This window comes from Anser cygnoides, chromosome Z, assembly GCF_040182565.1.
Source record: "Anser cygnoides isolate HZ-2024a breed goose chromosome Z, Taihu_goose_T2T_genome, whole genome shotgun sequence".
Classification (NCBI taxonomy): domain Eukaryota; kingdom Metazoa; phylum Chordata; class Aves; order Anseriformes; family Anatidae; genus Anser; species Anser cygnoides.
This window is the reverse complement of record NC_089912.1, coordinates 53970102-54114280: the sequence shown is the minus strand read 5'-3', so window position 1 is coordinate 54114280 and position 144179 is coordinate 53970102. Positions and strand designations below refer to the sequence as shown.

General features: G+C 38.5%; 1 protein-coding gene across 15 annotated transcripts; it reads left to right on the top strand.

The window, feature by feature from the left end:
• The first annotated feature begins 33198 nt into the window (after positions 1-33198).
• Positions 33199-136613, top strand: MPDZ (multiple PDZ domain crumbs cell polarity complex component). Of its 15 annotated transcripts, XM_048049769.2 has the most exons (51): positions 33199-33334; positions 34891-34942; positions 41679-41754; positions 42365-42531; positions 51580-51801; positions 52706-52845; positions 54770-54983; positions 57230-57358; positions 58439-58642; positions 61569-61683; positions 64852-64940; positions 66594-66789; positions 67621-67710; positions 69791-69870; positions 74376-74522; positions 75212-75379; positions 76378-76563; positions 81255-81464; positions 83547-83663; positions 86079-86237; positions 90305-90592; positions 91454-91577; positions 94966-95164; positions 98081-98122; positions 102693-102797; positions 103603-103698; positions 104178-104355; positions 106529-106639; positions 107165-107248; positions 109862-109963; positions 111137-111208; positions 113913-114075; positions 114685-114881; positions 116939-117030; positions 117295-117379; positions 117711-117791; positions 119576-119668; positions 119762-119836; positions 120608-120779; positions 123343-123488; positions 123808-123891; positions 124000-124193; positions 124431-124578; positions 127714-127800; positions 129336-129432; positions 130100-130143; positions 131184-131306; positions 132277-132381; positions 132527-132639; positions 133443-133566; positions 134410-136613. In XM_048049769.2, the coding sequence occupies exons 3-51, from the start codon at positions 41739-41741 to the stop codon at positions 134554-134556; spliced, it is 6420 nt and encodes a 2139-aa protein (XP_047905726.2). In that variant the 5' UTR covers positions 33199-33334; positions 34891-34942; positions 41679-41738; the 3' UTR covers positions 134557-136613. The 15 variants fall into 15 exon arrangements, with proteins under 15 accessions (XP_047905726.2, XP_047905736.2, XP_047905735.2 ...); XM_048049779.2 differs by lacking the exon at positions 34891-34942 and having other exon boundaries at positions 33200-33334; positions 51691-51801; XM_048049778.2 differs by lacking the exon at positions 34891-34942 and having other exon boundaries at positions 33200-33334; positions 51688-51801.
• The last annotated feature ends 7566 nt before the right edge of the window (positions 136614-144179 follow it).

Sequence of the window (144179 nt, the reverse complement as noted above, 5' to 3'; positions counted from 1 at the left end):
AATGTGACTGAAGAATAAGGTCTATTTTTTCTTTAGTTTGCTTCATCAAGTTAGAATATGCCAAGCACAATCATTTGCTCTCCATGGGTACTGTTTAGGAAGGAGTACTAACTCCCTGGGATGCTGTGAATTGCACTGCTATGCTTACTGTGTTTCGGAGATGATCAGAGTGTGGTATGTCTTTAGCAAATTTTTTATGTGCATCAAAACTCAATAAGTACCACACTGACTTATGTTCCTTCATACAGTTAAAATTCTAAGGCTTTGCACTCTAAGTAATTTCTTTTCTTTTTTTTTTTCTTTTTTTCTTTCTCTTTGTGACAGACTGGCTTTCTTTTCCATCCCACACACAAGGTGATATGCAAGCAAGACAGAAATGTAAAAGGTGCTTAATGACTCCAAACACTTTTGTCTTGACACTGCTTACTTATGACACAGACATGTTTCCCTTAAGAAGTAGTGTATTTACGCTTCTGTGCCATTCTAGAATAATCACTATACATATGTGTTCCTTGAAGAAAAAATAACACTAAGAGTAAGTAGAAAAAATGTTGTATAAGAAGAAATGTTATTTTACAGCCAGATAAAGACACTTGCAGATGTTCGTGCAGGAAGGCTGCTCCAGAGTTTTTCTTTCACTATAAATGGTTCTAGTCCAATATTCCACCCTTCTTACACTCATTTAAAACTGAATCAGAATTCAAATAAGGATTAACCACCCACAGAGTCTGGCACAACAATAGAAGCACTTGCTAACTTTTTTCCTATGTATTATTAGCGGAGGGAATCTAGGCTATAGAGTTTCATTACAAATTATATTTTTTAATTCTTTACTTTCTATCTCTTTTTCTTTAGTTTAATCTCAACAGCTGAAAATTTCCACATGCCTTTGTGGCCCAAGGTAATCTTTGTTCAATAAATGTCTTGGGTAGTGAATAACAGACATTTTTGTGAGCAAGAGGAGAAGTCACTCAGAAAAAAAAAAATTGATTTCATTTGCTGAGGTTGAGTCTAGTACTTGGAAAGAAAAGTGAAACATTTCTTGTCTATCCATCCCTCTCCCTTAGACATTTGTTCAAAATAGGTAAAATCAGAAAAAGGCAAGAAATATTTATAGATGTTCATCTTATATTTAAAAGTAGCTTTTCCTTCGGTCATTTTGAATGTTTGTGGTAAAGGGATGGAGAAAATATTGAGGTATCAAACAGAGTGTAATTGGTTGAAAAAACAGCATTTTTTTATTCCAGCCTAACTTTCAGATCATAACATCTTAATGGATGGCTGAATATTGAACACACCAGCTGATGCTAAATACATCTACATAAAATTAGTACTATTGAGATTGAGGAGGTGTATCCAAATGTGGAATTAGCTGGGTTAGTCAGTCTTCATTCCCGGGTATCTGCACATACAACATCAGTAATGACATTACCGAGGTAACTGCATATATATATATATATAAATATCTTTGCTAGAGTTTGGAGATGTAGTTGGAAAAAAAATGTGACATTGCCTGAAAATGTTATAGTGAAAGGGATGGTCTGACAAACTACCTTAATTGAGACAATGGCAAAACTCTCACTGTTATTTAACAGGGCAAGAATTTCACCTTTGAGACAAGTACAATGAAGTTTTCCCCAAAACCGTAAGGAAACTGTAGTACTTTGTGCTTCATAACTGTTCAGCTTGAACTGCTTGTCTAGGGAGGTTAAGAAGAAAGCACAGCATGAGGTGTTGGTCTCCAGCATTTGAGTGAAGACTCTATCAGGTGCTGACTGCATGGGTGTACTACCAAAGTTGAAAGGCAGACAAGATGGAGCTGACAGAATTGTAGAAATTGGAGCTTGACAGAGTTTTACTGGTTTATAGTATTACCAGTGCCTTTCAATGGAAATCTATTGCCATATTACATAATTTCCTGTGATTTTTAATTAAATCTGAAACTAGCAATTAGGCCAATTAACAGCATTATTCCTCCCATGCAGTAACAGAGCTTCATTTATAAATCTTGTCCCCGCTTTTTATTGTCTAGGTTTCTACATTCATTTTTCTTCCCTAACAGCTAGTTCCCAGTGAGGAAGTATATAATGTAGACAGAAGTCTTCAAACACTGGTATGAATTATACACACTGTGATTAATTCCACTGAAACCATGCAGATGGGGTGAGAGTAAGTTTTTTCAAGGTTGGAGCTGTAAGTTATACGACTGGGCTTGGTAAAAATGAGATTCTGTGACTAGATCCCACATTTATTCCCACTTTTATCTACATGATAGCATAGTAAACGCACACACAAAAAAAACACGTCTCAGCTGGAAAACTGAAAATTCTTTCAATTGCTGACATCCTATTTGTTTAAGAAGGGTTCATCTTTCAATATATCTGTTTTCCCAGCTCTGAATTTCATGTCTGGATACTTAATTTGTTAAGACACAATGTTCTCTGATTTAGGAAAAAAAAAAAAAATCCCAAACCCCACCAAAACTAATTTCCTTAATTTTCTTTTAGCCAGACTGTTACATTTATATAGAATTACATCCAGTCCAGAGAACAAACTATGCAGCAGAGTTTTTATCCAAGTATTCATAGCTTGTATTGTCATTGGATAAAATTTTCTCCTGTGCAATGAGCTTGCATGGGACCCAATCATATCTTCCTTTTCATGTAATACTTTTGGGGAGAGAGCTGAAATAGCACAAAATTCTTTAACAATATTCTGAGAATTCTCGTTGTCCTAGAGAGATCTTACTTGCACCAGGAGGTCAAACAAACTCCATTGTTTATCCTCTGAGACATAAGAGCTTTATGTCCCACTTTAGGAACAAGTGCTGCATCACTGTGATGAATACGGCCAACATTCCTCTGCAGTATCCATGAGCTTTTTACATTAATTTTGTTTTTAATGTTTTTCCCTGCTTTCAGTGCTTGCTCATTGGGGATGTTCTGTCTCAGATTTCTAGAGGAAGCTACAATTTTTAAGCAAGTATCTCTGAGAAACTGAAAAAAAAAAAAAAGGAGAAAAAAGAAAAGATGGAGCTTGTAAATGTGAAATCTTTTCTGTAGTAGTGAAAAAGACGTGCAGTTTTCACATTCAGCAATGATCATGGGGTGAAATGTGAAGGATTTGGCTGCAAGAATGGCATTTCCTTTGTTTAAACATGAATTTTAAAATACACTGCTGTTCTTCAGCAAAGTTTCGGTCAGTCTGAGGGTTACTGCTGTTCCTTCAGCAAAGTTTCGGTCAGTCTGAGGGTTGCTTTGCCACTTGTGCTGTTTGGTGGCCTCTGGCATGAGCATTGACTGCCAGGTGAGGCAACCCTTTTCATTACCCATTCAAAATCCAGCTATACACCAGCACTCCTATAGCATGACTGGTGTGGCACGATAAAGTCAGTCATGAGGATGCAACACGCATGGCCCTATGCTAGAAACCATTCAGACACAGGCTAAAGACTGTGAGCTAGGTAACAAGTCCTACTTTTCAGCCCTAAAGTAATATGTTTAAGCCGGGAAGTTGGAGGATGGGTGGAGCTGGCTTTAACCTTCCTCAGTGCAACACATGTTTACCTGATAAAAGCTTAACAATGCAATCTGAACTTCATGTTGCTAACATTACAGAGGTTCAGCTACACACTGTTGGATGAAGTGCAAAACAAGAATTATACACACACACACAAAATGCATGAAAGGCATATGTTTAGGGGAATCTAAATCTTAGGGGAATGAATGGGCTAAAATATGAAATTTGCCAGTCAAACATTCATCTATAAAGTATTTGCTTTTCTCTATTCATTGTTATAAAACATGTCCTAAATTAGTCCCAAAACACTTGCCTTTCAAGTCCATGTTGTCTTTTGGATTTGCAAACAGACTGAAAATGACCAGCTAGTTAGAGACAAATGAAGCACAGGATTATTATTTTTTTTTTCTATTAAGAAAAAGTGTAACCAAATTAAATGTTCAGATTACTGTGATCAGCTCCTGTATGCTTATTTGCATGACTTGCTAACACTTTTGCACATTTCAGGAAATTCAATTGCCTTTTTAAAATTGAGGCTGTAGTGTTCAAATGAAGTACCTACCCTTCAACTCAGTAGGTGCTTGATGGAGCTGAGCAGCTGCACAGGCTTGAAAAAAGTTGCTATTGTGCATTGCTCATAATGGTCCTGAAAGCAAGAACTGACTGCTGCCAACCAGCACAGCTCTTCACATTTTCTGCTGGTGAGTACATGTCACTTAAAAGACTGATGCTGCTGGGTATTTTCCCCTGGGTTTCTTTCCCCCAGGCTGATATATCTCTTTGGACAAACCTTCTCTTCTGTGATTGTCATTCTGCAGACAGTAGAATTGTAAGGTGTTCTGTTGTGGGTGACAGAGATGGAAGACAAAATGCTGACTTCTGTTACTTCATCACTACCTGTGCCCTTTCCCTGGCTGTAATCTCTTGATGACACCCCGGACTAGGTAGCATTAAATACTTGCTATTTAGTCCACCCTGCAGCTGGCTGAGGAAGTGAAAGACATTGTTTTCCATGTGCTGACTCATTCTGAGCACCCCGTGCAAAAGTGCTAACCACAAAGAATAATGTTACATTCAAGTGTACACCACGTATTCTCCCGATGTGCTCGTTGAAGGGTTGTATTGTAACTAGGCAGGAGGGTTGTACCCAATGACGACCAACTCTGGCTGCTTGCTCTGCTGGTTGGCAGGCGTGGGCAGCCCTGCAGAAGTGGCACAATCCGACCCTGTGGAGCAGAGCTCTTCACACCACTTGGTGGCAATCTCTCCAGCCAATTAAGGAGATATGTGGATGAAATCCAAGGGGAGTTGCAACCCGTTCACCTTGGCTGGGAGAATGAAGGCTTTGGTTTATATAGGCAGGGCTGCAAGCAGGGTGAAAAGGAAAGAGCTGTTTGCAAACAGTTCCCTTTTGGGAGAGAAACAAATGAACTGGACACTATTTTAACGTTAAAACAAAAGTGGTATTTCAGAAGGGACAGGGAGAATTTTTTAATCCCTCATCTCTTGCTAGGCACTCGGAGCCGAGTACAGCACAGTATTTTTAAATGTTCATGCTCCCATTATGTTGTGTCAGTGAAACATCGCTGAGAATTCATGCACTATTTATTCACTCTTGCTTACAATGACATGGCTTTGATATTCAGATCACGAACAGTCTGGGACAAATGCAGCACCAAGGGGATCTGGCAAATAGTGAAATGGATGTCTTCAGTTGGAGTAGTTGAAGGAAGTAGAGGCAAACACTGAAATTCTGTAGAGCCTGCCTGCAATGCTTTCCACTGTCAGACAGGACAAAGTGAAACATTATTTAGTGATTTTAGAGGAGTGAATATTAGCTGGAAAAGCTGCCACTACAGTGACTGTCCCTAATGCCAAAGATTTATTATGTTTTTGTGAGTTTTGGAGGTAATATCCTCAAACCAAGTCTTCTGCTGTTCAGTGACAAAAGTGCAGAGCTGTGTTTCTCTGGTAAGATCTAGGACTGAGCTAGAAATCATTAGACAGAGGAGGAGGCCTATCCCTGACCAAAAACAGAATTCTGATCCTTTCTTCTCCTTTACAGAGCTTGGGTTAGTCAAATCAAGGAGACCATGTTACAGCGCTGATCTGCGATGCAATCATTATAATTTCTTCATTTCATTAAAATCTGAGCTTCGATACTGTATACTCAGAGCAGCCTCATGGAAACAGGCCTGAACATGACCATTTTTGCGTAAACTGCGTTTTTCTTTTTAAAATGCTACCAGTAGGGCTCAGTTGTTACGAGTCATTGGACCCCCACACACTTTCCCTTATGCATAGCCCTGCCATCAAACCACCTTCTCTTCTAGCCAGCAAAAAAAAATCAGTAGAAGAAAATAATCTGTCCATTCTTAAATGGTCCTTAATAAACAATGAGTTGTTCTGCTGCTCTGTTGAAACATTACTGTGTATCTGTGAATGAAGGAGTAAACGATATGAACTGTTAGTAGTTCTGTGGATGTATTACTAAAATAACTCTTTAACTCCTTCACTAAACAAATTTCTCTATTCATATTAAATTTTAAAGTATCTTGAAGAAAATAGCTTCTTAGAAACTTGGGGGCATAGAATATCCATTGAGCAGGGAAACATCTTTGCTAACAAATTTGTTAATTTTGCCTTCCCTACAAAGAGTGACCGCCAGTGATCTCCAACCATTTGACTGCTATGATGTGATCTCAGGAATCCTTTACTTTTCACAGTGAGGGGTGGTGGGATAAAAATGAAATTTTAAAGAGTAATTTATTTTTTTTTCAGATTTATAGAATGGTTGAAGTTTGAAGGGGCCTATGGTAGTCATCCACTTGGTGGCTCAACCACCCTGCTCAAGCAGGACAACCTGGAGCCAATTCCCCAGGATGATGTCTAGATGGCTTTTGATGATCTACAAGGAGGGAGACTCCACAACCTCTTTGGATAACCTGTGCTAATAATCAGTCACCTGGACAGTAAAGTGTTTCCTGATGTTCAGAGGGAACCTCTGAACAGTGTGTGCACATTGCCTCTTGTTCTGTCACTGGGAACCACTGAAAAGAGACTGGTTCCATTTGTGTGTGTGTGTGTGTGCGCCCTCCCTTCAGGTATTTATCACATTGATAAGATTCCCACCCCCAACCCTGAGCCTTCTCTTGTAGTCCAAACAGTACCAACTCAGTCAGCCTTTCCTCATAGGAGAGGCTCCAGTCCCTTCATCATCTTATTAGATTCATTAGATTCTTCATTAGACTCTATCTGTTAGCTCCATGTCCCTCTTGTCCTCGGAACCCCAGAAACGGACACAACACTCCAGATGTGGCCTCATCAGTGCTGAATAGAGAGAAAGGATCTCCTCTCTCAATCTGCTGGCAATGCTTTGCCTAAAGCAACCCAGGACACCAAACTTGCTGAGGGTGCAACCTGTCACATCATCCAGGTCATTAATTTTCTTGTATTGTTGCCTCAAGGCACTGGCAGAATTATTTCTCATGTTACGTTTCTGCAACAGCATCTTTTGGCTTCCAACAGAAGTACAGCTTCTGTGTTTGTACTTAAGAAAAAGGATGTCCTGATGCAGGACACCTAAAAACTTGCTGGGCTGCTGGAGGGTGTGCCTGTGCCCAGCAATACTGTATTGTGAATACCATGTGGACTCAGTTCCTCAATAACTGCTAACAGTTGGCTTTATATGCTGTTTGCTGCCCTCACACTCTGCACTTCCATCCCCACATATGAGATGACCAACAGAATTTTTTTGCCATTGTGGTGCAAATATAAATTACAGGATTATCCTGGACTCTCCAGGACATGTAGGCAGCTGAGCTCACTTCACTGCATGGGTAATAAATACCATGCACATATCCTGTTTCCTGAGCTCACACTGAGTATTTATATGTATGTAGATTTGGTGGTTTATTTCAACATTTATCACTGTTTCCCAGCTCATTTCCGCCTTTCCTTCTCCCAAAAGCACAATCCTTCCTGAATTATATCAAAGTACATTTCTGGGTGGTGAACATTTGTTTCCGGACAGGTAACACCCAGCAGAAGCAGATAAGTCAGATAACTGATGTCTCAGCATGCATATATTTTTGAAGCCTACATATAGTTCAATATATATATATATATATTGAACTAAATTCTAACACAGCTCCTGTATGTCCTACTAAAGTTGGCAAAAATATAACTCTGCCAGCTGGTGTGGATCAAACTTTTCCTCACTCTTCATTTTACTCTGAGCTATGTACGATACAGCAGTTGGTGGTGTGCCTGAATGTAAAGGAAGAAAAGAGCTGAAACAATTAAGTTACATCTAGTCCCTCATCTTTGCCTGTGCACTATATTTCCACTGCTTTGTCGAGTCTTATCTCACGCCTACCACATAGGTGATGGTTTATTTGCACATAAGATAATGCTTTTGTCATTACTATATGTAGAGAAACTTTATTTTATTGGCAAATTTATAGTTATGAGGTCTGCACATTAACTGCTGATTTGTTGTTTTCTTGTTTGGAATGTTTTTATAATTCAAGAGTGGGGATGCTCACTTTTTACCTTGTCCTAAGTAATTTCTTATGCTTAAAATATATTTAATCTTCAAAATAATCCCATGTTTCTGTTTAAAAATATTAGTATTTGTACAAATGATGTTTTGATGCCACTACAAACTGAAGTCTTCTTTTTCCCCTGTAAACTCTTCTAGTATGGATGGGAACGAGATCTGCACAAATCCACTAGACTGCATTGACCTATTCCTGGAGGGACAACTCTCAAACAGAACTCTTTCCTCTGTACATTTGTAGTTTGGACTCAGCTTGGAAATTCAACAGAGGTACCTTTTACAACAGTTTTTTCCTTATCTGGGAGAACTGAGAAAAGACCATTTCATAAAGGTCACGGATGCAACTTTTATTCAACACTGTATTCTGATATCAATAATTTCAATTGTTTCAATTTGAACAGTTTAGCTCCATATGAAGAATTTTTTAGTTGTCTCAGACCATTACAGTAACATTCATCCAACCTTTCTCATCACGCTCTTCATGCAAAAATCTTTTGTATTTATGTAACTCTTAATTTTTCTGCCTGCAAATGACAAAAGTAATATCGCTAGGTTTTAGTGGGAATTTTTCAAGGTGTGATGTTGGGGTTTTGCCTCAAGGTGTTTATTAAATTTCATCAGTCATATGAATACCCCTCACAAAATGAATTTAAAGTTTAGGGAACAGTCATTTAAAACCAACAGACATGTATCTGGAATAAAGAAAACTTAAAACCTAGTGGAGGGGGACCAGACTAGTGAATATTTAAGCATACTAGACATACAGAAGTATGGGACCTCACAGGGTGCACCCAGAGTTGCTGAGAGAGCTGCCACAAGTCACCATGACATCATTCTTGGTTATCTTTGCAAAGTCATGGCAATCAGGGAAGTTTCCTGAGGACTTGAAGACAGCAGAAGTTACTCCTTTCTTAAAGACAGGCAAGAAGGAGGCTCTAGGGAGCTCCGAGCTGGTCAGCCTTGCCTCAACCACTGGGAAGGTTGCAGAAGAAACAGTCATGACATATTTCCAAATGCTGAGGACAAGAATGTGTTTGGAAGTAGTCAGCACAGGTTTATGAAGAGGACATCATCCCTGACCACCCTCATAGTCTTATCTAGTGGGATGCTTGGCTTGCTGGATGAGGGGGAAAGCAGTGGATTTTGTCTATCTCGACTTCAGCAAGGCTTTTGTCATTGTCTTCCATAGCATTGTCATAGACAAGCTGATGAGGTATGGGCTAGGTAAGTGGAAAGTGAGGTGAACTGAAAACTGTTTGAATGGCTGGGCTCCGAGGGTTGAAGCTTCTCCAATGAGAAGCAAAAAGTCCAGCTGGAGGCCAGTCATTACTGATATACCCCAGGGGTCAATACTGGGTCCGATCCTGTTTCTGTCTTCTTTAGTGACCTAGGTGTTGTGACATGTTGCACCCTCAGCAAGTTTGCAGATGATACAAAACCATGAGGAATGGCTGTTTCGTTGTCTGGCTGTGTTGTTTTTCAGAGGCACCTTGACAGGCTGGAGAAATGGGCTGACACAAACCTTGAAGTTCAGCAAAGGGATATACAAAATCTTGTACCTAGTGAGGAGCAACTCCATGCACCAGCACAGGCTGGAGGCCAACTGGTGTGAAAGCAGCTATTCAGAAAAGACCCTGTGGGTCTTGGTGGACATCAAGTTGGTCATTAGACAGCAGCACACCCTACTGGCAAAGAAGAAAAATGGTGTCCTGGCCTCCTTTAGGCAAAGCGTTGCCAGCAGGTCGAGGGAGGTGATCCTTTCTCTCTGGCACTGGTGAAGCCACACCTGGAGTGCTGTGACCAGTTCTGGGCTCCCCAGGACAAGAGAGACATGGATCCACCAGAGAGAGCCCATTGAAGGAGTAGACTATGATTTGGTGACTGAGACAATTAAATCAAATGAAAAAAATATGATCTATTCATGTTTCTAGTACTTAAACGAAAATTGAATTTCAGAGGTGGAGTAGGTGAGTAAAAATATATGTTATGCAATAGATGGCATTTATTTTCCTTTTTGGCAGTTGTTCCTTAACAGGTTAATTTCAGTGAGAGATAGGGGGAGTGAGTGAATTTTAAGATCATCTCCAAAAGTTGATAGCCTTTTACTACATTCCATGAAGAGTACTTAAAGATGCTTCATTCCATGAAGAGTGCTTAAAGATCTGAAGTTCTTCATTTGAGACCAAAAGGTAAAATAGTACATGTAAAAAAAAAGATACTGCATGACTTCTTAGTCACTCTTCCCAAATGTTCAGTGAACATGTTTAAAAACTTGATTACATGATTCTGGTAGATTATACCTGGGTTAATGCCAGCAAGCTACACACTCCAAGAAAGGTGAAAATCTCCCCAAACTACAGTGAAATTAATGCTGCCAAAACTGAGTTGAATACTCTCCAAAAGTATTTCCAAATAAAACTCTGCCATTACTCAGCTGGGTGCCAATAAACAGGTCAATTTTAAAGCTTGGAACTTTAAATGCAATGAAAACCAAGAGCTCATTTGCTACACTTCCATGACAAGCAGGATTTTTTTTTCTTTTAATTTGAACTATTAGAAGACACTTTCTATATTGAAAACAACAACAATAAAACAAACAAAAAAAGAACAAGTTGCCTCTCATGGCTTTACTTAAATATTGTGATCATCTTATAGTAAACAAAAGAACAAGAAGAGTTCTAAAATGAAATTCCTTCGCAATTAATTTGGTGAAAATATAGGATCTTCATTTTGGCTTATACCATTGTAACTGAGGAAATGATTCAGTTTTTATTTGGAAATTGGCTGTGAGTTCCTAGTAATTTACCTGCCCTTTTTTGCTTATTTGTTTATTTATTATGCTGAAAGTTGGTCTAATGATATTTTTTAGTTAACTAACTGATAATGCCTCTATCCAATCCAGCTGCCAGGCTCTGCATGTGCTATAAACATGTAATTGGAACATCCTGCTGAGTAAGTGTATAAATAAAATATAATAGTATAAACACAAATTAGATAATTACAAAAAAGTATCCAGCTATGCATGTGATTATTTTTATGTTTTTAACATTATACATTTAAATCTTTTATGTGTCCTTGATCTCTAACAGAATGTTATGAGCCAAATTTAGCTTTTTTGTTACTTCAGTGAACGTCATGCAGATATACCAGTAAATATATATCGTCCCCTATGCTGTTTTATCTTGTACCTTCTTTTCAAAGACCTTTTGAGGTATGTCTCCTACAAGCCATGCTAAGAGCAGGAATTTGACATGTTGTCATTAACAGCTTGATTGGGCTTCCATGGAAATCTGCATAACTGAGTGCACTCCCAGGCTGAGTGACCAGAGCTGCCCATCATGCAACTAAGTCACAGAGACTCTCTCATGCAACATGATGTTAATCATCTCTGCAGAAGAAAACCAAGGAAGATTTCTTATTAAATGATGGCCAGTGAAGAAAGGGAATACTCTTAATGTAATTCTGCAGAGCACCTTTCATTATAGGAGGGAAGTGGACACCTGAATTTGCTTTCCCTTCATTGCTTTAAATATTTTGGGGGTGGGGAGGGCAGTTGACTTTATAAAATCAGGCACAATTAGCTGTCAAATTTCCAGGTATGCAACACTATGGAACGTAATAAAATGTCACACATATGTGTACATGGTACTTATGGTTGTTGATGGTATCTGCTGCATACCAATGGGCTTCTTAGTGAGAGTTCTGTGTACAGGAATTGATTTTAATCTTCTATTTCAGTCTGTGTATAGGTATTGTTCTCAATAAACAGTGTCTAGCAAGGTGTTTAATGATAAAAAAAAAAGTAAGATTTCGAACACAAAAAAAAGTAGAATACAGAAGACACTGAACTCATTTGCTTTCAAAAAATAGAACTGAAATGGTGACAAGACTTTCACAGAAAAAAAAAATCTCTGCTAAGTCTCAAAACACTTCTTAGAAAAGACTGATGAAAGACTGTGAAGAAAAATGATTCACCACTATTTGGGAGGGGAAAAAAATGAAGTAGAATCAGAAAAACAAATATTTGGAACAGAAAAGATGAAGGAGAATGCTCTTAATAAAGTTAATTGTAAACTCAAATCAAATAAAAATTCAGACAAATAGCTAAAGGAAAGACAAAGGGAAAAAAAAACTATAAAATGAAGGAATAAGGTTATTATAGCATACAATATACATACAGTCTGCTATTGATTTACAAAATGACCACAGATAAAAAGCTCCTTTTTTTTTTTTTTGCATTCCATCAGTTCAGTGAACCTGCTAGAGAGATCCGAGAACTGTCTCTGGTATATGTTATTAAACGCAGAAAAGCTTACAATTTTTTTCCTTGTACCTATTATTTTCTTATGATACCTTGAGGACAAAGTGGGATTTTAGATATACCAGTACAAAGGTAAAAAAAAGTCCTGATAAATCCCTGTGCTTTCTTGCCTATTACCTGTACAATGGGTTAGTATAATTTTTTGAAGGGCAGTGATGGTATTGTGTGCGGGTGTGTGCTGACTCACTTTAACCATGCCATAAAAGAAAACTCTGTTTTTGAGATGGAGGCAGAAAAGGGCAAGAAGGTGAAAGTGTGAACAAACATACTTCTGCAGTGCTGTGCTAGAGGAGCTAGGGTCCGAAGCAGCAACAGCAAAGGGTATCCCCAGCAGTATCAGCCTCCTATACAGTTACCCATGCACGCTGCTGCTGCCCTAATTTTGCACTATGTCTGGCAGCTCTCCTTTTGGTTACCCTGGCTCTGACCCAGAAAACCCCATTCTGATAGCAGAAAAGGATCAATCTTCTCATCTACTGTGCTAGCGCGCACCACTTGCCTTCCCCAAAACACATGCGGAAACCTGCCTGTCACAGCCAAACTAGACAGTATCAGAAGGATGTCAAGTTCCCAGCCTGCAGTAGAAAGTCTGCAAGCAACACTATAAAATAATCATGAATGCATCTGAAGAGTTAAGGAGCACTGCTGTATGAGAACAGGGTAGGGGAGTAGATGTGGGGCAGTCATCGTGGTCAGCCATGGGAGGAGAGCTAGAGAGAGGAATTGAGTAGGATCAGAGTACCTTGCAACACTTCCATTTGACACAAATGTTTTCATATATGTTTCTTGTGACAGTCTTTCCCCACATTTATATGTAAGTTTTGTTTACAGATGATGACATGTGCACCAGTATGCTAGGGGCCCTATGGCCTTACTCATTTATTTATAGCTGACAAAGGATTCAGCAGGTTTTGAAATAAAACATATATTTTTTTCAATGTATTAAAACTGTTGTCCAAATAATAGAGGTTGTTATTTCAAAATATACTACTGGATTAATTTAATCTTCATGTAAAGAATTTTCTGACTTTCCTTCTAATGATATTATCCCTGTTGGCTGTGTCTAAATGCCTACCCCATTCAGTGTTAATACTGTTGTATACTCATGCCTACGCAATACTATGGGACATGGAAGTAGTTTCTCATATCCTTCTATATCTTCCACACTGCCTTGTAAATTTTTCTTCGCAGCCCCAGGCCAAGAGTGGGAAAAAAAGTGTTTGTTCCCGGCATTGCTCATGGAAAAAAAACCCTCTGAAGTGAAGCAACTAATTTGAAATAAAATTATTTTTTATTATTAGTGCTCTCCCAAACAAGTTATAACTATAGTACATCTTTAATGGAAAGATTATTCATCTATGCCATAAATTTCCACATACAAGCACTGAAAATGGAAAGCCAAGATATAAAAAGAGGAGTTATCCTTGCAAACCCTTTGTGTTGATCTAGCATCTGTCCTTGGCATACCAGCCAGCAGAGACCTCTAGAGGCCGCTCATGGCTTCATCCTCCTGCGCATTGGCATCCATCATACAGGAGATGCATCTAAACACTCCACCATCTGTGGGACAGCCATTTGCTCCCATGGCGTGTACATGAAAGTCCCACAGCTTTCCCATTTCTGGACCATATGCTGCTCTCATTTATATCCCATGGATTTGGAACTCAGGCATAATGTAAATGGGAAAGCCTAGTTATCAGGATCTGCTGTTTAATTTATGCAAAACTAGGGCACTGTCATTCTGCAAATCATATGGTGCACATTTTCAGAATTCATCATTTACATAAAGATGGGGGTGTCCTTAAAAGTGGTTGGGAATGTATGAAGGCACACATCTGAATCACAGAATTCACACCCAGATTTCTATTACTACCTCATCTCCGACTCTGTGATATTCTGATTTTCACATTTCAGTTAGATCATCAAAGACACAAAGCCAAAATTTGCATCTGCCTAGGTTTCCAAATGCCTTCGATATTTTCAATATTTAGTTGCATCTGCAGTTTCCAGTCAACCACAGTTTATTAGCAACAACAACAACAACAAACTCCTCTTCCTCAAAATTCTATGAAGACTCTTCTTGCTGTATTTTGAAAGTACACTTATGACCTGTTTATTCTACTAAAAATTAGGTCTCCTTTGAATGTTAGACATTGTTCTCTTCACTTGAGAATTAAAATATTGAGCTGGTTCTACCATGGATATAAACATGCACATGTAATCTGTGTTTCAAGTCAGATGTTATGGATTTTTAATTTTTTTTTTAATTTAAAAATAAATAAAAATCTTATGGGTCTGGTAAGCATCAACAGACAAACTTAGCGTTCTGCTTCAATCAATGTAGAGTCACAATTTCCTGGTGCACATTAACCTATTTGTGATTCCAGATATTTAGAAATGTTGTGAGCCTTTTGTTGATGCCAGGCTGTTGGACCCATGGCAGCACGATGCTGCAGATACCATCCAGTAATACAACAGCAAATTGGACTTTGACTAAGGTAATCTCTCCCACCCTTGTGGAAGCCAATCTTGATTTGCTAGGCAGCTGGTACTGCCTAGAAAAAGGAGTGGAGAAGGCTGCAACAGGGCAGACTCCTCATTATATTTGCTGCCCTTGTTCTTTTCTCAGATGATGTTTTTTTCTGTTGCCCTGTCTGAAGGCCAAGTGCACAGTTCTCCGAGAGTTGCTGGCTAGGAGTTATTTGTTTAAATGCTTTGTGGATTTGACCTTCAATACCAGCCTCCTGGCACCATAAAGCTGTTGCCTCTGTGATAAGCCACCGTACCACTGAGGCAAACCACTGAAAAATCACTGGTGCCACCAGCAGACTTGTTTATTTCTGTTGCTTTGAAGAGCTTTATTAGGGCAGGCTGCTTTTTATGTCCCATTTGTGGGTATTTCTCTTAACTCACACCACTGAAGATGCCCTTCAGTGAAAAGGACTAGCAGTATTCCACAGGGAGGGGGAAAAAAAAAAAAAAAAGGAAAGAAAGAAAGAGTGAAGAGGTTCTGCCTTTGTTACGCAGTTAATCCTTCCCTTTACTTTCTGCAACACCAGCACAGAGTATAGAGGTTAAAGAAACACACAGCTGCTCACTCCAGCTTAGCCTTCCAGTAAGCTAGTGGTGATATGTATCTCATCAAGTTGCATCCACTGTTCATTGTATAGTTATAGTAATTGGAGTCCAACAGCATCTCGATGTCTCATGCCAGAGCAGAATTAGTATGTTGGGGTACAACTGGTGCTTGCTGAATTTCTGGAAAGTAGGTAGGATGAAGCAGGGTTTAGCCAAGTTTCTTTTGTTGTTAAGTGATGCCACCATCTGGTGAGCTATCATTTTTCACAGCTGATTGTCAGGATACCCTCCACAAGCTGAACAGGGCTGTGGTTGGAGGTCAGCTCACCCATGCCTGGATAGATGCCCCTCTAGTGTCCAGGGTCAGGACAGCTGTTTAGGGTCTGCAGGGATGTGTGAAGGAAAGTAGGTACTTCTGAGGTGAACAGAGGAGCTGTGTGTCAGTTAGACCCTACCCAGGAACATTCTGTGTTTCTTTTGGACTTTATAATTTCCTTGCTGTGGTGAATTTTGTGACCTAGTGGTTAGGTCAAGTCACTTAAGAATTATTAAAGGCTTGAAAGCTCTTGCACATGGAACAGCATGAAGATCTTACTTGTATGGCAAAGACATGACAAAGGGAACACTCAGCCAGCAAATATTAACAAAGTCTGAATGATTATGCAGCCTAGCAATTCAAGATGGGCAGTCTTCTATCACTTTTTAGAGTCCAAGTCCTTCTATCACTTTTTGAAGTCCAAGTAAAATACAATAGCACTTAACTAAATACAACCCTCTCTCCCACAAAGTCTGTACTTGCTATGATATGTTGTGTGAAATGTATCTTCTGTATGGTGGTCAAAAATCTTTCTCTCTCCTTTTAGCAGGAGTTTGGTTACTGAAGGGACAAAGTTTTCCCTTGTATTTTGTCAAAATAAAAATGACTGCTTAGACATTTGATTCTTCAGAAAGGAACGAGTAGAAAGTTTGTCTCTCTTTCACAGAGAGAATCCCTTCTCATATAGTACCTATTGCTGTGTGATTGATCAAAGTACCCAAGAAACGGGCCAAAGCCTTTTGCAGCACTACATGCCACGTTCCATTTGCTTTCTGGTTTATGTTGATTTTAAGAGGCTTGTCCTTCCCTTAATACCAAATATCTATTCTTCTCCATCTTTGATCCTAACCACATTTCCCAGTCTGCATGTTAAGTGTGTTTTCCCAAAGGCCTGGTTTCATCTCTCTTCTTTTTGCTCACATAGCTGGTAAGAGAACTTAATGTCACTGAGGCATATTCATTCCAAGCTCTGTAATCATCCTCCTGTACTGGGTATTATGTACTTTATACATCTTAATGCCAGCTGTCTGGTAATGATCAGCAATGTGGGACTGATTATTGACTTTCTTGAGAACTGTTGAGATTGTAAATAATACATTCTGTTAAGTTTGATGAAGAAATGTTAAACTTGCTATGAGCCAAGAAGAATATTAGTCAAGAACAGACCTGTTGCTGATTACAGTGGCCTCTTTACAACACAATGTTAATTTCTCAAATCATTCATCAAATCACCTTATTGTAGTAAAATGATACTTGTGCATAGCCAAGACAGATAGCAGAAGTCAGTGGGAGGAGACAGGACCTCATGCCTTGGTGAAATTCTTTAATTTCAGTGTGCTCCAAACCACATTCCACCTTGAGAACTTTCGTATGAGCTTTTAAGCCCTATGGAAGTAGAGCAATTTGCCCATAATGGCTTTATCTAGATAAAGATTTCTTTAAAAAGTATCATTTAATAGACATTTTTTTCTTCTTTCTGCTTTTGCTTCTTTGGTTTCAGTAGCCCATCTCAACTGATTTCACCCTACATGTCAAGGACTTTATTTCTTGGGGTGAGTTTTGCGTTTCTCTGTCAATAGTTAACGACATCACTAACACCTAAATCATCCTGAAGAATCTAACCTGCTCTGCTTTGGGTGTTAGGACTACCAACATTTATTGCAGGAAACAATAAAGAATCACAGTCTTGGCATATGAAAATGTGCAATACAGAAGAATATAATCTATTTTACTTTTTAATGTGATCATAAATCTATCAGTTCAATATATCTGGTCCTGGTAACCTATCTGCCTATATATGTATTTTGTGTGTGTGTGTGTGTGTGTATGTGTGTGAAAAAAGAGAGACGTATATATAGAAGTATAGCAGGAATATGAAAGGGGGGGGGGGGAGGGTCAAACTAAAGCAAATTCTTTCTGCTTAGCATGGACCTCATCATTAGCATGAATTCCTCCCTATGAGAAAAAAGGGCTTAACTAAGCCTCCTGTAGCATTTGTTGTTTTTAGCTCCAGTTTGTAAAACACTTTGCTATCCTCAGATGGCAATGTATCAGGAGGGCAGACAGCTGTCAGAGCAGTTCAAATCCAGAAACAGAAGCCAGGAATTTGTATTTTCAATCTCACATCCTGTGGATCCATTTGTCGCCTATAAAAGGATAGCTGAAAAATCAAGGAAAGTGTATTTGCAGGACTTGGAGGAACAGAGCAAGAAACCAATCACTGCCACACTTTAAGTGCAAGTACTCTTTTCAACAGCTGTCCCAAAATGTCCTGAAGCAAACACTCATCTTAATGATATAGAAGTCCCACGTCAGGAAGTTACGAGCACATAAATCCAAACTAGCCAAACTAGTACAAGAAATCTGTTACAATGCTGATTGATTAATAATCAATGGAAGGGACAAAGGATGGCACCACATGGAATTGAGATCCTGTGCTGCCTCGTTGGCTTTCTTGTCCTCCTTAGGCTCAGTTCAGTCCAGGCATTAAGGCCTGACTCTGTCCAGGATGCCCAGGCACCCACCATGCTCTCTCCCACTCCCCCCAGCCCTTTCCTCCCTGTCTTCCATCGAAAGGAAATGTCAGCACGGAAAAGAAGGATAGCCAGTGACATCCATGCACCTGGAAGCCAGCTTAGCCACGATGTCCAATTCTTTAGGCTTATTTCTTTATTTCTGTGGAGTGTGGTGAGGATAAGCATGTGAAATACACAAATGTAACAGGCATGAATATAAGCTACAATTTGATACTGTGTAAATTAATATCTGTCTGTTTCTGATCAGTGATCTATTTGCCTAGGTGTCACTTGAAGGTCTTGGAAAACAATGGTTTGCTTGTGGCAGCTGAAACAGCTCACTGTGAAGGTCCACTTTATTTTAGGTCCACTTTATTTTAGTTTCTAAATTGCAGCAGGTGCTACTGGCCTTTTTTGGTCTGAGGTAAATGAAATCAATCTGTGATGATAAGGATTCAGTGTTCAGAGTATTACCATTTTGTAATGTTCATATCCAGGATCCAGCCTGTTTTAAAAACCAGGGTCATGTATTCTCAAACATGCATGCATTGTATACCTAAGAAAAGATACTTGTGTGTGGTATGCTGTTGAAGCTATTAGGCTATCAGGTAGAAGTATAGCAGAATTGGTGGAATGAGTAGGGAATGTTGTACCAATTTATACCAATTTATTTTGGTGCTACTTGTGGTGTTAATTCTGCAGCTCTTTGGGATTCCTGGAGGACAGGGATTAGTCAAGATTTCAACTCAAGAAGCATGAGGTTAAAAAGGGAATGAGAGGAGGCGAAATGTTGTGAGAATACTCTGGGAAAAAAAGTCTTCCCAGACCAAAGCTGGTAATGAAGGTCTGCCATTCCCTCAAGGAAGGGACCTAGTGTAAAAACAGTCTAGTTCAGCACTTGTTAAGGCTATTATTGTGCCATTCCTACCTCCTCTTTAGGTTGAGGGTGACCAATTCCAGGGTCTCTACTTATTGACAACTTCAAGCTTTATTTCAACTTTCCCATTCCCTTGAAAGTCAAGGAAAATTTTGTAATACAGGTTTAATGGAACACAAGTTATTGTCCTCTCAAGTCTGGACTTGTGTTGCAATGGTCAAAGAAAACTACAGTTATCAGTGATGATGTGTAGTCATGCCTCTGGCTGGATTTCTAATGCCAAATTTTGGCCCAAAACCGTTTCTTTAAATGCTATGAATTCATTATTATGCATACAAATGATTTGAGAAAGAAAATAGAAAATTATAGTTGTTGTTCGAGTAAAGAAGATGACTGAAAAATACCTTAGAAATTGTTTAACACTGAAAATCTCTTCAAACTCTTGATGCTATAAATCAATCTAATTAAAAAAGTACAGATTCACCTTTTTTCAAAAGTGCAGGACTAACTATTTCATGATATACTAATTTTCATCAGTATAGATTCATTTGGCTGTAGCACTGAACATGAAGAATACACTCTACTATCTTGTACTTGAGTTCAATGATTGTACTGACATCTACTGGTATAAAAATATTTTAAATTATTTTGTGTTGTATTTGAGGTAAAAAACGACAAGCTTGTTAGCTGTGTTATAGAAATTTTCACTCCCTGCAACTCCTCTCCTCTCCTCTCCTCTCCTCTCCTCTCCTCTCCTCTCCTCTCCTCTCCTCTCCTCTCCTCTCCTCTCCTCTCCTCTCCTCTCCTCTCCTCTCCTCTCCTCTCCTCTCCTCTCCTCTCCTCTCCTCCTCTCCTCTCCTCTCCTCTCCTCTCCTCTCCTCTCCTCTCCTCTCCCCTACCCTACCCTCCCCTACCCTCCCCTACCCTCCCCTACCCTCCCCTACCCTCCCCGCCTCGCCTCGCCTCTTTTTTCTCTTTACAAAACCAACTGTGCTATTGTACTGACATCCTGCTCATAATAGGATATATTTTCAGGAACTGCATTTTCATTTCAACCTATCAACAGGTTACAGTTTGGTTATTTTGGTTGACATTTTTGGTATACCAACAAATTCGGGTTGGTATTTCAGTACCCCTTAGTCATACATTGAAAGAGACCGGTGATGATGCAGGATAACGCGCTACTAAACACAAATAATTGCAATGACAAAAAGGTTAGACCACAAAATTAATGGTAGGCAGAAATTTTCTGAATCAGGGTTTAAAATAGCCCCACTATTACATGAGAAATGCTGCGTTATCACTCTGACAGCACAGACATCCTGCAACACAGCATCTACAGAAGGACAGAAAAACAACCATCTCTGTCCTGCAATCACCTCTGTCTAAAGCTATTTTGACACTTCTTGGAGGAGTTTTTAATTTATAGCTGGCCGAACACATCATGAAATTAAATGGAATCCCATTAGAAATGAACATGCTGATGGGCAGGGAACAGTACGCATGAATTACTGCTCTTCACAAACCATGTGTTTAAAACAGAAAAAAAAAAAAAAAAAAGATAAACAAGCCAAAACTTTTAAATGTAATAAAATTTCCAATGAAATGCATTGTCAGACATTTAACACATGAAGGAGTTTATGACAGTCTTTTTTAAACATAAGTCTGTAATTTTCTAATAGATTAAGTTTCTAATCTGAGGAAGGAAAAGTATGCCAAGGTACCAGCTTTAAATAATGCTTCATTTCTGGATTTCAAGTTACACTGCAGAAAAAAAAATAAAATCCAATGCTAGAAATGTTCTGTCTAAATTTGATTGAGAGTCCCCTGACTGCAGAATAACATTTCTCATCTTGACCAGAGAAGAGAGACACAATGGTCATTGTGCCAGGAATGGAGAAAAAAAAGACAAAGAAACTAGGTCCTCTAAGATTTAGCAAGAAATTTGTATGCTCTTTCTTTCAAAGGATTTTTGATGTGGTCTGTTGAAAAGTCCACTTGAAAATGAAAGGTGTAAGGTATTTAGCAGCTGTTGCTTGATTTTTAGCTATGATCATCATTGAATTGACCTCATTAATAGAATGTACAAAACATTAACATAACACATATTAGTGTGTTAGACTTAACAGGGTAACCCTTGGAAATGGTTGATTTATGTTTCACCTGCAGTCAGATTGGAAGTGGTACAGTGTTATATGTTTCTTAAATTTGATTGTGTTTTTTATCTCAGGTTTAGGACTTTATCAAAACAGTAAGAAATTTTGAAGTTTGAGGTGAAGGAGCATCATTCTTGACAAGTGATTAAAAACGTAATTTAGGATTTGATAATACTGATAGATATCTTGATTACCAGTAGCTTTGGACAGGAACATATATTGTATGTGAGCAGATTTCAGATTCTTTGTAAATTAAATATCATAATAACATTACATTTACCCTTTTATGCTTCCGTTATTATAAGGATACATGACTCACCATTGTTTGCTACGAGAAACTGCTGAATAACTAAGTTAAATGCTTTCCCTTTACTGTTGTGATATAAGCTTTTTAAAACTACAGAAAAATCACAAGAACTTGACCCAGTCTAATCATCTTGACATGGCATGTTCTCAGTGTGGCATTAGAGCAATGCATTAAGAATATAAACTCATTTATAATAAATGGTTATTATTTTTAAAATATTTTAAAGAGTGTTTTTTTATAGACTGATTTATATTTACTATAGATAGTAACAATATGAAAAGTAGCTTTTAGTTGGAGCCGTCCAACCAAGTACTTCACAAATTCTAGTTTTAAAACATAGCTCTTTTGCAGTGTTAATTTACAGGAAATACATTCTTTCTGCATTTTTCAGTACAAAATAAGTCTTGTATATCATTCAATAAACCCTAAGGTTGTGGTAATGGAAAACTAAACTGACATCCAGGGCTGCAAATAATGACTTTATTTAAGTTATTATGGAAATGCTGCTGTAACTAGAAAAACTAAATATTTGAAATGAGAACTTAATACCCCTAAACAGCTTAATTTAACTTTTCAACCCTAAACATCTTAATTAAACCTTTCATTTTCAAACTGTGAGAATTCTGCAATAGAGAAGAAACTGTGAGAATTCTGCTCTTTGCAGAAGGAGACAAAGGTGAGCACACTACTAACTTGTTACAGATATTTTCAGAAACTTTGCTTATAACTAGATATCATACTTTTATACCTATATGACTAATTTTTCCAGCTTAAACCTTAAATATTGTGAAATTTTGCCACCTATACCATCTTGTCAAACCTACCACATTCTTCATGGTGGTAGACTTGGCATCTACCTTTGAAATACTGTTCTTAAACAAAACGTGTTCCAGAATAAGCTTGTCAATTCACTGATATTGTGATCATGAAAGAAACTTTAGTCAAGCCAGTCTAACTTACTCTGGAGTATGGGGCATCAGATTTTACCTAGGGTCTTCTTTTGCCAAGATCACTGGAATCTATTTTAATAGATTCTACTTTCTAGTTAGCTACTACACTTCTTCCAGGAAGGCACTCAGGCACTATCTGACTGATACTAATGAAGAGTTTGAGAAAATTATGATTTTAAAAGTAATAAATATTTTCTGTCTTATGGCTTTTCATGTCTTCATATTTAACTTTTGAATAGGTTTTTATCCATTTTTTTTTTCTAATCATTCCCTGAAAACTTCTTTACTGTGGCAGGGAGTTCTGCAAATTGCACAATGATTTACATACTTCTAATTAGTACCTTCTGGTTTAATCTGAGGTCTCCTAGTGCTTGTACTGGACAAGGCAGTGGACTACTGTTTTCCATTTTCCTTCCTTGTACCATTTTCTGCTCTAGAGTTTCCATCAATCAGGTGGACTTCCTATAAGCAAAGATTGTACCAGGTATTATGGTGTCTACTGGCGACTGAAGTCGCACCAGTGGGCTAATTTGTATACCTTTAATTTCAATCTTTTAAAATTCCTTGCTTACCTTTTACTGTATTGTAAGATAGTTGTAGTATGTTAATTGCCTGCACGCACTATATATTTTTATTCCCTGTAATGTATGTTTGGTACTTCTGTGTGTCATGATAGAGCCACATGGTTGTCAGAAGGAAGCAGTATGGTCATATTAAGACAGTGTCCACCTGGGCTAATACGCTCTGCTGCCCACAGCAAATAAGCAGTGTCAGAGTATTGCACTAATGTGGATCTAGTGTTTCAGATGCCCCAAACATCTCTGAATGCCTGAAGGTAGGCTGCCTATCTCTGCACAGCAGGGCATAATGACACATAGGTATATTCGAGGTAGCAACAGCACCACTGACAAGAAGTCAGGACTGGTCCCACAGGTCACTTTGGAGACCAATTCTGCAGAGAAACTGCTGGGGACTGGCTGCCTTTCTTGCTGTATGAACTTATAATAAGTTCCACAAGTTGCAGTTGAGATATGCTCCGTTATACTTAATGTCTCTCCTCATCCGACACTTGATAAAAGTAGTCCTTAAACTTCTCTTGGTTTCTTTTGGGTGTTCACCTGATTTATTTACAATTTTGAAGAGAAATTATGAAACCCTTTTTTGAGCCATATGCCAAATTAATTTGAAGTGTAAATCTCTTTTGTTGATTCTCTCCAAACTTCTACAATGAAAGTCCATTGGATTTATTATTTCACTCACTGGAGAAATACTTCCTGAGTTTTAACAGATGTTCAAGTTCCTTAATTTCTGGAGTTTGCAATTCCCCTTGGTCTTAATGAGTATCTTCAGTACCTATGGTTTACAAAAAGTTTATGTTCTCACATTCTGCCGCACTTGAAAGGAAAATACCCTTGTAAGAAATGCATGACTGTTACTGCTGCTGTATTTGGTACATGCTCCCTTCTCTGACTGCTGATGCTTATGGCCTAGTGGAAGCTTGAGGCAGCTGGGAGTCTGAAGGCAATACTGGTAAGTGTATTTTTATCTATTTATTTTCCACGACTATTTATAGCTGGGTATGGGCACAAGCTTGCTGTCCGTCAACAAAATTGTGAAGTAAGCCCTATTACACTGTTCTGAGGATAAATTTGCCCGTTTGAAGTACTTTGAACTTTTCCCTTACTTACAGAAGGATTAAAGTCAAGATGCTCCCAAAGTTTGGGAGGTTATATTAATGAGAAACCTATCTGGACCCTTTCCCGAGATTAGTAAATAAATAAATAAATAAATAGATAGATAAATAAATAAATAATAATTAAAAAAAAAACAGCTGGTAAGGAGTCTGGACCTGGATCCAAAGAAAATATGATTAGTCCAGCATGCCTAGTCCCTTTCATAGCTTTTAGGGCTTTGCTGAAAGCACTGAGACATGGGCAGAAAGCATATGGTGTCTTACTAAAGGACGCTAGGACAAGAGTTGCCTTAGCTATGAAGAATATAGACACAGGTATTCAAATCTTTCTCTCCTGTGGCACTGAGGCACTTCTTGTCATATATGATTTACAAATAATGAAGTTCTTTGAGTAGCTGATACCTGAAATAAAAGCTTGCTCTGATCCATGTGTAGTTGAGATGTCCCCTTACACACAGAATAATTAAGTGGACGGGCTCTGTGTCTATTGTATAGGAGACCTTAATTCAATTTTCATTCCTCCCTCTGTTTGGACTGAGAGCTTTCTTGATCAAGGACACTGATGTGACATTTGTGTAGTAAGCTAGGTTAAAGACTTCTGCTTTTAAATGTAATGTACGTGATGCTGTGTATACAGTCTGCAAATTGGAACACTCAGTGTCAAATGTAGGAACTGTGCCTGAATCAGAGTAACAGTAGTTAGGATAGTCCAGGTTACTTTTGCAAGAAACGTGAGCTTAAATCCCTTCCAAAAGGGTTTTGATCTTGATTGTCTAATTTGTCTTGATTTGTCTAATTGCCTGATTCTTGCTTTAAAACAGTGAAGGAGAAGCATAGTATACTTTGGTCATTATAGTACCTGGTTAGGAAGGTATCTTCTAATGGAAAAGCCTGGATTCAGACCTCAAAACGAGATAGAAGTATGTTTGGAATTCCAGCAGGCCTTACCAGAAGGTAGACCACAAGTGTATCAGGAAACAGTCAACCAGGTAGATGAAATGTCACAAACAATGTTAATAGATCTCAAGGAGCGAGGTCTCAGGTAGAAGACTTTGGACAGACTGAGTGTGGGGTGTAAAATTACCAGTACCCCTTTTTAGGTGCTTACATATATCCAGAGAAAGACTTTTTGATCTCTCCAACTCCAATAAATTCTTTAGAAACTGATTCTTTCTATTTTTTTTTTTCTGAGGATATTTCAACATCTAAGTCTAACATTTAATTCATAACATAAGAATGGAGAGTGGCATTATTAGAAAAAGCATCAACAAAAGACTTCTGCAGTGAGGGTGACCTTGTAGGCAGAGCTGTCTGAAGGCACCAGCAATGTTCTTGCAGTCCACGCCAGTTGTCATGCATTAGGTCCCAGAAAGGAAGACACAAATACAGTAACCTGGAGGAGGGAGGACAAAAGGCTTCTCTAAGCCTCTTAAACTGGATGAAGGGCTCTATATTTTGTGGTGGTGGCGAGGGGCTCCATGCTAGTGGTCTACGGAATCCCAGCTGGTTTATGCACAGGTGTCCTAAAAACTACAAGAGCTGTTCTTCTACCAGCTTCCCTCAAGTTTTTCCTATTGAAAAAAACATTAAAGGGGGAGAGGGAAGTGTAGAAATATCTCTCATTGTCTGCAGTAGCTCCCTTCTGCTGTTTGAATAGCTTTTTACAAAGCAGATGTGCATTTTGGACCTTCAAGAATGTCTATGTAAGTTAAGGTAATATAGGGATGAAAGATACAAAAGGTTCATTGTTTTTGCACCCTTTACCTCCCCTTGTTTCTGGTGTTGCCTGGGCATTTAGATTCAAAGCTCAAGTTATCAAATGATATGGACGTGAGAGGAACATGGGAGGGAAAGGCTGATTTTTTTAATTATTATTATTATTTTTTTCTGAAATGACATTGTTATTCTTCATTCCTCCTGCATACAAATTAGATTGAGAGTTCAAATATTAGTAACAGCAGCTTTAAAATTCATCACTTTGCAGTTGTTAAATCCATTTCCTCTCAGTTTGTCCCCTTGGCAACAAAAATAAAAAGGCAACCATACAGTGAAAAAAAATTGCATCTCATCTGAGCCTGTCTTTGCATAACACATTCTGAGACTCTGTCTGGTTGCTAACTTGATGTTGGCTCAAGACAGAAAATTGGAGGAGGGAAGTTTATGAGTGCTTTGAGATCTTGCCCTGTGCTCTGCATACCGTATTAATTCTTAAAGGCTGGGGAAAAAAAAAAAGAAAAAAAAAAAGAGAGAGACAGCTAATGACAGTGGCAACACAATCTAGTTAGAAAATAAACAATTTTCAGCAAACAAAATTGAAAGTATAGGAGAGCATTTTACTGCTGAAATTGAGGAGATCAGCTTACTATAGTTGTGTGTTTTTATATAGAATATTCATTCTTATTTTTAATTATGATGTAAGTCTGGCATTTACAGAACAGCTAATGGCAAATTTTCACATGTTGCATATCAAGTTCTTTAACAGCTCCTCATAGCCATACCACTGTGAGAAGCAACCCTTATATATGAGAAACAGATGACCTAACCGAAGAGGTGTACTTTAACAGAAAAAAGGGATTTACTGCATCAGCTTTGCAGGGTAACATAGCTCTTTTAATGCTAGTGAGAGTCCTGTTGGACTAAATTCATATCCGCTTCATTTGCTAAAGTGATTTTCGCTTAATACTAAATTCCTATTTAAGAATGGTGCAAAATTGACCTTACAGTTGTCAGGTACTTGTAAAAGTGGGCTTATTACAGAAATGCCACCCTTTTCAGGTTTTTCAGTTAGTTCAAACCTCTTTCCAAGTGGTATTCTTTTTCATTTTTTTCTTATTATGTTCTTGGTGCTGTGCAGAAACCATGAATGCCTCCGCATTGGCTGAACATGTACAGGGGAAGGCAAGTCTGGTACCAATCAAAGAAAATAGTAAGGATTTTTGCATCAGTGAACCTGCCTAAGATCTTAAAAACTTGGCCAGTAATAGGCATGCTCATTCACATCTGGGCCAAGAGTCTGCAGCACAGAGCACCAGAAGTTTCATCCTTTCATCCCACTCACAGAACAGGAGATGTTCTCAATATGGGAAAGGTTCCCTGCTCTGCCTGTCTTTACAGGTGCTGATTTTGCTAGACAGAATATCACTGGTGTGGCATGACATGGTTAAGTGCCGATTATAACTATTTCCTTTGGATGTGTCAGCTGTCATCCTTAAATGACTGTGCTGGTGTGAATGAGCAATACGTAGTTTTCAAGTTCCTAGGCAAGGGGATGTGAACTTGGCATCGTTTGTATTTTAGACTCTCAAAATCTGCACACCAACACCAGCAATGAGCTGGTAATTCCTAGCCTGTACTAATCAGACATTCTACCCACCTATGTATTAATGGTATTAGCTGCGTTTAATAAATCTAGTAATACTATTTTTAGTCTAAATCCAATGTGCAGCTACATCATAAACAAAGTGAAAGAAGGACACAGATATACCTTTTGGCTTAGTCTCTACATGTAACCTAAAATTGAAAGAATCATGTGGAAGCATCCTCATCAGAAAAGCACCTTCTGGAAGGTCATGGACAGAATTGTTTGCCGAGTTCCTCCATACACAAAACTACTTGGCAAAACTGTCTGTAAATTCTGTGGTCATTCACTGCCCTCTTGAACAGACAACAGCTCTGATGCTGGTTCATGTCTGGAACTGGAAGATACCGTTTTGATAGTCCAATAGGTAGGGAGCTGTTTATCCCAAATAGGTAATATTTTCACTGTTCCTGGGAACCCAAGGCTCAAGACTGTAAATGCCAACCTTTAACTTTCCCTGTGCCTTTAACTTTGAAAACCACTGAAGTAAATCTGAACAGAAACACCTCTCTAATTTCACAGTTTGGATCAGAAGCAAATCAGAAAAAGACCAGGACAGAATCTCAAACATGCTGATTAACTCAGTAGTGTATATGGAGGAAAATACAAGCTATTTGGGCAGTACCACAAACAGGATGGTACTTTTGTGTGATGAACTGCAGAGCCATATGACAAATTGATCTATGCATAGTGGTCTGCTTTAGTTTAGTTCCATCAATTTGTATTCAAGAGGATTTATTCTGAAAATAAATCAACCTGCCAGAGAAATATTTCCTTTTCTTCCTGTAAACATGGCTCCCTCCTATCTAGCATGCTGTAGTTTAGCTGTCTGTAAAACTAACTGGTTGATCATGTCGCATTTTCTCAAATAAATTTATATCATTGTTTAATGTCTCAACACTTAGGGAAGAGGTGCTATCACATTCAATACATAACAGCAACATGATTAACTGCATACTCCTAAACTGGTCAGGTCAGTTCTTCCCATTCTGATTTTAAGGCTCATAGTACTCTCATGTGAGAATTATCTATTTTTCTAACACAGAATTTATTAAAGACATTTCATCTTTTCTTTTTTTTTTTTTTTTTTCAAATACCGGAACAACTGTTGCATTGGTGCATACCCCTGGTTACATGGTGCTCTGGACTGTATCCCTTGAAGCATTTCAGAAAAAAAAAAAAATTAAATTAGATTTTCTGAGAGTGAGGTCTGCCAAATATGTGGTTACCTTCAGCAAGACACAATATTTAAAAAAAAAAAAAAAAAAAAAGCCTTAATCTGAACAAACCAGACTCTCCTCATAGGTATTTTGTGTCTGAGAAATCTATGATAATGTTAATATGCTTTGTCACTTACTTGGCTTCACTCCTCTGCTATGGGCAAGGCCTGTGGTTTTAAACAATCCTGTTTGTGCGTAAATAAACGCCCTTTTAGTTTGCCCTAATTTCAAGTATTTTGTTTTGTAGTCATAAATAATTAACATACCTTTTATGATTTTTTTTGCTCTGGTCTACCTTAAGGGGCATACTTTCTCTTCTACGCACATGTGTAACCTCCAATAGCAATAATAACAGTTATGAAGTATGGCCCCAGGGGAGACAATTTCCCTAAAAACCTTTAAAATGTAAATCTACGCACCATTCGTGCCAGCACGTATGCTCCAGTAAGTGAAACTAATATTCTGTACCTACCAGCACAATAATCCAAAAATTGAATAAATTTCAAGTGCTAATCTTAAGAGAAAGTTCCTAATTTTAACTTTGCATAACAACATGCATGGTGTTACCTCCTACTGCATACTTACTTGTTGCTGTCTGACTTTTGAAGTGTTACTTTTATGTAGAGGTAATAGAGGAGGAAGATGTTATGCTTAATTTGATTGTGTGCTTCTTCTAGTATAATTTCTTGAAAATGTAGTAAAGAAGTATTGTATTCTAATCAGTTCCATGAAAAATAAGAGGAAAGATGCTGATCCAGCTTTATTTGGACAGACAAAGTTAGAATGCATAACCACATACTTAACATAAAACTTTACATAGTAAAACTTTAGTCTAGCAGTTATAGCAATTAGGATCACAGTTGCCTTTGATCTCAGATTGTTTTTTCTACAGTTTAATTCTGCTTAATGCAATGAATTACTTTTGGGGTACACATCTGGAAAAAGATTTTATATATAGGAATAATTAGCATTTTCTGACAAGGAAGGTTATTAGTGGTGTTTAACCTAAATTTTGAATAAATGCTCTGAAGTGTATTATTGTATATATGTATGCATAAGTACATGTGCATAAACATTAATAGAATTATATAAGTACTGTATGTACTGAATAGTAAGGTTATAAAAGCAGAAATATATTCAATTGTTATTTAAGTTAGTGCTTATAAAAAGGTTTATTGTACTACTTTTTTATATATTAAGTTCAGAGATGGGATTTTTCAAGCCTAAACATAACATATATAAACATTTCAGAGTCCTTCCTCTCACATTTCCTCTATGTATCTAAAATACATATTCTATCCATCCTGTAGCTGGACATCCAATAGCAATGTTCTTACAAAAATACCATTTAATAAAAACAAAAACGAACAAACAAAAAACAAAACAAAACAAACAAAATGTTTTGATACACAATCCAGTGTGATAAAAGCAGACAATTGCTTTTGTGAATGTATTTTTAATTTTATTTTATTGTGTTAGGAAATACAGTGACTTGTGACTTAATGGACACATAGCCTTGTTTTTTGTAAAGACATTTTTCTGAGTTCACTTATCCTTCATGTCTTCTAATCTAAGCAGTGCCTTGCTAATATTAACCTCTGCTATTTTACCAGCAAGATGTGACTAGTGACTACAGAAATAAGTCAAGAAGTTATCTCACCCAATATTCATACTTCCACCATGAGTATGTCTTAAATTGGCCTGAGAAATGAAATATTACTGGAGATTAATATAAGAGAACAATATAAGAGAATGTTTTTTTAGGTCCCATTCATCTTCTCCTTAAGAGATCTTTCTGACAAAATATAATGTTATAGATTTTGTTGTAATGGTATTTTGAAGAAAGTTTGTTTTAAAAAGCTGTTTGCAGTTTTACTTTAAAATCACATGGATATATGTATGTAGATATATCTTTGTTTGTGTATTTGCTTTAAAAAATTTGTGAACCCATTTAGGCTTGAAATACAAAGTAGGTTCTCTTCCCTCACATATTGAGGACAGCATCCCCCAAAATTGCACAATAATGGCTGCTCTACTTATGCTAATGCAGGTACAACATAAATTTAATTTTGTGTGTTAGGTGTACATCACCTAGCCTACCTTGGAGAATCTTTAATAGTTTTAGACTTTTTTTTTTTTTCCTGGGGAAGGACTGGAGAGGTAAAATGGTTTCCTTATTGTGGGATCAGTAAAATTACTTTTTGCCATACTTTGTAACACTTCTGGTAAAAAAGAAGAAACAAGTAAATAAAAATAATTGTTTCTGTCTGTCTAGTTATTTTTCTAAACCTATTAGTAGGTATATCCTCCAGACTTGTAGTGTACTCTAACCCAAAATGGTTTTCTTTGCTATTTGCTAGATCTGTATCTGCATGATTCTTCAGAAGTGTCAACTACTGTAAATGAGAGCTCATTATTTTACTGTGATGGTTATTTACAGTACAGATGTGTTGTATGTTTACAGAGAAGGCTAGCTTTGCAGGTACGGTTATGTTAGTATAATTAAGCCCATGAAAATACTTTTAGAACAGGCAAGGCCTAAGGTAGCATGATGTTTTGAACATCAGTAGGTATAACCTACTTATCAGATACTTCAAGGGATTTGACAAGATCTGAATGTAATTGAAATTCTACTTGAGAACAGCACATTGCATGTTAAAAAACTATCTGGAAGGTATATCCCATACAACACAGGTTGTGCTGTGAGGAAAGATTACATAGCTGATGTTATATGCATCAGGAGTAAAATACCACTGCACCTAATTCTGATCTTTTTAGCTCCAGATAAACTTACGGACTTCACTGTATTTTATTTCATTGGGATGCCATGGTTAAAGCCGGAGCAACAGAATAAATAATAGCGGTCTGGTTTTGCATTTACCTATTCGACTGTGGATTATTTGTTAAACAATGATACATGCAAATTGTGCCTTATACATAAGATTTCACTCTAGAGTCAATAAAGGCGAATGTGACATGAAAAGCGGGTGGGGCAGTTTATAGAGCATTCACTGTTATAGCAATAGCAAACAGAGCCCCAATATTTGATTTGATGGGCAATATGCTCACCAGCACACAATGGATTGAGCAGTATAACCTGTGAATTAAATATTGAAAATGATTAATTTTTTCATAGTCAAGAAGTGGAAGAATGATTGTTAAACATATAATTACACGCAGATCTGAATATATATCAGAGAAACAGGTAGCTAATCATTTGGAGTCCTTCAATCTGCCAGCTGTAATAAATGACATTGTCTTGAGGGTCAACTTTTTTCAGAAGTTAATTTGTCAAATAATAACAACAATAATAAAAACATTACATGTACAAAGAGTGGTGTTCCTTTAAATTTACATGAGAAATGTTCTGCTTTTGAAAGTGCCAATACCGGTATCGCATTCATCAATCCTCTCTCAGATAAATAGGGTGGTATTCTACTTTATCTCCAAAACAATGATATTCTTTAATTGTTTTTGGTACAAAACAACAACAAAAACTATTGCTTGAATATGGTAACACACTCAAATCCGTTTGCGGGAAGAACCAAGTCAAAGCGAGAAGGCAGGCGGGAGAGCCAGGCGCCAAGCAGCTGCAGACCCAGGGCTCTTTTCACCACAAAGAGTCTCATTGGAGCAGAGCCGCCATCTGCATTTGCAACATGGCATTATCTCTTGGCAAGGAGCAGTGGAGCCCACAGTCTTGATGATGTGATGTCCAAGCATGCAAACTTAAGAAATCAAGTGAAATAATTGCACTTTGTTTTGCAGAAATAATTTTTACTGTCATACCAACCGTTCCTGCATTACGTGCTTTGCTCTCACGGTGTTTATACTTATGTGAAAGGTACACAGCACCTTCTTTTAGTTGCTGAAAAAGAAGGAAAATCACATTTTCGTTAGCCTTATGACCTCATTCACCATTTTGGCTATTTTCATGCGTTATTTCCAAGCGTTTCCCATTTCCCTCCATTCAACCCCAGGCTCATCTTGCTGACCCAGCGGGGATGCCGGTGGCTTTTGGGGTGCAAGTAGCGGTAGGTAGCTCCGTGCTCTTCTGCGCCCGCATGAGGCTGGGCCCGGCTGACCTGCAGCAGGAGGCACGGCGCACTCCACAACCCCGCTTTTACAGACACCGAAAATAAAAAGGGACAAGAGGGGACGACGAACCCAGCCGCTCGGTCCCATCCTGGCGAAGGGCGTGCGCTGAGCCACCCGGCCCGCTTTGGAGCCTCGCGTACCGCCGGGAAACCGCTGGCAGGGCCCCGGGCAGGGGACCCCCCGGCCCCCCGGCTCCCCCCGAGCCGTGCCGAGCCGTGCCGAGCCGTGCCGAGCCGCGGGGGCGGCGGTCAGGATTAGGTTTCAGGCCGCCGGGGCGTGCCTCAGCAGCTGCCCCGCGGCGCAGCGCGGCCGGCGCCGTTACTCGGGGGCGGGCAGGGCCAAGGCGGAGAGCGGCGCCGGGAGGGTAAGCGGGGCGCCGGGCCGGGCCGGGCCGGGCCGCCTGCCTTTGTGGGGACCTGTGGTGGCTCCGGGGCTGTGAGGGACCCCGTGAAACGTATTTATTTCCCGAAGCGTGACCGCAGGGGTTTCGGCTCGCCGGGTTTGGGGGGGGGGGGGGCGGTCGGGAGGAGGAGAGAGGCCGCGGGGCTGTGCCGGGCTGAGCCTGCTGCTCTCCGCGGTCCCCGGCCGTGCCGTGCCGGCCTGGCGGCCAGTCCTCATGTAAACAACAGCCGCGTCGCCCCCGGCGGCTGCGGGAAGGTCCGCCTGCCGCCTCCTTTCTTCTCCCACATCTCTTTTTTTCTTTATTATTTTGTATTTTCCCCTGCCTTGTGGCGCTGGGGGTCAAAGCCGGGTCTCGGGGGGGGCCCTGGCTGCTCTCTGGAAGCGAAAACGGGGTCGAGCGGCCGGCTTTCCCCGAGCCAGAGCCCCCGGGGCTTGGATGGAGGGGGCCTTTATCTGTTGCTGCGTTGGTTCGCAGTGCTGGAGCCCGCTGGAGCTTTCTGAGGCCCCGCCGGGTCTGCGCGAAACACGGCCCTTTCCGTAGGGTGGGGTGAGAGGTGCAGGGCTGAGAGTCAGTTTTTTGCCTCTTGGTAGGTCTGGTCGTGTGAAGGGAAGGGTTTGCTTTGTGGGACGGTTTGTTTCTTGTGTGGTTCCCCTCCCCTGCATCCTGTGCATTCCTGGGTTATTGGGAAGAATAATAGACAAGACAAACGCTCTCAAAGCTGATCCTCTGAACTCCTTGTACCACATTTAATGGATTTGATTTATAACTTGGCTGAGCAGTGTTATTTTCTCCTTTTCCCTTTCCCTGTTCTTTCAGCTTTAAAAACAGTGCCTCATCCCTGTATATTTTTGCTCATTTTCACACACAGGAGACTTTGTTAGCGTAACCTGTTGAACAGAAAATATCATTACTGGCTATAGTACTGGAAAGGATAGCGGGAGTCCTTTGCCCAAGCAGAGCTGTGTCTTGATCAAATTAAAGGGCCTGGCTTCAGCTGTTGTGGAAGTCTGTTGTGTAATGCCTTGTGGTTTCCATATCAGCAGTGCATTTTCCAAGATAACAACTTGTTGGGAGGGAATAGTCCAAACTAGTAAAAGGGAAAGTAGTAAAATATTTTTGGGAAATGTTATATGATGCTCATATGGAAATGGAAAATAATGTAACAGAAGAAAAAGAATGCAGAATTAAAATATCTAAGGGCATATCAGCATAGACATTAACAAGCAATGTTTTAGTGGCAGCGAACATCATCTTATTTTTCAAAGTTGTTATCCATTTTTAGGATACGTATATTTTTTATTTCCCTATTGCATTAACAGAGCATGCATGCAACATTTACTGATTATGGCTAGTGTTTCTAATTTCCTTTGTGCTACCAAGAATTTTTTTCTTCCGGAACAGGATATGTTCTCCCCTCTTGTCACGTAAAAGTGTGTTAGGGAAGCTAGATTGTTACCGGCACTATGGAAAAAAGAGCTGCACTACTTACATACTAATAGATGATCTTTATTTTCCAGCTGGCACTGTGTCTGTGAATTTTATGGAGATTAATGTCATACAACTTTGCAGGTACTCAGATCACTGTAAATGGTTTTAATTGATAACATTTTAATCAGTGCCTTGAAAACCAAAATAGAGACCTTTGAAATTGTCTGGTCCATGTTTCCTGTATGAAAATTTAAAATTCTGTAGATGGTATGAAGTAAGTTTTTAAATGTGCTTTCTATTGAAGTATCCTGCTGAAGCAGTTTAAGCCAGAACAATACTATGCTGACAGTAGGGTGTATCATCATTGGTAAAGACAGTTTTGTTTTGCCATTGACATACACAGCAAGTCAATACATAACTGTGCCATTAAGTGTTTAGAGCCCTCTTCTCACACAGAAATTGCTTTGGAGTACTGTTGCTGCTGCTTATGAAATAATTGGCCTAGACAGATTGGAGTATTTGTTTTAATAGGGTTTTCAGACCAAGTCCTTACATCTGAACCACCTTGTACAGTAGACTGGTTACATGATGTAATGACTTCCTGCATTACTCTCCCTAATTTTCACAAAATATAATAGAAGTTTTATAGTGTCTTCAGCTTTAAAGGAAGATGACAACTCTTCATTGAAGATTAGTGGCAATTTATTAATGATGCTTCTTGTTTATTCATTTATGAGTACTTTTTTCACCTCTGTGAAAAGTCCAGTATATATTAAGAAATGCAGCTGTTGTAGGAGCTGCATTTAATTAAGCCTAACTGAATTTAATGAATATGTTAATCAAATCCGTATACTAGAGAAGTAAATAGGCAATAGTAATCATGCCTGGATTTTATACTCTGACTCAGGATATGTAATGTCACATATATTCTGTGTATGCTACAAAGTTGCTTTTCAGTTTCAGAAGCTATTCCTATACTTCTGGTGTTTGAAGCAAGTGTTTTCAATTAATGCCAATTTAAACGGTTCACTGAAATAAATATATATATATTTGTAAACAGATTATCTATTTGTTACTTTACTTACCAGAAAAAAGTTCCCCTGCTATGTTGCTTTTTTCAGTACTCTTTACTGAATATTTCTGAATATCCTGCATCGCATATGTTTAAGCAGAAGGTAAAAGCAGAAAGTGTAGTTTAGGCCCAGTTCCAGGTTGTAATAGTAACTTGTGCATCAACTAACATGAATATTACATTCGTGTAGAGTTTCTTACTGTGTTACAGAACATTATTAATTCAACAGAAAGGAAAAGATTGTGCATTTATCTGAAAGCACTGTAAGTTTCCTTAAAACATTAGTGTGATGTGTACGGAAGGTTAAAATCAGTTGAGTGTTCAAAATTTAATTTTCATATTTGGTTCAAAATACGTTATGTTCTTTAGCTCTATCAAAGGACTTTCCTCTGACATATAGAGCTACTACTATCACCCTTTTATGTGTTTTTGAAGCTAGCAGTGTCACTTTTCAAACCAAACTGCTTATAGTCTTAATATAGGCTATCTGTTTGTGAACTAGCTTTTTTTTTTTTCTGCTTTGAATGTCTCAGAACAATTTTTGCATTAATAAAGCTTTTAAATGTAAATTTCATGTTTCTCTTGTTACATTCCTCTTAGTCATTGGAAATTTGCTTTGTTCCTTTTGCAACAGAGCACGTTAATTTCACCTGTATTAAGTCCTTACAAATTGCTTTTTCTTTTATTGAATCAGTTCCCTCTTCTGTCATACAGAAGCATACAGTCTGAGTGTGCAGTTCCTTGACTTGTGAAACAGGTGGTTGTTGTTACCTGCATGTCGGTGACCTGTCACTGAAGCACTGGGCTAGCCTTTTTTTCACATCTTTATTCATTTCCTCTTTTTGTTTCTTTTTCCCCTCTTTCCCTGTTTGTCACTGCTCTCCTGCATTTATTTCCACACCCATTCTGTCCATGCTCAGGTATGTACATCACTTTTCATTATGAGTAATGAAAGCTATACCTGTCAAGCTGCAGTGGGCAGTCCTGTCTGATGTTGTTTGTAGTCCTTGAAAGTGAACTCCCTTCATGACAGTGGAAGAATGAATAGAAAGTGTGAGACCTTTCAGTTTACCTTGGATGGTTTCAGCTGCCTTTATATTGACAAGTCCTGTCTTCCAGGAGTCCAGGTATCACCTTAATTTTCTCCACAGGGGTAGTAGCCAGTGTGACAGAGGTAGCTGGGTGAAAGAGAAGAGCTCCTTTAAAACTGCTGGCAATACGGAAGGTTTAGTGGTAATTAGTATCTTCCACTTCCTGTGTGGTTTGGTTTTCATTCTTGTGCCAAGCAGGGCTAACACAGCATGCCTGCCTGAGTGACAGACAGAGAGCAGGGAAAAGGAAAGACAGAGGATAACAATCAAATACAAAAGGATATCCATACCTCAGCCAAATTCAGGCCCAGGTGTTGAAATTCAGATTAGGAGTTTTGAAATGCTCTTTTTAGCAGCTACAGAATATAGGTGGTGATTACCATGTTGTTTAATTGAATCAGATTTGGTTTTTAATCTCATGCAGCTCCTAGGCAAAGTTTGTGCCTAGAGATCGCCCTAAAGATAGGCGTTTCCTTTGTATCCTGAGAGCACTTAAAGTAATGCAAGAGCTATAAGGCAAAGCCTATTACTGTGTTTTCTATCTTTGTCATTGCATGTTTGGTAATCTAGTGCTATGAATGTTAGTTTTCAAGGTATTTTCTGAAATGGTTTATGAAATTGTAGATGGAGTACCCATCAATGAAAAAGAGTAAGTTTCCAGGCTGAAATTTCACAATCAGATGTGAAAGAGTAATAAATAAAAGTGGCTAATCTTTTTTTGTGAATCTTCTTCTGTCTGTTTTGCTAAATAGTTTGCATGGTGGCAGTGAAAAGGAGGTGGTAAATATGAATTTAATGTCTTTTTTTTTTTTTTAATTCTTATACCTATGGATTTTAGTGTTTTAGGAGTGTGCTCTAGGAAATCAGGATTGCAGCATGTCACCTGTCTGTCTGGCAACAGAAAACATACCTTACAGAAGAAGGGCAGCTGCAAGAGTAGAGAGATGCATAACACACATTTTTGTGTGTTAGTGTGGGGAGAGTCAAATTTTAGAAGGGCAAGTGTATTAATGAGTATATGAAAGGGATCATTTTTTATCTTCTGTGCATGCTTAGTAGAAGGTTACATATTTCTCATCATGTACCTGGCTAAAATTGTGTGTGCTTTTTACTTTCTTAAAAAACATGAGGAAAGAGAGAAGGTGCTTTTTTTTTTTAAAGCCAGATCTGTCAGATACCTGTGCCTTTAAAAACACTGAAGTGAGATTAGCTTGCTATTTATTTAGCAGTACTTCTTCAAGTAGCCAGTAAAAAAGTGCAATTCATTCATTGTTCTTATTCCTGTGAAGAGATTAATGAACTTTTGCTCTGAAACACATAAATAGTTAAAGCTACTTTGAACTAAGCTACTAAGCTCTTTGAGTCACGAATAATATTTGTGTCATTTATAGGAGGGTAGGTTTTGGCTTCAGACTCCTCTGCAGACAGCCAGGAGAATGGAAAGTAAGAAAGGGAAGTGGTTGAGTCACCATCCCTGGAGGTCTTTAAAAGACGTTTAGATGTTGAACTTAGTGATATGGTTTAGTGGAGGACTTGTTAGTGTTACGTCAGAGGTTGGACTAGGTGATCTTGGAGGTCTCTTCCAACCTAGACGATTCTGTGATTCTGTGAAGATGATCAGAAATAAATATCTCATTTGTGTCTCTAGAATTTGTCATTGTATTATAAAAAACTCTCACTGTAGCAAATGATAGATATACTTCTTTCAACAAATAAAAGTGTGCGTGCCTCCCTCCACACTTCTCCCTGGACAAGATTTGTTCCAGTGTATTTTTACTGAAATACCTAGAAACAAGCTGCTGTAAAGGCCAGGAGTTGCTGCTGCAATGGGTGGTGGTTGGTGATTATGGGTGTCTGTGCGGAGCTTGCTTCCCTTGTACTTGGGCTTCGTTGATGTGCCACTAAGCTGGTGCTGACAGATCCCGCTTGCTAGTGTGGATGGGACACAGCAGGAGCACGGTCACGTGGCTTTTCGCCATTTACAAGTGTGCACAGAGCAAAGAAGGGTCATCTTGGACTGTGAGACACAGAAATACTGGTGCGCCTCAATGCCTCGCTTCTGCGTCAGAGGAAGTGTCCTGAAGGAAAACATCCTGACGGCAGTTTCAGCCTTGATCCCTCTTGGTGCTGCAGTCAACAAAGGCATTAAGTGGGTCAGCTGAGGAGGCAATCTCTGCCAACGTAAACACACAATAAAGAGAATTAAAGAGAAATAGAATGAAGTGTGAGTTAAAAAGAATGATTGGCTGACACTGAGGTAGCTCTGGAGCAGTATTCCTACTTCTAGTACATGAGGTAAATAAAAAGTATATCATGAGTGCCTTAGCAGAGCTAAGCACTTTTTTTCATTGCAGATTAAATAGGATCATCTCTATCTCTAGAGTCTGTTTAGTGACTTCTGTTACGAAGTGTCTATTTTGAGAAAGCTTCCATTACAAATCATCAGAGATCATTATTCTAGGATTGCACAAACACAGTGGTGACCTTGTCCATTCTGTCGCTTGTAAAACATGCTTTTCACAGCACACCAAGAATGATATTTTAGGCAAGTTGAAACATAATGTACAGCAAGATCCTGCAGCCTCAAAAAATGTTTGCTCTTTACAGCTGCTTCTCTTCCTGAGACTCTCAGGGACCTAAAGCAGAACAATAAGCTTGTATTTTTCATGATTAGTTCATCAAAAGGTGAAAGTTAAAGGTATGATGGCAGTGTGTATGTGCATGCAATAGCATGATAAAAGGATCATGGGACAGATGTGACAGAGAAGTAATTTTTTTTTTTTGATGCAGTTCTCTGTTTGCATCCACAACACAGCTGCATGAGCAGTTGTACAGAAAGAGCTGGAATGGTGAAACAGGGAAAAGCTGCTTTAGTTGGCATTGCCAGTGAGAAAAGGACGTGAAGAGGGCATAAATGGCTCTGTTTGTAAATACGGGCTCTGAATAGAGGATGTGATAGTTTGTTTTTTTTTTTTTTTTTTTTTAATCTCAAAGTAAAAGCTATCAGTGATTAAGGTTTGGGGAATCCAGCTTCTTTCTTGATTTTTAAATAACCTCATCCAACCCTTTCCCATGTGAAATAGACATTTTGTTTGTCTTGATTTTGAAGGGTTACAAGGTGAAAACATAAGATATTCTTTGGTTTTGTTTTCAGATCTGTTAGTCATGTGCTGGGATTACCTTGCTGTGTGAGAAAACAAATTCACAAAAGCTTGTTTTTATTATTGATGTGCCTGATTGTGTAATTTGGAACATGGAATAAGGTTACTTCAATAAATTTGGATTGAAAGAATTTGAATTTCATGCCTCTCTCTAAGTAGTATATTGTCCTAAAAATGATGATCGGTGTTTCTCTGGCAATGTATTGGTAAATTCAGACACAATTAAATAAACTGATATGAATCTTCAGTCATATTGAAACTAGGGAAGTCTTGGCAAGGGAACTTGAAATGATTCTAAGCCCACTTGAATTGAGTTTTCTATACGAACTGCAAAAGATACGTGATTGTCAAAATATTCGTCTTGGTTTGTGGTCCTTCTAACTGAATCTGTGTTGAAAACTTTTTTCTCACTTTTATTGTGAGGATTGATTCACGCTTATCCTGCTCAGCTTCTACAAGTTCTACTTCTACTCTTTTGAATTTTAGTTAGGCTCTCACCCCCAGAGATCTGTCAGTATCATCCTTTCCTGATTTTCCTTTTTATGTATGAAGAAAGAGTCACTTTTCCTGAGTGTTTACTGATCACTGTTCTCCGTGTGGTGATTTGCTCACCAGACTGAAATTGGGGTGTTGTCTTAAACTGCTTTCCTATTCTCAAGAAAACAAAGCTACTGTTTTGCAGGATAACATGAAGAAAGGCACAACTCATTTCATATATCTGCAATGATGTTTGAACTCCTCACTTCCCTTTAGTTAGCCATCTCCATCACTCTTGTGCATGGATGGAAGGACTCTACCACTAATCCAACATTACAAACTTCTGAACAACATCAGACATGCTATTAAAAAACAAAACAAAGCAAAAACCCTAACAAAAACCATAACAAAAACCCACCAACCCCCCAAAAACAAACCAGTTTCAGAAATTTATTCTTCCCAGGATAGAGTTTCCTGCCTGGAAACTTATGTTTGCAAAAATCGTCCGTCATTCCTATATGACTCTTAATACCAGTGTATGTTAATAGTGGAGGTTGTAGTGTGACAGGTCTGGATAGCATTAACACGTTGTGGCTTATATGACTTTTCTTTTTAAAAGGTGACTTTAAAAGGTAAGCTACAGCTCATGCACCTGAAATTGTCAACATAGGGCTTGAAAACTGAACCCAAGGCTAATGCTTTTGTGAATCACTGGAAAGGAAAGCAATGAAATGCTGTAAAGTGCCGGTGTCAGCTATGATTCATAGCTTCTGATTAGAGCAATTCAGGAGATGTTGTGTAGCAGTATACAGACAGAGCCTTTGATATGGAAATGTAAAAATATTACAAAGTATATTCCTAAAAGCAATTTTCAGGAAGGTTTTAAGCTCTAAAGTGACTTAGAATATGGTCACCTATGAGGTTATTCTGATTATCCAAGGAGATGTAGTTTTTGTGGGTTGTTATTTTGGGAGGTTGTATATTGCTTTCAGAAGTCAAACTTCTTTCTTCTCCTTCAGAACTCAGTACTTAATAGTCTATAAATGTGACTGTTTTCCTTGTCTGATGTTTTGCAGGAAAATACTGTGTTTGCTACCACTTAACCATATTGGAGTAGAAGCTGAGAAGCTGAAAAAATGTTGGAAACAATTGGTAATCTTTTTCTTTTTATTTGTATCAATGTATTTTTTTTAGCTAAGTTAAGTGTGCTTAATAGATGTAGGACATTGGTATATACTCTATATATTCTATACAGCTGAGGTAGGTTTTGTAAAAAATACCTGCCTATATATATATATATTTTTTTTTTTCCCATAGGAAAACACATCATTTGTTTAGTGTATTCATCTTTTTCTGCTTGTCTTGTTTTAGTCTTTAGTAGAATTTTAAAAGTTCGTATGGAAAAGGCAAATGTTTCCTTTTAGAGATTTGTGTCACTTCTTATTTACAGTTGCCTGTACAGTTATGTACACTTATGTACAGTTGTCACAGTTCTTGTAAATGAATTTTAATGAAGGCTCTTTCACTTTTGCAACACAGTTTTTAGTGGAAAGAAATGTAATTTTCTTTGCTCTCTGTTTTGTGCTCTGCCTCTGACTTCCTAATTCATTAAGACGTGTTTGGGCTGGGATTTGTGTTCAGAACTGAACCACTGAAGTCCTCTGTAGTTTGAACAGAAGAGAGGGATTTATTAAAATCTGTTGCCTACTTCCTATGTCTCTGTTTCTAAACTGCTGCTGACTTGGAGTGAATATCTCTACAGATACGCATCGGGCTCTCCAGGCCGTAGAGCGCTTACAGGCAAAGCTTCGCGATCGAGGTGACGTTGCAAATGAGGAAAAACTGAGCTTATTAAAATCAGTGCTGCAGAGTCCTCTTTTTAACCAAATTCTCAACCTTCAGACTTCTGTTCAACAACTGAGAGATCAGGTAGGAAAAGCAGCCACACAGACACAAGAGAAAAATTGAAGGTGCAAAAATATGTGTATCTCTTTGCATGTTGTGTAGTGAAATCAAATAGCCTAAATTAAAGCTTCAGAGAATGGAGGAGGATATACCCAGTGACTTTCCTGGGTTTTATCATGGCCCGTATTGTATGCACACACTTTTTAAGTACATACTTGTAAGATACGATGTGCACTGTAGGGAAATGGTGGTACTGGGTAGTAAGTTAATGTACAGCTTTCTGTCTGTCCTTCAAAATGAAGCAGTGTGTTTTGTTTGTGGTCTCGCTTTTATTTTTTTCTTTCCTATGAGCCTTTTATTGATTCCTTATATCTTAACCTGCTAAAATGAGAATATATGAGGGAAGCTGTGGAAATGTTGGCTTCATAAAGAGATTAAGATATATTTTTCTTGATATAGGAATAAGAGATTAAGGAGAAGTGAGAATTTCTGCCTCCTTTCTCCTTGCTCAGGAGTTTAAGTAAAAGTATTACTTTTCTGCCTTCCTTTGGTGAGGATGAGAAAAGGGCCATCTTATTTTTATTGACTTAATTATTTATTATTTTCATTTTACTCTGATGACAAGGAAATAAAAACTTAAATATAAAATGTAGTTCAGTAACTAAACTACATATCTGGTTCTGCAAATAGTTTTTCCTGTTGAATCCTGCAAGATGGGCGACTGTGTGACTGGTATGCAGAAATGCTGAAGTGGGAGGAACAGCCCCTGCGTTTTGACCATATCATCAGTATGGAGCTGCATCTGGTCTCTGGCCAGGCTGTAGCTGGTGAGGAGTCCTTGTCTTCCTGAGGCTAATACAACTGCATGGTAGAAGAGAGCACAGCCTGGCCCTTTGCTGTTTCCCGTAGATCATCTTGATGCTATTTTATACCATCAAGAAATACATTAGAGTGGTGCCTACGGTGACATGTGTGACAGTGTTTTTTGAAATTTTGCATTTTTGGTACGTGCTGATTTGCTAATATTGGAGTGATTTAAAAAAATCTAGGAGAAAAGCTGCTCTGAGGGTTTGTTCACCCTGTTATTTGGAAACTGACATGCAAAAATACACAGATACTTTTGTGGTGATGACTGTGGGAACATACAATCCAAAAACAAGGTATGCCTGAAACATTAGAGGGAATTTGCTGAAAAGGCAGATCAAATTTTCACTTCTAGTCATTAGGTTTGAAGTTGAAGGTTGCTCTGTTTCTAAATAGTCATCTAAATGAGATGCAACTGATAGTCCATAGGTTATTTCAGATGAGCATTTTTTTTAAAAATCAAGTAATAGTTTCACCAGCAGCCCCAACCTCTCAGGTCTATCTGTGTAGTAGCTTCAGTGGTCTGTGCATGTTGCATGATACGTACGTAGAACCCAATCTAGCTGACAGGGGAACTACTTGTATGTGAATTTTTTTAATATGCACTCCTATGAAAAACCTTCACATGCAAATGTAAGTTTCCATTCTTAGATTTGGGTCACCTCTTAGAAAGTATCCTATATTTTCTCTATGGAATTGTTTCTTCCCTGCAGTATAATGTGAGATAGTTTGTTTCTTCTTTGCTTTATTTAAATGTTTATAAAGAATATTGAAACAAGGGGAAGAATAAGTGTAATAGGCAGTCAAGTTAGAAAATTAGTTTTTTTGGCATTTTCAAAGCCTCAAATTTGTTCAAGGCCACTCTGTAGGTTTTTATTTTGTTTGCTTTTTGTTTTGTCTTAATGGCTGGAAAGGCACTGTGGTCTTGGAACTCTTAAATTACTGGTTGGTGAAAACTGCAAGGCATGTGAGTATTGACCAGGCTTTCTGGCTGAGCACTGCCGGACAGAGGATGGAGACACGTTGTTTCCCAAGCACTTGCGGTCAGAGCTATCTTTGAGACTTGTCAAGTGGTGCTGAGCAGTGCAGTGGCTAGTTGTAGCAGTCTACCCACTGCAGCTTAAGATGGTTAAATTCTCTTGATCCTGCACGATAAGCTATCCTGAAGTTGAAACGTGGTCTCTTTCTTCTCAAGGTAAAGTGTGACAGTCTGTTAAATTGTTAATGTGTTTTTAATTAGTTGATGAGTTTTTGAAGAACTACAAGACTATTGCAAAATTCTCGGGAGAAGGCCATCTGTCAATGAAGTATTGGTTTGGAGGAGAGGGTGGGAGCAGAGGAGCAATGATGGCAATTTACTTTCTAAGTTAAACTGATTTGTTGCAAGAATCCCAGTAGAAGTAGATCACTAAGTGAGACCTACTTGTAGGCCTGTAGTGGTCTCAAACATTTTTGAGGGTAGGATATATTTCTGTCTTGAGGCACTGTATCTGGAAGGTGCAGGGATGATTGTGAGACCATCTTCTGTTTGTGTAGTGAGTCTGGAAAATGTTCTGGCAAATCTTGTAAACATCAGTCATATTCTATCAAGATTTAGGATGTAAATACACAGTTTTAGCATACAAGTACTTTTTGCATTCCTGTGAGTGTTGTCACCATTTTGTGGTCTAAAATACTAGGCTTCCTGTTTTTTTTTTTTTTTTTTTATTTTTGGACAGAAAAGTGATCTCTTAAGCACCCAGAGATCTGAAAAAGCATGTCTCCATGCAAGCAGGTGTTTCAGATTTTCTGTTCCATTTCCTCAAAGCTTCTGTATGTTAATTGGAAACTGATCCCCTTCTATTGTTGTTGTATGCTTAACAAGAACCTTTTGAGTTTGCATTTGTGTTCAGTGGAGTGGTGTGGAATGAACAGTATGTTGCTTCAGATGGATATTGATGAGGCACAGTCCCGAAGTCAGCAAATCCGATGCTTTTGTTCCTATTGATAGGTGCTCTAAAGATTGTGGTTTTTTTTTTTCTTAGATAAGCAAACAGTTTTTGTTTACACTGCAGATCTGTCATTGCAGAGTTAAGAACTGGAGTGGAAAAGTCTAGGAACACTGAAGGAATGTTTTGTTGAGAATAGTTATTCTTACTTCACCAGTCCCTTGAGTTGAGGAGTGCTGCAGCAAACACTTGTTTTCTCCCTCTTAGTATCCTTATTCCTTGGTGAATGCTTGCTTTCTGATTGTGAAGAGCAATCTTGTTCTTTGCAGATAAAGGAGTGACAGAAAAGAAAAACAGAGACTGTGATGTTTTGAACTTTCCAGGTCTCTCAAGAATATTTTCTTTTGCATATAAAATGTATTAAAGAGAACACCCAGACAGCACTGGCAGCCGTTCTCTGGCACCTCTAACTCTCTTCTATTCCTTTCTGCCTCTCACTTACCTACTCACTGCCTCTCTTCCACCTCCCTCCTTCACTCAGCTCAGGGTTTTACCAGAACAAAAAAATACTTTCCTTGGCTGGGCTACATTCCTCAGATTTTTTTTTCCTTGTGAGCTCAGTCATAGTTTTTTATACACAATGCAGTAAAGGAAAAATTCTGCCTGCAGTGCAGGCACCTACTAATTTGCATGTGATAGCTGGGTGCCCAGGACCGCAAGACAAATTTAGGGAAGGAGCAAGATGGAGAACCTGCATCTTTCATAGTGCCTGTGAATGGTCGCTTAGCATTGTGATTTGCACAGCAGACAAGGACCTTTAGTTATTATTCTGAGCTCCTTCCTACAACTGTGCCATTTGTTCTGTTACTTGAAACAAAGTAGTTCATACTCTCATATGAAAAGCTAATTTGGTATCTGCTCCATACCTCCCGAGGACAGAGCCCTTTCTCATGGAGGTGAAGGAGCGTTTACCAGTATCGCTTTGAATCATTACTGGGGAGCGTGGTGCCTCATGAATAGCTGTAGGTTGTTCCAGAGGAGACTTGGAGGAGATTTCGATGCTGCCCTAGCAGTGTTTTTCTGTGTGCTGCCTTCTCCTTTGGAGAGGAATTTGGGGCAGGCGGGGCGGCTCCTGTGGGGAGCCTGGCAGCGGATCCTTGCCTGCGACCTCCCACGCAGGGCTTCTGTGCAGCTGACTTGTGCTTCACCACTTCTGTTACCACTCTTGCTCCTACTGACCCTTTAGCTACACAGGACACTCACATACTGGATGAGATACTGCCTCATGTTGCATGTGGTCTGTGAGGGTGGGGACTTTAAAAAGTAGAAACACCAGGAATTTGTTCTTTTGACAGCTGAGACCTAGCTGTGAGTATTACATTGCTTTAAATGCTGATAAGCTTACAGACATGACTGATTTTTTTTATTAAAGACATTTTGAACAACCAAATGTAAGTGCTGTTTGACTGCATTTAGCATCTATCTGTGCAATTGTAGTGTAGGTTTTGTCATGCTCAATGGTATCTGTGAATTTTCTTTCCCTCTAACGCCAAATTATGTCCATATATTGTTGATGTTATGTAAAGTAAGGAAGAGGCCAATCAAGGACAATTACCATAAGCCAAATTATAAAACAAAGCAAAATCCTTTCATACAGTACTTAAATAATTGCATTGCTGTAAAGGAACTTCTCAATACAATTATAGTGATTTTATTATTGAAAAGTACTACAACCCATATGCTATGGAAAGTATTTCTTGAAACCACAAGAGCATCATCTTCTTAAGACTTCTACTTGTGACTTACTGCACCACTAGAAATGACATATACTTCTGTGATTAACAATGACATACACCAGTTCTCCTGAATTTTTACATGCTGTAAGCCTGTATTTGAAGGAAGAAAGGAAAACCAAGGAATCATGATGTTTCTGTTCTTAGTTTGTCTGGGGATTCTAATATTCTACCTTTAGGGTCGTTACAAATGTCATTTTCAAATGGAAATGACTTTAAAGCGTGTGTGGGTGTGTTTCAGGAGAGAAAGGAAGACGAATTCTTAAATACCAGTTTTTTTACACACACATGTATGCAGAACTTCATTCTGTTAACAGTTCGGTAGATTTTCTTAGACTTCTCATCACAAGCCAGAAGCAGAAGCCACCTTATGTGAGGTAGGTTTCCCATGTTAAGCACATCGTCTATTGAACCTGTGACTGTTTCTTTAAAAAGAAAAAAAGCCTGATGAAAATGAATTGTTGCTATCAATTGTTAGAGAAGAGGTAGTGTTTGATACTGCATTGTAGCTATTCTTTAGTCATAGTTTTACTGAAGGTTTTGAGATGAACTTTTTCAAAGCTTTATTTAAACTGATATTAATTGGAGGTGCTTTTTAACTTTCCATGCTTTATATAGTGTGCAGCTCTTCTTTTCAGTGATATGTTAACCGTCATGCAAATAAAGACTATCCGGTGTCTTTAGAGTAATGGAGTTAATAAGTAGTTATGGAAAAATATCTTAGAAAATCCTGAACAATTTCCATCTCAGCACTAGTTTGGAAGGCAGAAGGAATACAGGGGTTCAGTCAGTTCCCACACCTTTGCAGCAGTGTACCAGCTAGCTCAGAGAAATGTACAGAAAGGACAAAGTGCCAGACTGACAAGGTGGGTGCTGTATTTTCAGTTTGAACAGGATTTGGTCTGTGAAAATATACAATGTGATGCTGAAATATGAATCTGTGGCCTGTTGCTACTTTTATTCTAGCAAGTAGATGTGAGAGTTTTCTACCAGAGAGGAAAAAATAAATTCTGAAGGAAAATACCATGTTTTAATGAACAACGCACATTAAGAACTTCAAACTTATCTAGAGAAGGAAATGGTGATACTAGTAATATGGTCAGGTGGAAGTTAATGTGTCCATCGTGGTCTGTTGTTTGAGCATTGCCAACAGTGAAATGACCTTAAAGCAATACCTTGCTAAGCAGATTTAGGAGAACATTCACAGATCTTTCTGCGGGATGTGCGCAGAGCTCGTCTATGTACTGATGACTGTGCTGTACTGGATGCTCAATGGATGAGAAGAACTCTAGATTCGGACAAAACATATAATACAATTCATAGTAAGGGGAGTGTGTTGTACTCAATAGCCTTTTATTTTTGAGATATAGCTCCATTTTTCTCTTTGCTGTTTTTGCATACAGAAAAGTAAGTGCTTTATTCTGTGTTTGAGCAAGACAATACAATGATATAAACACTATTTACATTACTCATACCATTGTAAAAGTGCCATGCCTTAGGACTGCTGTGCTTTGCTTGATCTATTTTTTTTGTGCACGGCATGATTTTCCTAGAGTTGTGTATTGCTCCCTTTATGTGTGTGAAGGAGTGTTCCTGATACAGGGAGGACATTGCTGTTCTATATGGTGAGAGGTTTCACAGGCTGGGATTGTCTTGATGTTAGTAGTCCACATATCATGTGGTAATATGGAAAAATTCAGAGTGAATTTAACGAAGAAAGCTAGAGTTTCAGACAGTGAGGTGGGCACTGCAGCAATTCCTCAGCTTCAGCAAGCTTCTATGCCTTAATATTCTGTTTCTTACCCTTTTTGTGTGTTTGCCTGATGCCTGCATGATTCTTCCCTTTCTAAAGCAAAGGGGTTCTAGCTTTATTTATAGTCTCAAATTTTTCTCCTAGCATAATTATAATTTTATTTCTTTTTGTTCTTTTGGCTTATGACTATGCACATCATTCAAAGGCAGTTTTCACACACGCTTGGGTTTCTAAGGACTAATGATAATACCAGTGTCCCTTCCCCTTCCTGCCATCTTGACTGATGAAACTTAAGTTCATGCCATATTAAAAGGGTCCCAAGATGGAGTAGTGTTGTATTGAGAAAGGTGCTAAATGAAATTTAAGGCATTTAGTATATTTTTTTCTCGAAGTTTAATCACATTGGCTGGAGTCATTACCACTCACAGCTGCTGAGCCTTGCCTACCTAGTTTGAGGTTACCACTCCAAAGGTTGCATCAAAGAGGTTTTATGAACTCTCACCACTGTATGGGGCAGAATCAGTTGGTTTTGGTCATACTGTGCTGTTCCTTGTTTAGGCTAACATTGCTGGCATTGCCGGGGCAGGTGGTAAGTTCTTTCGTGGCTCCTTTCACCAAGAAAGCTCTGAGCATTATAACCTTCAGCAGGAAAGGCAGTTAAGTGCTATTTTGTGCCATGAGCACAGTGATTTAGAAAATGAACATGTATCCATGACTGATTAATGTTTCTGATATCAGATCCATTTGCAATGGCCTTTGAGTTTACAAGAAACAGATTGTGTTTGTGTCCCATTTACTCTTAAGGCTGCTTTATCTTGCTGTGGAAATGCAAAAATGTTTTTAAATAGAAGTAATGAGAGACCTGCTAATTACGATGGTGTATTTTTTTAATAAAAAATTGACCCATGAGAATTTTATGGGAGCAAATATGACAGGAGGATATGTTAGTAGATTTGAAGGTGGAGGAGAGCAAAAAATGAAGCATGTTAATTGACAAAGTTCAGCAATATGCTTGTGTATATTGAAATGGATGACACTGGGAAGGTGGAAGTGTATTAATCTATTGTGTGGGCTCATGTAGATAAGAAAACAGTATGGCATAGATTTTAATAGTTTTAAATTCACACATACAATATAAGGGGAAATCTTGTGTTCATGAAAGGAAGGGTAGAATGGGGTTGTCTCTGAATCGTTACATGCAGTGAGCTCTGAAACAAAGCTTATCTGCCTGCTCCTTACAGGTTTGCTGAAATGACTGTATCTGGTTAAAGAAAATGCACATTTTAGGCATTATAGTTTGTCTGAAACATAACCCAAGTGGTTCCTGACAAACTTGGACAACAGAACATGATCACTGTGTTAGAAATCACTGAGTTCAAAACATCCTGTTTTTCTTCTTTCCCATTTTGTTATGGCAGAGCGGGCTAAGTGTTACTGAGGGCTTTTCTTTCTAGTGCTGCCTTGTATTAATTCTTCTGTAACTTGTTGAACTTTCCATGCAGATAGGGTATTCAACGAATGACATTTGTTCTATTATATTTTCCTAAAGCACCTGGTTGAGAAGGAATTGTGTGATGGAGAACGATACTGACTTTTTTTTTGGTGTGTCTGGGCTATTAGGAGAATGATATGATAAATTTAAAGGTGGTAGTCTGTTTAAACAGTTGAGACTGGCTGGCACAGTAGCCATTTTAGAGTACATTCCTGGATTAAGAAAATATTGTTGATGTTTGATATGTAAGAATAAGGCTTTGAAGAAGGGGAATTAATCTCTGTTGTGGTAGAGACTGCTGCAATTTTTTGCACCGTGAAACTACTAACAGTATTTGAGGACAGGGTATTGTGGTCCTGAATAAAGGTCAGCGTGCCAGGCAAGTGTGACACAGATGGGTCTGGAGTAAAACAGTTCTTGCTGATGGACAGCCATCAGGCGAGTGGGATAAGAGGCAGCTGAGGGCTGCTTCTCCTGAGCACTGTACAGTTATTTGTGTGAAGTGATGTCTCCATTCTCCCACCCCCAGCCACGCATTAGATTGGTCAGCCGAGACCTGCTTGAAAGTAGGTAATTTACTCTGTATGGGCAAGATGGGGACTTCTCTTATTTTCTTTTCTTCTCTAAGAGAAAGGTATTGTCACAGCTGTCTGTGTAAAGGTACAACTGCGGCTTTCAGATCAGCCTGGTGATTTTAGAGTTGCTCAGTAATTTTGTATATAATTGTAGCTCATGTAGGGTGTCACAGTGGCAGCCTTAGTGTATAGTGGTGCAGAAAACCTGACTGGCAGAAATTTTATTCGGACCATTGTTTCTTGCATAGTAGGTGAGGTTTTTCTTTTTTCATCAGAATGCACATACTTTTTTTTTCCTTGTAAAATACTTGAACAATTTTTTTTTTTTTAAAACCTGGCAGCGTAGAAAAAGCTTGTTCAGACTTGTTTACCACTACCATGGTTAGAGTTATTCAAGCTGCTGTGCTGATGTGAACAAAAGAATTTTAGGGAGAGTGTGCAAAATAATTTTAGAATATTTTCATAAATTTCTTTCATGTTTTAGCTGATAATTCACAACTTGTCAACTGTAAATACTAAGGATAATTTCTCTTTTTAAATTGTTGTTCTAAAATTGCAAATTGGGATTTTAAATATTTTTAACAAGCTAGCAGCTATTCATCGTGCTTTGTGGTAAGCAGGAGTATCTCTGGTATGCCAATAAATCTGTGTTATCAATCTTTTTCAGGTAAATATCACTCCTTCCATACATTCCACTGGTGAGTTCCCCCAGCTTCTCCACCATGGTGTGAACGTGGGTTCCTTACCACATAATGAGTCATATTTGTTGGCTCAGCAGAATGGCAGCCCAGCTAATGTGCTAGAAGCATCGATGAGATCCATCACTCCTCAGATTAATGGGAAATCCTCTAGTGATGACTTTGAGCAGCTGATCAGAAGTATGTCCCAGGTAACCATGTCTTCTGCTGACCCTGAAATGTGGCAAACAATAGCATACTTGATGTAAAAACCTAAGATAATCTCTTCATGTGAGGAACAACTGGTAATGAGAAAGCAGGATTGGAAAAGTAGCCTTGGTGTTGTTGCTGCTGATACTGTCTTTCGTTGGGCAGTGTGACACTCACAGATCTGCATGCCATTATCTTTCTGGGCTTGTTGCAGGACTGATATGTGCATGCAGGAGATGCTTTGTCAAAGCATGTTTTTGTCTACATCGTTTATGAAGCCTAGTTGTGCTGCTTCATTGGAAATAAGACGAAAACTTCCTTTTTGGGCTTACTGTGCATTGTTTTGTAATCTTACTACTTTTCTGTGGTAGACAAAATCAGTGTTTGAGTCTCTTCAGTGGCTGGGACTGAGAATGGACAGGCATGTATTTTAGCATTTTTCTAATTAACCCTTAATAGAGCTTGCTCTGGGAAGTCCTCTGCTGTTCTTCTGGAAACACTTTTGCACAGTTCTACTTTTTCCTCTCTTCTTGAAATTCATCCTCTTATTTCTTGTTTGGCATCAAAGTTGACCTATACCCTCTGAAATTTTGTAGACCTCTGTATGTTAGTCTTGTCACTACTGATCCTGCACTCATTTAGCTGATTTTTTTTCTGGTTTTCCTCTTCTAATCCAAAGAACCCTTTCTAAAGAAACCTTTATCTCTCAAATCTTTTGTAATTTCTACCTTTCTATATGATAGCTAGAAATGAGCACTGAAGAACTGTATTTCAGTTATCAGCTTGTGTAGCCTTGTCCAGCTCTAGAAATAAAATTGAAAATTCATTTACCAAGTTGTTTAACACATTGATTAATGCTGCTTTTTGGCATTTTTAATATTCCTCCACTTTTCTTCTGCCAAACAGGGTCGTCTTGTTGAGACAATTGAGCTAGTTAAACCTCTAAGTGGTGGTCTGGGCTTCAGTGTTGTGGGACTCAAGAGTGAAAACAGGGGAGAACTGGGAATATTTGTGCAAGAAATCCAGGAGGGAAGTGTGGCACATCGGTAAGAATACTACTGGAATATTTTTCTGTACCAAATGTTAACGTGACACTGTGATTTAGTGGTGTTATTGCTATTGTATTTGTGGTACAAGAGTGTTTTTTGCTTGTATTATAAGCCATGCATCCTACCAGGTTTAAAATAATTCACCACAACAGCTTTTATAATTTTGGAATAGAGCACTGTATGATTTGTGCTTGAAATTTACTCAGAAGTAATTTCTTTGTGGTTTGCTTGTATTATCTCTTTCAACAGGGAAAAAAGAGAGGCTACAGTTCTGTCATGGCTTTAAAAACTAAAATACAGGTGTTGGCATCCTTGATTACACTGAAAAATAACTTGGTCCTAAGAAATCCATTGCAATTAGAAGGATTGGTTGTGGAGTAGGGCCCTGTTATACAAGTGTAAGAAATCCATCTTTTAAGTCAAGCGAGGCTTGACCTGAAGTCTTTGGAGTCTTAAAAAGAAGTACTCTGTGTTATCAGAAACTCAGCCTGTGAAAGTATGCTTTAGACTTTAGTCCTGATTCCACAAGCTGTGTTGAAAGAAAAGGATTTCTGCTGTAACAACAGCCCTAGTGAGCAAACTCATTGGTGAATTGGCAGCAATACTGGTTCATGGCAGACCCAGGCATTGTTCTGCAGTGGGGTATATCACTCAGTTCTGATTTGCTGATTGGGATCCTGGATGGAGGTGCTTCATGGTGCAGTCTGCATGTCGTGGGGGATGGCTGGATCATTTTGGTGCTGTATGTCATTACAGGATTTTTTAATCTGCCTAAATCCCCCTTTTTCCTTCTCCTCATTTCCCCTTAGCCCCCTACTCCCTTCCAAGTGGCTTTTGCTTTTGCTCCTCATATTCCAAGGAGTTGAGACCTATCTTCAGTGAATCAAGTGCTGCCTGACTTGCTGGCAAGAAGAGAACTATTCAACAACTGTTACAGGACTCATATATCAGAAAGGCCCCAGCAATAATAAATCTTCCAAAGCACTCTGAAAAACGGTTCAAGTTCACAAGTAAAATATTTTGGGTTAAGGCAAAATAGTGTTTTTCCTGAACGATGCTGAGTACCTTGGCTTCTATGCTACAGGTGTAGAAGTTCGTGTAATAGGGAGCCTTATTTTTGTTGGCTGATGTTTGTTTTGTAAAGCATTGCCACTTCGGGATACTAAAGGCATGACTCCAGAGTTCTTGCTGGTTTGTTGTGAAAGTAATAGAAGGGGTGGAAGAGGTAGAGGATGACTTGTCTGTAGGCTTCATACAGTTCCTTTGAAGTAGGTCTGGGGAAAGGCTCAGTATGTAGTTCTACAGCAGTGTTTCCTTTGTCAGAAAGTGAAGTATTATTCTATAATTTATTCAAGCCTTATTTTTTTTTCTCATTTAAAAGGGATCTTTTGTATCATTTTCTTTCTGTTTCTCTCTCAGCTTCCCCCACCCTCCCCCCTTTTGGGGAGGGGGTGATTGTGCAAAGCAAAATTAGTTTCCATAACATCTCGATGGAAATGTGTTCCATTCTTCAGTTTGATAAATATTCAGAATGGGCGCACTGAACAAAATAAAGCACTTGGTCTGTTAAGCAAGAGACTCAAAGTTGAGAATAAACATAAGTTCCCAGGCTATGGTTGGGAATGACTGAGACCTAATGTGCTTAGTCTCAGATGGGGGTACAGGGAGAAGAAAGCTAGCTAGGGGGTAGCAGCCAGGGGAGAGCGGCAGTAGGATTAGCTTCAAAGGAAGCAATCATCAGGGTGCCGCATCAGCTCCTTTCAGCAAAACTGCAGGGAAAGATTAAAAAGTGGGTGAAATACAGAACAGGATATTAAAAGTACTGGAAAATTGTCAAAATACTGTAATTTCTCTGGCAACACTCTTTTGATTTTTTTGTTTGTTTTGTCATCCCCCTTCCCTCTTTTTACATATGTGACAGAGATGGAAAGCTGAAGGAAGCAGATCAAATCCTTGCTATTAATGGACAAGCCCTTGATCAGACAATTACACATCAACAGGCTATCAGCATCCTACAGAAAGCAAAAGATAACGTCCAGCTAGTTGTGGCCAGAGGCAGTTTCCCTCAGCTCGTAAGTCCTGTAGTTTCCCGGTCTCCTTCTGCTGCTAGCACAGTTTCAGCCCATTCCAACCCGGTGAGTATACCCCAAACATATGTTTATTCAGTTTTGGGCATGTATGTGCTTTTCTGTATTGAGACACTTTTTGTAACTTGTATGTATATTTCTTTCACAGTTCTAGAGATTTTTCTTCCATGTATATTTGTTTCACTTTGTCCCATACAAAGAGTAGAAAATATGTAGCCTTGCCGGGTGGATCTTGATGTTGGCCATATTCCTTCTTCCCATCTGCCAAACTGTGTCCACCAGTGCATATAGAACCTATTTGTCTTACATTGTAAAGCTCAATTTTGAGTTAGTAGTAAACAGGATCTTTTTGTCTCTTTTCTTCTGCTTGGGTATACAGACATTTTTGAGGAATTACAGTCTGATTTGCACTACCAGCTGAATGGCTGCTTCTCTGTTTATTCCTCCGTCGTCTTTTTAGCAGTTACTCTCACATAAAGTAACAGAGAGCCATCAAAATGCCATGTGTGGGTACACACTGTAGGACCCATAGAAAGCAGTTGTGCTACATTTTCTTTCTTTTGAAAGCTTTTGTGCAACTAGTTGAAGAGACGTTAGCTCAGAAGCGTGGTGATACTAAGCACACTTTTCTCTTCCTGGTGTCTTCCTCATGTAATGGCTGACACATTTTTGCTTGCCCTGGGGTTATACAACCTGTCTTTGGTTCCTGTATGTTTCATTGTTCAGTTATCTATGTCTTTTCTTTACATTAGGGTGGTCTAAAATTGGAGGTATATGGAATGATCAGCCTGGAAAAAAGAAGCCATTTTAGTGTTCATTTTATCCATTATCATAAAACACTTGGTGACATAATTTCAGAATTACTGTTTTATTAGGTGTATGGAGATGTTGCTGATGAGTTTAACCTTTCCTGTCAGCATACAGGAAAGGCCTATATTCTTGCAATATTCCTGTTACATACTTATTTTCTTCATGTGACTACCTCTGTATTTTCTGAACAGCATCTGCCTCTTGAAAAAATGTTACTTTTAAACCTGTCCCTGATCCTTCTGTTTTTAATTATGCATATCTTTTCTAGTTGTCTTGTTCCTTTGGCTTTCAGTTGCTGCTGGAAAGCAGCTTATCTTGAGGCATTCTTTTTCCTTAGGGCATTGCTTTATTGTCTTAGGTTTATGTTAAGACTGTGGATACCCAAACAAATACTACAGGGCTTTAAATTTGCAGCACCTTGATTTATTCCAAACTAGCGACTTATTTTTGAGGTCCTGCCTGGTGGAGTACCAACTGCGGTTTTAAATTTTAGATGAGTTTATGATGTGATTTGTTCTTATACTAAACAATATCATGAAAACTCTAGTCATCTGTTCAGTACTGTACCATGTGAAATACTATTTGTCTTTCTTTCAGAGCATTTATATGTCTGCCACAAAAATGAAGCCTATAGTCAAAGTTATTTCATTCCAATGCTGTTGACATCAGACAACCCAGAAATTGTTGTTCACTACACAGGAGGCACTTCTGCTAATGTGTAGCTCACAATGTCTAGTGCTGCTTTCAGTCTAAACCTCTGAATGGGGTTTATGCTTTCTGCTGTGCTTTGTTACAATTGCCAGTGTGAACATGTACACATCTGAAGATTTTATTTTACAGTTCTGCAAAATTTCCTAGAAGTGTTATTTTTCTTACTGACTGCAATGAGGCATGGAGGTGGACAATCATAGGTCATTGCATAAATTCTTTCAGCAGTCAGGTTCTTGAAAGGCTAGACACACTTAACTGGTGTCAGAGTATGTGGGAATGGCACAGAGCTGCTCCAGGGGAGTTTCAGACTGGACATTACGAAGAAATTCTTTACTATGAGGGTGATCAAACACTGGAATAGGCTTCATCAGAAGATGGTTGATGCCCCAAGCCTGTCATTGTTCAAGAGGCATTTGGAAAATACCCTCATTAATGTGTTTTAAATTCTGGTTGGCCCTGAAGTGGTCTGGCAGTTGGACTAGATGATCTTTGAACGTCTCTTCCAACTGTTCTGTTTTGTTCTATTCTGTTCCATTCTCTACACACATCTGATTCTTTCAAGAGGAGGTACAGCTGTTAGAGATGAGCACTTTATTACTAAATATTACGTAATCTTATATATAATAATAGTTGAAAAGGTCCCACATACCTACCTTTATTCTACCTTACTTCATTCAAAAACTCACCCAAGAAATAAGAGAAAATACTCTGCAAATTTTAATACATATGTCCTTATTTTAATCACATGCAAACGTAATGTTTATTCCTTTGAGGTTCACTGGCAGCACGTGGAGACCATAGAGTTGGTGAATGATGGCTCAGGTTTGGGATTTGGGATAGTTGGAGGAAAATCAACTGGAGTGATTGTTAAAACCATCCTCCCAGGAGGGGTAGCTGATCAGGTAAATTCAACTTAACCTTCTGTTTACCATTCTATATAGTGTGAAGTTAAGCTGTACTTTTATATTCATGCTAAGTAATGCTAGCTTTTTTCCTTTAAATATAAAAATGAGAGAGCAAGTGATGAAACTTATCGTCAGTAATGTAGTGTTTAGTGTAGGGATCTGTGCATTTTATCGTGCCAGCTGGGTTAGGCTCCAGATCACTTTTTCCAAACTGTTACGTTGTGTCTGTGTGGTGCTGATGCCTTTAGACTCCTAATTCCTTCATGAATTTACTGGTTGTAATCTAAGGAGGGACCAGTCTGTTTACCTCCTCTGCCCATACAGTTATAAAGAATGATGCATCAGCTTCTCTCTGTTGGGCTTACTTGAGGTTGGAACAGGCATCTGGGATCATGTGTCTGCTTCTTGACACGGGCTGTGTGACTGCCTTTGTTCATGCCTGAAGGGCTCAGAAGAAGTGAAATTGGTCTTCACAGCCTGTTTCAAACTTGTCCATGAGCAGATAGATTAATTTTCCAGACTTTAATGCTTTTCCCGTGGGCTAAATTCCTATAAAGCTTTTCTATTGGCTAATTAAATAGGAGAGTAACCCTAAATAGCTATGAGTGTAAGGCAATATAACTACCCGAATCATGCTAAGAGAGAAATGTATTTTGTTTTGAAGTTATGGTTAATCCTGAGGGCCATTTTTTAAACAAGCATAAAGCTGAGTGTACGTTTTTAAGCTGTGTTTGGAAATGAAGCCTGAAATTCTCTAAACTACATGCGGCTGTTACATATTAGTAGGTAGTAACCATAACTATGTGTATTTTTTTCACGCCCCAGTGACTGTTTTCTTGAAAAAAGGATGTCCTGGATATTTCTGGGGAAATTTCTAGTAAAAGTAATATGCTCTTAGGCAACATACTTGTCTTCTTCATGCTGTCAGGGTATTGATGTGGCATTCAAAAAAAGTCACCTACTTCATATATATTAAAAGTAACTAAAGCCATGCAGTCATTTTCTATTTGTATGATTTGTGGGAGAAGTTGCAGGATGTTATTGTTTTTTTTTTTTTCATTGTTACTCTTCTTCCAGCATGGGAGACTGTGTAGTGGAGACCACATCTTGAAAATTGGTGATACTGACTTGGCTGGAATGAGCAGTGAGCAGGTGGCGCAAGTTCTAAGGCAGTGTGGAAATCGAGTGAAACTGGTAATTGCAAGAGGTCCTATTGAGGAGCCACCTCCACCAGCAGTCCCACCAGGTACTCCAGTACCCATCTCGACACCAGAGAAACAGGTAAGCAATAATAAATATACTTAACTTGTGCCAAGCTTTTACTTCAGACTTCATTTTCTTTTTACATCTGTTTGAATGTCTTTCATGCTTATGTTCTCAGAAGTCAACATTTTCATATCCAGTAGTGATGTTTTTATCTTATGCTCTGGGAGGCTGTCAGTCCACAGTGCAATGAACTACATGCTTGAAGTCTTCTGGGATCCGGGCTTGGGATTAGAAGTTATTCAGGTCATACGTCTGGGTTGATTAACCCTTTGACTTGTTTATAATTATGCAGTGATACTTCAGGAATAGCAGAGTCCACATAACGTTTTCTTGAGACAGAACATGGTGGTTCTTTAGCATTTCTCTGTCCACTTATCCTTTTACTCCCCAGGAGCACTTATTTCTGTATCATTGCAGCCATCCATCAGACAGTTCTTCTCTGTGCCAGCCACCACACAGAGGCTGCCTCTTTCCTGCATCACCTGACATTGCTCATTTACTAGTCATTTTCCAAAGAAAACCAGCTGCTATCCTTATTCCCTTGCTGATGATTATACTCTGTACTGTTACTGCTCAGACTAGCCATGACTCCTTTACAACTCTCAGCTACAGCTCTCAGCATTAGCCTTGTCAGCTCAAAACCTCAATGATATAGGTCATTCCCACATTTGCTGCAAAGCCTGTTTTCAAGGAAGTAAGGAACAGTAGTATTGTGTTGTATGTAGTTATAAGCAGGTATATTTAAATATGAATACGTTTAAGTAAGTGAATGAAACAAGAAAAAGGTGGTTGCGTTGGAGCCTACAAGTAGATAAAATTTATGCAATGCAAAGAATTTTTCATTTTCTTTTTCCTGTTGTTTTTCTAGACATATTCTACAAATTGCATTTCAGATATATCACTAAAAAAAAGCCTTCTTTAACAATTCCTGGCACGATTACCAGTGTTTTGCCTTTGTCCCTTGTAATGGTATCTGTGGGAAAGAAACAGATAACGTTCATCCCATCTGTTGTGTTTATAAGGCTAACTAAGAAAGTTAATCGTAACATGCACACTGAGTCTTTTCTGAGTATCTGAGAGGAGAACGTGTTGGTTTTGTGTCTCTACAGTACTGAGGCATGAGACCCTGGCTATATTTCAGGTAAAAGGATCAGCGTGTGGCCTGAGTATTACTTATCTGTGATGTAGCAGTTTCAGAAGGGAATCTGAACATGATAATTTGTCTGTGCGTATTTCTTAATTGTTTGCCTTTCTGAGGTTATGTGATGAGATGTTAAGGGCCAGTTGCAGGATTGTGGAATTTCTAGTAACAAGAAAAAATTCCAAAGCCCTCAAAGAAGCAAAAAGTGACTTTTTTTTGCCACCTTCATTTTCATTTCTGTTATTTTTAATACCTTGTCCCTGGTATGTCACTTCTGGCAGAAGGCACACTGTTTTTAAACTGCCTTTGCCTGCACAAAGACTCGTTCATGGGGTGAACGTTCAGTTAATGGTACTGCAACCTCCGTAATTTGGATTTGTGTGTTAAACATGAACTGAGTGAAGATGATGACTGATGCAGCTTTGTTTGTCTGCTTCTTCCTCGAAAATACATGGTGGCTGAAGACTACGTGAGGCTCTTGACACTCAGTGAGAGCAGAATGCTTCTCCAAAATTGGCATTTCTCATCCTGTTCAATGTAGATATATTTCGTGTAACAAGTGATGGTATTACAGAAATTGGAACAGATTTTTAGCATCATAGTTCTCTTGAAGTATCCTTTACCCCTCCCCCCCCCTTTTTTTTGTTGTTTTTGAGCACGTACATACTCAAATAGTCAATGTGGGTTTAGATGATATCTGCCTGGTTTCAATATTGGCACTTTACAGATATTAGCTGTTGTTTGTCATGCAGAAGAAGCAGAAAAAAAAATCAGAGTATAGCAGGTTCATCATAGATTCATACTATATTTATAAATGCCCATTTCAAATACACATGTAAGTACTGATGCCCATATAAATATAATGAAATTGAAGCTTTTTATGTTCCAATCTAAATGATTCTATGGTTCTATGTGAAATCATATATATATCCATAGTAGCTATGGAATTGGCTAGTAAGTACACATTTCAGACAGCTGAAAGATGAAAATTTCTTGGAAAAATAAGTTTTTAATGTTGATTTTTTCCTGTTAATACAAAAGCAATATTGTTGAAATGGGAATTTAATATGTATCCTCCTGTAATAGATATTTTCATTAACAATAAGTAAATGAATTCTTTTCCCTAAAATTCTTTGTTATGGAAATTCAGAGTGCTGTAGTAGGTGTTATTGAAGGTTGTCATTGTTTAGCTAGCTGGAAGTATAATTGCTACTTGCTAAAAAAGAAATTTTAAGTCTTTCAAAGACAAGAAAAATAATTTCCACAGTAGAAACAGCTTTTGTTAAGTTTTAAGCTTGGTATGCATAGGAAAAAATAGCTATAGTTATTCAACAAGAATTTAAACAAATAGAATACAGAATATAATTTGATTATTATAATTTTTTTAAGAACACAAGTCTAAAATTGATCCTTAGGAAGTACCAGAAGGGCAGTAAGGTATGTATAATAGTATTTAAGCAGGATTTGTATAACTTGCTGTACAAGATGTTTACTGTTCAATTTGTTCAACTTCCACCAGTCATTTCTCTCATCACATGACTTTATAGGCTGGAGAGTAGTATCCCAGGGGCACTGGGGTGGAGAAGGCATGGTCTGCATTACTTTACAGTGAGCAATGTTATCTATGCGTAGTTTCTCTGCTGAATACCAAATAAGAGCAGAAGCGAAGTCGGTACTTTTTTTTTTTTTTTTTTAAATTTATGTCAAACTTTACAGATCAATGTTAATGACATGAAAGAGTGTGGTGGACCTTTTTTAAAAAACAACACACTTTCTTTCTAACTATACTTTTCTTATTAGGCAGAGGCTTCTGTTGATAGTTGTGAAGATGGGGAGAAATTTAATGTGGAACTCACTAAAAACATCCAGGGATTAGGAATAACTATTGCTGGTTACGTTGGAGACAAAACATCAGGTAATGATAGACTCCTGTGATCTACTAAACAATTTATTGTGTAGCATGGTGTAGTTGCTTTGAATTTGAATGCATGTAATTTAGTTTTGGTATAGCATCTGTTAAAAACCCTTGACCATCTTAAAAAAAAAAAATGGAATTGGTTTCTTTTTGGAGGAGATTCAGATTATAAGCAATCAGTTTATATTATCTCACCTTAGTATTTTTTGATCAGTTTTTAAAATTCACTCTTGTGCTTGTGCTTATATCTTTTTGAAAAACATTGCTAAAATAGATTGAGCCATTTTTATAAGAACTGGCTGATCTTTTTAAATCACAGTTTCATTTTTAAAAGGCCCTTACAAGATAATATATTAGTATTCTGATGATTTTTAACAAGTATTACTAGTAATGCTTTTTAAAACTAAGTGTATAGTACTGCTGACAGATCAAGAATTCTTCTCAGTGAACTCTGGTTATACTCAGTGTTGTGTTTTTTTTATCTTTTGGGCTGTTGCAGATTTAGATTAATTTATTCATTGACTTCCAAATACACTACTGTAAACAACCAAACAACCAAAAAAAAAAAAAAAAATATCAGTGTACATATACAATTGCGTATTTTTTACTTTGTAATTTCAACTACAAGTTGCAGAAAAATGATCCAGAACTCTGCGAGGCCTCCATAGAGGGGTTTGGCAAGTGAAATACTGTTGTGAAGGGCCAGTTGTCAGATGCATCATCAAACTTCTCAAAGAGCTGTTGTTTTGACTCTTACCCGTGTACATATTGTTAGGAAAATGTATCAATAGATACATTGGAGTTTATAGACATAATTAATTGGCTTTTAGAAGGTGAATTAAATTTTAACAATCTATTCTGTAGCATAGGATGGTTACAGCTTATTTAAGTACTCTCTTTAGCATCTTTCAGTAAAATCTTTAAAAGGCAAATTAAGTTCTAGAACGTGGTAGATCTGGTAGTGTATTTTGACTGATGCAGTGTTGGAGGATCAGCAGTTTTAGATCTTAAATTATTGTGCTGCATGTAACTGCAGTAGAAAATCTTTGTGCCTTAAGCACTAATTAAGTACCTCACATTACGTAATCATTAAGTCAAAATTAAAAACAATTTTGCTGTGACAGAAGCAGCAATGAAACTGCTGGACAATGAGAACTGTAGTCGAATCTTTCTTCACACTGGCAAGTAACAGCTTGTCATCTTACCATACAGCTGTTGCAGGATATGAAAATGCTTGGAAACTAGGAAGACGAGGCATTTAATTATTTACAAAACTTGGGAAAACAACAAATTAAGAAAAAAGGGAAAATTGTCAATCTCATGACTTAAATATACTTGTTGTCTTATTCTTCCTACGTTGAATACAGTCATTAGAGCAAAACAGGGATGTATTATTCCTTTGTGCTAAGATTTGTCATATCGAGGCCAAGTAAAAAATGAGTCTTCATGTCTGTGTAGACACTGATGTATCTTGACAGCTCTTAGAACCCATTTTGTCATGCCTTATCTTCCCATTGGAAGTACTCCGAGTGCAACGTCCTGCATCTGGGCTGAGGCAATGCCAAGCACAAATACAGGCTGGGTGGAAAGTGGATTGAGAGCAGCCCTGAGGAGAAAGACCTGGGGGTGTTGTTGTTGAGAAACACAGCATGAGCTGGCAGTGTGCGCTTGCATCCCACAAAGCCAACCGTATGCTGGACTGCATCAAAAGCAGCATGGCCAGCAGGGTGAGGGAGGGGATTTTCCCCATCTGCTCTACTCTTGTGAGACCTCACCTGGAGCCTTGCATTCAGCACTGTGTCCCCCAGCACAAGAAGGACATGGACCTGTTGCAGCAAGACCACGAGGATGGCCACGGGGATGGTCAGAGGTCTAGAACACCTTTTGTGTGAAGACCGGCTGAGGGAGTTGGGGTTATTCAGCCCAGCGAAGAGAAGGCTCTGGTGAGACCTTATAGAGGCCTTCCATTACCTAAAGGGGGCTTACAGGAAAGCTGGGGAGGGACTCTTTGTCACGGGGTGTAATAATAGGACAACGAGGAGAGGTTTCAAAACTAAAAAAGGGTATTTTAGATTTTAGGAAGAAGTCCTTCACTCAGAGGGTGGTGAGGCACTGGCACAGGTTGTGCAGAGAAGCTGTGGATGCCCCATCCCTGGAGGTGTTCAAGACCGGGCTGGATGGGGCTTTGGGCAGCCTGGTCTGGTGGGAGGTGTCCCTGCCCATGGCAGGGGGGTGGAACTGGGTTGTCTTTAAGGTCCTTCCAGCCCAAACCATTCTCTGGTTCTACTTGTTAGTCAGAGCTAGAACATTTGTTGAGAGGAATGGAATTCTGTTAAGATTTCTGAAACAAACATAACAGGCCTGTGACCATCAGACCTGATTTCATGGCAGTTCATGCTAATATTTTTCTTTATTTTATGTATAATAATGTGAATAATGATGTTGAAAGTCCAGATATGTTCCCTTTCCGTAGCTGAAGTTATTTCAAATTGCACTGTGATTTTTCTCAAATTGATTTTTTTCTATAGATGTTTTTTATGTGACTTTTACCTTCAGATTTAAAATCAGTAGTTGTCTAAAATACATGGCTTTTTGGTTGTTCATTTTTCTTTTGCTTTGGTGCCTGTTTTACTATTGGATGAAATAGACTTAAAGCTGTGGTTCAGAGCTGGTTCAAACAAACATTGTAGTCCTGCCTGTTTATAATTTTCTGCATTTGTTTATCCAAGCATACAGTTTCTTAAGCAGTTACTAAGTACATAGAAAATACAGAATTTACTAGGTTAGTACACTCAACCTGAACTTTCTGCCCTGTAATTCTAAATCTAACCAAGTGTAAGAGAGACTTTTTTTGGTCAATGTTGTTTTTAACATTTAGATTAGATTGTTAGAATATTTTTTGTTCTTTTGCAGTAAACCGTGTAAATTTGGAGTAGAAAGATTTTGAGTAAAATCAGGTGTATTGCAAGCTGACATTAATCAGACTTACCCTTTAGGAATGTTTTACTTAAAGCATGTACTTTCATGGTGATTCTTCCCTTGTCTTACCTCAAGATTGGGTTTTCTTTCTTTTTCTTCCTTTGACTGGTGACATTAGTAGGTGATTGTTGCATTATTTAAAATGTTCCCTTAATAAATTTGTTTATTTGCTCCGCTTTTTCATCCCAGAACCTTCTGGTATCTTTGTAAAAAGCATTACAAAAGGCAGTGCTGTTGAACATGATGGCAGAATCCACGTGGGAGATCAAATTATAGTTGTAAGTAAACAAAGAAATGAAAATACTTGTCTGCCAAGCTCTGTACTTATACAAGTTGTGAAGGAGCGCTCACGTAATACTTAAAACATTTAAGATTGGCATTGAAATGGTGAGTTGTCTTTTGACTGAGTATTCAATTAGATTATGTTTCTGATTTTGCTACCTTTATGTAACTATTTTTTTAAGGAAACTTTCAAGTATGTGTGTATCTTATAAGTTTAGGAGCTTTGAAACTGATAAGGCAGAGTTTCAAAGTTTAATACAAGTTAAGCAACTGTTTTCAAAATCATTTCTAAAGTTATTAAAATTTTAGATGGTCAGAGAAAGAAGAAAATATTTTCATACATAAAATGTTGCTTTTTTGGTGAAAATTTGGGTCATAAATGAAGGAACCATGCTTTTGTGTATGTCTTAGATGTACTTGCATTTGTGTGAAGGCAGCACTAACAAATTGTGATCTGTCTCCTAGTATGAATATGCCTTCATGTTTGTCTGTGAAAGTATGTATAGTTTTTATAATGATTTAAATGCTGAGTTCAAATGGCTGAAACAAATCGATGCGAAATTTGATTTCTTTTGCTACTGCAGATGCAGAGGGAGAAAAAGATTTTAGATGACTGTAGGCAAAAAGATAATAAATGTTTTAAAAATATGTTTTACTTAATTGTGGCGGAAAAAAATAAATAGTCCCAGCTCATTTTAATTACTTTTTATTTAGAAGGGCACCGGAGTTGGAAGTAGTTCAAAGAAGGACAAGAAAATGACTAAGGATGTAAGAGGAGTCATTCTTCATGCAAGAAGAATTAAAATAATGGGATGTGTGCTATATACATAGACCTAAACTTTAATGGGCCAAGGGGATGTAACATTGCTTCGAAGTTTTTCAAAAATTACAGATTCCAAGGCGTGAGATGTAGAAAGAGTAGGGTAATATGGAGCTTGCAGAAAGGAGAATGAAAAGTTATATGTACTAGGGACAATGGTATGAAAATGAGCAACTCCAAAACATTTCTTGAGTTTCAGAAAGCGAGATTGAGTTAATGAGCTAGTGAGATAACTTCAAGCAGAAGAGGCCATATTTATATTCCCTAAAGCATTAAAATACTGGACCGTAAATAACATCTGGACAGCTGATAGAGTGATAAGGTAATTGGGCTTCATAGTGTTCAGTAGTAGACTTCCCTGCGTCTGAGATTACCTGACTCCAGAATTGCTATGCTCTGTAGTTCTCCCTATGACAGTGAATGAATGTGTCCCTCCTTATGCCCCTCTCACAAGCTGTCCCAGCCGTGGCTGTGTTTCATTTGCCATGTGTTTTCTGTTTGGAGGTGGAGATGTTTGGATCAGGCAGGCAGGCTGCACAGAGCACCTCACACAGCACTTGCTTGTGCCCTTTTCCACCTCACAGAGTTTATCTGCATAGCCCCATCATGGCAGGCATGCACTTTGCTGTCGTACAGGTTGGTAGCTAGCTTTTGGGTATTGTAGTGAAAATGCCTGGTGTGCCGAACATCACGTCTTTGTTCTTGTCCTTCCACTTGCTTTTTGCTCTTACAGATGCTGTACTATCATGACATTACTTTGCCCTGGACATTAATTTTTTTACTTTTCTGGTTGTTGTCTTGCTGGCTAATAAGGTACTTAATCCTGCAGGTGGATGGAACGAATCTTCAGGGTTTTACTAACCAGCAAGCAGTTGATGTTTTGCGACATACAGGACAAACAGTTCGGCTCACTTTGATCAGAAGAGGGCTTAAGCAGGAAAATCATACTCAGCCCCAGGAGGAGTTCAGTGCTGCTGTTGAAAGGGACTTACTGTTACAAACAATGGATGGTGGCACAGCCAAAGGTAATTAAATCTGGCTTTGCTTTAAATTTGACTTGAAATATTTTTCTTTTTAATGACAAACTAGAAATAAAATTGGTCAGTTTCATCCTGGATAGTTATTCCTGATGGCAGAGCTGCTGTACATGAGGGGAGAATTTGGTCTACTGTGGTTTGATTAATCTTTTAGAAACAGTAGTATTATTTTCTACATTTTCAAAGTAAACCTTGAAAGCTCTGCACTGCACTCTTGGCTGAATTCCTTCAAGACTTTAATCCTGCAGGTCTTTGAATGGTAAGCAGGCAGTGAGTATTTTATTAGTGCTGAAGGGCGATAGTGGCATTGAAGAGCAGGCAAAGAGATATCCTCCATGTTGGGAAAAGCAAGTCTCAGTTCCTTTTACTCTTACATGTCTGTGTCACGAGGTGGCGGTATGAGAGGAATGGGTTATATGTAGAGGTTATTAATAATCTGACGGGGTATTTATTACTTTTGTGTACAAAGTTCAGAAGCCATGGCGAATATTAGTTTTGCTGCTGATGAGATCCAATTAGTGAAGCTTAATCTTAACTGTGCACATCTTGAAGTATATGTGCCAGATCTTGAAAGAATATCTACATGGAGGCTGGATGATACACAGACCTATTCAGCTACTTATGTCTGCTGATACCAGTCCATAACATATATTACAGCTCGTAGATTAAGGCATAATCCTTAATTTGCATAAGATTTTGAAAGATGTACTAACGTGTTCCCTGTATGACATTGTCTCAGTGCTCTGAGACATGCCTCTGAAGTTGGTGAAAATGGCAATGCATAAAATAGCTGAAAGTTCTTTTTTCTTCTTTTTCCAGATAACAATGAAACAGAACAGGGATCTCCATCATTGCCATGCAGTCCCAGTGCAGTAAACATTGGAGAGGACATTAAACAACAAGAAACAGGTTCACAGTGTTTAATATTTTATTCTGTGAAAATGCACTTTGCTGTGCTTACGCAAAGGTCAATTGTTTTGTGTGCCTTTCTGTCATCTGTGTGCTATGCAACTGAAGATCTACAACTAGAAAGTGGAAGTAATCATACATGAAAGTGTGTACTGTGTGTGTACTCCTGAGTGCTGTAAGTCAAATACTGTCTTTCACTACTACTGTGTATGTCTGAAAACAATTGCATTTATTTGTCAAAAGATGTCACATAAAGCATTCTGCTTTCTACATGCTCATGTTTCTTTTTATTGTAGTTGTGTATTTCCACTTGAACTTTTTCATTAAACCTTTTGGCCTCCTTATTCCCCTATATGCCTTCTCTTTCTAACTCAACATGCCCTATCTTTCCAATTCCTTGCAGCTATCTAGCTAAGGTTTGAGGACTTTTATCTTTTGTGATAAGTTTCTCTCTCACAAATTCCCTAGCTTGCATTCATTTCAGTCTGTGTTTTCTGTTAGCGTTAGAAATTCAGACAATTCTGGAGCACTGACATGCTCTGACTTTCCCATGTCTTTTATGGAAGTTATTATTTTGTAATGGGTATTTCCTTTTCCCCTTGAGATGTTAGGGCATTTTGCCTCATTTCAAATGTCCAATGTGGACGTATATTTTCCACACTGAGACAGCATGTGATGTGTTTTCTAATATCTCCTTGCTTCCATAGCTAGAGAAGCTGAAAAGCATCCGTGTGATCTAATAGGTATCTTTTTGGTGTATCTTTTCATAAATACTGCTTTCCATTATTCTAGATAGCTGAAAACTTTGTTTTTAATACCTTCCCTTCAGATACTGCAGGGTCTCTGCTTTTGAGGAAGTACTGTCATATTTGAATGCTGCACAGCACCTAAGCAGCTGGCTTTATTTTTAATGTTTCTGAGCGATGTCTGGATTTATGACACTGTCTGAGGCTGTTAGTCACCTTAAATTCTTACAGAAAATCAGTGGGAGTTCAGAACTTAATCTTTGAATAAAGATTTTAGTCTTTGTCTATGATTAGCATTTAGATACAAAGAGTTTATTTTGATACTTGCTGTATGCACAGCATGGACTGCAGACCTTAAATATATAGGGTTCCAGTAAATTTGCTGTGCTGTTTTATCTAAATACTGTTCCTTCCGTTTGTTTATTTCCTGCCTTAAAATATAAACGGTTTGAATGAGGGAAAAGTGAGCAGGAGAAAATCATTTCTCTGTTTTATTCAGATTGCAGATAAACATTCAATCAAATTAAGAGCTGCTGAAGTTTGCTGCCTAGCTTGTCACTGTATTTTTCACAGCATCATGACTTTTCTCCCCTCCTTCCATTCCAACAGGAATTTCATTGCAGCTCTTCAGCTGCTAGTTATTGCTTATTATATGCGTGCATCTATCTGAATCTAATTTTTTTGATTTTTTTTTTTTTTTAAAAGGAGCTACAGCTTATGTTCTTCCACTGCCCTCTAGGGCCTACAGGTTTAAAAGATCTTTTATGGTCATACACTGAGTTTTGAAAATATAAAATCTCCACATTTTGTTTAGAAACTTACTCCATTTTGGATACTCTTTGTAAAATGTAGGTTCTGTCCAAAAGCAGCAGGATTCAGTATTGCATCTGTAAATATTTCAGCCGTCCCACTGAATCAGTCTGATCAGCCCACCAGTCTAATTTAACAGATGTGAGGGGCATCTATGTAATTTCTTTATTTCATGCCCACTTCAATCCTTTCTCATGTAAGGTTGCATTAACGTCACTCAACACTGAGGATGGTTTAAATCTGTCCTTTCTTCCCAGTCCTTTAAGACAGACTTCTTGACTGAACTTCATTTCTTTCAAAATACAGTTAGCTTCGGGGGCTGAGATCTAATACGATTTTGCAGGTTTTTCTACTGGTAAGCGTAAACCCAGTGAGAAAGAATATGTCAAATTTTTAGTCATATATAGGAGTGTTAGCATCATGGAGTGATTGTGTAATCTTGTGTGGTGCTTAAACTTTACCAGAGATAGGGTTAGACAGAACATTTTATTTTTTGTCATAGTAATCTCAGACATAACTTCTAGATTTTCAGCTAACTACTACAGAAGAAGCGGCTACAAAGGCAAAGTGGCAGAGGATTATGGGTTCAAATTATGAAATAGTGGTAAGTAAACTGTGATTATTATCAAGTGTCCTTTAATTGGTCCACGTATTATGTTGCTAGCATACAGATAAAAATATGTGTATATTATATTTGTTTATTTATTTATAAAGATAATATATATACTCCTTAATCTGTTGGGAGGCTTTTACATTATACCCATATGCAAAATTTATCATGTTTTTCTGTAGTGATTCTGGTAAAATAATCACAACTGTCTTAGGTTACGGCGTCTTTGGATATTATTTTACAGATTTCCTGCCTTCATGGGGATAAGTGTGTATTAGAGAAAAAGTAATATTTAAGGTAAACTTCAAAGCTCCCTTGATTAGCCAGAATTTCAAGCTAGTGCCTGAAATCTCTTACCCATTCTGCATACTGAATGAATTGTTTGATACAGCAATAGAAATAGTACATGGGACATTTTCTGTAGATACAGCTGTAAAGCAGTATCTGAGTTTAGGACTTTATTTCAAAATTATATGCCAAAGTTTTAGTCTGTGCAAAAGTATGTACAATTAGATATTATTGTCACATACACTTCCCACTTGAATATGTAAATATCTATAAGTGATTAAAGTTTCAGTTTTTACCTCACTCTACCCTGATCCAGACATTTGTCCTGTTTTTACAAAAATGCAAATTTGAGCATGCAGAGCCTCTTCCATGTTTGGCATGGATCATATTTTATTGGGTGTGTTTCTATTTATGTACTTAAAAGGTTTTTCTAGTTGTTCTTGCCCCAGAATCTGAATTGTAGAATCATAGAATCATTAAGGTTGTAAAAGCCCTGTAAGATCAGCTGGTCCAACCATCACCCTGCTACCACTGTCACCCACTAAACCATGTCCCTAAGCACCAGGTCCAACCTCTCCTTGAACACCCCCAGGGACGGTGACTCCAGTACCTCCCTGGGCAACCCGTTCCAATGCCTGACTGCGCTTTCTGGGAAGAAATGTCTCCTAATTTCCATCCTAAACCTCCCCTGGCACAAATTGAGGCCATTCCCTCTAGTCCTATCACTAGTTACCTGTGAGAAGAGGCTGACGTCCAGTTCCCAACACTTTCCTTTCAGATGTAGAGAACAAAAAGGTTTCCCCTGAGCCTCCTCTTCTCCAGACTAAACAACCCCAGTTCCCTCAGCCGCTCCTCATAGGACTTGTGTTCCGGGCCCTTCACCAGCTCCATAGCCCTTCTCTGGACACGCTCCAGGGCCTCGATGTCCTTCTTGTAGTGAGGGGCCCAAAACTGAACACAGTACTCGAGGTGCGGCCTCACTCAGAGATGAGTACAGGGGGACGATCACCTCCCTGGTCCTGCTAGTTACGCTATTCCTGACACAAGCCAGGATGCCGTTGGCCTTCTTGGCCACCTTCCACACTGCTGGCTCATGTGCAGGCAAGCATCGACCAACACCCCCAGATCCTTCTCCTCTGCACAGCTTTCCAGCCACTCTGCCCCAGGCCTGTAGCACTGCATGGGGTTGTTGTGGCCAAAGTGCAGGACCTGGCACTTAGCCATGTTGAACCTCATCACATTGGCCTCTGCCTACTGACCCTGTACTGGGTCTGGCTGGGATGGAGTTAACCTTCCCTGCAGCAGCCCATACAGTGCTGTGCTCTGCACTTGGAGCTAGAACAGCACTGGGATCGCACCAGTATTGTGTCTACTGCTGAGCAATACTAGCACCGCATCAGGATTCCCCCAACCCTCCCCAGAGCCAGCAGGATGGGTGTGGGCAAGAGGTGAGGAAGGAACATCACCAGGGCAGCTGACCTAAACCAAGCAAAGGGACATTGCATACCATATGATGTCACACTCCACAATAAATGTGGAAAAAGGAAAAAGAAGGCAGGGGCGGGCTCTCGTTGTGAAAAATCTGTCCTCCCAAACAACAGCTATGTGCGTTGAGGCCCTGCTTCAAGGATGTGGTCAAGCATCGCTTGTTGTGGGAAGTAGAGAGTAATTTCTTTCCTCTGCACTTCCACATAGCCTTTGCTTGTTGTTTTTTTCGTCTCTTCCTTTTTCCCTTTAGTTAAATAATTTAATAATATTTTTTCCTTATTAATTATATTTTCTTTTAATTAAATTATCCTTATCTCAGCCTGTGAATTGTTTCTTTCCTTTTCTTCTTCCCCTCCTCTTCTGAAGAGGGGGAGTGAGAGAGGGGTTGTGGTAGAGTTCAGCTGCCTAGCAGGGTAAAACCACCACCAACCCATCCTGTCCAGGTCCTTCCTACCTTCCAGCAAATTGATATTTCCCCCCAAACTTGGTGTCATCTGCTAACTCACGGAGGGTGCACTCAGTTCCCTCATCCAAGTCATCAATAAAAATGTTAAAGAGGATGGGCCCCAACACTGACCCCTGGGGAACACCACTGGTGATTGGTCACCAGCTGTATTTCACTCCATTCACCACCCCTCTCTGGGCCCAGCCCTCCAGCTAGTTTTTAACCCAGCAAAGAGCGTCTCTGTCCAAGCCATGGGCTGCCAGCTTCTCCAGGAGAATACTGTTGGAGACCGTGTCAAAGGCCTTGCTGAAGTCTAGGTACATCAACAGCCTTTCCCTCATCCACCAGGTGGGTCACCTAGTCATAGAAGGAGATGAGGTTGGTCAGGCAGGACTTGCCTTTCATGAACCCATGCTGACTGGGCCTGAGCCTTCAGTGGTCCCTCATACACTGCGTGATTGCATACAAGATGACCTGTTTCATCACCTTTCCTGGCACCGAGGTCAGGCTGATAGGCCTGTAGTTCCGCAGGTCCTCCTTCTGACCCTTCTAATAGATGGGCATCACGTTAGCAAGTCTCTAGTGACTTCCCTGAATGACCGAGACTGCTGATGGATGATGGAAAGTGGCCCAGCAATCACATCTACTAGCTCCCTCAGCACCCTCAGGTGGATCCCATCTGGCCCCATGGACTTGTGACAGTCCAGGCGGAGCAGCAGGTCTCTGTTTCCACCTGAACTGTGGGGGGTTCTTCTGCTCCCCATCCCAGACTTACAGGTCAGGAGGCTGAGTATTCCAAGGATAAGTGGTCTAGCTAGTAAAGACAGATGCAAAGAAGGCGTTAAGAACCTCAGCCTTTTCCTTATCCTCAGTAGTCATGTTCCCCCCTGCGTCCAGTAAAGAATGGAGATCCTCTTTGGCCCTCCTCTTGTCATTAATATATTTATAAAAACATTTTCTATTATCGCTGACCGTAGTGGCCAGGTTGAGCTCATACTGGGCTTTGGCCATCCTCATTTTTTTTCTGCATATGCTGGCAGCTTCCTTGTACTCTCCTGGACTTGCCTGTCCCTTTTTCCACTGGACAAAAACTCTCTTTTTCTCGTGGACACTCAGCAAAAGTTCCCTGTTCAGCCATGCCGGTCTTCTTCCCCACTGGCACATCTTATGGCACATGGGAACAGCCTGCTCCTGTGCCTGTAAGACTTAGTTCTTGAGGAGCGTCCAGCCTTCCTGGACCCCTCTGCCCTTCAGGACTGATTCCCAAGGGACCCTCCCTACCAGTGTTCTGAACAATTCAAAGTCTGCCCTCTGGAAGTCCAAGGTACTGACCCCCCTCTCCTGACTTCATCAAGAATAGAGAACTCTATCATGGAATGGTCACTCTGCCCAAGAAGGCTCCCGACCACCACTGATGGAGATGGATTTCAGTTGCACAGTTGCCCTCACCCCCAACCCAGACTGCTCCCCCAGGCTCATCTCTATCGAGTCTTATTTCCCCCTGAGCCCCCCTTTGTACCTAGTTTAAAGCCCTCTTGATGAGCGCTGCCAGCTCCCAGGCTAGAGTCAGTTTCTCCCTGTGAGACAGGTAGGACACATCGGCAGCTGTCCGGCCAAGTGCCAAGTAAACCTCCCCATGATTAAAAAAAAACAAAACACAAAATTCCTGCGACTGTACTAGCCTCTCAGCCACATATTGATCAGCTGGGCCTTCCAGGTGTGCTCAGTATCCCTCCCCACCACTGAAGGGATAGAGGAAAACACCACCTGCACATTCACTCTGTCCAGTAACTGCCCCAATCCCCTGAAGTTCCTTTTGATATCTTTCTTTATCCACACACGGGGCAACATAGTCATGTTATTTCACATATGGTTTTTTTGTTGTCTGTCATGGTTCCTGGAGGACACTATGTGAATCCACAGTGATAGTTTCCTTTCCAGGATAGTCTTAATAACTAGTGATTGTGTAGGTTACACTGAATGTGGCCTGTAGATTTTAGTTTTTATCTGCTATTTATTTTATCCTCTCAGTGCTTGTCATCCTGTTGGGAAGTTGGATTCTTTCTTTTAAGCTGCTGCTGTTATTTTACTGTGTTACTGAAAAACTTAAATTAGTAACTTGACACGTTTGTTTGCAGTTTTAAGTCTGCATTACACGTCAGTATTTCTAGTTTCTCCCTACAGGAATTGTCGCCTCACTGTATGTAAATTGAATCTGGAGGTAGCAGATATGGCTTTCAATATGTCAAAAGTAACTTTGTTTTTAAATCTGTTTTAGGTGGCTGTAGTTAGCAAATTCAGCGAAAGCAGCGGGCTAGGGATAAGCCTTGAAGCTACAGTGGGGCATCATTTTATCAGATCTATCCTACCAGAAGGGCCAGTTGGACGAAGTGGCAAGCTGTTTAGTGGAGATGAGCTTCTGGAAGTAAGAAAAAGTTCAGCTCTATTTTAGTCTGCTTTCAGTAGAATTCTTGAGAAGTGACTTGCGTCTCAGAGGTTACAACTTTGGGAATGTAGGATATCTTAACAGCATACCACTCATTACTGGAAGTGTTTGTGCATGCTGTTCATGTGTGCTTACACATATTTATGTGACTGCATCTGCACAGATGCATTTCTCAGCTCATAGCTGATACTTCAGATACAATTGAAAGTCACGATAAAAGAATACCCCGCAAAAGCATCTAGAAATACCCCTATACAGTGAAGGGAATAAACACCTGGTTACTTTTCTAAATTGTTTTCTTAGAATTAGGATGTGAGTTTCGTTCACATGAATGCAAGAAATCTACATGTTTTATCTGTTTTCATGCTTAATATGCCAGTTCCTATGCAAATCTGCTAGTGTTGTTTGTTTTCATATTTGTATATTCTGAATTTTACACCGGGTTTCTAAGGTGTTTAGTAAGATGGCATCGTGTAATTTATGAGACTCTCCATTCAGCTCAAAACATATCCTTGTGCTGATTCTGAGCACCAAATTGAGTAGAAGCGGAGGGCTGAAAATCTATTAATGTTTTCATAAAAATCAGACAATTAGTGGTTTTTTTGTTTCTTTTTTCATTTTTATTCATTATTCTTCTTATAAACACTGTGCATTCTTTCATTCTTGAGGTGAATGAGATCTCTTTGCTTGGAGAAAACCACAAGGATGTGGTGAATATCTTGAAAGAACTGCCAATTAAGGTGACAATGGTATGCTGTCGTCCAGTGGCTCCCCCTATCAGTCACCCAGAAGTACTGGATGGTCTAAGTCTCTCTGAGGTTCAGCTCACAGAAAAGGTATATGTATGTATATATGTATTTTTTAATAAAAATTACTAAGACAATGACTGTTTCCTTGAGGAAAAACATGTAAAGATCTTGTACAAGATGAGAAGTCTCTTTTAATATTTTAGGACTTGGAACCAAATAAGTAGGAAAAGACAAATTGTATTCATCAACTGTACTTTAGGCCAACCAGAAGATAAACATACTGGTAGGGAAAAATTGGAGACACGGTACCCAAATACCTGATTTTTGTTCTGCATGTGGGCTGTGGGGGTATAGCAAATTGAACTGCATTGTCTTTAGAATCTTTATATTTCATCTACGTTTGAAGCTAGGTTTCTGGGTTTGAGTTGAGCAAGCCTGAGCATGCACTCCCTGACAGACAAACTTCTGTCACTCCCAAGTTCGAAGCTCTGGGCTGTCTGATGTGATAAACATGTAGAAATGGCCTACAGTGTAAGAAAAAAATAGCATTTGTATGAAAATAAGCTCAGTTCTGACTTCTGGGCAAGACACAGAATTGAGTTTACTGTTGCTAAGCTTTGCTATGAAACTAAGGGAAGAGAAAAAAACACGTACACTTGTGTGTATGTACATACGTCTGTATTTGTCTGTGTCCTCCTTTTTCAAACATTCTGACTCCTGTCAGTGCTACTATATTTAGATCAAGGCATTTTTAGACATACCATTTAATAACAGATATTTCCTTTATATTTTGATACATACACTAATGAGGCTTTCTGAACTTTTTAGTTTGATGGAAATTCTGCTTTGTAAATACTGTCTCCAAGGAGTGTTTTCATATACTTGCATCATAGATATTTTGTTACAAGAATATGTGAATTCTGTGCTAGACTTAACATAATTTTGTTAACTGTTTGCACTTTTTTCATGTTTAGAGAAACACCACTTAGTTTTTATCTTTCTTTTTGTGAACAGAATTTAGTCTCTACAAATTCACAAACATTTACATTCTATGGAGTTGGTGAAAATACACTGTTTTTTCCCAGGCTCATGTCGAACTTGGTTTCATTGGCTCCTCAGACACAGAGGGAACAACTCTGGAAATGGCTGATGAATCTCAGAGTGTGGAAGAGGTGCAGAGCTCTTCTTTGGCAATGTGGGAAACAGAAGTACAGCACATTGACCTGGAGAAGGGGAGTATGGGTCTTGGATTTAGCATACTGGACTACCAGGTAACTTCTGTACTCCTTTCCTTGAGTAGGAAACTCAATACTTTGTATTGTTTAGATCTTGCAATATGATCTAAGTAAGTATTTTAGTGGTAAATGTTAGTGGAAACCAGGCAATGTAGTAAAGCTGAACGGATGTCGCTACTGGCAGGCATCCCGCTAGCTACATTACTTATTTCTCTTACTGTGTTAAGAATAATGATGGGATTCGTGTGGCCAAGTCTGGCAAAAGGGTCTTTCCCAACAAGCTGTCCAGACTTTGAGGGCAGCTTTAAACTAGACAAAGAGGGAAAGGGATTCGGTTTCGAGTAATAAAGAAGAACCAGGAGTTGCTCATGTATTAGAAACCAACAGGAAAACGTTTGAAATGCCTCAAAGGAATTAAGGTGTATTCATCTTAAAAGATTGCACAGCCAATAGCCCAACTGAAGCGCCTCTATACCAGTGCACACAGTGTGGGTGAAAAACAGGAGGAGCTGGAAGCCACCATGCAGTTAGAAAGCTTTGATCACTTATAATCACTGTGACTTGAACTTGGTGGGATGAATCATGTCATAGGAATGCTGTGGTTGATGGCTATAAACTGCTCAGAAGGGACTCGCAAGGAGGGGGAGGGGTGCCCTCTGTGGCTTTTTGTTTGTTTGTTTGTTTGGTTTGGTAAAAAAAAAAAAAAGGATTGACTGCACAGAGCTGACTTTGAAAAACAGTGATGAGCAATTTGAGAGGTTATGGGTAAAAATTAGAGGGAAAGCCAACAAAAGAAGCCTCGTGTTTGGAGTTTGCTGCAAGCCACCTTAACAAGGGTAACCTGTTGAAGAAGCATGCTTGCTTCAACTACAGGAAGTGTTGTGCTTGCAGGCTATAATCCTGCTGGAGTACTTTGGTCACCCTGACATCTACTAGAAAAGCAACACAGCAAGCTGTAAGCAGTTCAGGAGACTTTTGGATAAATTCTTAATGCAGGAGGTAGATAGGCTAATCAGAGGAGTAGCATTAAGAGACCTGTTGCTTACCAATGCAAATAAACTAATTAGAGAGATCAAGGTAGCCTGGGGTGCGGTGACCATGCCCTGGTGGAATTCATGATCCTGAGGGATGTGGGCCAGGTGAAGAGTAAAATCAAGACCCTGAATTTTAGGAGAGTGAACTTCGAGTTGTTTGAGGAATTAGTGGATGGGACTCCATGGTGAGGAAACTGCCCTCAAGGATTGAGGTGGAGAACAGGGCTGGCAGTTCTCTAAGGACAAGAGGTCTTGATTCTTATGTGTAAGAAATCAGGCAAGGAGGGCAGGAGACCAGTATGGCTGAGTAAAGACCGTCCTGGTCAAATGAAAGTGAAAGAAATAAATGCATAGGCAGTGGAGCCAGAGGCCTGTATCCTGGGAAGAATACTGGGACACTGCCTGGATATGTAGGAATAGGATCGGGAAAACTAATGCAGAGTTGGAGTTGAATTTGGCAAGGAGTGTGAAGTATGATAAGAAAGGCTTCTACAGCTACATTAGCCAGAAAAAGGTAATTATAGAGAATTTGCCCCCTGGTACAGATGGGAGAATTAGTGACAACTAACATGAAGAAGACTGAGGTGCTTAACATTTTTTTTTTCCTCATTTTCTCTGGTAAATCACTCCTTCCACATCTCTCAAGTCCCCGAACCTCAAGGCAAGGACTTGGGGGAGGGGGGCGGAGAGGGGCAGGGAGACCTAGGTATTGTAAGAGATCAGGTTTGAGACTACCTGAGGAACCTGAACATACGCAAGACCACAGGACCTGGTCAGTTGCATCCCAGGTTCTAAAAAGAACTGAAAGAGGGTAGATTTAGACTGGATATAAGGAAGAGATTTTTCCATGATGGTGGTGAGACAGGTTGCCCAAAGAAGCTATGGATACCTCATTATTGTAAGTGTACAATGTTGGGTTGGATGGGGCTTTGGGAAATTTGTTCTAGCGAAAGAAGTCCCTGCCCGTGGCAGGGGGGTTGGAACTAAATGATCTTTAAAGGTCCCTTTCAACCAAAACCATTCTATGATTCTGTGATTTTACAGGTTCTCATGGTAGTGATTTTACTTGTCCAGAAAAATAAGTAATCAGTAAAACACTAGTCTCTTGGGAAAGCTGAACCTCTAGTGCCTCAGGTATAATGAATGATGTACGCATCTTAGAATGTTCAGGCATCTTGCCATGTATTTTGCACCTGCAGTGAGGGTGCCCTTGCTAAGAGAAAGATCCAATAAAGGACTTACATTCTTAAAGCAGGATTTATCAAAATCCAGAACTGTAATTCTGAAATCCCTTGCTTAGCTGCTACCTAGGACGTGCCTAGACATTCTCATTCATTTTGTGTTTGACTTGAAAATTCCCGGACATCTCAAGGTGTCATTCATGTTGTGTCCCTGTGTCAGAGCAGCTGAGTGCCTGTCTCCTGCCTCCGCTCGGTCAGGATACAACAAATGTTCCTCCTGTGTTTCCAGTTGTCACAGTGGATATTTTTTAATCTCTGATCAAAGTCAAGTAACTTTCCCTCCGGTCAGCACAAGTTTTTGCCTGAGTGTTTGGTGGTCTAGCAGGTCTTTGCTGGATCATTTCCCTAAGGGGTGTACACATTGTACTTTGCATCTGGAGGTCTCTTGCAGGTGGAAGTTATTCCCATGGTGCGTTGCTTAGAAATAATCTATGCCCCAGAGGTATTTTTTGCATTTGCACGCTGATAACTGTGAAGAGCAGAGTAGTTTAGTAATCACAGAATCACAGAATTGTAGGGGTTGGAAGGGACCTGGAGAGATCATCGTGTCCAACCCCCCTCCCAAAGCAGTTTCCCTAGAGCAGGTTGCCCAGGTAGGTGTCCAAACGGGCCTTAATCTGAAGGATATAGGTATAGTCAAGTACTCATTTTATGAAACAGCAGTTATGATTTAATGTGTTACTCTTAATGCTCTTAAATGAGACACTATAGCTGAGCCTGAGTATTTGGAGTCCGTATCAGCACAAACTAAAGCATATTTTTGCTTTGCCTTTTTCTGAAGTGTAGACACAAAATGTGGTTGTGTATGTGGTTATTTAAAACATTTTGTTTATTAAGAGTTGTTGGAAATACCTTAAATTGTTGTGTATGTTTTACAACTGTGAGTTTGGTTATATCCTACAGGCCTACAGGAAGCGTTCAGAAACTTACTTATCCTTTTTGTGGGGGGGATATTATAATGGTTGTGTCCTGTGTTCTCACCTTTGAGATGGGGTTAAAACATTTCAGTTTGTTTCTAAAAGTTCTATTTTCATCTAAGACTGTGAACAATAAACGAAGTTTACAGTAAGATTTATGCTTGTGTTTTGCTTTTTCCATCCAATTTTTAATTAATTTTCCATGGACAGTGACTAAAGTGAAGGTTAATTTTGTATTTCTGATGTTTTATACAATGGCAGGCCTGTGGTAAGAGTACATTATTCCTTACCCCAGGGAAGACTCTGGGGGACATAAGAATCACATACACTAGAAAGGTGGTTTTTTTCAAAAAATATGTCATGCAGTATCATCTCAAATAGCAGTAAAAATACTTGTTAAAATAGTGAGGAAAGTATTCAGGTCCAAGCACAATGTCCAGCAATGCTAGCTATATTTCAACTTGTAAAGTTTTGTTTCCTCATGGCATTCTCTTTATTGCATTAATTGCCCTGATGTGTTAAGGGTCTTCTCTCCTCCACTCCCTCTCTCAACCCCTCTCTCTCACATTACCTTTCAGCGGTCTCTAATTCCTGCGATTTTGGTTGCTGCCTTTATGATATGCATCCTTTCAGATGTACATTTTGGCATGGCAAATTGTTACAGTTGCTTTCCAGTTTGTAGATGTTTGCTTTTCTCTTTCCTTTGCTGTCAGTAAAGCTGATACATTATTATGTATGTCTCATATTTTTCTGTGCATGCACACAAGCGAATTGCCATGTGTTGGAAGCATTAACATCTAATGATCTTCCTTGTGAATGTAATTTCTATAAGAGTTATGCAAGTCGGTGTATCTGTTATGATTGTTACAAAAGAATTATACTTTCCTGTTCATAGAGCTTGATGTTAGCTTATTTATAAAAATATCAGTGCATTACAGGATGCAGATTTGAAAATGGTTTTCTTTTTGAAAGGAAAATGACTTTGTTGTGCCTTGTTGCTCTGTTGGTATGTTCCTGTCTTGTAAAGCATTTGATTAGGCACACACAAGAACTTTACTCTTTAAATGTGCTTTCCCAGCTGAGCAAGATCTGGTGCCATGAAGTACATGGTAATTCTTGAAATAAGCTGTTTGTTCCACTAGAGATTGTTTCTTTCCCCTGTCTGAACTGTCCATGTCTATTCACAAAGAGCTAAGTGTAAGAGAGGATGAGGTCTGCACAGTGTCATAGCAGTAGGAAGTATTTACATTTTTTGGTGTGGTTACTTATTACAGTACATACTGCACTCAGCAATTTAACAGTGTTTTATGCTGGAGATTTGTGATGGAACATCACCTAGAAAAGATTTTCACATTTAGGAATGGAAAACAGAAGGAAAAATAAATGTACAGCTGTATGGACAGGGTTATGCGTTCCTGCTGAGTGTTCATCTGGAGCAGGGCTGTGTTGTGAGTCATTAAAAGTAGATGCATAAAATAAGCCTACCAAGATAGAGTAAATAAAATGAAATGTCTCTCTTCCTTTTACTCAATTAGGATCCTGTCGACCCAGCAAACACTGTAATTGTAATTCGCTCATTAGTTCCCGGTGGTGTGGCTGAGCAAGATGGCAGACTTCTTCCTGGAGATCGGCTTATGTTTGTCAATGATATCAACCTGGAAAATGGCAGCCTGGAGGAAGCAGTGCAAGCACTGAAAGGAGCCCCAACAGGAACAGTTAAAATAGGAGTTGCCAAACCACTGCCTGTAAGGATCTGGGAGTGCTGTGGATAATTTTCATGTCATTTAAGCTGATACATAATGATCCTGACTTCTGTGTACACTTTCTGTGCTTTGGAATACAGTCAGGTGACACACGAAATCCAGAAGACTATATGTATGAGATTCCTTGCATGCAGGAATGGCCTGCGTAGTGTGTGACAGGTGTGGTGATTTCAGGACCTAGCACGCCGGTCTCCTAGCAGAGAAACAGCGAAGCATCTTACAACCAGCACAGACTTTCAGGGCTGCAAGGTGCTAGACATAATTTTGTACATGTTACAAGATTTTCTGAATGTGCAAGGTGGTGACATAAAGACAGTTTTATGTTTTGGAATTTGCCTACTGCACTACTTCATAAGATCTGGTCTGCTATAGGTATAGCACGTATGCAGTCTTAATATACAGACTACGTACTTAATTTAAAGAATGGTAAATAGACTCAAGGTATCTCAGCACCTGCTGGTTATTGTGGTACAGCCATAAATAATTCTGGGCTTGATTTTAGAAAGGAGTCTCTAGCAATTAGAAGAATGAGGTTGAATAACTGCGTTCCTTTAGCCATTCTGGGGCAAAAATACCTAACAAATTTTAAGAGGGAGATTATTAACCTTAAGATTTGGATTGTATGTTGTCTTTTTCAGTGGTAACAAAGAACTCCAGATATAGAAGACCTAGGGTTATGGAGATATTGTGTCAGTATGGATGCTGTGCAGTTCTGCATCCGTATGGTTATATTTTAATAATGTACTCTGCATTCTGAGGGCTGGTAAGAGCGCTTATTTGCACAACGTCTGTTCCACATTTCTTTCTCTTGCATCTGGAAGTGTCATGATTTACAAATAAAGGAGAATATAGGGGATTGGCCAGTACAATAAACATCAATTTCAAGATTATGTAAGGATACAACTAATGAAAGATTCCTGTGATTTCTAAACTCTGTATACTTCCTTAGTGACATCTCAGGTCAGTGAATTTAAAAAAAATCTACCTCACAGCTACCACTGAGAGTATCTTCCTGAATTATCCCTTGCAAAGTGGGAGCATGGACTAGTGTCCCTGTTGTCTATAAATTCAAATCAGTAGAATGCCATCGAGATTATATGTAGAAAGATCAGTCTCGCTGTATTTGTAAGGCCAAGTGATTTTTTTCAGTTCATTTTTGCTTTTTACACAATGACAATCTTGTAATCCTTGTGGATGCAGATACCAAATTTTCATTTTCAGTGCATGTGAAGTGGGTAGGAGGGAATGGCTAATGTTTAAGTTCATAGAAACTTTCCTTCTCATAGTAAAGAGGTACTTTTTAAACTTTCTTTGTGAGATTTATTTTTATAGGGGAGACTGTGTGTCACACACTAAAATGTCTTGCAAATCAACATTGTCTTACTTAAAAAGGCATTCTGAAAGAGAACGTTCATGGTTGTTCTGTCTCTGTTCCTGGAATTTTGTAAACATTCTGTATTTCTACTTTAATATGGCACGTATGATTTTACCAGTTAAGTAAGCATTTTGAGTAATCACTGGCTTCTTTGCAATACTGGCTGAGTGAACCTAACATCAAATTATGTTGGAAAAAGGTGCTGATTTGCAGTGAGGATTGTGTTTTGTCCTCTTGAGGCTGTTAGACCTGGCAGACACCACCTTAAAATACAGGCAGTGGATTCAGTGTTCCTTTGAACAAGAATATTCTGCAGCCTGGGAGGTTGTGTAGGCCTGCACTGTTAGGCTCTGTCTCCTCATAGCAGCTCTGGCAGTTCTAATAAATGCTTAGTAAGAGCAGAAATTGAGAATGAATTTAGACTAACCTGTAGGTTCTGTGGTATAGCTGGATAAGTATTTCTTATTACTTGAGCATCTAAAGTGACATGTGAAGCTGAATCAATTCAGATAATTTTGGAAAAAAAAAAAACCACATCTCTTTATCTATTCAACAGTATAACTGTGATTGAAATGAACTCTGCTGCATTTGGAATTGATTTACCACTCTAAACCTCCCTCACATAATGCACTTTGAACACCCTGTGTCCTGGCCACTCAATCCAACTCAGAGCTTCGTTCTTTCTGCAGCTTTCACCAGAAGAGGGCTATGTCTCTGCTAAGGAAGATTGCTTTTTCTACAGTGCCCAGTCACTTGAGGAGGAGGGGCCAGCTGATGCAGCCCTCTTCCATGCTGATCTAGCTCTGGTTAGTGGCCCAACTTAACAAAGATTTCTTAAGTCTGCGTTTCATAATGAAAAAGGTTGCTTTGTCACTGTTCATGCTTATCTTTTAGTGTTTACTATCACCACGTTACTCATCCACTATAGCTGAGATGAATTCCCACATGGTAGAAACTGGCATCTAGAGATTTTGGCTGTTTGCATGGGGGAAAAAAAAAAAAAATTTTGCTGAGATTTTCAAAGGATCATGGGCACCCATGTCTCCTTGCATCCACAGTGCATCCCTTTGAAAATCTTAGCTTGTGTAGAGAAATGTTCACGTGCTCATTTGGTAAATAAATCTTTTTGCCTGTGTTTCATATTATATGACTCTACTTTCCTAGCTGCCTTGAAAAAAGTTTTGGGGACTCTTTTTGCATGTAAGCCAGCCTTACAAAGAATGCTGTCCATCTTCAAAAGCTACCAGCACTTTTTTCCTGATAGTATTCTTTAAACTTCAACATCAATCAGTGATTATGAGATTTGCAAGCCAAAGTATGTTCACTTGTACCAAGAATGTAACTTACCCGAAAGTTCACTGCCTTACATAGCTCAAAAGTTACCATTAAGAATTTGAAGAAAAATGCCAAAGGAAATAGGACTCTAAAACAAATAAACAGAAAAAAAAAATCCAAACATCTTCTCACGATTATTCATACTGATCTGGGACTTACGTTGAAGTTGTTTGGCCCCCATTTTCTGGGGATATGAGTAGGTAAAACAGTTTGTACTAAACACCATAACTTAATTCATTGAAGGAACAAATTAAACAAAACAAAAACCTGAAATGGAACCTTCCAAGGAAAAATCTCTGAATTACTGATTGCAGTGTGTTTGATATTTTTTCACATTTGCAAATGACAAGCTGTTTTTAATAATGTGCTTTTTAACAAGACTTTTTTTTTTCTTCAGTTTGTTATCTTGATGAAGTAGTTAAACTGCTAGTTATTTCAACATAATAGGATTTGCCTTACTCTATTTATAGAGGAGAAAGAAGTATGAAGAAACAAGGTTATGTATCGAAAATATCCTTTAATTAAAGATGTGTAGAAAAGATCAGACTAAATCTTAAGGACTTAACATTTTGACTTCTATGTGTGATTCATATAAAAAAAATTAAAACCGAGCTGAAGAATAATGAATATAACAGATAATTATATGGTTAAAGTTGTCAGCTATGTCAACTGACTGTCAAATATGCAAAATATGAAACTGAATATGCAATCATCAAGTCAAAGATGTGTTTACAGAGTGCATTCACAAGGAATTGATTTTAATAGATAAATCAATGCTCAGATTCTTCTAGTTTTTCCCCTTTTTACACAATCATTATTTAGGGCTTAGCTTCAGTATCACTGATGTGTATTTTCCAAAAGATGGGCTGAGAGTGAGTTACACCAAAGGAGTAGTTTAAACTGTATGTTAAGTCTTTAGGGTTGAGACAATAAAAAACAGATCATTTGTACCTCAGAAAAGAATCAGTCTTTTGAAGTCACTGCAGATTTTTGCTATTGTTGTTGTCCATCTGACAATGAATGAATTAATTTTGTGATTAACATCAAAAGCTGCAAAATAACACTTAGATTCTATCTCTGCAGATGGATGGTTACACTTAGCTGATTCATATAAGTTTACAGTATGGTCATGGTTCTGAACTCCACTGAGCATTTTTGTTAGCATACGATGTTTCCTTGAGCTCTGCCAGGGGAGATAAAATTATAGTCAAAGTATAGAATATGAAGCACCGTGAATTAAGTTCTTTAGGACCTAATTTTATTCTAGTATTTGAAAATTATTTTCAAGATTTGTGTATTATATTTCACTGAAGAAAAAGAACACCCCTAAAAAGAAAAAGACTGCTCAAGTTTGGAACTCTTTTTAAAATCTTATTTCGTATGTAAGATAAGAGAAATTTCAGTATTAATCTTCTTGTGAAATATAAAATATTTTTAAAATTATAAGAAGCATTTGTGACGTCTGACTTTTTATAAATGTTTTGGAAAACGTTGCAGTTTCTTTTCTTTCATGTCACTAAGTGAAGCTCATTATTTTTACAGCCTTAATTCTTGTAAAAGAATTATTGTAAAAGAAAATAGTAGTTGCTAACACCTCATATTTCTATTAGGAGGCACTAGCCTATTTCAGCCCTACAATTTGTTCCAGTTCAGACTCTAACTTTAATTCAGATGTTCCTTGCCATCTCTGAAGATGGAGTAACATAATATGTAACTGGAAGAAGAAGTTTTTCCTACTGTGCTGTACAAATTTAACCTCACTGTAAAACACGGGAAAAAAAAGCGAAGTGTCAGTCAGTTAGTAGCGACTGAGGTACATGTGTTTGGGGCTTACGTTGTGTGAAGGTTACAGACAGCCTGGCTGATTAAATTGCTTCTGTTGTTAGGTGGACTCTGGAGAGGCAGATCTAGCGGATGAATCCACCTTTGAATCTCAGTATTCTCCGGAGAGTGACACCTTCCAGGCTTCAATGTTAGCTCTGCATGGCAGCACCTGTAGTGATGAGCTGAACTACACCCTCTCCCTTCCCTCGTCAACTCCCAAGGTAAAATAAGGATGATTTTATTGATGATAAAACTTGCTTATGAATGTGAAAAGGCTCAGTGTTCTGTATGCAGCAGTATTACTAGATGTTGTCCTTGTTCCATCTGCACAACCATTTGTTACCAGATTAAATACCGTTTTATTTAAGATAATGCTGGTGTCTTGCAGTTGTCTGTGTGGAAGAGAGAGACAGGTGGAAGATTGAAAACTTGGGCTGTGTTTTGTATAGCCAGGTATAATACAGTGAGATACTTGTAATGTTAAAGCTGTGGTGAACAGTCAACTACAAAAAAAACTTAACCGGTATTACTTCAGAGCATATTAAAAAGTGGTAACACAAAATAACTGCATCATTCTACAGAATTTTAGATTTAGTACGTTTTCATCCTAAGCTTTGCTTTTTTACTTCTTTGTAGTTAGAGTACTTGTTAATCAGTTTACTTTGTTCTTGCATGAATTGTTCATAATTACACTGTAATTAAATATGAAGCATATCAAACCTCTGATTGCTACTAATTTCTTTTTTAAATTTCTCAAGCATATTACAAAGACCAGTATCTTAATTCTTGCTGGTCACAGACCGTTATGATTGTATCAAAGTTGGCTTTGTTTCTCTCCATGTCTTTTTTATGATCCTTTATCTTGTCAATCTATAGATCTATTTCACTAATCCAGAGTCTTCAGAGTCATTTCTCTTAGCACTCACCGTCTTTGAACCAAACATTGTAGGCATTTCTTTCCAGGTTTGCAATCTGTGGTCTTCAATAAAGGAGCTTCTGCTTTTTTATTCATGCCTGAGCCACAGTATCTTTGTTTATCCCTTATATATTTGGCCCATACAAGGCATTGTGTTTGAAAGCTAAATTCATCTTCTAATGGCTTCTCCCAATCCACAAAAGAGCACATCTCTGCTGTGCCAGTGGGACAGATTGCATTGTTTAACTCCGTAATTGTTACTTAAACAGATTATGTATTTTGCATGCTGAGAAGCATTTTATGAGACAGAGGTTAGATTTACATTATATCTCATGTTGCTGCTCTAGGAATCCTTAAGTTATTTTTGGTTTTGACTTAAAGATGGCTTTATTTTCTGTTGTTTTTTTGTTTGTTTGTTTGTTCATTTTTAAACATTATGGTCATGACATTTCACTGTTCTTCTCCATGCACAAGTACGAAGGGAGTGTTCTCTACAAGTAATATTTTACACTGTGCAATTATGAATGGCTTCACAAAGTAAATATAGCAAGGAAACCGGTTGGTAAAAGAAAACTTTAGAAGCAATTGAAATGCAGTAAAAAATGAAAAAAGGTGTAACAAGGAATGCAGAGGTATTTCAGCTATTTCTGACTACAAGGGCAGTTGAAATGCTGATTCTGAATGCCTTTGCTGTCAATTTAAAAATAGGTGATAAAAAATATTCTAAGTCAAACTAATCAAAATGCTCTAAAGAGGTACCACATAGATGTTGTTAAAAATTCCTGAAATTTTGTCTTCAAAAATCAAAGCATTGGCTTTCCTTAAATGAAACAAATCAAAAATGTGCATATACTGCTACTTTAATACACATGCATGGCATACGGAGTAAATGTTGAACACTGTATGGGTCTTTGTAATGAATACATTCCCACTGATTTGGAAATGAATACAAAACATAGTTAAAAGTAGGTGTCACAGCTCTCTTTGAAACCTATTTAAATAGATTATAGTCTTGGTGTTCTGTTCTCCAAAAGATAGGAAATTATTTCATCGATTACATCATGCAGATTAGCTGTATTTAGTCCTTGCTCAATTATCTTCTTAGATGTTACTTAAACCAATTGTTTACAGGTGAACCTTTTTTGATAATGTCTAGGTACAAAACAAGCATCTATGCACCTCATGAATGACGAGGAAAAAAAAAAACACAATTTTGACTGTTGGTACAAAATGTTGCAAAATATCTTGAAATCATGTGAATTTTGATTTAATATATACTAGAAAATAAATTGGAGAATCATGTTTTTTTTTCCCCACTTTATGAAAAAGTAGAAGACAACTTAATAGGACCAGCAGATAAAAACTAAAACAGATAGAGGTAGAAATTCTTGTGACTACATTTACTGCATTTAAGAGAAAATTCCCTAATATTGATAAAGAACCTATACATCCAACCTCTTAGTCTTTGATATATCTTCTTAATATCTAATGGCCTTCATGTTTCTAAAATTACTTTGAAAGCTGAGCTAGAGAATATTTGGATATTTTTCCAGAAGCTAGTGATTGTTGAAATTTCTTAAAAATACTTGAAATGGGAGACCTTGGGATCTTGGAAATCTAAATAAATTTCATGTAAAGAAATTTGTCCTTTTAATGATGCTTTGAATAATGACACCAGCAATAAGTACTGATTGCTAAACTTCTGTAACTGCATCATTGTATTGCAGAGCTGTCACACTATGAAACTTCCATGTTCATTTATTTGCTGAGATTTGACTGAGTTTTTACTATTTCTTCTTTGTATGGAAGGGGTATAGAAATATGTTTCTCCTCAGTTAAATGGATAATCAGATTGCACGGTTGTTTTATAAGCTGCTTGAAATTACTTGTAGTGTGCAAAGTGATTTGAAAATAAAGACCTTGGTCTTGCAAATTTCTTCCACCTTAGGATGACAATTGTATGCTTTAATTTTAGTAAGTTGCTGGTGGTGGTTGTGTCTGATTTGCCGATGTCTTAGTGGACACTACTTTGCTGAAGTTAGTTAAGATTTACTGAATGATACAATACTAGAATTTGGCCTTCAGCAGTAATTTCATGTTCATTGATTTCTATATCATATAAAATAGAAGAAGTCTGAAGAATCAAGTAAATTCTGTAGAAAAATGCCTGTAATGATCTACTGAAGACACTGATGTAACAACAAATACTTTTAAATTCTTGAATTCTTGTTATGGTTTAGCCCTAGGAGGCTGCTCAGCACCACACAGTCCCTTGCTCACTCTCCCCAGGTGAAATGGGGGAGAGAACTGGAAAGGTAAAAGTGTGAGAACTCAAACAAGGAATTCATTCTCCACTTCCCATTGGCAGGCAGGTGTTCAGCCACTTCCAGGAAAGAAGGGCTCATCACAGAATTTCACAGAATGGCTGAGGCTGGAAGTGACCTCTGAAGATCATCTAGTCCAACTCCCCTGCCGAGCAGGTTCACCTAGAGCATGTTGCGCTGTATGGCATCCAGGCGGGTTTTGAATATCTCCAGAGAAGGAGACTTCACAACCTCTCTGGAAAACCCGTTCCTGTGCTCTGTCACCCTCACAGTAAAGAAGTGCCCCCTCATATTCAGCTGGAACTCCCTGTGCTTCAGTTTGTGCCCGCTGCCCCTCGTCCTTTTGCTTGGGCACAATTGAAAAGAGTCTGGTTCCATCCTCTTGACACTGTCTCTTCAAATATTTATATGCATTGATGAGATCTCCCCTCAGCTTTCTCTTTTCCAAGCTAAACAGGCCCAGTTCTCTCAGGCTGTCCTCATATGACAGGTGCTCCAGTCCCCTGTCATCTTAGTAGCCCTGCTCTGGACTCGATTCAGTAGTTCCATGTCCCTCTTTTACTGGGGAGCCTAGAGCTGGGCTCAATACTTCAGGTGTGGACTCAGTAACAGTTTCTTGGGAAGACAAACACCATCACTGCAAATATCCCCTCCCTCCCCTCTTCCTCCCTCCTTACCCCAGCTTTTATCGCTGAGCATGATATAATATGGTATGGAATATGTCTTTGGTCAGCTATGTCCCCTCCTAGCTCCTGGTGCATCCGCAGACTCCTCGGTGTCAGGGCAGCATGAGGAGCTGGAAAGGCCTTGGCTCTGTGTGAGCACTGCTCTGCAGCAGCTAAAAGATCAGAGGGTTATCACCACCATTTTCATAAAAAATCCAAAACAGAGCATTATGTGAACCACTACAAAGAAAATTAATTCTATTCCAGCCAAAACCACGACAGTTCCATGACATTAATTTCTACTTAAGGTTTTAGCATGAAATACAAATTTTAATTATACTACAAAATAATAATGGTTGTTTATTGTCTCCTGTTTTTAACAGGCTGTTGGAGAGGAATTTTTAAATGCAGCAGCTGATTACCATATATCCAACAAGAATCTGTACAACATGGATCTGAGTGAAAGAGTGAGAGAGCAAAAATCTGTAGCAGGCAAAAACCTGGAAACTGCAGCTGCTTTTGCTAAAAAGGATCTTCTGCCTCTGGATGTTTCGGTTATCAACCAAAATGAAAGTGAAAACACAGAAACTTGGGCTGGATCTCAGACAACAGCAGAATTTGCACAAAGTACAAGCCTTGCTACTACCATGCAGCTTGATGGCATTGGAAAAGTAAATATTTTTTTTTTAAATAATAAAAAACAAACAAACCATGGAAAGGCATTATTAAGTTATAGAATCTTCTGCTGAAATTGACGCTGGCTAGCACCCCCATATGGTTCTTTGGTTGTAATGTCAAGAGTCAAATGTGGTAGCTGACATCAAAACTTTAAAATTTAGTGGAAGTAGCCAAAACAGGAGATAATTTATGGCTTCAAGATAGTAATCTCCCAGAGACTGGAGATACAGTGGTTGTTTAAAAGTCTGCTCATACTCACAGTACAAGACACTGCTGGAGCATGGTGTTCTTGTTGGGCAGACCAGGGGTCTAGAGCAAGGCTGTTCTGTTAACTTCTGCAGATATCTGGACATATGGAAGAGGTTACATCCCGGTGCTCATGCAAGATCGCACAGTTCAACTTCCATACTAGCCTGTGATGCCAGTGTGTGCAAATACAGTTTTTCTTTATATGACCGTTGCTATGACCTATTTCTATTCCTTCAATTCAGTGATTACTTAAGAAATTCTTAAAAGAGTTGCAATTTTATATTAGCCTTGTTACTTTAGCATTGGCAAATCGAGAGGCATCTCTGGTGAGTGAGTCAGTGAGCTCTTGAATTCATCCCACTTATTTTAAGAGTGTAACTGGTGTCCCTAAATTAATTATAAACAATATATTTTGCAATAGATTCTATGTTACATAGTGAATGCACATATATGAGTTTGATCTTTGAAAGACTGACTTTTCTAGTGACTGTATAAGGAATCTGTATTAATAATAGCTTTGGTAAAAGGTAAGATGAGTTAAGGTCTGTGTCTAGTCATATTTTTATATTGGCATTCTGAACTGATGTTGTTTTCCATTGTGTTAGGATCAAGTGCTCTCAATGGAAAAGAGCTGCTCAGTATCTGTGGAGGGAAGTTCCACAACCCCAAATTCAGTCAAAAATACATATGAGAAGACCATCACTATTGCAAAAGGCAATTCAAGTCTAGGTAAAGTACCTGATATTTTTTGTAACTTGTTCAGGAACATGCTTTCTGTTTTTCTCCTGTGTTTCCTGTTCTACCAGTAAAGATTAATCCACTTGCTGTCACCTTTAAGAGCAAATAAGGTGCCCACTCTCACTAAGGATTTTTTTTTCTATAAAGGAAGTCAGTCAATCCTAAGTGTTAACAGTACAGTTTTCATACGTTGTTTTTTACTGTCTGTGCATAATGCAGTGGAAAAACAAGATAGGGCCAACAAGTGCTGTATTTTGAGATTAAAACAAACAAACAAAAAAACAAAATACCTGTGGTAAAAGAGTTGCAGATTCAAATACATGTAAAAGTGAAATCGTCTTGTTTTCTGAAGATGGTCAAAAGGATCTAAACAAGCCATTCACTTCCTTGATACTGATTTTTACATGTATCGTAAATTTCAGTATTTTTGAAAATCAGATAATTAATACATTTAATAGATACTATTTGTGACTCAAAGATGTCATCATTTTCTAGAGAGTTTCAGATTTTTAAAGATCTTCAATCTGCAACATCCTGAGCATTCTGACTAGAGGTGCATTGTGGCATTAACAGGCACAACAGGCTGGAGAACTCCTTGTCCTCTTCAAGTCATAGAATCATAGAATGGTTTTGATTGGAGGGGACCTTAAAGATCATCTAATTCCAACACCCTGTCATGGGCATGGACACCTCCCACTAGACAAGCTTGCTCAAAACCTCATCCAACCTGTCCTTGAACACTTCCAGGGATGGGGCATCCACAGCTTCTCTGGGTAACCTGTTCCAGTGCTTCACCAAACTCTGATTAAAGAATTTCTTCATAATATCTAAAATACCCTTTTTTGTTTTTAAACCATTCCTCCTTGTTCTTTCAGTCCTCTCCCTGACTGGATGGCTGCTGTAAGATGTCCCTGGAGCTTTCTCTTCTCCATGCTGAATAACCCTGACTCTCTTAGCCTGTCCTCAAAGGAGAGGTGCTCCTTGAGCTCTCTGATCATCCTTTTGGCTCTCCTCTGAACTTGTTCTAATACTTCCGTATCCTTCTTGTGCTGGGGGCCTCAGGGCTGAATGTAGTGCTCCAGGTGAAATCCCGTGCTTATATTCCTATGTCTAAGAAGCTTATTCATAGAATCATAGAAAGACTTGGGTTGGAAGGGATCTTAAAGATCACCTAGTTCCAACCCCCCTGACATGGGCAGGGATGCCACCCACTAGATCAGGTTGCCCAGGGCCCCGTCCAGCTTGGACTTGAACACTTCCAGTGATGGGGCATCCATAACTTCTCTTGGCAACATGTCCCAGTTTCTCACCACCCTCTGAGTCAAGAATTTCCTCCAAACCTCTAATCTGAATCTCCCCTTTCTGGTTTAAAACCATTTCCCCTTGTCCTATCATCTGCCCAAGCAAAAAGTTTCTCTCCATCTTATTTTATAAACCCCTTTTAAGTACTGAAAGACCACAATTATGTCTCTCCAGAGCCTTCTCTTCTCCAGTCTGAACAACCCCAACTCCCTCAGCCTGTCCTCACAGGAGAGGTACTCCAGCCCTCTGATCATCTTTGTGACCTCCTCTGGACTTGCTCTAACAGGTCTACATCCTTCTTTTGCTGGGGGCCCCAGACCTGGGTGCAATACTCCAGGTGGGATCTCATGAGAGCAGAGCAGAGGGGACAATCACCCTCCTCGCCCTGCTGGCCACACTTCTTTTGGTAAATCCCAGGATGCAGTTGCCCTTGTGGGCAGCAAGTGTGCACTGCTAGCCCATGTCAAGCTTTTCATCCACTTACTGGACAGTTCGTAGCTACTCAGGGCTGTCTTCTTACAGCTTAGACAACTGTGTTGATTTCAACTGCAAGTGAATGTGAGGAACCAAGACCCCTAAGAGATTTGTAAGAGATTTTTGTAAGGATTTCTGTAAGGAGTTCGAAAAAGCACAAGTTGAGTGTCTCTATTAGTGTTGTTCTGTAAGTATTTTTTTTCTCTGATATAGATACATAGGCAGATGTTTGCATGGTGGGCTGAATCTGGATAGCCTGTGGGTTACAGCTGCTTTTTAAACTCTGTTCAGCCAGTTTCTGTTGTTCAGCTTGTCTCCCCCAGTCTTAAGTTCACAGAGTAATGTGTTGTGTCTTTGTCTTCCGTAGTCATGTTTATATATAAATGGCTAGAATTTTCTTGTAATCAGTATCCTTGGAGGCTTTGCTCTGGGTAGCTTTCACGTTGAAGATCATCTTCCTTCTGCTCAGTCTGGACAAAAACGTAAGAGATGATGAAGACAGAACTTCACTCCCGTTGCTTGCTATCTTGAAGTTTACATGCAAAACCAGGAGAACACAAGCGGGGTGTTCACTGCTTCTTTCTCTAGTAAATCTTCCTGTATAAGGCACTCTTACTTCAGTTGCTTTAACTTGTTAGGGAAAACATTCTCGTTGGCCAGTGCACAAAAAGGAATGAAAACAAGTTTGGCACAACAAAGATGTTGAGGGGAAAACTATGTTGGGCCTGCAGGTACCTTTCCTTTGCCTTTGTGAAGAATGTTTTTTCTTAGAAGTGTCAACAGTGTTGTTAGCATGAGCACTAGCTGCCCTGAAAATTACACTGAGAACCCATGCATATAAGAACAATCACTAGGACATGAAACCCAGCAGCCCAGCTAAGTCCCTGTGGATACACCATGGGCGAGTACGGGGAAGACCATTTCTGTCTTGTTTCCCATTCGTGAAAAGAACCTGGAGTTAAATTGCGCATATAAGCCTCAAGGATTAGCATCCTGCTTTACTACTGGTAGGATTGTCATGTAAATCAAATAATGGACTGTATCTGTCAGTAGTGCACATGCTCTTGCAGAAGTCAGGATTCTCTTCTGGGCCTAATCAATGGGCTGCCTTAATTTTCTACAGAAGATTATTTGATATCCCTGTGCTTCTAGTTAATCCTTTAATCATTTTAATTCTTTTCCTAAAAAGAACCATGATAAACAAAACTGACGTGGCAGATGAACTCAGTGAACTACTCAGAATTACAAATTCAGTTTTTTTTGAAGCCATTCTGTTACCTTTTTGGTTGAGATCTATTTGATTGTTGGCTTATTTTCTGCTTAAAATTTCCACTGCTCTTTGTTTTCTTATATTGAGCTTGATACATGAAATGACATAAGATAAAGTCAAGATACTGTGATTGTGATTTGTAACTCCTGTCTCCTGTTAGAAGAAATAAACTCGAGGAGAATAAGGGCAATATTCAGGATTGCTGACGTTGGCAGGTCGAGTGGCTGTCTTCTGCCTTCCCAGCCTCTTGTTATATTTCTTTCTCTTGTCATTCAGAACTGGGGCTCATAGATTATATTAACTCTTACCTGTTTCATGCCTTTTTCACTGTAGGGATGACAGTAAGTTCCAATAAAGATGGCTCAGGAATGATAGTCCGTAGTGTCATCCATGGAGGCTCAATAAGTCGCGATGGACGGATTGGTGTGGGAGACTGCATCCTGTCCATTAATGAAGAGTCAACCACTGACTTAACCAATGCACAGGCCCGAGCTATGTTAAGAAGGCATTCACTTATTGGACCAGATATCAAGTAGGTACACCTTGAACATTATCTGTGGTAGGAAAAGGCTAATAATCAAAATCTGGTGAGATTTATGCAGATTTTTTAAATCAGAATTTTGTTTGTTTTCACAGTGTGGATTTATCTTTAAATTACCCTTTCAGATGAATAATTCACTATTGAATTACAGCTTTGTAAGTCTGAAAGATAAAATCACTTGTGTGGGAGGCTCTGGGTGTTCTTAGAAAAGTTATTGCTGTGATTAGTTCCCATCATCATTACTGCCCTACCTGGCTATTTTGAAGGCATAGGATTTGTTAGAGTTCTGCATTTACAGTATGACTCTGCTAAACAAAGTAACGATTTCCTCAAGATATCCGTGCTTCTGAAAGGTTGACTGTCTGGCAATTGCACAAGTGATTTCATTTGATGGAGACCTTTCTTATGGATTTTGTCTTTGACTGCCAGACAGAAAGTATGATACCTGATGTTAATGCAGAAAAGTAATATTTAAAAAAATGTAAGTACATCTGTAATAAACAGCAGAAATAGGCTGTTCCGTGAAGTCACTTCCAGGTTTTCATTAATACGTATGAAGGAGCTTTTGCTCACATACATAGATAGCTATACTTTGGAGTACTACTTTAAACTGAAGTATTTAATATGAGTCTTGAAAAATCCACTTGCTCAATGAGAAAGTTTCTTCTTCTCAAGTTCAGTTTACAGAAATTTAACTTTCCATTAAAGTACAATTCTTTCTAACTGTCATGGTTATAGAGTTAACTTTGCCCATATATCCACCATCTAGAAATGAGGTTTTCCTGAGCTTGTGACCAGTTCTCCAGACCTGTCAGTGCTGTGTTTACAGCTTAAAAAAAAAAAAAAAAAAAAAGACCTAATAGCTGTTTTTCTGAAACCCGTGTTAGTATGGACGGGGTGAGGTCTGCTAATGGAATTACCAGAGATGCTGTTAATAGAAGCCTCTTTTTTTTTTTTTTTTTTTTTTTTTTTTTTAAGAACGTATCCTTGAAAATGATCAGTTCAGTCCCAGTGTAACAGTGTAGTTTCTATCTGTTAAAAATGGACTGCAGGGCATTCGCTTCTTCCTCAGTCATATGCTACCTTTGAAGAGACCAGGCATTCTGAGAACAGGTGGGCAAGGTATCTTCACTGTGGGTCGTAGGTTTAATGTCTGCTGCATAGCTGTCATGTTTGTAGGATTAGGACTTAATACAAGCTTGTTTGAATGGTGGGTTCTGCTCATACAACTGATTACATTTTTAGACAAGTTGTTGTGAATATGAGCAAGTCAATGTTGATAAAACTTGATATTGATTATTCTTGTAAGATTTCAAACTGCATTGTAATTCCAACTTCCATGACTGAAATCAGTTGGTATATACACATGAATATGTTTGTACATCTGCTGAGATACACATATGCCACAGCACAATTTTTTCTGCAAAGTCTTTTATTAGTGCCATAGTTAAGTGATCCAACACAGATGTGTTCATTTTTTGTGCTTATCCTTTTATAGCTCTTCATTTGTGCTATGTGAATATAAGTTTTGCTTTATAGTCTTAGTCTTTTTCCAGATACATTGGAAATACAAAATCTCATATGAGATGTGAACATTCAGATGTCCCAAAGAAAAGTGCATCACCTCCTTCTGTAAGAAGCTGAGGTATTCACATTCTGACTTAAGAGTTTTAGCTTTCATTTTATGTTTACGTTCTTTGGTGCATTCCCATGATAAGAGTTTAAAGTGAAGCCATCTTTTGTCTGTCAGACAAATAAAATGCCAAATCCTTTCTTAGCTTCTAAAGGAATCTTGCAAGAATAAGGACAATATTTTTTGGCCTACATAGTTTTGATACAAATCTACTTTATCAGCATAATTAAACGTTTCAGTAATTTTCACTTTCAGGAGAAGTACAAGATTTAAAAAAAAATACTGTGATACAAATGTGTGGGTAAATGTGTCCCAAATCAGGAATTTGGAGGTACAGAGCACTATCTCATGATAGTTATTCCTGTTTTCTAAGAAGGGTACAGAGCTATATAAACACTGTTTCACAGTTAATGTGATGTGATTCATGATCTAAGGGACAGCCTTTCCAATAAGCAAGCATTGAATCTCTTTGGTGTCATCCTACGGAAACAAGGGTGTACAACCACTCAAATGTGGTTGTATTATTCCTTTATCCATACAGGGCTGTAAAGCCCACACCTTAACTATTAAGCTGAACTTTTTTGGGGTACCAGGTCGGCCCCAAAAAGTGATTAAGCAGGAATATTTTAATTTCAAACCTGTCTTTCAGTGGCAAACATTATTTACTGAAAGCAGAGGAAGCCATTCTTACTTGCCGTATAAAGGCTTTTTTATTTTATTCAAGGAAATTCAATTTTTGATAGATCAGGAGCCAGCAATCTGAGTTTTATTTGATGTATTCTTTTTCTTTTTCCCTTTGCTTGTGGAAAACTAGATGTGTGGCCTTACCAGAATGCATACTTTTTCATATACTCCACCATTCCAGGAGCTCTTGTATTCCTGTAATAATAGACAAGGTTTTCTGCTCAGAGGCAGCTGCTTCTAATATCTGTCAGATAATTGCCAGTCTGAATCAGAATTCACCTGCCTTAACCTTAATGTGTGGGGATGATTTCCTGATCAAGGAGTAGAAGATTGCAATTCAATTTTGCATGCTTGTTAATAATCACTACTATAGACAGTAATAAAGATTAGATGCTTTCTGGGGGAGGTATAGGTGACGTGGAGATGGAAAAAAAGAGAAAGGAGAAAGTAAAAAAAAAAAAAAAAAAAAAAGAAAAAAAGGCAGCTCACACTTTTAACTACATAAGTATGCCTCTCACATTCAGCATGAGACAGTGACATTTGTTAACACCTTTGTAAAAAGATGCTGCATCATATGCTTCACATTCTAGATCTTCTCCAGCACCTGCTGATGATCAGGCCCTCTTTTATGTGTGAGTATTGGCGATTCAGAAACTCATTATGGCTCTGTGTTGCAACTTGTCTGTAAAATCATTCCATGCCATGCTTTTATTACATCTGTAATAATGTCAGGGATATATCCAGATATAGGTACATACTCTTTCTGTCTTTGTGTGTGCATGTGCATGTATGGATGTATATATAAAGAAGTGTGTGTGTATACTTGTTTTTTATATATTTATGTGTATATATATGGTTTAAAACTTGAAGATTATAGCATATTTCCTAAAACCAGAATACATATGTTTTCATTCAAAAAAATCACTGCTAATGACAGCCACCCCAGATGTGTTCAGAGCATGTGTGTGGGGGGAGTGTGTGCTTGTACGGGGTTTCACTGCTGGAGTTGTCCTGAGTACAATGTACTGATATCTGGATTAATCAATGTCAGATTTTCTGCGGCACTTATATTTTACTTTCTTCATGTATAAAAAGGTTCAAATGAGAACTTAATTATTAATGACAGTTATTTCTGCTGAACATTCTCCATACATTGTTACTTGGTTTGTTGGTGTTTTGAGGTTTTGTGTGGCTGTTCAGTCAAGCATGTGATAACTGTTCCTCTGTACTGCATGCATTCTTGTGTTTACAGATGTTTTCATATGTACACCATGGTGTTCCCATTGTCGCTGCTTTCATTGCTAGTGCATATCTTGGTGAGGGGGTGGTAGCTCTCAAAAAAGGAAACCAGAGTACTTTCTCCTTCAAGCTGTACAGCTATGAAAAAGAGGGAATGATTAGGCCCTGCGTATAGTAGACAATTCACCTGTTTCCCGTCTTCTGTGTCTTCATCCATATTTCTTAGCAATTGTTTCTCTTACTGTCTTCCCAGTGACTTATTAAGGCAGATTTTAGTCCCTTCTGGGGATGAGCCATTCAGATGCCTTTATGAATTTTTATTTCTATGTTAGAGCACAAGGGTCAACATAGTTGACCAGAGGCTCCCAGGACCTTTCATGTTCTGGCACTCTTGTCACCTCAGTCTGGTTCCTGGCACATGATGAGGCATTCAGGATGGTAATGGATATCTTCAGACCTTGCTGTAACCTCCAAGAACCGAGCTGCAATAGCAATCCAGCAAACGATGGATTTAATTCACTGTGGGCTTTCTGCCCATGAACCACTAAACAGAGAACAGATTCTTGGCAGATGTGAAATCTGAGGCAGTTAGTGCAATCTGAACTTGCCATGTCTCACAGAAGAAAGGACCAGGAAAGAGAGATACTTAGCAAAGATGAAATTCTAACAAACGTGCTCCCTAAAACTCTTAATTTTAAGCAGAGCTGGGTTATGTATATTCCTTTTCATTTCAATAATAATCACAGAATCCTAGAATGGTTTGGATTGGAAGAGACCTTAAAGATGATATAATTCCAACACCTCTGCCATGGGCAGGGACCCCTTCTGTTACACCTGGTTGCTCAAAGCCCCATCCAATCTGGCCTTAAACACCTCCAGGGATGGAGCATCCACAACTTCTCTGAGCAACCTGCTCCAGTGCCTCACCACCCTCTGAGTGAAGAAGTTCTTCATAATATCTAGTCTAAATATACCCCTTTTTAGTTTAAAGACATTCTTCCTTGTCATGTTATTACACCCCCTGACAAAGAGTCCTTCCCCAGCTTTCCTGTAGGCCCCCTTTAGGTACAAGAAGGCCGCTATAAGGTCTCTCTAGAGCCTTCTCTTCTCCAGGCTGAAAAATTCCAACTCCCTCAGCTTGTCCTCAAAAGAGACGTGCTCCAGCCTTGTGATCATCGAGTCTCACGAGAGCAGAGCAGAAGGGGATAATCACCTCCCTCACCCAGCTCGCCACACTGTTTTTGATGCAGCCCAAGATACGGTTGGCTTTCTGGACTACAAGCGCACATTGCTGGCTCATGTTAAGTTTCTCATCAACCAACACATCCAGGTCCTTCTCTTTAGGGCTGCTCTCAATCAATTCTCTCCCCAACCTGTATTTTTGCTTGGGATTGCTAAAAACAATAGCATGGACAGTCACATCAATAACATAGCTTAGCTTATAGGAGCAGTTAAAGAAAGCTTTGCAGTTAACAGAACTTTGGAAATTAACAAGCAAGAAAAAAGATGAACTCCTACACAGAATATACCTTTTCATACATTTGATCCATGCAATTTGGTTTTCTTTCCCTCACTTTTTTTTTTTTCAAAATGCAAGTAGATGTTCTTGCTTATATTTATGAAATAGCTGAAGCATTATTGATGTTTAGTTGTAGATAAGAACAAAGAGAAAAAAATATATATTTAATATTCGTTTGAGTTCTTAAAATTAAGCAGTTAGAACCATAGTTAAGCACTAGAATAGAAATAATGTAGTTTTTCCAAAGAGTTAAAGGAGCTGCCAGTGATACTATCTAAATTCGTCAGCATCAGTTGGGTAACAGTCACTCAGTTTTAGATGCACAATCTTAAAATGGTAGAGTGAACCTCTTCTTGGTTTGTATGCTGAGCGCAGAAATGGAAGCTTACCTTCGTAAGACAGTTTTCAGAAGATGTTTGTAAGTAGCATAGAAGGCATCCTTTGAGCTGCATCTTTTGAATGTCCTAGCACAATGTAGGTTATTCATTCATATAATTAAAATCTACATGGTATCCCAGAACCTGTAGCACATCTGGTTTGCCTTCCCCTTAGCTGATCGGTAATGCTGATGTCGCAAGGCAGGATGAGGTAAGGACTACCATTACCCTTGGACCTTAGAACCCTTCGTAGTTTCCAGTGCTCGCTGTTCAAAAGGACTGGACAAGAGATGAAAAATGTTGGGCACTCTGCTGTCAGCGATCCCTCTCTGCATCTGGGCTCAGTCTGGGCACATATATTTCCTATTAAGGGACTTGCCATTCTCCTATCTGTACTGTGAACAACAGCTTCTTGCTACATTTTAGCATAAAGGAGATTGTTGAGATCATCTAGCCAACAGAAACATTGCTGACAATTCTGATTTCTTCAGTGCAGCTGCCTTTCAAGGGAAAATGCATTATTTTCTGCTTAATTTTATGGGGTAAAAGTTAATGAATTTGATTGAGGTGGAATTGATGGCTGTAACTGCATTTCCTTTCACTGAAACACAGCTTGCAGGTGTTGTGGCTTTTATAGTGGCAGTTTTATGGGGTTACTAGGTGGTACTTCTGCAGTAGCATTTGCCCCTGTGAGAATTTTGTGACCATAATACTAGCACTTTGCTGTAACTTATCACATTTAGAGTTGGAGATGGCTGAGAAGTAGTTGGGATTATCTGAAAAAACTAAAGAGCTTCTAAAAGCATCATTACTCTTTTTTTCCCTCTTGCCGTTCTCCATTTCACTGCTAGGCTTCACAGAATAACTGATGCATGTCTTGTGAATTTTTTAGTGCTGGAATGACCTCAGCAAACACAGATATTAAGTCATTGGCCTTCTACTGAGTGTTTGTTCCCTAGTGTATACTCCTCAGCATTTCAGAATGAGAACACTGTGTCAAGCACGTAACACTTGAGTATTTGAAAAAAATATGAAGGCAGAAAAACAGATCTCAAGGAAGAGAAAAAGAAGCAGGTGATAGTATAGATGATTTGGAAATTTCTTTCAAAAGAACTGGAGAGTTTCTGCTGCTCAGCATCCATGTGATGGATGGTAGGACACACTTTTTTTGTGTTCTTTTTCCGACAGTCTTAATTGTTGCCACATTTTGATGGCTAAGCTGCACGTGGGACAGTCAAAGGTTTTTGACTCAACAAAGCCTGGTTAAAGTAGGGCCGTGTCTTTTATTTGTGTAGTCCTTTTTAGTTCATAGTGTCCTTTCTGAAAGTAAAGGAAGTTTTTTAAGAAATACTTTTCATGCCTTAATGTTTTTCCTTCTCTTTGTTCCTCTCTCCCCAGTCTGTTGTGCCATTTCTGTTTCTGGCATTCAAACATGATTGAGTTATACCAGGGCTTCAGGAACATGTCATTTGGCTGGTGAAACACAACTGTCTGACTGTCCCAAGCTGGCTGGAAGTGCATGGTGATGGGGAGGAAGGAGTTGAGCAGAGGATTGCTCCCTGCAGCTTAACTGGTGTGCTATAACACATTTGTGAGTCCAAAGCCATGCAGTATTTTTAACCAAAAGCATGGAAACCTAAAACAGATACAAAACCTGTATAGAAAGCACAAAACCTGCAAACCAACTTCCAGAAGCATATTCGGCCAGCTTTTAGGATGGTACTGGTGCTTCACATTTCACTGATCTTCCAGTGTTTGTCTTTGCACGGGGAATCTGTTTTGACTGAAGCAGGATTGTCTCTATTACATTCTAGTTGCTCTTAAAGCACCATTTACTTAAAATATTGAGGCCAACTCTCAAAAAATCAAGTGCTGTTCAGCTGTCTAATTTGACCATAAATGCTTATTTGTTGCGAAGTCACAAAGGTTGTATATAACTCCTTATTCCGAAGGCAGTGTCTGTTATGAAGTAGTCTTGAGTGACATCCTCATATCCATTCATCACACCCATGAAGGGTATGTCCGCCAGTCCTCATGCTACTTTAATCATGTTCCATTTTATTGCAGTATTACATATGTGCCAGCAGAAAATTTAGAAGAGTACAGAGCCAGTTTGGAACAACAGACAGAGGAAACTATGCCCCTTGAACTTTTTCCTTCACATACAGTCAGGTGAGTCAAAAGAGTTTTTATCCCATAGGACTCCTAGATTTAACTCTTTGCATACACTTCACGTAGTTCAGGATGGTAATTTTTTTTTAGAAGAGCTGATAAATGGTTAGTTTTCCTCAGGCTAGCCTCCATTAAAAAAAAAAAAAAAAAAAAGGCTGTTTAAGGTACAGTTTTTGCTTCAGTTAGCAATTTTTCTGACATTTTTACTAGGCTATTTTATAGGTGTTTGTTCTCTCCACTAAGGAGATTGCATGCTGTCTCATCCAAAATTTCTCTTAAATACCATGCAATTTGATTTATGTATTGCCACAAATATTCTGTGCTTCAACGATGAGGATTTGCTATTGATAGTCTAACCCGAATGTATACTGCAAAGAATGAATTCTGCCATCTTTTTGCTTGCCTTCAAAAATTCGTTACTTACAGGTCAAAATATTCAGTGCCTAATGATTTTTGTCTTCTTTAACTTGAAGTCCAACAACAATAACTGTTCTTGAATTCTGATGTTGTTATTTCTTCAATTTTGGAAACAATAAGCAATTACATTTGGTTGTAGTTCTGAAATACAGTTTTTTGTTCTGTAGCTGTCGGTTGTTGAGGACTTAAAATCAGAGACAAATGGATGGGGAATCCCTGAATGCAGTATGTGTTCTAACAGTTTTCTCATAAGTCAGATCTGTGTACTGATATGAATTCTGTGTACAAATACAATGCTGACAGCATAATCCTGTATGCGAAATTTTGCAGAGGAATACAGTGATTATATGGGATTTTTTAAAATGAATTGCATGCTCATGTTCATCAGCAGGGAAATCCCAGAGCTTCCAGAACGTGAAGAGGGGGAGGGAGAAGAAAGTGAACTTCAAAACGCAACTTTCAGTAACTGGAACCAGCCCAGAAAGTAAGTGCAGATCTTGTACACTATAAAATCTAAATTTAATCTGAAATTCAAAAAATTTGAAACCTGTTACGTATATTGTGCATTGCAAGAGTAATTCACTGTTGATTTTTACTGCCGTTGGGCTAAATCCCTGCAATCTAACACTTTCTTGATTGCTTTGGTAATTTATTTATTTTATTTATTTATTTATTTTTGGTAAACCCAGACAGGCTTACCTTCTGGGAGCCAATAAGAAAAGATGAAGAGAAGGATACAAAGTTTTAATTAGAAGCCAAAATAAAGTGAACAACAGTAGGCACAATTACAGACTTTCTGAGCAACCTAATAGATTCACTCACTGAAAGACAAAAATCTAGGCAAGGAGGAATTATTACTTAATGTTCTTAAACCATCTTGTAAATCCAGGGGTCTTCAATGGTTGGCACTGTCACAATTGCAATAGATATTCATTTATTTTGGTCCTTGTTTTGTCACAACAGGGTTGAACTTTGGAGAGAGCCTAGCAAGTCACTGGGGATCAGCATTGTTGGAGGACGAGGGATGGGAAGCCGCCTGAGTAATGGGGAAGTGATGAGAGGGATCTTTATCAAACACATCCTGGAGGATAGCCCAGCTGGCAAAAATGGAACGCTGAAAACAGGAGATCGGATTGTGGAGGTACCAGCCGAGTGCCTTTCGGTTCTAGTAACCCCAGCATCTCAGGAGTTGCTGAGATGGATGCTTGGTCTTGGGCAGACAGCTCTGCAATTCCTACAGCTGTCACCGTGTGAGCCATAGAGTGTACTACTGTGTTACAAACACAGCAGTACCATCTACTGATGCCTGTGTGCAGTTTTAAGTTGATTTTACAACCTGAAGCATAGATGGCTGTGTGAGAAGGGATCTACAAAAACAGTAGTTCTAGCTGCCTCTCATAAAACCAGCATGTGTAGGGAAAAGCTTAAGTTTGGTGAAGCTAAAAAGTTTTACCTTTGCATACTGGATAGCAACAGAAATGGCCAGAGAACAGGATATCATGCAAATAAATGCTATGCTTATTTCCCTTTTAATTTGAACTCAGGCCACATCATTCTTGTGCACTTTAGGAATTAATGAAAACACTAATTTTTTCCTGATGACATATAGAAAGGTGGATTTGATACAGAGGTGTTTCAAGGAATTTGAGAGCATTGTGTTCATACCTGAAGATAGTGGTGCTGCAGGGAAGAAATCATCTAGATTCATCATCTTCTGCTTATCCAATCCTATGCTTATGCAGCAATTTCTGCATTCTAGTTCAAAGATGTTTAAGGGTGGATGGACGTACTAAAAAGGGGTGTCTTTCCTGTGATGGTTATCAATAAATTAGACATGACCCTGTTTCTGTTGTCATGCCATGTCACAGGAACTGTACTTCTTTTCATCCTGCTGAATGTTTTTATCTGATTGTCCATCAGTAAGAACATAATGAGCAGAATGATGGAGATGTTAATACTTCCCCTGGGTCAGACTGCGCATTCTTTACCTAGTGATAGTAAAACTGGTGATAAGTGACTGCTGCAAGATCAAAATGTAGGACCTTGAAATAATACGTTAATATAGGCAGCACTCACTTGGACAAGATAGATTTTTCCAATGGATAACAAATGGGGAGGTGAAATTTTGCTTGATGGCTACGAAGTTAATAATTATTCATTATTGCTGATTGCTTGGTTTTGTAAGAATGCAGTGATTGTCTCTGAGAATGGTGCTTGCAGAAGATGAAGTGGGTGAGCAAAATTATGTAACTAAAGTCTTGTTAACATGACTAACTAACTGGATGGTTTCAGTTTCTCAAGTTGTGGCATATTTAGGCTTTTTCTCTCTATCAGTGCATACAGTATTTCAGACATGGAAGGTTGCAGAGAAGTAGTGTTATTGTTCAGTCCCCTACAGGTTTAGAAACCTCTCACAACTGCTTTTTCTTTCTCTCCGTATTTTACATTTGATAGTTAAGTTTAAGATTGTGTTAGACAGTTAAGGAGGTAGGGGTAATCCTCATTATATAACTCTGTGTGCAAGAATTGCCACTAACAAATAACCTTTCTGTGTTAGCTTCTAGCTTTTATTGTGGTCACTGTGAGAATGCTTTACTGATGCTAATTTCACCATAACATGTTTTTTTACCTGGATGACAAGACACACTGATATGTATGAAAGCATGATAAAGAGCAACCAAGCAAAAATTTGTCCTTAGCCATCCTTTGTAAATGTTTTCTTTTAGAAGAGAGAAAGCTCATGAATTCTGACCTGAAAATTTATCTTCTGGGGAATGCATCTAATAGCTGAAGCTGGGTTTACGTTATCGGTGTTTTTAGTAATTAAAAAAAAAAAAAAAAAAAGACTGGAAAGAAAGAAAAAAAAATGTACTGACATAATGACATAGTAAGCCATAATGAAAGACCTTCCAGTACTTAACTAGTTTCAGTTTGTAAATTTAAGATGTTGGGGAGGTAGGTTATTCTGAGATAGGTTTTACAGGCCGCAGTATTTGGCAAATGCTGCAACTTGTTCATATTATCATGTCTCTTGTATTACATTACCTGTGGGGAAAAAATATGGCACCTGAACCCGGAATATTGAAAACTCTGTATTTAAAATCATGGACATTTATTTCATGTCCTTTTAGTGTTCTTTGAAGTCTCAAACCTGTGTGTGAGGGACATAAACAAAGCCAAGTCATTGGAAACTTTTCCACCAAAAACAGAGGTTTGGGCTTAGGTTTTAGATGAGGTTTCCTGTCCAAAACCCAAAGCTGATTCATGATTCTTGTAGCTTCTTTTAATGTTAAGATGAGGCCTTCCAATTACAGGTGGATGGAATTGATCTCAGAGATGCCAGCCACGAACAAGCTGTGGAAGCCATACGGAAGGCAGGCAATCCTGTAGTCTTTATGGTACAGAGCATTATAAGCAGACCAAGGGTAAGCATAAAGAATATGAAAAGAGACATGCTGTGTAGTAATAGATGAATGGAATGTTCAGCGTGGTGGTGTTTGGGAATGGGATATTTAAGCCTGAAAGTTCCATCTCAGCTATTTCAGGAACAAAGATTTGATTTAAGTATTATTTCTATTTAGAATGAAATCGATTTGGATTTGGAATTACCCTCCAGCACGCCGTTCTCAAACTATTTTGAAAAGACTCAAGAATGATAATTTGCTGGGGGGCAGAGTAGGAGTCTAATTAAAATCAACTCTTAGAGATTGACAGCATGTCTGAGGAGCGCATGCAGAAATACAACACCTGTTAAAATGTTCATTGGACATTAATGAAAGGACCTAGAAGTACGCGGAAATTTTCTGTCATTAAGCTGCATGGACATTGCAGACAAAAGCTAATGAGCTTTAATATAGTTGCTTGCATTCACTAGAAACTAAACTTCCTCATTGTAGTCTGTGTAAGCTGCATGTTTATTTACTAGTTGTCTCATAACTCTTGTTCCCCAGCCAGAGTCTCTTTATAGCCCTTCATCAGCTTCTGCTCCCTGTGGGCAGAAAACTACTAACCCATTTTATCATCAGTCATCAAAGGTAAAGTTGCATGAAAAAGCTCTGTTGAATGTTGGTTATTGATGCTCAAGTTACTAAAGTAAGGCTTTTGCATTTGCTGTGATGTGAACAAAATTGCCACTGCTGAATGTTCAGAAGAACACTGTTTGGGATGGTCGTTACACCATTACTTTATCAAAACTTTTCATATTTAGAGAATGCTCCTTTTTTAATTGCAGTTCTTTGTTATCTTTCTTTCCTATTATTAAGTTTGTGCATTATTTTTTGAATGTTTATTAACAAACTTCTGTTTATTTGTGAGCAGAAACATTGCATATGCTCTTGCTGTACACATGCTTTGCATTGTGATCTTTGTAAATGGCATTATATTTATTGTCTTCATCTTTGAAACTTGCATCTGTACTTCATAGTGAGATCTTTAAGGGAATTTCCTGCCATCATTCATGTGCAGTCACCCAGATAGCTAGCTGCCTGCACACAGTAGCTGTATTTAATATGGTTCTGCATGGCAGTCATTTTCAAGTGATGTTGCTAATGAGTCTGTTTCTTTCCCTTTTTTTTTTCTTACTTCATTTGGGCTGCTGTAGTAGTTAGAGTTCCTAAATGTACTCCAGACTAGCCCAAATAATGCAGAGAAGTTGTGAGAAGCTAGTTCAATAATTTTGCTAGCAAGCAGTTATCTATCAAATCTGTGTTTCATACTTGCTCTGCTCTGTGTACTTCTAAGTAGGAACTACCGTCACCATGTTATGGCACCAGACAATCTAATGTTACAGCATTATGCTTTACAAGATGCTAGGTTGCTTCCCAATACTTCCGCATCCTGGACACATTAATATATTGCTGAATGCAAGTTATATAATAATAATAAAAAAGGTTAAATTATCCTGTTACTTTTTGTGTTATTTTGCAAAAAGAAGTGAAAGGAAAAGTACCCTTTATTTTAGCATTTGTTTTGCTTGCTGTAGACTGCAGAAGACATGCTTCATGCACATTGTTTAAAATATATCTGTTCAGACAAAAATAAGTGCCCCATATTCTGTCCTGGTAAGCAGACCAAATTAATGTGATGCAGTTGCATGGATTATAATTTGAACTAGCAGTTATATTTTAGGTGTTATGCAATCAATACAGAGGGTAAAAGGTGAGATTTTGAATTACTGTGGCTGATCCTGTGTTTTCTCTTTTACTAGGACTTCACTACTGGTATACAAAATGTTTGTGATGTTTATTTTAGCTGCATAAAGTTAATCAAAATACAGTTTATAACTTTATGCAGTGGCTAATGTACTGTTAGTGTAATAGGATCATTACAATGATAAATTATATTTCCCAACCTTCTGTTTACAAAAGATGACATCAAATGTGAATTACATGTATAAACAGAAAATCCTGTACTGTAGGGAAACTGCCTGTTGTTGATGAGTGGCTTGTCAGTGAAGAAATCTTGTTCATACAGAACTCTATCTTCTCAGTGCTGAAGACACTGTAGAACCAAAATGTGCTGACTTACCAAAATGCATTACATTTTGCTTTGCAGAATCTTATTTGAGAATAAATCTGTAGGAATGCATTTTCCATTTCCAGGAATGTTTTGAAAGAAAAAAGCAGTTTAAGAAAATTTTTAAACTGCAACATATATCTGGACTAAATTACCATGATGTAAATGTATTATTTGATGCCACAAGCCTTTCACATTCCATTCCATTTAGTATGCTTCTTATTTTCCAGTATGAAGTTTACAGACATCAGACATTTAGGGCATAGCTACATGTATATGTGTAATATAGAAATTATTTTTAAGTATACATTTAACAGTGTTTTCAACATACTATGTAATGTCAGAGTTGTTCCCTCTTTATTAAACAGTTTCTGATCCAAAAATAGAGTACAGTACAAAAACTACATAAGGAATGACCAAATTACATCCTTTGATTTCACCTAAATATGAAAAATCTTTGCATTAAATAATAGAGAGAACTACCTCTCATTGTTTAACGAGAAGACCAGAGAATTTAATTTTATTAAATTCAGCAAATCACACCTTCTTGCACACAGATGCAAAGTGAGCTATATTATTAACTCTGTTTAGAGATGTCTAAAATTACTCAACCTTCTGTTTTGCAAAGGACACTGAATATGTTACCACAAGACAGAAATCAAATGATGAGAACTCATCTGTGGTTTTCAAAATAAAACTAAACCTAGATTTGTACTGCATTATGACTAAGAATTACATCCATTCAGATCTAGAAATGCACAATTCTATTTTAGTTAGCTAATGGGTAGGAGCGTCCCATACACTGAGATACTTGCGCAAAATTGTACATATATCACAGTAAGTAAATTTTATGTTGATCATAATGCTGAATTATGCACTTAAGCGTTTTATGGGCTAGAACAGATAGGAGGATCCATGCTTTTCCTCTACTCTCTGCTAAATGTAGCTGATATACTTGGGTGTACACACTAGAAATACAGAGCAAATACTACCTTTACGTGACTGCACCAAAATACATGAAATGGATCTTCCTTGGCTAGCACAAACTACTAAATAATCACATTTTGTTTCATGAGTCACAGAGGGTTCATTTAAAAAGATTTTGCTCAGTTTCTGTTATGTTTTCCTTTTAGAACCCTTCCCTGCCTTTCCCGCAGAACAATCTTTTCTGTAGGCCAGCTGTCTTCAGCAGCACTAACCCGTTTGCTGATTCTTCTCAGTTCAACACTAACAAGGTTGGATGATGACTCATTGTCTGGTTTTAACTTGCCAAACATTTTGTGTGTGCTTCTTTGCTATTAGCGTCTCTGTTTTTAAGTTCTTCTGTAAGAAATTTGGGTAAAATACTGTGCTAATGAGGATTGGAATTCGGTGTAGTGAGTTAAAAAGGCAAAGACACACATGCGTGCACGCAGAAAAAAGTTTTAAAGAAGTTAAGAAATGTCAGCTCCGTTAATCCTAAACTCTGAAGCTGAATTAATGAGAGCTACTGAAGAAGTGGATTATCAATTACAAAATCAGTCCATGTGGTATCTATTAAATTATCCACCTGGGTATAAATCTCTCATCAGTTTGAGGTGTTTTGCTGCTATTTACTTTGTTTTCTTTTTACGTGGTTTGGACTTTACAGTTTTGATACCGCTTTTTTCCCCCTCCATGAAAAACCAACAAACATCGACTGCTTTTGCTTTATGATGCTGAAAATGTGCTTCTTGAAAATTCTTTTAATGCACCATGAACAGAGTACTTACATCTTTGGAAATCTGAAAAAAAAAGTTAGATTCTATTTTTTTGTGATTAGTGCTTACTGCATGTTACTTATATTGGGGACAGAATTAACCTCTAACAATAATAAATAAAGGCTTAATTCTTTTGTGCGTGCATTTCTGATTTAATAGAAGTTCTAGCTGACTATACATCTTGGGAGTGATTGTAACCTCTCTTGCTTTTCCATGTTGTAGTCTGTCAGATATCTCAAATGTACACTGAACTTTTACGATATGTGGTATATAATTGCCTGTATGTTTTTGGAATCTCTCTTTGTTACAGTTACAAGGAAAGGGAGTAGTAACATAACATAAACAATAGCTTGCATTTTCTATATTTTCAAAAGTATTTGTGAAAAAATTGCACATATTTTTAGAGAAAAAAATATGTTTTTGCAGTTTCTACATTGAGATAATGGTCTTTGTCATGTCTGTCAGCTTTCTTAGGAGTGAAATAAGGTTCATATACAGTAAGAAACCTTGCTGCATTAGGGTCCTTAACACCTCACGTAATTCTGTCCATTTTTAAATGGACTTAATACATCTACTGCAGTTAATAAAATGAAATCGAGTTGTCATTAATAATGCTGCGTATTGCCAAAGGTACTGTAACATATGGATTGCTGTTTTTTGTTGCTGTAGGAGATATCGAATCCAATTAGGGTTACCTTCCGTTGTTCCCCAACTAACCCTTTTGCTCCCACACCATTCAAGGTTTGTTTTGATTCTAGTGAGCGGGTCATACTGTATGTGTGCTGTGTGTTTGTACATGGCCTGTGATACCTCCTGAAGTACTGCTTCTTCTTTACCTGTGCCTCCTATGCAGAAAGTGATACTGTGATACTTGCTCCAAGTTTCCTGCCACTTTTAATATTTGCTTGGCTGTGATCAGTGACCCTGATAGCAAAATGGGTTCATGCACTGTATGATGCTTTGCATTTTTAATGACGTAATATGAAATACTGTGCCATGGCACATTGCAAGTATTTCATGAGTTAAAGCATTTTAGTTTTTTTGTGTGTATGGCCTGATTCAGGGAGCAAAAGTCTTATGTGTGCATAAACTGAGGGGCCAGCTCCTGTTACTAGAGGTGCACATGTGGCAGGCTGAGTTCTGAAGGCAGAACCTGGTCCCCAGTGTCTGAATTGCATAGGAACACTCTCCTCACCCTCTTCACAAGGGAGCCTCGCTTTTACTTTCATTTCAGCATTTTCCTAAAAATCAAACATACTCAAATGTATGTATGCATTCACACAGATACAGAAACAAGTACTTTTTTTGTCAGTCAGATCACAGTGGCTGCAGCTGCAGTTCCTAAGTACTCATCTGTCAGGATACAGCCATATGTCCACACAGTATAGATCTTCCAGAAGACCTTAACAGCAGTGTTGTTTTTTGTTTGTTTGTTTGTTTTTGGTTGGTTGGTTCGGTTTGTTTTTTTCATATTTTCTTTATTTCTACAAAGTTCTTGGAAGCACTGTCATTTAGCGAGAACATCAGTAAATTGATATGCTGATTTTTATTTCAAACACAGAGACTACTGTAAGCTCTAGCAATCTGGTCTGCTCACACACTGTTTCCTCATTTTTTCTGTATGTAGCTTTCTAGTTAAACCTCTAGAAAGCATTCTGAAAAACTATAGTGCTTGTAGAACTACTTTCCCTTTTATCCATGGTCAATGTAGAGGTCTGCCTCCAAGTTTTCTCCATGTTGGATACATGAATTTTTGATTATGAAAAAATAATTTCTCTGTTATTAACTGGTGTTTCCACCCTACTCTCATTCTCATGGATAAAATTTCTTTGCTGTAATCTTGCTGCTTCAATTGAGGTTTTTGTTTTAGAGGATAATTTGCATGAACTAAATTGTAAATTGTTCAGTGACACAACATATGCATTGCCTTAGATTTCAAGCACTGACCAGCGTAGCTGATACAATGATACAAAAAAAACACATGGCATTTATCAGAAATTTTAATGTAGATCATTGGCTTGGGTGCCATTTTAATACTTTCCAGGCTTTTGACATTTAAAGACTTCTTCATTAAGCTCCAAGCAAACGTTATGAATGAAAGGAGAATTTTTTTTTTTTTTTTTACAAGCAGAAGCAAAATGAGGGAACTGAAATATGGCATTTTCATTTTCATTAGGTCTTTGGAGTATAAAGAGAATGAAGATAACTAACTTCCCATGTGAGACTGGAATTTCCTTAAATCTCAGTGTGACAAAGTTGTTAACTTTGTAGTTTTTTTTCAACATCTTCAGCTGAAAGGGGATTGAAGTCTTCCAAGGTGTATACTGCTATTCTGTGTGCTGTTGCCTCTGATAAGGAAAGCATCTCAGTGTTTTTGGCTCATCTGAGATGTTGTATTCAAATTTTTGGTACCAGAGGTGATTTCATATTTCAGGTGAAAACTGAAATGATAAGAACTGGGCTATGAAGCTAGTGCAACATTTGGAATGCCTTAGTTCTTGAAAAAAATACTTGCATATCACCAGACAATTTGCCAAGTAACAAAATCTTTTGGGCATAGATAATCTTCAGAATGATGATATTCAGGCATGAATTCCTTGCCTATGTGTTTGCCTGAGCAAGTGAAATGGTACAAATTAAAATGCCTAGCCAAATCCTTGATCACAGTCCATGTTCGCGTATTCCTTTGGTAGGAATGGAGGATTGCTAGATTAGATTATGGCATTTAAACATTATATTGCAGTAGTGTATGCTTTTGATTTTCTGTGAACGTGAATCAATCACATACGTCAAGGCCAAAAGTATTTTTCTTCTTTGTGGTTTAATTTCTATCTTCCTTTACTTGATCTCCCTCATGCAATTTATAGGAAAACAGTAAATACAACTGAGAAAGTCCAGTTACTGTGGATTTCTCCACTTATCTGTTTGTTTTTAAATCGTCCTTTCCATTAATACATTGATTACTTTTATTGTTTCTGGAGGCATTTTTGAAAACACTGAGTTCTCTGTTTCAGCTCCCTTTTCTCCTATTTGGCTTCCCAAGCATATCACAAGAAAAAATACATGTGGCAGCTTTTAAAAATAAAATACAGTAGAAGTCTTCTACAAATATGGCATATTGTAAAAAATAAGTTGAGTCTTCACAAGAGACTTTTTTCTGACGTGAAGTGGCACATAAAACTTTACTGAATTGGGCTTTTCTTGTCAGTTCTGTTTCCTTCTGAATACGTTTTGGAGTGAAGTTATCTCTTACCTCGCATAGCGTTTGTTTCCGTCTTTGATCTCTTGCAGCTTTTTTGTGCCGTGTTACTCATTTAGAATTCCAGCTGCTTGGTATTTAAACTTCAAAGCTGTAGTCATTGACATTTTGACATTTTTGTATACTACGTTGTCGTACGCAGAGTCTGCATTTGCTTAGCCACTGCATTTTTCTTATTCTCCACAGGCATTCAGTCAGTCAGATTCAGAGCCAGAAAAGACTTCATTTTGTAACTTGCCTCTGCCCCCTCCTCCAGCATTTTCAGGAATGAGCTGTGATGTTACACAGTCATCTTCCAGCAAAGTCCAAGAAGATGTGGAGAAAGAGGATGAGTTCGGTTACAGCTGGAGTAAGTTTATCCTTGATTATAATTTTGTCAAATATTCATTGTTGAAATAACATTGTAGCAGAAGATACAGGGTGTCCAGTTTGAACTACTTTGTTCTTGTGTGTTTTGTGGTTTGGGTGTTAAGCTTTGTTGTCAGCTTTCATTTGTGGTTGGTTAGAGGCACAAAGTAAAATACACAAGTAATTTGTTCTTCTAAATTGCATTTTGATCTCTGTGTTCTTCCATTGTCTAGACTATTTCTCATTCAGGACTATTTGCAGAATTTCAGTGTAATCTAGGGAACTGATGGCAGTGATATATAATCTCAATTCCCGTTCCTTGAAGTGTTATTGGAGTAAAGAAAGTTAAAATTATTGCTTTTATACATGAAAAATCTTTTTTTTTTTTTTAAGAAAAGATTTATTGTTTTCCAAAGTTGGAAAGAAAATATAGAACTAGAAATCACCTAAGACTTAGCTGAAATGAAAGTGTGGTGTACAGTTAAAAATTTCTCATCTAGTTTGGAATTGTGCTATCAGAGACTGTTGGACACTGCTCATGACTGTCCGGGTGGTTTGTGAGACTTTCTAATGTAAATCCAACCTCTGCTGCCCACACCTTTACATTTAGAAAAGATCATGCAGCGCTATGGAAATCTACCAGGGGAGCTACACATGATTGAGCTGGAAAAAGGAAGGACAGGTCTGGGACTTAGTCTTGCTGGTAACAAAGACCGATCCAGGATGAGTGTCTTTATAGTGGGAATTGACCCAAATGGAGCAGCTGGCAAAGATGGCAGGTTACAGATTGCAGATGAGTTGCTAGAGGTGAGTTCTTGCAATTTATACTGACAACAAGGCATACTGACTTAAAATATATACAAAAATAAGATTCTTGCTGCAAAATAGGTGTTTTTCAGTAGACCTTGAAATTCCCAAGTTACCCACATTGACAACACTGGCTACCAAATTTTTATGCTGGTGTATGGGAAATAGTTGCAGCTGGGATTTTTTTCTTCTTCCTGGTTACAGTAGTACGGAGTAAAAGTGCATGTGCTTGTGTGTTTAAAGTGGATAAAAATGGTGGGATCCAGCAGTTTCTGTGTCATGGAGATGTATGGAAGGGCAATGCATTGTGGACCATGGAAAACACTGAAGTCCTGTACTCCATCCATCTGTGGAGTGCTCCAGACTTTCTAATTACTTCTTTGTCTAGTGGAAGTGTGATAATGTAAGAATGCTGTTACCTTGTGTTACATATAAAATGGAAATTAAGTAAGGGAAATAGGAGCAGATCCATTTGTATCATGGACTGTCTTTTCATGACAAATTTGATCTGTTCTCTAGTGGCTTTTTGAAGAAACGCAACCACTTACTATGCAACTAACATTCTCAATATGTTTAGAAGAATAATGTTTATTTTTATACTGCTACAGTTCAACTGATGTTCTTGCAGATGTATTCTGTTACAGCATTAACCAGTCTAGCAGCAGTAGTTACAGTAGTTAACATTACCATCACAGAACTGCATTTTTGTAACCTCAGAACTGTATGTTGAGGTCTAATAATGCACTGTAGTTGAAAAGGAATGGTGGGACTGAATAAAGCATGAGGGTGATACTGAGCTCCTACAGCCTGTCAGGGGCTTTGCGTTACTTTTTTTTGAGGTACCTAGCCTCATGCCTGCTATTTGCAAAGTCCAATGTTATATGCTAGGTGGTTCTCTTGATTCAGTTAAAGCTTTAAAGTTCAAAAACTTTATTATTGTAGATGCTGAATATCTTTAGAACACATTGAAACACATCTGCCTGAGCCAGTTCTCATATAAACTTACTGTGAACCTGCAACCTAATGCTAAGAGATCCTCTTAGCATCTTCTGAGAGGGGCATCTAAGCTTGCTCCTCAGGTTCCAGAGTTGCTGCCCATCAGCTGTGGTGGATCATGTCCCATCCCCCAGCTGACGGACTGACTATGTTTCTTCATAAGTGCAGGGTAAACACTGGATGCATTACTGTGTCTGGATTGTCATTTCAAGTGTAAATGGTAGGGCTCAGTAGTCTTGTGACAGTACCTAGTAGATACAGCTTGTGTGGGAGCTGAGGGTTTGCTGTTAGACTCAACACTCAGTTCAGTGTCTTGCTTCTGTTGCTTCCTGTTTTCTGCATCTCTGCTTCTGTTTGTACTACCTTGGTGTATGTGTGTATGTACCCTTTGTGTGGGTCCAAGCAGTCCTTTTCAAATAATTTCCCCATTTTTAAAATGGACTTATCCACTGTGGCTTTCCATTTGCAGGAACAAACACAATTAATAAAATGTAAGCCAATTATGGCTTTGCTTATTCTGCAAGTTCACACTGATATCTCCAGCCGTATCTGAATCATGTGAGTTTCAGGGGCTTTCAGTGAGTCTGCTCTGCTAAATGAAGACAATGATTCTAAGGTCAAATTTTCAGATTGTAAATGCACCAACATTCAGACTCCTTTGCATAAAGTGCATTGCTCACAGCTGTGGTTCAATAAAGAGTAGTAATCTTGTTGTTGAATGTATGTATTTATTTGTTTTGGTTAGAATTTTCCATGGCCCTGCTTTGTTGCTCCATGAGTCACAAAAAGGAAATAGATGATGTGCTAAGTCAATACTGCATATAACTGCAATATAACCCAGAGAATGACATTTTTAGCTATGTGAACGTGTTAAGACTGAAACGAAACTATAAGGATTTTTTTCACTAAAGAGAGTGAAAGCTGGACACACCATGTTCCTTAATTTTGCTACAGTTGCTGTTTTAGCCAGTGATGTGGGATAGTGGATTTTTTTAAGCCTAATCAAAAGATTAAGGGAATTGGAATATTTGCAGAAATAATTTCTACTTTCCTTTACATAGATAAATGGGCAAATGCTCTATGGAAGGACTCACCAGAATGCTTCATCAATAATCAAATGTGCACCATCTAAAGTAAAAATAATCTTTATCAGGTAAGTTGTCTTTAAAAGTTTTATTAAAAAAATATGTTTAATATGCTCAAGTTCTTGCACAGGGATTGTTTGTTTTTTTAATTTTGGTGAGATAGGTATGCTTTTGTACCCAGTTCTTAGCAGTTTTTAAATATGTTTTGAGTTTTCTGTTTTCATATTTGTGTTGGCACTGCCACAAATAAAGCAGAAGAAAGATCTAGACTTAAACGCGGTCTAAAAAACATGGCATTGCTTTACCATATGCTATAACTGAATCTATTTTAGAAATAAAGATGCAGTAAATCAGATGGCCGTTTGCCCTACAAAGTCAGTAGAGGCTTGTACTTCAGGGACTCTTCAAAACCAAGAGGTAAAGTAAATATTTGTTTCTTCATTTGACTGAGATACTGACACTGTTCTGGATACAGGGGTACTCTGTCGACTTAGCAATTATTACAAAAGAAGAAATCCAATGGAAAAACAAAGAGATTTTAGTGCAGCTGCTACATTTACTGTTCCTAGTTCTGTTTTACTTTATGTTCACCTGATCTGAGAAATAAATCTAATATTGCCATGAATAAGGTTATAGCAGTTTAAATGGATCCATAAAATGACCAGTCCCACTTTAAATGTATGCATGCTACTTCATTTTGATGAAAAACGTTGAAAATAGCTGCTCACAGTTGTGTTTTCATTATCAGATTGATCCCAGTGCTGGAAACTCCAGTGTTAGTTCTGACTTCAGTTCGTATAAAAACATTCAGTATGTGGAACTCCCTAAGGTATGTGCTGAAAATTAAATTTACACCAGCCACATTTATGTTCACCAGCTTGATTTTTCTGTAATGGAGTCCCACTTAATGGGAAACAAACTTTGTACCTTGCTTACTAGAAGTAACAATAGAGATTTCTAGGGGTCTTCTGTTCTTTTTTTTTTTTTGTGAGTGAACCAAAAACTTTGTTGATGTAATGATTGTCTTTGGCAATCATGAGGCTTTTATACTTCACATAAATTCTCCACGTGATCTGTATCTCTGGAATAAGTCATCTCTTGACCTAATGGCAAAATTTTTGGTAACTAGCTGCTGTAGTTGAACAGAGAGTTTGTTTGTTTGCTGCCTAAGGTAAATCGTTACCTGTGTTGTTCCACGTAAATTAATTAGCATCAGATTATAAGCAGCAATTCCCCTAAAAATAATATATATATTTTGCTGAAACTGTGCAGCTGAGAGAAAATGGCAAAGTGTTGCATAACTGTGAAGCTGCCAAATGAGGGTGGAAAAAATAAGCTTCTGCTTATTGGCATGGGGAAAAGGAGTTGCATTCAGTGGAGAGTACTCATGAGAGTAAACTTCACAACGATTCATAAGTTTGTCTCCTTGGAAGGCACCTAGCCTTTCCTTGTCAACCAGCACAGTATCTTACAGATGATGGTATCCAGATGATTTAATTCTAGCTATAAACACTGGGGAAATTTCACTCTGTCCCAAACATTTGCTAATTTCAAAGGATGAGCATGCATTTTTCCATCCTCTGTATTTTCCACTGCTGTATGTATTTCTCCTGTGGTTTCAAATAGAGAATTTAAGCTATATCATGAAGTTTTATTTACCTTAGTCTATAGTTTCCAAACGTTCTGAGTTCCTACTAAGAAAGCTAATGGTATTCTTGGCTGCATTAGGCAAAATATCACTAGCATGTCAAGATGGGTGATTCTTCACCTCTATTCAGCACTGGTGAGGCTGCATCTGGAGTACTGTGTCCAGTTCTGGGTCCCCCAGTGCAAGAGAGACCTGGACGTACTGGAAAGAGTCCAACAGAGGGCCACTACAATGGTCAAAGGACTGGAGCACATCTCCTGTAAGGAGAGGCTGAAAGAAGTGGGACTGTTCAGCCTGCAGCAGAGAAGGCTTGAAGGGAGGGTCTTACAGATTTGTATAAATACCTGAAGCGAGGGTGCAAAGAGGACAGACCTATGGTATTTTCAGTGATGCCCAGTGCCAAGAGTAGAGGCAGTGGGCACAAACTGGAACAGAAGAGATTCAGTCTAAATGTCAGGATACAATTCTCTACTGTACTGATGATGGAGCACTGGCACAGGTTTCCCAGCGAGGTTGTGGAGTCTCCTTTCGCGAAGATCTTCAAAAGCTGCTTGGACATGGCTGTGGCAACCTGCTCTAGGTGTCCCTACTTAAGCACAGAGGTTTAGACTAGATGACCTCTAGAGGTTCTTTCCAACCTTAGCCATTCTGTGATTCACTGTAATTCTTAATTCTGTTTATGAATTTAACAACTGAATCACAATTGACCTACAAAGTTTCAAAAAGAGTAAGTTTGAATTTAGATTTGCTTCAGATTTATCTTGCTAACTATCTTGGTAGCCAATGCACTATTTGTAGGTCGGAAAAAATCGGCTATTTCAGAAATAGATTAGTTTAAAAGGAGAACATTGATGCATTGTAAAAACTTTTGTTACGTCTGCAAGCTTCACTAGTTATTACTGAATGTATTCTAACATTTTGATAAATGCAGTACCTAACCATTTGCATATTTCTATTTATCCCAGGATCAAGGAGGTTTGGGAATTGCCATTAGTGAAGAAGACACAATTAATGGAGTAGTTATTAAGAGCTTAACAGATCATGGTGCAGCAGCAAAGGTGTGAGAACATTTTAAATCCATATAGGGAATGAAAACGGTTTTTGGAGTAGCATTCGTAGCACTCATACTTTTTTTTCTATTTTGTTTCCAGGATGGAAGAATCAAAGTTGGGGATCAGATCCTGGCAGTGGATGATGAAATTGTTGTGGGCTATCCAGTAGAAAAGGTGCTTCTTTTCTAGGTGTCAAGAATAGCGTAGAAATCACACCACTAAATATAGGAGATGAATGTGTCCAGAACCAATAAGGTTTTTGTGACTCTGATTTTATTTTCAAAGCTGTCTAAAGAACCAAAGATCTACAGGCTTTGTCTGGATAAGGAAACTACTGCAGAATAAGATCAAGCCTGCATTTAGAGCTCAGTTGCTATTTTGTATTAATGCACTACACAAATAGTCTTTCTCTGCATTACTGATGTGACTTTTTTTTATTCCTGTGGTTCAGATCAGATGAATCAGAGGCACTTAGATGTGGGATAAAAGGCATGAACTATTGCTGAATAATGTGTTTTCATATCTAACACTTCAAAAGTATTAGAAACAGTAAAATTGTTATGTCTGTATTATACATGTTAAATTGCATCGGTGGTAAATTAGGTCATGTACTGTACTTATACATGGGGAGGGTCTGTAACAATCACTGTGTTATATTCCAAGCCTGATATTTCAACCCTTTGGAGAAAGCTATTTCCCTTTCTAAATAACAATTTGACGGAGTTTCAGGGAAGCTAATTGAATAACTTCAGCCAGATCTGTCCCACAGTTAACTCTGACGGTGTTTATTATCAAAGCATCAATATTTGTCCTTGTTCATTGCCAAGAAAACCTTCAGGATTGTGACTTCTAGCTCCAGTTTGGAGAACAGTTATTTTTCTGTATTTTGTTTTATAAGTGACACTCCAGCTATATTCTGCATCAGCTTTTCTCTTCATCTTTCAGTTTATCAGTCTCCTGAAGACGTCCAAAACCATGGTGAGGCTTACAGTCAACTCAGCAGAGGCAGGTAGCCTGACTACAGCGTCAGTCAGCACTGCTCCAGCAGAGAGGAGGAATATCCAACCACCAGCAACTGTCCCCTCTTCCAGCTCACCTGAACCAGAAGCGGTCAAAAGTAAGGTTCTCCTTGTTTGTCTAGCTTCACTAGAGTTATGAGATAGAAATGAAGACGTAGCTTGTAAACAAATTCTCTCTTTTTGTATGCACTCAACTGTTTTCTGAACTTCAGTTTCTAGTACTTCCAGATTACAGATCCATCTAAATAAAGCAATAAGGCTCCAAACTGAAGACCTACCTCCTGCTTTCCCACTGGCCTGTGTTAGAGTTGGAAGAGTGGAGGGATTTGCTCTTGCATCCCAAGGGCTGTCTAACAAGTGCTTGTATCATGGATGTCTAGAAGTGGGAGCCATTTTCTTTAAAGCAGAGAGAAAACTCACCTCATCTTTGTTAGAGCAGAAGAATGGTTGAGGCTGTCTCACTGTTTAGAACTACCTGAATTTCAATCTCCCCCTTTCAAATGGAGACTTGAGATGCAAGTGATTGATAATAGTTATTGGTTAAGCAACACACCACTAAGAAGGTAATATCTTAATTGACTAATGGAGACCTCACAATTTATTCATATGTACATCACGCAAGTATTGCTGAGTCATGTTTCTATTGACTATTAGTAGTAGTAGTATTGATACACAATTATATCACTACTAAGTTCATAGAATCATAGACTATCCTGAGTTGTAAAGGACCCAAAAGGAGCATCAACTACAACTCCTGGGTCTGCACAGGACCATCCAAAAATCAGATCATATGTCTGAGAGCGTTGTCCAAATGCTTCTTGAACTCCAGTAGGCTTGATGTCCTGACCAGAGCCCAGCCACCCTCTCTGTGAGGAACCTTTCCCTAACACCCAGCCTGAACCTCCCCTGTCAGCTTCACACCATTCCCTCAGGTCCTACCACTGGTCACCAGCAAGAACAAATCAGGACCTGCCTCTGCCTTCCCCTGGTGAGGAAACTGTAGGCCACCATTAAGCCTCCCCTCATTTTTTTCTAGGCTGAGCAAACCAGGCAACTTCATCTGCTCCTCATACATCTTCCCCTCTAGACCCTTCACCATCCTTATAGCCTTCCTTTGGACACTCTAATAGTTTTATGTCCTTTTTGTACTGTAGTGCCCCAAACTGCGCACAGTATTTGAGGGGAGGCTGTGCCAGAGCATAGCAGAGCAGGACAGTCCCTTCCCTCGACCAGCTAGTAATGCTGTACTTGATGCACCCCAGGGTAAGGTTGGCCCTCCTGGCTGCAAGGGCACACTGCTGGTGCATATCCAACCTACCGTACAATGGAACCCCCAGGTCCCTTTCTGCAGGGCTGCTCTCCAGCCTCCCATCCCCCAGTCTGTGCATACAGCGACAATTGTCCCTTCCCAGGTGTAGAATCTGTCACTTGCTCTTGTTGAACTTAATATTGTTGGTGATTGTCCAGCCCTCTAATTTGTCTCTAATGTCTCTGCAAGGCACTCTCAGGGAAATCTACAGCTCTTAGCAGTTTAGTATTATTTGCAAACTTTTACTCAAAAAATTTGTGTGTGATCACACATAAATTAATACCTAAGGATGTAAGTTGTAAGGAACTTTTTAACACCATATACACTGTAGGAACTTACACTAATTGTGGCTTTAACTTTATATATATTATTTATATATGGTAACATCTTTAAATTAAAAGAGGGTAGATTAGCTATACGGAAGAAATTCTTTGCTATGAGGGTGGTGAGGCACTGGAAAAGGTTGCCCAAAGAAGACGTGGATGTCCCATCCCTGGAAGTGTTCAAGACCAGGCTGGATGGGGCTTTGAGCAAGCTGGTCTAGTGGAAGGTTCCCTGCTTGTGGCAGGGAGGTTGGAATGAGATGATTGTTAGGGTCGCTTCCAACCCAAGACATTCTATGATTCTATGATATTTACACCTTGAGATATACGGCTTCCAAAAGCTGTGTCAGTGGTCAGTTAAAAGTGTGACTGGTGTATAGAAGCTCTTGTTGAGGGCTCCTAGATAGAATGGTGTGTGCGTACAACCTTTGGTTGACCAAGTACTGGTAGACTTGGAAAATACCACTGTATTTCACATTCTTTCTCATGGTACAAATCTGAGTCTGAGACAGAATATTTAGTTAGCTGGACCTTGACTTAGCCCATTACAAAAGGGTAGGACTGACATCTTTGCATCCATGTATGTAATACATTGTATGCACTTTATTTATCTGTGATCTGTGTTGCAGAGTTACTGGTATAGATATTTAGTTATCTCTGAAATAGCATTTGTTGTGTACAATAGCTTCTTTGGCTATCCAAACTCTAAGAGTTTGTAGGTAGTACAAATATAGCATGTTGTATGTGATACTATCTCAGTAAACTTAAAACTGTGATCCAGGTGCTTGTTGACCTAGAAACAGGACAACTGCTATTAAAACCACAGGACAGTACTTGACTGAGGGCAAGGGAGGGTGGTATTATGTGGGCATTTTGAAATAAGTATGTTTCCTGTAGATTGACTCTTGAGCTCTTACTGTAGAGTATGGACTCTCAAAATGATATTTTAACATCACTCTTCTGATACTAAGCTGTCTTACCTAGGATGTTTAGTTAATCCTGTAACTAGGATGTTTAATTTTGTTTTAGATACAAGCAGATCTTCAACTCCAGCCACACTAGCTTCTGACCCCGCTACTTGTCCCATTATTCCTGGATGTGAAACAACCATTGATATCTCCAAAGGACGGACTGGTCTTGGCCTGAGCATTGTTGGAGGAGCAGACACTTTGCTGGTTGGTTGGAAAAATACCTGTTACTCACATGAAATAATAATATAGAAATGAAAATATCTGTTAGAAGAGATTTTGTCTTCATTTGTTCTGTGGCACTTCTATAGAAAGTTACTAAGGATCAGGAAAAAAAAGAGAAAAAAAGAAAAAAAACACTTTTAAGATTGAAAGTATAAGTGAACTTCTTAAATATTTTGGTAATTTGTCATTATTCTAACTTTTTTAAAACAATGAATTTTAGCAGGAATTTTCTGTAGCTCTTGCTTCAAAGTTAGGGGCATTTTCTTTCACTATGCAATTTATTTTTGTTGCTTATCCACAGGGAGCAATCATTATCCATGAAGTATATGAAGAAGGAGCAGCATCAAAAGATGGGAGACTGTGGGCTGGAGATCAGATATTAGAGGTGGACTTACTTCTTTGGTCACTGTTTATTTTCATTTGCTAGCTAGACATCTTTCATTTGTCTGTTGGAAAGTCCTGTATATTTCATCTATGTATGCTTACATTGTAGGTGAATGGGATTGACCTCAGGAATGCCACACATGATGAAGCAATAAATGTCCTCCGACAGACTCCCCAAAAAGTTCGCCTGACGGTGTACAGAGATGAGGCCCAGTACAAGGAGGAAGATATGTATGATGTACTCATTATAGAGCTCCAAAAGAAGCCTGGCAAAGGCCTTGGCCTGAGTATCGTTGGGAAAAGGTATGAACATACACGGACAGTCAATGTCTGGGACTTGGTCACTCGTGTGTTTCTGTTGGGGTGCTGTGCTCAAATCCTGTAAAGGCAGTATGTGTCATTCTTGTGCCATTCCTAGAGGAACTAGCTCAACATGACTCATCAGAAAAATGAGACAGTATTCATTGGGTTCCCAACTGCAAGCCATAAAAGTGACCCTTAAACAATATTGTAATTCAGAATTCATGTGTGTATTTACAGAAATGATACAGGGGTGTTTGTGTCAGACATCGTCAAAGGAGGAATAGCAGATACAGATGGGAGATTGATGCAAGGAGATCAGATACTGACTGTGAATGGAGAAGATGTTCGAAATGCTAACCAGGAGGCTGTTGCAGCTTTGCTAAAGGTATCAGGAAAACATGAGATGGTTAAAAGTGAAGAATTGAGATCCAGACTTTTAAAAGCTTAAGTTTTATTCAGCCTGTGTTCAGACTGTTGCTGAGATGTCAGGGAGAACAAGCTTTGGATCTGAATTTAAATTCCTGAAGGCTAGAGAGTTCAGATTTTCATACTTCGCCTGATAAAAGTGGGAATAGTGGTAGCACAGACTGCCATATCTTTATAGGGCAATAAAAGACCATTACCTAGAGCAATCTAGAACTTAATACTGTATTTTATCCAACAAATGCCTACTTGTTTAACTATCTCATATTTTTAGAAAGATACTTAGAATTGGCTTTAAATTATACAGAACTCATCAGTGTAGTTGTGCCAGAAAGTGGTTGCTTTCACAGTTGTTAATGTTTATCTTTTTTTTTTTTTTTCTGTGTATGTCTTGTGTCACATTGCATCCATTAAATTTTATAATGCCTTTCTCAGTGAGCAAGGCATCTAGGGTAAGAAATCACTTTCTCACAAAGATAAGTGAAGTAACCTCCTGGCTGCCGTTCTCAGAACCAGAATTCCTGTTCTCAGTAAATACTGTGTTTCTGATCTCCTCCATTTCCAAATCAGAATGAAGTCATACATACAACAGTTCCTGTGGTCTGGCAGGAAGTCCAGCTGGTCAGCCAGTTTGTCTGTTTTCCATACAGAGTTTTGAGACATTCGGTTGCATGTCAGGATTCTGTTGAGTCAGCATTTTTCAATGAAAACGCTCCACTGGAAAAAATTTAACAGCCTTTATTGATAGCTGACTCTTGGGTATGTAGACATAATCATGCTTTGCATTATTTTAAAAGGTATATTTTTGCAGGTCTTAAATAGTTCTTCAAGCCTTTTTTTTTTTTTTCCTAGGGTATGCTCTTTTTTTTATGTATATATATATTTTCAGTGTGTGACAATAATTGAGAATGTCACAGCTGCATCTGTGTTCTGATAGTGAACTTGTTAATGTATTCCTTTGGGGTAATAGTACTTTCCAATTCTTACCTGATACTTTATTTTATATAAGGATATAAGGACAATGGGTTTCTTCTTCACATGCTGCACTTTGGACAAAGTATTTCTTCCTCATATGCTGCACTTTTACATCTCTTCTTAATTAAAATGCCGCTTCATTTGGAAAGTTTCTATCATTTTTGTTAGTTGGCAAGCATTTTGGAGTATACAATTGAGTATACTTAATTAATAGTCTCACTTATTATTTTCATGTTTAAGTTTTTGATACTTCATCCCACTCGGTGGTACTTGTAAATAATTGTCCTGGCCCTGAGAAATGTGGTGTCTAAAATATCTCAGATATTATTAATGGTTCTGTTTCTTTCACACAGTAAAAATGGATAAAAGCATGATCACTCACACACAGGCAGTCATCATTTTTAGTTCAGGTATCAGTTCTATTTTCATTCACAAGTGAATGATCTACAGCGAGTTGTCCTGAATTGCCTAAAATGTATTTTGTTAGAAAGTTATTTACAATCTTTGTAAAATCCCAATGTATTTAAACTGCCATAAAACCACAAGAATGTGTGAAAATTCCTCCCGTTCTTGCAGTATTTCTTGTTATGTATCCCCCAAATATGTGAAAAGTTGATAGTTTTTTTTCCACTCATTTGACTTTAGATTTATCAAATAGGAGACTCCAGGAAAAAAAAAAGTAAGAAGACAGAATGTGAAGTGATTTACTCACAAGTTCAGATGGAAAGTATTACCTCCCACTTTCACACATAATAACTTCAAAATCTCATTTGTGGGCTTGCATTTTATGTGAGGATGTGGTAATTTTACAGGAGGAAAGCAGCAGGAAAGACTGTTTATGTCTGAGCCCTGATCACGTCTTTTCCAGGATGTGAAGAAGTCAGTATTACTTAAAAAAATAAAAAGTAATTTAGTAATAAATCTCTCCTAGCATCAGCTCTAAGAGATTATCAATAGTATATGCTAGCTACGGAGGTTTAGAAACCCTATTTGAATGGGTATATTATGTTGTTGAGTTTGATATATTGGTCTGTTTCTTACTGTGAATTTTCTGATAGATTTTTGAACCTCTCTTAGGGTAATACAGCTAAGGTATGATAAATAAAGGCAGACATCTGTAACAGTAAATTCTTTGGTTGCATAGGTACCAGAGATCATAACAACTTCCCAGTGGAAGAAAGGGAAAAGCAAAATAGCAACAATACTTTGAAATTTCTGTATTTAAATATGTTGCAGATAGATAGATGTTCTTTTGACACTACTTATATTATTTTGGAAGTCCTATTTTCTGAAGTGTTTTTGTGATAACACCTTACCTATCCGTTATCAAAATAAGCCTAACATCTTGGTTTCTAGATGTTTGATTGCATGGTGAATTTTCATCTGAGATAGGTATTTATGCATGAAATGCCTAATAGTATATTTAAGAACTCAATGCTTAATGGAAGCATTGGAATGGATTTTCCAATGTGCAATCAATCCATATCACCCAAGTTCCTCTTGGGAGTCAGATACAGAAAGGTCTCTTAAACTACAGATAGATTTTTGGAAAACCTCCCACCCAAAATCTCTTTAGTTACATCAGTATGGATCCATATTAACAGGTAATTTCAAGAGTGGGAGAGAGATTGCTAACTACCACTTTAAATACCACACTATCAGCTATATCAACAGAAATACTAATTAATACTTGGAGGTTTTGTACTGTTTTAGTGCTTATCGTGAAAATACTCCACTTTTATTCTTCTTTGAAAAATGTCATCTTGAAAGTACACGTTAGCATTACTATTTAGAAGCCAAGACTACTACTCCTTAAATAAAAGGTAATGGAATTAGGCTTCATAAGTAGTCCTCACATCTGTATTAGAATACTGTTTAATCCGAAAAGTTCTCAGGTCTGTATTGAATACCATTCAATAGTATCATTCAGTCATAGTTGGTATGGTTCTGGTCCTGCTGCAAACTCTGTCTTTTCAGTTCTCACCACAGGGTTGTTAGTCCTGTATTTTCCCCTCTGTCCATGCTTTTTTCTTCTTCTACCATCTAATAAGTGACTTAAGTGTTGTTGTTGGCTTTAATGTTGTAGATACAAGAGGTGTATTAAAAATGACTCTTTCTTTAGTGTTCGTTAGGTACGGTAAGACTAGAGGTTGGAAGAATAAAAGCTGGTCCGTTCCACTCTGAGAGGAGAACATCCCAGAGCAGCCAGGTTTGTAACTGTAAAACTGTTTAGTCTGGAAGAAAAAAAATGTGGTTAAATAGTGAAAGCAAAAAAAAATAGTTAATTTTATGATGAAAATTATTTTCCATGTACTTTGCAGCTTTTTGGTAGCCATTTTACATGTTCATTTTAGCTAGTTGTATCAGTTAAAGACGTGATCCAGCCAAGAGTTCATTCCAGAAATAGTAGAGTAGATATTATAGTAGAGTATATAGTAGAAATAATAGAGTAGATTACAGGCTCTACTATGTTGTCTAGTCTGATTCTTAGAGCTCTTGCATGGGAAATAGGAAGAGCTGATTGTCTTCATTACCAGAACAAGTTGATGTAGGGTTTACACCTGTTACCTGGAGGGTGCTGAGTGCAATGGGGTATTGTTTCAGTAATCTTACTGAATTTCTCTATACCTTTCATATTCTTACCATAATCTTGGTCACAAGAAGCAGGAAACCTTCACCCTTTCTGTCAGGCTTTTCCTAAGTTTACTTGTTTTATTGTTGTTTTAATGTTGTTTAATGTTATAACTCACATCAGTTTCTGCATTTGAATGCATCCTTTATGTGGTCGCAGCTCTCATTGTGATTCTGTGCCGATGTATGTATTGGGATTTCAGGTAGGAGTTATTGAAATGAGAGAGCTCACGACTTACCTTAGAACTTTTTGTAGTTATAAACCTGGTATACATCACCATCACTATTGTCAGTGATTGAACATAGATGTAAATAGTTTAAGGTGAATCCTAATTAAACTGGGACTTTTTCTTTCTGAAATTTGAAGTGAATAGGCTAAGAAGGGTTAAGGACTAAGTGTCAGTATCTCTTCAAAAGATAATGCCAGTCCAGACAAAAATACACAAGCTCTGTGTGGTATTAATCTAAGCTATTAAGTAAGAAGTTCACAATGTTGAATGTTTAGAAGAGTCGGTAAGAGTCAATGAACTAAAACCACTGTGAGCCATGTTGTTCCTTTACATTGTCCTGAGGCTGTAGTGGAAATTCTGTAAATTGTTTAGGGGAAGCTGGAAAATTGCGTAGGTGAAACTGAGTGTAGAGTCCAATCTTAGTTTTAGCTTATGGAGTGTCTGGATGACTGTGAGGATACATGTGGGGATATGTAAAGATTTGTCTTTTGTATTGTGTCCCTACCTTGATAATGGTGGCTGTCTTATTCACCAGAAGGTCTTTGAAGTGATGACATATGTAGAAATAAGGGGACAGTCTGGCCCTCAGAAGCAACCTGTTGCATGCGTCTGTAATTACGCGATCTCTGTTGGTCTAATGACATGTTTCAAACAAGGAGCCCTCCAGAGTGTCCAGGAAACATACAGAGGTTCAGTGTATCAGCTTTAACTGGGCACAGAAAAAGTAGCAAGAAAAATACACTGAATAAAAAAATATTTTTTAATAATAATAATAATAAATAATAAAAATATTTTGTAAAATACACTGAATACAATGGGTTACAATTTTATCAAATTGGGACTCTGAAACTGCTTTCTAATCCCAGTGTAACACTGTATTTAGGTCAGTGAAGGAAGTGGCAGTCTCTCATCCTTCAGCTTTCCAGCTTCTGGTTCAAGTGCACCTGAGGTCTTTGAAAGTGGTCTGAAGAAAAATACCTGTAAGTTTTTATGGCCCTTTCAGTAATTTATATCTGTATATTGGTAGCTGAGATCTGCTTTCTCTAACACATAGTCATTGTATACTATAGGCCTGAAAGTGATTCCTTAGTCATTAAAATGTTGCGGGTGTGGTGGTTATTATACAGTACGTCATATATCTCTTTGAATCACTTTTTATAAAATAAACTAGCAGGTCTTACATCAGCAGTTTAGATGCTGAGAATCTAAGTTGAGCGAGAACTATTTTTGTTGAAGCTTATTATGTCTTCAGTCAAGCTGTCTGACTCATTCTTGGAAAGTACGTGGTCAATTCTGGATACTACATTAAATTAGAATAGCTGTGTAATAGCTCTCCAGTGCTCAGATTTACACCAGTTACTTGTGACCCAAGTATCGCTATCAAATAATAGTTTCTATTCTATAAGCATTGCTTAGCAATTTACTCCAATAGTTGTTTAAATTGAAAGAATGAATGACTTTTTCACCCATTCTAGATGTATTTCAATGCTATTAATTTAATGGCAGCTGCTTTCAAAATCTGTGTGGAAATGTATGTCTGTAATGAAGCAGCAGAAAGCTAGAATCATCACAGTGGCTTGGATGACTTTAATGGAAAAGTTTCTTTTATATACTAGTTTAACTTTCCTTTTTAAATTTATCTGACAGCAGCTTCTGAAATACAGGGATTAAGAACAGTTGAGATAAAAAAGGTAAGTTACAGCATAAAGTGGTATGTATCAGGAAAGGTTCTGTAGATGTTATGTGTATGTAAAGGAGGAAGTCTGGCCACCCAGTTAATCATTAGAGGGAAGAACTGATGTGGCAATAGTTAAGTCATTTGTCTACTGGTTTTACTGATCTCCACTGCCCATATTTATAAGTAAAGTAAGTGTGACTTCCACCATCACATTTTGTGACCTGTTTTTAAAGCAAATGGAGAGAGAATTAGTAACAGTGTTACCAAACAGAGTTAAATCCAGGCAGTTGTAGTGAAGCCAAGGGAACTGTACTAAACTTGCAAGTCTGTTGTTTTGTATTTCACATTTGTTTGACATGTATTTTTAATAGATAGGCCTTTACATGACAGCTGCCAGTTTTTCAACTGGGTTTCAATTGCCTTTCTCATTGATGGGAGCATAAGATCTAAGTTACAGACTGCTTCTGATGGTCTAAAACACATGCATTTATTTGACTTTGCCTGGGATCCAGTTTCCTTGATTACGCAGATTGTATTTAACTATTCTCTTTTTAACATTGAATCTGTGAATACCTATCTATGATAGCAATTTTGGTGGTTAGGTAGTTGAGCATTGTACAGCAGTGAATTACTAGTTTTGTTGTTCAATAGTGGGACACTAGGGGGAGCATAAAGATTAATTCTCATCTACAGCAGGTTCCTAGTAGGAGGCTGATAATAAAGGACAATCAATCCCATCTCTACAGTTTTCCTTGCCAGACAAATGCTGACATTAAGGGTTTGATGTTGACTTCTGTAAGTATTCAGTTTGGTTAAGAAAAAACATATAACTGAGTCAGTAAATTGTCACCCTCCGCTGATGGGAAGAACTATGTATTGTGCGCTCTGTGCTTTTCCAAAATATATTAACTTTAAAAAATGGCTTGAGACAGGCATATTCTGATTTTCATAAGATAGGATTTTTATTAATTTTTTAAGGTAAGCCTGCAATTCTCTATGTATTTTTCTTTCCAAAAAAAAAATCTTTTTTTTTTTTTTTCATTACAATAATAGGGCCCTGCAGATTCACTAGGAGTGAGCATTGCTGGAGGTGTAGGAAGTCCCCTTGGAGATGTTCCTATATTTATCGCCATGATGCATCCAAATGGAGTTGCAGCTCAGACTCAGAAACTGAGAGTAAGTTAATTGTTAAGAAGGTTATAAAGATTGTATGGGTACTGCACAATAATTACTCTAGACAGGTAATAAGGTAGCAGTTTAATGATGCAGTCATGATTGCTTCTGGCTGTGAAAAGAATTTTTGCTATTTGGATTGACAATAAAGTAACTCAGATTGGTGACACGGTAAAAGGTAATTGCTGAAGGATATATTAACTTGGGAAGGAAGTCCTAAAGAAATCTTGGATCATATAGCTGATAAACTTGTGAAAATTCAAAGTAGGAAGCCTAGTTCAGAATGATGGATTCTCTAAGTGAGCTACACTGGTGAGTCTCGTGGTCGTTCCTGTATGTATGCAGTCTGTTTCATATCTCATGTTCTCTGTGCTTACCTGTCTTAGGATAGAGAATTCTTTTTCAGATTCCAAGTCAAAGTAAGTAGTCGTAACTCACACAGCACTTACATGTGTACTGTATTCAATTTATATCAGAGGTTGTTGAATTTGACTAATGTTCCTTGGAAAATAGACAGTATTATTTCAGGATGAATTTAAATATATATATTTCAGGATTAATTTAAATATAAAATATATATATAAATATATATAAATATGTCTTAAGATAATGTACTACTTCAACCTGTCTGTATTCAGATGATTTTCCATATCCTTCTAGAATATTAAGATTAATTCTGTAAAGAACAATTATTTTTTTTACACTGAATACACTAAACTTAAACACTGATCTGCTAATTCTGATCTCATATTTTCTACTCTTCCATCACTTCACTATGTAGTTCAATGATGTTGTGCCTTTGAGAGAAGTGTACCATGCACTCTTCCTAATTTCTTTCTTCCTGCCCTATGTCACTGATAAATTGTAGCTAACTCTAAGTACTCAGATCTGCTATTATTGAAAGAAAATGCCAAATAAATCTATGTAAATAAACTTGTATTGATAGTTATCTTTTCTACATTTTCTTCTGCAGGTGGGGGACAGGATTGTTAGCATCTGTGGAACATCTACCGAGGGCATGACTCACTCCCAAGCTGTTAGCCTCTTAAAAAATGCTTCGGGCACTATTGAGTTACAGGTAAAAAACAAAAACAAAAACAAAAACCCTCCAGTGACATTTGGAATATTTTCTGAACATTAGTTGCTATGATGTATTATTTTAGTATCAGCATTCTTATTTTACTGGCTTTTTTTTAACTCATTTTACTGAACTCTCTTCTTAGGTTGTAGCTGGAGGAGATGTGAGTGTTATAACTGGTCAGCAGCAGGAGCCACCTACGTCCAGTTTTACATTTGCAGGACTAACTTCAACCAGCATTTTTCAGGATGATTTAGGGTCAGTAAATACATAATAATACAGTCTATGTAGCCAGCTACTTGAGGTGGAACTCAACCTAAAATGCTTACAAATTGTTTTGTTTTGTTTTGTTTTCCCTGCTGTAGAATTAAAATGTGATTTGATTTCTTTTTAAATACGGCTTTCTTCATTTCACTGAGCCTAGGTACCTAAGATTAGTTGATACACCCCAAATCGCTGTTCTCAGACTTACATAGCAAGGTTCTTTCCACAGTGGTACTTTCGTTTCTATAATGTACTTTTTTAGCACTAGGCTATCAGAAAAAAACGACTTTCATGGTATACAAATGTTACCACTTCTGGTATACTACAAGACACAGCTATGTAAACAAGTATTGCCTCAGATTATGTCATAAATCTGAGGCGTTTTTCCAGGAACAGGGAAAGAGAGAATGGGGTTCTTTAGGCACACAAACCTACATTAAAAGATAGAACTTCAAAATTCATGTAGTCAAAGTTAATGTGTGGAGATATACCTACGAGTTGTCTGTATAAACACATACATGCAAATAAACAATCATAACTCAGAGTAGGAGAGAAGCAATTAAATCTTGCAACATAACGATTGGCTGCTAATTTTGGACTTTTTTTTAGGAGGCCTAAAGGGTTCCAGGATTTTTAAAGGTGTTTGCTAGGAAGATTGTACCATGAGGTACATTTGTAGTTATAGAGGAAATGGAAGTGCATTGCTTAACTAGAAAGAAAAAATGTTTTTGGTTGAACATTATACATGTTAAATCGTAAGTTCAGACAACATAGCAACGCTTTTTCCCTTTCATTAGGCCTCCTCAGTACAAGACCATTACTCTGGATAGAGGACCAGATGGCCTAGGCTTTAGTATTGTGGGGGGATATGGCAGTCCTCATGGAGACTTACCCATTTATGTGAAGACAGTATTTGCAAAGGTAAGTGTAGATGTGTTCAGTCAATCCATTTATTAGTTCACAGCAGCCACTTTCTTAAAGCATGGCCTGAGTTCGATGCCAAATGATTAACAGTTTTTCACAGCTTTTCTTGACCAGTGCAAGTTCTGATCAAAATGTGCTCGCATTATTTGAAGGATAGAGTTTCAGGAAGATTCAGAATTTTTCAAGTGCATGAGACTCTGCATATGGCAGTCTTTTTCAACTCTCAAAACTGGAAATGTTTACATACTTTGAAAAACAACCCCCCTACCTTATGTTTAGAATTCATTTTCTTCAAGTAATAGAAGGGACCAATTTATTACAGCCTGAAAGGTAGACCAGCATAAAATAACTGAACTCATCTGGACCTTTGGAGAAGTTCAGGTACTGACTGGATTTTATGAGTATAGCCTGCCCTAGGGAACAGCCCTGAGTTAAAAAATAAATGTAATGAAGAATCCCAAATGTTTGTTGTAAGTCAAAGTTAACAGGTGGGTTTTGGTTACTGGATTTCCAGTTTGTGGAAGCTATTTCAGGTCTTGAAAATCTTGCTGTTATGGTACCAGAGACTAGAAGTTATACTAGCTAGACCAACAGGATTAAAGTAATATAAAAATCCTCTAGATCCATCCTCTAGATCTAAGTGTTGTGAAAGTTAGAGAACGCAGGACATACTGCAGTACTAGCAGGCTGTTCTATGATTGACTGTAGTCAAATCACTCTCAATCAAAAAAGTTTTAAGGGGTTTTGTGTACTGTACCCATCTTATTCAGACCATTGGGACAGTGCGGCAGGGAGAAAAAGAAATGCATGAGTCTGCAATTACATGTTTTATTGTTTCAGGGTGCAGCTGCAGAAGATGGACGCCTGAAGAGGGGAGATCAAATCATTGCTGTGAATGGGCAGAGTTTAGAAGGGGTGACCCATGAGGAGGCGGTTGCTATTCTGAAAAGGACGAAAGGAACAGTCACTTTGACTGTTTTGTCATGAACTAGCTGCTGAAAGGGGTAGGATCGACAAGACTATATTATTTACATTCTGCTTAGCAAAGAGAATGGAAATGTTTGTATAGCCTTCTCGCTCTTCCCGCCTCACAGGACTGTGTTACGTCACTGAAGAAAAATAACATTTAACCATATTTTTGTATGTAATAGAAGTATTTCTCCTACTGTCAAACCACTGGGATGGAGTTATGTCACCTATGGCAAAGACATGAATATTTTTCCTAGTAATATTGTAATGAATACTTGTAAGACACTAAAAAAAAATGTTTTCATTAATAACCTCACAACAAAATTTAAATGTTTTCCTAAGAGGCTTTGAATATTTTAAATATGTGAGAACAATAAAGTCACTGAATCAACAAGGCGATGGCATGGGCAGAAGTAGTCAGAAAACAGAAATAAGATTATTGGAGAAATAAAGTATTAACAAAATACAGAATTTGGGGAACAGGAGGAAAAGCATGTAATGTGGAGGCACATAATTAATGGACTTTTTTTTTTTTTCTATTACTCTACAATGACCAAGTAGAAGGAGTTGGGAGGGGATTTTTTGTTGTGTTTAGTTTTGGTTTTAGCTTGTGTTTGAATTGTGTTTTTGATGGTGGGGATTTGTTCTCAGGCTGAAAAATTTATTTGCTAGTGGAGACTTATCCTGGTGAGTGAGAGTGCCCAGCAACTGCAGTATTAGAAGGGTTAAACTTTTCTTTCATAACAGTAGTTTTTTTCTAGACTATGTGGGAGTGAAAGCAACCTCCCTAGTGTGAAATGTGTGTAAGCAAAGGTTGTCCTCTTGCAATGGGCAAGGCTAAATACTGTCTTAGCGCCGAAGTTTCTGATTGCTGCTTGAATCAGAGCTGTGAACAAACCGCTCAGGATATATTTACTTAGCTGAATATACAGCCTTGTGTATATAGGTTAATACAATGCAGAAGATGTTAGTGTTACAGTGTTGCTTGTCATTATAAAATAAATATCAGCAAAGATAAGGTCCTTCCTGGACTGAGGAGGGCTATAACCAGCGGTTGATGGTGGGTAGACGGCTGAAGATCAGTTCCAGTGGAGAAGAGGGGATCAGTGAGACAGCAGTGAAAGTCTTTGCATCAGTGTCAAGCAGAAGAGGACAGCTGAGGGTCACAAACATTATTTGGGGGTTGTTAATTTAAGAGGAGCAAATGCAAGATATTGTCTGGTAAAAAAGATGCAGCCATGAAGCTGTTATTTGGATAGCAGAGTTGTCAATAAATTTGTCAACATCCTCAGTTTACTAAGAAGTCTTTAAAACTTTATCCCGAAATCATACCTACTGATACCACTGGCTGATTGTAGTCTGCCTTTGGCTCTGCTTCTTCAAACTGGCTCTTCAGAATCTGGCAGATAAAGCACACCTTGCCCATGATTTACCTTCCTGCATAAAAATGCCACTAAATATGTTGAAGGTGAAATACACCTAGCTAATTAGCATGCTATATACTTCCTGTAGTAGCAAGACCATGTTGATTAGCAAAAAAAAAAAATTCGCAGCAAGAAGGTCGGCACATCAGTTGTCATTTAAGAGAACTCTCTGAACAGAAAATGCAGGCAGTGGTCAGGCGATTATTAGAGGAAGATGTGAAAGACTAGCATTTGTATTAGTGAGAAACAAAAACAGTATTAGGAATGTCTGTGAAATAGTATTAACAAAAATGGTATCTAGATCTAAGCGAGTTAACTAAAACCAAACAAAAACAAACACAAACAAACAAACAAAAAACTTCGTCTCATTAATTGTTCTAGAAGTTAGTGTGATTGGCAAAAAATGAAAGTACACAGATGGTACCATTACTGGCTGTTGTTACTGAATTGTTCTTGTGTACTTATTCCTTGGTTAGAATAAGAGATGCATACATTAGAGTGTGTAAGGTCGCTTTAAATAGTGTCTATATTTGTAACAGAAGTAGTGTACAGATATTTTGTTACTACTGTTGTGTCTAAATGGGGGATTTAATTAAATAAATACCAAACTCTCAGTGATGAAGAAATAAAGTTGCAGGTGCGTTTCTGGTGTGTGCTGGCTTTGTTCATTTTGTTGTGAAAGATTAATCCAAACTTTTTAATTAATAACAAGAAGTTAATGATATTGCTCTTTGTGTGAGCCATCTAGTAAAAACTGCTTTATCTGGATTTTCAGATTTTAGCTTCACTCACAGTCTTTTAGCACATCAATAAGACAAGATACCAAAACTATTTAGAAATGAATAAGAGAGTGCCTTGCTTGTTTAAAACAGACAGTATTTAATCATTTCTCAATCTGCTTAAAAAGCAGTCTGTTGGGTATGGTTCTTGACACGAGCAATCAAAACACTGAGCTGAGCAGCCTGGAATATTGCTTTTAGCCGTGACCATGGTGCTGGTTCAGAGCACAGGATCTCCCCGAGCCCCTGTGCCAGGACAGCTGTTCCATGACCACGACTTAGTGTCTGCTGTGCAATGGATTATGAGGTGTAATAAACTTAGCAGGCTTAGAGTGATTAGTTTACTTCATCATTTGGTATTCGGTGCAACTTTTCTATCACAGGGGTTAGTTCTGCAAGATGCTAGGTACTGGCACTGTTCTACTAAGTTCTTCTTTTGGTTATGATAGTTTTTTGTTTATGTGACCGTGTTAACTTTGGGACTTGACAGGATTGGAGCTAAAAGGCTTGGGATCCTAAGGGCTCAAGCCCATTGTCTGTTCAAATACACATTCTTTTCTTTTAACTTAGGTCTAACCTATTCAGTACCAGTGATCTTAGAGTGGTATTAATGAAAGAGACCGTCACGTTTTGTAATTGTGCATCTGGACAAAGGACAGCTGGCTCATGGGAATGCACAGATTTAATTCCTTGACAGTGACCAGATATCATTGGCATTGCTGCTTTCCCATTCCCCTGCTGGAATTTATTTCTGGGTTAGGTTTGTGGAAGCAATGGAAATGTTAATTTTAAGTTGAGAGAATAGGCAGAAAATGATGTATGTTCTATAGACTCAGACTTGCTGTGGTGGTTTTACCCAGTTGCACAGCCGAGCACCACCACAACCACTCTCTCACTCACCCTTCTCATAGGGAAAGGGGGAGAAAATTTGATGGAAAGGGCTCAAAGGTTGAGATAAGGACAGGTAGATCACTCAGTGATTACTATAACAGGCAAAACAGACCCAGCATAGGGAGATTGGAGAAATTTATTACCTATTATAACAAGCTAGAGAAGCAAGAAACAAAGGAAACAAACTAAAAATACCTCCTCCCATCCACCCTCTTCCACCCCATCCCCCTGAGTGGTGCAGGGGAACAGGGAATGGGGGCTGTGGTCAGTCCCTGATACTTCATCTCCGCCGCTCCCTCACGGTCCCTCTCTGCCCCTGCTCCACGCGGGGTCCCTCCCACGGGATGCCGTCCTTCCCGAACTGAGCCTGCGGGGGCTGCCCACAGGCAGCAGCTCTTCAAGCACTGCTCCCACACGGCTCCGTACCACGGGGTCCATCCCCCAGGAGCAAACTGCTCCAGCACGGGTCCCCCACGGGCGGCAGCTCCCCCCAGACCCCTGCTCCTGCGTGGGCTCCTCTCCATGGGCTGCAGCTCCGGCCCGGGGCCTGCTCCTGCGGGGGCTCTCCATGGGCCGCAGCCTCCTCCAGGCCACCTCCACCTGCTCCACCGGGGGCTCCTCCACGGGCTGCAGCGTGGAGATCTGCTCCGTGTGGGACCCGTGGGCTGCAGGGGGACAGCCTGCTCCACCAGGGGCCTCTCCACAGGCCGCAGGGGAACTGCTGCTGCCTGCCTGGAGCACCTCCTGCCCTCCTGCTGCACTGACCTGGGGGTCTGCAGGGCTGGCTCTCACTCCTCTGTTCCAGCTACTGTTGTGCAGCAGTTTGTTTGTTTGTTTGTTTCCCTTTCTTAAATCTGCTCTCCCAGAGGCACAAACACCATTGCTTATTGGCCCAGCTCTGGGCAGTGGTGGGGCCCCTTGGAGCCATCTGGAGCTGGCCCTTATCTAACATGGACTGTGGACTCTTCTCACAGAAGCCACACATGCAGCCCCCTGCTACCAAAACCTTGCCAACCTTGCCACTTATACCCACTACGCTTGCCCCTTCCCCCCCAAAAAAAGAAAAAAAAAAGGGAAAGAAAAGATAAAAAGGTGTTCTTTGTTCTTGAGTGGCAAAAAGAGGCTTTGTTTTAGTGACAGAGACTTGCAAATAACATGGAGGAGCTCGCTGTTTTTAATATTGTTTTGCAAGGCACGTCTTGTCTCAAACTGGCAGTGACATTGGAAAGAGGCTGGTTGTGGTCTCACCTTCCCCCCAACCTCCCCATCTCTTTTCTTGCTTTTGAAAAATAAATCCTTTGAAGCATCTAAAATATTCATGTGTGGGGAGCACTTCTGTTTCAGGCACCATTTGAAACTGCTAAGAATAGACAAAAATTTTTACTTTCTTACAGATGCTATTGAAACTGTGAACACTGTTGTCCTCAGCACATTCAACACCTGCAGTATATATATAATTGTTTTTATTTCTTTCAGAATTGGAGACCATGGCTCTTCCACAACAGTTGCACAGATCTTGACTTTAGTGCATTTTAGTTCATAGCCATTATCGTAGGGTTATATGTTAGCTTGCAAAATTATGCAGCTGATATTCAAGAAAACGCTGACAGCAGCAGGTTAGAGTGATACATTTTGAACACTGGAGAGCAGGAATCGTATTCCATTATTAGGTATACTAAGTAGATCGAGCTTCCTAAATTTTTGCTGTAAGTTTTAATTTTCTTATTTTAAAATCTCCCTCAAAGTTACTGAAGTTTCTTCGAGCGAAAATGATCATTTTAAATGGGTAGAGAAAAACAGATGTTGTTTCTCTTATTTCAGCATAAAGAAGAGGAAAATAACCTTGGATAAGCTAGTGATCCTAAAAGCTGTTCAAGATACTACAATTATTCAAACTGGGTTATTAATTTTTATTAATTTTAACTTGAGTTTTTTTAAATTAAGATCCAGTAGCAAATCAGTTTTAAAAACTGAAACAAGCAGGTTTTCACTTGACTCAAAAAAAAAATAAATCTGGTTCGTCTAATTACTTTGTGGTCTCTTCATTTTTTGGTCCTCAGATAGGTAAAAATATATATATATATGTATATTTATATTTTTTTTGTGATTATGTCCAGGTAGTATTTGGATCACCTATGAAAATACCATCTGTGTTCTTAGCTGAAAGTGCTATACTGGATATTTTAAGTGCCTGCTGTTAGATGTTCATATCCATTTTACCCATAGATATACAAATGAAAGGTTTTTAAGATGGAAGGCTTCAAAGTTGTCAGCACTTTTTCATGTCTTCTGGTATTCCAGCCTTTGGCAATTTGACTACACTTCATTAAGTGTAGCTCTCAATTATTTTTCAACAGTCCTGGGAATCTGGAGAGGTCCCAGGCAACTGGAAGCCGGCAAATGTTGTCCCAGTTTTCAAGAAAAGTAAGAAAAAAAGACACTAGTAATTACAGGCCTGTCAGTCTCATTTTAGTGCCTGGTAAAATTATGGAGATTATTCTGGGAGTGAATGAAAAACACTTGACAGACAATTCAGTCATTGGTCATAGCCAACATGGGTTCATGAGGGGAAAGTACTGCTTAATGAACTTAATTTCTTTTTCCAATAAGGTTACCCATCTAGTTGATCAAGGGAAAACAGTACATGCATTATTTTTTGATTTCAGCAATTTGGATTTTGTTACTCTTTCTCACAGTACCCTTCTGGACAAAATGTCCAGTATATAGCTAGACAAATACGTGATACGATGGGTGAACAGATGGCTGATGGGTCAGGCTCAATGGGTTATTGTAAATGTGGTTATATCAGGCTGGCAGCCAGCCACTGGTGGGGGTCCTCAGACTTCCATTTTAGGATGAGCTCTTTTCAATGTTTTTATAAATGTTTGGGATGCAGGACTCAAATGCATACTGAGCAAGTTTGCAGATGATACTGGACTAGGAGGAGCAGTCGACTACCTTAAGTGTGGAGAGGCCTTGCAGAGAGATCTTTACAAATTAGAGGGCTGGGCAATCATAACCATGTGAAATTTAATGAGAGGAAGTGCCATATTCTGAACAACCTGGAATGTGTCAGTCCTGGCTATATGTACAGACTATGGAATGAGAGGCTGGAGAGAAGCCCACAGAAAAGGATCTGGGGGTTTTGGTCAACAGAAAGCACTGTGCCCTGGCAGCCAGGAGGGCCAACCACACCCTGGGGTGCATCAGACATGGCATTGCTAGTTGGTTGAGGGAAGGGGTTGTCCTGCTGTGCTCTGTGCTGGTGCAGCCTCACCTCAAGTACTGTGTGCAGCTTGGGCACCACAATGTATGAAAGACCCTGTAAGATTTTCCTGTTGTGCACTTTGCATGAGTATTTGGGCTGGGGCTCATTAAAAGTCTTTGCAGACTGTAACTTTGAAATACCTTCTCATTACAGGGTTGCTGTAGCCACCACATCCAACACTTAAGAGTATTTACATGATTAAAAAAAGCAATGGGAGCAGCATCTCCAGTAAAGAAGAGATGAGTTATTCTCTAGTTGTTTTGCAAGAATCTTTGACTGAAACTGACATAGACATATATATTTCAGTTTGGCTTGAAAACAAATGTTTTTTTACTCTGTGAATGTGAATATGAAAATATGTCTGATGGAAGTAGAAAAGTGAGTGTTGCAGATCAGTTATATCAATATCAATACAATCCTAATGATTAAAGCAGCAAGCATTAACTGGCAAGTCCTAATTATGATAGGAATTACCAAGGAGAGCTGATAGCAAAGATTGCCTGATGGGATGAGCATTAACCTTTGTTACCATCACCAAGATCAGAAGATGGTTAGTCATGATAGTGTTCATTTTTTTTTGTCAAGCTTTTATATTAACTGCACACCAATGATTTCTCCAGATCTTGTACTTTATCCCAAGTGTAAAGTGCCTAGGAAGACCTAATAAGGTGCTATTCTTCTGATTTTTTCTTAATGAAAAAATGAATTGATCATTGTTTCAGATAAGTCATTTTTAATGACTTTGCAGGATACATACAAAAACAAGTAGCAGAGGAAAGTGTTTCTCTTAATGCTAAAATTCTCCTAGGGAATACAAGCAAATCCAAACAAAGCATCTGGATCAGAGACTTCATTTTCAGTAGTTTAGGACTGAAATTAGACAAGTGACACATTTAATGTAGTACATTAGTGTTACTTCATGGTGATTTTAAATGCCGGATAAAAACAGCTACTTCTGCAGCTTCTCCTTTTTGCATATAACTGTATAGTTCAGTGCTTGAATTCCTATATCCTGAATAAATTCTTTAATGAGTGTGCATAGGCTCCACAACTTCTCTTGCAAGTCATGCTATAATGGAAAATAAGGTCCAGCAGCATTTCGGAAGAAAACTGCAGATTTCTGTCTGTATGAGAAATTGAGCATTTTAGGACCCAAGCAGACAAAACTCTGGTACTGTTCTGCCAGACCTCTCTGAGCTTTGTGGTGGTTAGAAACCCATCCCAAGGAGAGCATGCTCCACAGCACTGCATGGTGGGACTCCTGCATACTCAGTTATTTTTCGTTGGCATACAGGTGTGTGCCATAGATCTGACAACCTTCAAGTGCAGTCTTAGAAGGTTGGTTGGTTGGTTGGTTGGTTGGTTAGTTCGTTGTTTGGTTGTTTCGTTGGTTGGTTGGTTCGTTGGTTGGTTTTGTTGTTTCTGATGGTTGTTGGTGTTTTTTTTTGTTTTGGTTTGTGTTTTTTTTTTGGTGTTAGTTTTGTTTTAAGATCGAGCCTTGGGCATTTTGGCTGCAACTTAAGGATTATGCAGAGAACCTGCATTTGTTCCACCTTTATCTCTAGTTCTATCACATACTTACACTTTTGTAAGTAGCAATCTTCTCAAATTTCTTGTTAATATAGAGTCAGAACTTGTTCTAATCAAGTATGTAACAGCATCATCTGCATTAATTACTTCAGAAAAAAGTTTGTGGACACAGTCTCCTGTGGAGATTTTACAGAGGTGTTCACAAGGATGAATGACAGCAGTAATTGCCTTTGTCTTAAGTTTTGTACCTGACTAATAAAGCCTTTCCATTAAGTGTAAATCTCTCCTGTCCAGGATAGTGAATTGTTCCAGACAAGGTGGGAACCTCCTGGACTGAGCTGAACTTCCTGTTACAACTAAGTATATTTTTATTTCAATCTGTGCCTTATCTCCAAGTAACAACTTGGCCTTTGTTAGTGCTAAACTATAACTGACTATATCTGCCCTCTGAGAAAAGACTTTCTACTTTTCCTAGGTGCCAGAGCTGGAAATAAAAATAGAACTGGGCCTTTGTCTTTAAATGCAGATTTATTGAATATTTACATTTAGTAGAAATAACTCATTAGAAGTTTACTGGCTGTCATCACCTGCTGTCCTTTTGTTTCCAACAAAAAAATCAGAGTATTCACAGTTTTTGCCAGCAACCACATCGTTTCTGTCTGCACTTCATATCTCTTTTCCTCCGTTTCTTTTTACTTGGGGGGGGTGGGGGAGGAGGCTTTGTAATGTGTAAGGGGAAGTTGTCAAAGGCTTTGTGTATGTTTCTGTTTGTGTGTGTGTGTGTGTGTATATGCACGTATGTATATATAATGTGTATATATATATACAAATACATAGGTATACACACATCAAGTTATATATATATATACATATAGCGTTAGGTTTGGGGAATAGTACTGTGCAAGTGTTAATTATTAGCCTGCAGATATATCATTTTTATTTTTTCTTCACATAGAAAAACACAGAACAGGTATTCTAACCATCTATGGTAGTTTTACCCAGCCAGGCAGCTGAGCTCCACCACAACCACTCTCTCACTCCCCCTCCTTAAAGATATAGGATGAGAAAATACGATGAAAAGCACTCAGTTTTCACTTTTAGGGAAGCGCAATCCTATCTGAAATTAAGAAAAGTTTGGGTCTGGGGATACTGATGCAGTATTTGTGGGAATAAGAGCACCCCATGATGTATGAAAACACCTCAGTCTTCCTCATTTATATATTTTTTTAATTTAATTTAATTTTTTATTTATTTATTTTTTTATTTAGGCCCATGTCAAAGATATGTTCATAAGAATGTTCCTTTTACATAAAGGAGCAGGGCTTATTTTTACTCAGCTGGTATTTTGAGCATTTATATATATGTATAGATATATATGTATACACCTATATATATTACTGGCAGCCATATTTGGGCTTAAACCTTAAATTTGTTGGCCAAACTAGCAAAGCTCTTTAAGCAAGCCCCAAAGTTGCAACTATTCTAAATTAGATTGGTTTTCTTCTCAGTGTCAAGTAGAAGATGAACCAAGAAAAATCCCAGGCAGCAAGGAGACAAAGGTATTTGCAGGCACCTGACGACCTGTTTGATTTTCTCTAGAGTGAATGCTGGCTTGAATTACCCTAGTAATTTTTTACTTCCATTTCAAAAGTGAACTGAAATTGGAGGGGAGAAATGCTCACCAATTTAAACATAAGCAGGTTTGGGGATAGCCACCAGCAATCAAGATAACACTGTCTGCCTCAGTGT

Coding starts and splice junctions, on each gene's coding strand:
- MPDZ (XM_048049769.2), top strand. Junction 74,523..75,211: donor GTGGAGATGAGCTTCTGGAA/GTAAGAAAAAGT, acceptor TTCATTCTTGAG/GTGAATGAGATCTCTTTGCT. Junction 114,882..116,938: donor TTGCAGATGAGTTGCTAGAG/GTGAGTTCTTGC, acceptor TCCTTTACATAG/ATAAATGGGCAAATGCTCTA.